The sequence below is a fragment of the Nelumbo nucifera genome, chromosome 6 (genome assembly GCF_055504915.1).
Source record: "Nelumbo nucifera cultivar China Antique chromosome 6, China Antique-T2T, whole genome shotgun sequence".
NCBI lineage: Eukaryota > Viridiplantae > Streptophyta > Magnoliopsida > Proteales > Nelumbonaceae > Nelumbo > Nelumbo nucifera.
Window position 1 is genome coordinate 21,176,701 of NC_142654.1, and position 144,179 is coordinate 21,320,879.

The 144,179-nt window shown below is 36.6% G+C and overlaps 10 protein-coding genes, 1 long non-coding RNA gene and 2 pseudogenes across 25 annotated transcripts; 10 read left to right on the plus strand and 3 right to left on the minus strand.

The window, feature by feature from the left end:
- The first annotated feature begins 12,219 nt into the window (after window positions 1-12,219).
- On the plus strand, window positions 12,220-18,646 carry ISI1 (binding protein). The gene is made up of 5 exons (XM_088890847.1): window positions 12,220-12,651; window positions 13,121-13,326; window positions 13,844-13,942; window positions 16,902-16,975; window positions 18,227-18,646. Exons 1-5 carry the CDS (start codon window positions 12,360-12,362, stop codon window positions 18,450-18,452), a joined length of 897 nt encoding a protein of 298 aa, XP_088746973.1. The 5' UTR covers window positions 12,220-12,359; the 3' UTR covers window positions 18,453-18,646.
- A 6,250-nt stretch (window positions 18,647-24,896) lies between these two features.
- LOC104608449 (UDP-glycosyltransferase 71A15-like) lies at window positions 24,897-25,544 on the plus strand. The gene has a single exon (XM_010274448.1). The coding sequence runs from the start codon at window positions 24,897-24,899 to the stop codon at window positions 25,542-25,544; it is 648 nt and encodes a 215-aa protein (XP_010272750.1).
- A 10,963-nt stretch (window positions 25,545-36,507) lies between these two features.
- Window positions 36,508-47,408, plus strand: LOC104608395 (protein FLX-like 1). 9 transcript variants are annotated; one of them, XR_016077289.1, is made up of 8 exons: window positions 36,529-36,668; window positions 36,924-37,570; window positions 37,663-37,826; window positions 39,345-39,427; window positions 39,573-39,733; window positions 46,358-46,419; window positions 46,514-46,836; window positions 47,169-47,408. XR_016077289.1 is itself a non-coding variant. In XM_010274365.3 (5 exons), the coding sequence occupies exons 2-5, from the start codon at window positions 36,972-36,974 to the stop codon at window positions 39,675-39,677; spliced, it is 951 nt and encodes a 316-aa protein (XP_010272667.1). In that variant the 5' UTR covers window positions 36,508-36,668; window positions 36,927-36,971; the 3' UTR covers window positions 39,678-39,946. The 9 variants fall into 9 exon arrangements, 6 of the variants coding, with proteins under 6 accessions (XP_010272667.1, XP_088745637.1, XP_010272669.1 ...); XR_016077290.1 differs by having other exon boundaries at window positions 36,531-36,668; window positions 36,927-37,570; XR_016077292.1 differs by lacking the exon at window positions 36,529-36,668 and adding an exon at window positions 36,669-36,785.
- A 1,293-nt stretch (window positions 47,409-48,701) lies between these two features.
- Window positions 48,702-66,051, minus strand: LOC104608394 (haloacid dehalogenase (HAD) superfamily protein). 4 transcript variants are annotated; one of them, XM_088889590.1, is made up of 7 exons: window positions 64,901-66,051; window positions 64,719-64,796; window positions 64,018-64,050; window positions 60,351-60,424; window positions 60,163-60,270; window positions 50,898-50,947; window positions 48,702-49,033 (listed from the first exon to the last, which is right to left on the minus strand). In XM_088889590.1, exons 1-7 carry the CDS (start codon window positions 65,583-65,585, stop codon window positions 49,006-49,008), a joined length of 1,056 nt encoding a protein of 351 aa, XP_088745716.1. In that variant the 5' UTR covers window positions 65,586-66,051; the 3' UTR covers window positions 48,702-49,005. The 4 variants fall into 4 exon arrangements, with proteins under 4 accessions (XP_088745716.1, XP_088745715.1, XP_010272665.1 ...); XM_088889589.1 differs by having other exon boundaries at window positions 50,898-50,950; XM_010274363.3 differs by lacking the exon at window positions 50,898-50,947.
- Window positions 66,052-66,070: 19 nt separating this feature from the next.
- LOC104608393 (RING/FYVE/PHD zinc finger superfamily protein) lies at window positions 66,071-67,737 on the plus strand. The gene is made up of 2 exons (XM_010274362.3): window positions 66,071-67,276; window positions 67,392-67,737. The coding sequence occupies exons 1-2, from the start codon at window positions 66,260-66,262 to the stop codon at window positions 67,443-67,445; spliced, it is 1,071 nt and encodes a 356-aa protein (XP_010272664.1). The 5' UTR covers window positions 66,071-66,259; the 3' UTR covers window positions 67,446-67,737.
- Window positions 67,738-68,744: 1,007 nt separating this feature from the next.
- Window positions 68,745-75,442, minus strand: LOC104608392 (eukaryotic translation initiation factor 4E-2-like). The gene is made up of 6 exons (XM_010274360.3): window positions 74,929-75,442; window positions 73,661-73,826; window positions 73,451-73,576; window positions 69,272-69,337; window positions 69,077-69,172; window positions 68,745-68,959 (listed from the first exon to the last, which is right to left on the minus strand). Exons 1-5 carry the CDS (start codon window positions 75,216-75,218, stop codon window positions 69,122-69,124), a joined length of 699 nt encoding a protein of 232 aa, XP_010272662.1. The 5' UTR covers window positions 75,219-75,442; the 3' UTR covers window positions 68,745-68,959; window positions 69,077-69,121.
- A 6,335-nt stretch (window positions 75,443-81,777) lies between these two features.
- On the plus strand, window positions 81,778-84,125 carry LOC104608448 (protein SRG1-like). Its single transcript, XM_010274447.3, has 4 exons — window positions 81,778-82,114; window positions 82,464-82,711; window positions 82,788-83,112; window positions 83,615-84,125. Exons 1-4 carry the CDS (start codon window positions 81,857-81,859, stop codon window positions 83,879-83,881), a joined length of 1,098 nt encoding a protein of 365 aa, XP_010272749.3. The 5' UTR covers window positions 81,778-81,856; the 3' UTR covers window positions 83,882-84,125.
- Window positions 84,126-87,762: 3,637 nt separating this feature from the next.
- LOC104608447 (uncharacterized) lies at window positions 87,763-89,473 on the plus strand. The gene has a single exon (XM_019199608.2). It carries the CDS (start codon window positions 87,895-87,897, stop codon window positions 89,302-89,304), a length of 1,410 nt encoding a protein of 469 aa, XP_019055153.1. The 5' UTR covers window positions 87,763-87,894; the 3' UTR covers window positions 89,305-89,473.
- A 6,655-nt stretch (window positions 89,474-96,128) lies between these two features.
- On the plus strand, window positions 96,129-103,635 carry LOC104608445 (protein SRG1-like; annotated as a pseudogene). The gene is made up of 4 exons (XR_016077670.1): window positions 96,129-96,685; window positions 100,212-100,459; window positions 100,535-100,859; window positions 103,354-103,635. The product of XR_016077670.1 is annotated as a protein SRG1-like (transcript).
- Window positions 103,636-105,297: 1,662 nt separating this feature from the next.
- Window positions 105,298-108,694, plus strand: LOC109113897 (protein SRG1-like). The gene is made up of 4 exons (XM_088890323.1): window positions 105,298-105,597; window positions 105,979-106,055; window positions 106,784-107,135; window positions 108,157-108,694. Exons 1-4 carry the CDS (start codon window positions 105,298-105,300, stop codon window positions 108,421-108,423), a joined length of 996 nt encoding a protein of 331 aa, XP_088746449.1. The 3' UTR covers window positions 108,424-108,694.
- A 1,936-nt stretch (window positions 108,695-110,630) lies between these two features.
- CNX7 (co-factor for nitrate, reductase and xanthine dehydrogenase 7) lies at window positions 110,631-114,849 on the plus strand. 2 transcript variants are annotated; one of them, XM_010274359.3, is made up of 3 exons: window positions 110,631-110,808; window positions 113,000-113,393; window positions 114,186-114,849. In XM_010274359.3, exon 3 carries the CDS (start codon window positions 114,186-114,188, stop codon window positions 114,525-114,527), a length of 342 nt encoding a protein of 113 aa, XP_010272661.1. In that variant the 5' UTR covers window positions 110,631-110,808; window positions 113,000-113,393; the 3' UTR covers window positions 114,528-114,849. The 2 variants fall into 2 exon arrangements, with proteins under 2 accessions (XP_010272661.1, XP_010272660.1); XM_010274358.3 differs by lacking the exon at window positions 113,000-113,393 and having other exon boundaries at window positions 110,635-110,808.
- Window positions 114,850-115,508: 659 nt separating this feature from the next.
- On the minus strand, window positions 115,509-121,028 carry LOC104608390 (uncharacterized). The gene is made up of 2 exons (XR_737088.3): window positions 120,557-121,028; window positions 115,509-115,848 (listed from the first exon to the last, which is right to left on the minus strand). It is a non-coding gene; the product is annotated as an uncharacterized LOC104608390 (long non-coding RNA).
- Window positions 121,029-141,941: 20,913 nt separating this feature from the next.
- Window positions 141,942-143,665, plus strand: LOC104608389 (KIN17-like protein pseudogene; annotated as a pseudogene). Its single transcript, XR_016077055.1, has one exon. The product of XR_016077055.1 is annotated as a KIN17-like protein pseudogene (transcript).
- The last annotated feature ends 514 nt before the right edge of the window (window positions 143,666-144,179 follow it).

The window sequence follows — 144,179 nt, forward strand, 5'->3', positions numbered from 1 at the left end:
CTATCCTAGTCATGACTCGGGGTCGAGTTCTCTCCAAGTGGGGGAGAATGATGAAGGCCCATCACAAGGCCCATCTCACCCCTAGGGGCGGCAGCTCCTAGGATAAGGTCAATTCAAGATAAGGATAAGTCCAAGAATTCAAGATAAGCAAGAACTGATCCAAGATTAGCAAGATAAAGCAAAACTCTTCCAAGATAAGACAAGACTCTTCCAGAATTATCAAGAAAGACTCCAAGAAGCATCAAGATTAGCAAGATAATCCAAGATTCATGCATCTAGGGAGATTAAACCAAGGAGAGTTCGATCCTATCAGATTAGATATTTAGATCTTTCCTAATTGTTATTTCCTAGTTCTTTTGCAATTTCCAAATGTATTATAAATACTGTTATTTTCCCAAAATTAATCATCAATTCATATTTTATATTTTCAGAATTTCTTCAAGTTCTCTTCTTCCTATTTTCGCCACCTTTTCTCTCTCCTAGAGAATTCGGTGTTTTTCGTTAGAAGCTAGCGATCGCCCGATACTTGCATAGCCAGCCTAATTTCTCATTGCTTCCATGCTACGTCAGCAACTTTGTTATCCTTTCAAGAGCTGAAAACTTATTTCAGTGGAAATATAGAAACAAAAGAGAACAAAACCCTACCATACATACGAAACCAATGAGGTAATATGGTATTTTTCCTCTTGCCATTATCGGCGCTTAACTGTGAAAGCTCGGCTGGGGTTTTTGAAACTTTTGTTAATTTCATTCCTACAGCCTTTTGTTTATTTCTGGTTCTACATTTACATAGTTTTAGCCTGTATGTGTCGATGCATTGAAATAATTAGCCATGTCAACATTTTTCTATTAATTAAATGAGTAAAAATCATAATTATTCATTCCATTATCGTCGCTTTAACTTTCTGTTTTTCTCTTATTTTCTATAAAACCAAACACATTGCTTCAATATATACCCTCCTATGTTGTGGCATAATGGAAAATGAAACAAGTAAATCACTTTTCTAAGTTGTCTTGTATTGCAACAAGTTAATTAATTTTTGTTTTGATAGCATACATCTAATACTTTAAATGCCTCAGCAAAATGCATGCATAGTGATATTGGTGGACGTGGATGAGAAGGAAATAAATGTCTTGATGAGCTGCACAAACCGAAGCTGAACTGTCGACATGCAAGCAGAGAAGGTCAGAGCAGGCTCCAAGGTGGTGTTCCTCCAGTAGGAGCATTCTAATGCTCAAGTCATTAAAAAGAGGATAGAGGTCACTTAGGCCGAGTGAGTAGGGGGTGTCAATTGGACTGGATTTGTCCAATGTGAGTCCATTACAAATAGATCTGGTCTAATCCAGTCTAATGAATATTTTACCCTATTTTGGACCGGTTTAGAGACTGTCCAATCTGTTCAAATTCCTATTAATTTAGATTGGTTTCAACTCAAATCTGGTCCATTGACACCTATGTTTTTATCTTCTATCAATGGACCAGATATTGGCTCATTTCAATATAAATTCATTATGGACGAATCAGGTCCAATTCAATATGTCATATTGATCCGTCCAGTCTGTCCAAATCCAATATGTCTTATCGGTCCCGTTCAAATAAATTTTGATTTGCATGGAGTCAAACCCAAAACCGGTCCATTGACACCCCTACGAGTGAGTAAAGGCAAGCTAATCGTAGCAAGTAAAACTAGAGAGCTGAAGAGCTTAAGAGAGCTGGAGATGTCCTCGATTGAGGTTTCATGGGTGGTTCCATGCTTTTCACAGAAACACAAAGGAGGTTAGGTTGAGCCCAGTGTTCGCCATGTGTCCCTCTTTGTCCAGGTCCGTGATGTGCATTGTAGTTACCCTCCTCGACAAATGACAGTGTGCCATGTCATCTTTTTTGACATCAGTCATGCTGTCGACATCCACATGGTGGTTTAACTGGGGTGATTTATGCTCTCATCACATACACTCACCAAACATCATTAACGAAAATCATTAAGGTTTAGTTTGGAAAGAGTACTAATACATATATATACAGTATAAATGCATATAAAATAATGCAAAATACAAGGTTTTACATTCTACGTATATATGTATTTATACTCCTAAATTGATTCTAATTCTTCCCAAACTGAGCCTTGAAAAAAGTACGTAAAATGCAAAACCTTATATATTGTATTTTTAAAACTTATTTTGCACTGTAAATATTTATACTTTTACTCTTTCCAAACTAAACCTAAAGAGAATAGAAGAGTAGAGCCTTGCTGATTATGCTTGAATGCAATTGCATATAAACACCACAATACCTAATTTAATTGATTGATCCAAGCCAATACGGACTGGCCTGACAATAGTGGTTACAAAGTAAAACCGTCCAAAAAATGTAAAATGCTACATGAGTTAATGGTGATGCATCTGTCTGGATGCCTTCTCAAGTGCTTGCAAACAGTAACCGTTAAACTGAATGGAATTCAAATTTGATACGAGTAGGGGAGATGTAAACTTTTGTGATACCATTTGATTGGTTACAATTGTATCCTCTATAATGTTTTTCCACTATCATACTCAAATCTCAATATTTATCATTAGATATTTTAATGTTTTTTTATAACCAAACAAATAAAAGGTGTTTTTTAGCGTGTGAGCATTTACTGAATAAACGTTGTCACATAGGTGCCACTTCATCATTTCCCCATTATGCAAATCCATACGCATAGAGATTTTAAAAGACAGGCTTGATTTATGTGTGCGCCCGCTTACCCCAACAAATAGGTGTTTATTCACTATTTTGCTGATGTGGTATCTAATGGCGCCTAGTGGTGCCTAAGTGTTAATAAACGGGTTCATTATTATTTTTTTCGGTTTTGCAAACAAATCAAATACAAATATTTAATGAATAAACTCCAACAGTTTCAAACACAAACTTAGTCTTTGAAGCAATGCTATACATTTTTCATTTGTCAAATCTCCCATCCTCCTTTGAATTAGGGGTGTAATTGAACGGAACCAAACTGAATTTCAACATGTTTTAGCTTGATTCGAATAAAATATTTCTATATTGAAAATTGAGTTCAAGTTCAATTCAGATTTTATTTTATGGTTTAAGTCTGGTTATATCTATCAAGGTTTTAAAAACTGACTTGGAATCAGAACCATTCTAGCCACTGATTTCTTAGTCAATGGTTCGACCATCCAATTTGCATTAGATGGCCTGTTCCAATTTAAAAAATAAATAAAAATATATATAAATAAAACAGCTAAAACCATTAAATGGGTCAAACGAGTTAATGATTCAACTGCCTGAAGCAACAATTTTTGTCCAAGAACCAAGTTAAGAGTGAAATGAAACCAATTATATAAATGATTCACAGGCCAAACAGTCTGACCGTCCAGATCAACGGCAGTTAAAAAACAGTAATATATATATCAGGCTCATAAGCTTTAAAGCTCGACATTTTATTGGTCAAATTTATATTGAATATACCTTAATATTCGTAGTCAATTAGCATCCAACTCAAAAGAGCGCAATCAAACTCCAGCTCAAACTGTTGAATTAAAGTTCGATTCAATTGTACCTCTATGCCTTGATACCATATATTGGGTAATGATATATTACGTGAATCAAAACTCCTAATACTTTGGTTGGTCAAACCCGCTCTCCTTTGCCGTGCCTTAAAAACCATGGATTGGTACATCATGTCATGTGGGTCCAGCAATTAAAATCCAAACTGTCTATATATTACCCTACCCATAAAATCTATTTAAGCACCTGTTGAATTCAACGCATTCAGGATCCCTTACATTTGTGAGTAACTGAGTCGTATAAAGAACAATTGTTCCGGTATCACATTCATTCACTCTAGGGTTTGACTACCGAACTTCGTTCAAAGAGCAGTTTTAAGTGTATAACCAATTCGTGTGGGTTTAGGGCAAGTTTCGAAAAGGCTTAACTTTGATTGAATTGGTTTGAAGAAGCTAATACTAAAATCAGCTTTATGGGCAACTCAATTTTTGGCTGAATGAATATGTATTTGGTCTTTTTGAGTTTTTTTGCGCTTCCCATGTAGGGCCTGATGAGAGGTAATTTGGCCCAACTTATCAATATTTGGACATGTGGAAGTGATTTGCCAACTAGATGACAATTCAGCATTCTTTGCCACCTCAGCAAGTTAGGTCAACTTAGGTACATTGGGCACCTTGCCCAAGACCGAGGTCCGAGTAGCTCACGATGGCCCGACCTGACAAGGTGACATGTAGCTGACTCCTAAAAGCCAGCCAGTTATATCTGACCTCTTCGAGATCATGCCGCACGTCCACTATCCTTATCCTTATCCTTTTCAGATTGAATGGACTCGATAAACCTTATCAGCTCACACAAAGTCCACCTCTTGGGGCGGAATTGATTCTTAATAGTACAGACCAAGGATCTCAGAGGCGTTTCGCAAGATATATGACAGCTTACCTATATAAGGGCATCAACCCCAACAACACAAGGTACGCACGATTTATTGCTTACTAGCCTACTTACTATCAGACTTTCAGCTCACATACCAGAATATTAACTTAAGCATCGGAGCACCCACATCGGGTCCTTTGAGCATTCCTCTTCTTGCAATTCAACCGACCAAGGAAGCAGACCGACAACCAAACTGCCCTCCAGCTAGGAGCATCCAGATCATGCACCATCAAGGCCTACCTTGCAAAGCCAGAAGCCACTACATGCATGAAAGCCCTCCCAAATGGTACTTAATATAAAGACCAAATTTCCTACACTTGCCAATCACTGCGTGCCAGCAAGTATCCAGGACTAGGTTTAAAACTGAATCACTCTTAAAAATATTGATCTATATAGAACACCTTGTATGAGTTTCCCTACCTTTCTATTCCTATCTCTATCTTTTTCCTTCAAACCAAACATAACGATCTAGCTAGAATTCCTCTTTGTCTTTTCACCACAAAAGTGTTGATTTATCAAAAAGAAAGAAAAAATGATGTACCCTATTCACTCTTTATCCAATTGGTTGTTTACAGTTTGGATCCTATCCTATTCAAGGAGCGCCTCACATATTATGCAATCTAACCAATTCAGTGGTGTTAGATATGGCTTATTGCTAATACAAGATGGAATATCAGTGTTGAGGAAATCCAAATCTGACAACATAAAAAAATTGCATTCATGGAGGGGATGTTTATTGAATCCAAATCCAAACATAATATGTGAAGGCTCCATTCGGTTACACATGAAATGAAATGAATCTAACAAACCAAACATAGCTAGCATTAGTTCTCTCACCTTCATGCAAGTATGTAACATCATATTTATAAAGTATGGTACCCAGAATTATAGAATGTAGTGGGTAGTTGCAGTGCTTTAGAGAGAAAAATCCATCTTTGTTTTATCTTGAAAATCATGTATTCATATAAAAGGTATCACTTACCACTGTTTATTAGGCATATATGGTTCATCAATCAATCATCTTCCACACAGTTCAATCAAGTAGACTTCAAAATCTGTACCAATCTGTAAGCTTTATTTAACTCCTAAAACAAGCTTACTATACTCCAAAAAATTATAATGACGATTGCCACACTTGAATTAATGCATCATTAGGAAGTATGGAACCCAACCAACCCAATTGGTCAAACCATGATCTCAACTCAACTAAATTAATCCTGTCCCAACTACATGAATCCTTCTGTGTCCTCCATTAATTGTTAAGTTAGTTTATGGCTTTCAAATCATTTTCATTTCCAACTACTTGGATCCATGTCCAAATCACTCTTATGATCTCCTATATATAATGAATCCTCAATGGATAATTAAGGATGATAGGTTAATGGATCACAAGTGAGAGAGAGAGAAAAGTGGTTGATGGGCACATTAACATTGAAGACTGACACATGTCCAGGCCCTACTGCCAGCACCCAATTTGAATCTTTGCAACCCATTTTCTTATTTGACCGGAATAAGAGACTGTTTTCCATGCCAACATGTGCAGCAGTGCAGCCCAAGCTTTCCCTTGTTACAGCCTCACATGGTGATCATAATGAGTGCCAAATGGCCAATGGTGCCAACAGACTGTGTATGTAGTACAAGTTATTGGTCTTTCGAGCTTCCTACAGATCAAGAGATGAGACAAACACCCTTTAGTATTTTAAATTGGCATATTTCATCTGCAAAAACATGGATATGAATAGTCCTCTGAACTGAAGTTCAAATGAAGCTTTTGGACTTTCTATATAAAATTGTCTACCAATCTGTTCTAAACAACTTGGTAGAAGCTTACCCAACAGACCCCAAAAGCTCAGTGCATCTTCTGGTCTTCTAGACTGTCAAAAGAAGTGGTTTCTGATGATAAATGGTTAATTAATGACTATTTGACTTAATTCTGTAGTGTGTAATGTAGATAAGTTGGAGTTGGTCAAGGGCTAGGAACTTCTGTGCCATGTCTAATTGTTTACTGTGACCATCCTCTGCATGTGCAGATTTGTCAATAAAACTTTATACAAAAAGAAAAGGAAACTTTTGAAAGCAGAATACTGCAAATTAGGATGCTAGTCCTCATTAATTTGTTCTCATGGAGCCACCATTGAATTGAATGGATCTCATTTGTAGTGATTGCTCGTATAAAAAAAATATACATGGTTAACTGGTTTAATTTATCTAATTTGTGTTGTAATTTAATATTCTGTAGCCAAGAAATTGTTCACAGAAAAAAAAAATCCAAAATTATAAGTTGATCTCTTGTTGCTCCTTATAGGTTTTAAGGTTTTGATATGGGCCTTTAAATCATGGTTTCAACAGTTTACAGTGGAATTCATGAAATCCCAATTTCAGTTATACCAATTGGAATTTTGTCATATAATTTATCCAGTAACTCAGAGTTTTGTATCCAACATCCCTTGGCGGAATTCACTATCTTTTTTACTATCTAATGCCAATGCTTAGGTCCGGGTCCCGTTTTGCTCTGGACCGGTAATTCTTTAAAAAAAAAACATTGGAATGGTCAGATAATCGTTGATTTAGACGGTCGAACCGTTAAACCATTCTATTGAGGCAGTGGTTTACGAGTTATGCTTTATATTTTTTTTCAAATTGGGGCTAGAGTTTTATCAAACAAAAATGGTTTTTGTTCTTTCTTTCTCTGTTTTTCAGTTTCTCTTGCTTTGACTAACAACCTTCGACGACTTACGACGACCTACAACGAACTACGGTGACCCATGGCGACCGATGACCGGTGGTCTTGCAGCAGTGACCTATTATTCATTGATTCTCCCTGTTCCTCACTTGAGCCGTCAAGCAGTTGAGGCCCCATCTACCTCCGACCTTCGATGACATCTGAAGACGTATTGAAACCTACATCGACCTACGACGACGAGCGATGGTTTTGCAGCGGTGACATATATACCGACGATTTTGGAATTTTTTTCTTCGTCGATGAGTCTTTAGTTGCAGCAACGGTTTTAATCACAGGTGATCAGACCACACCACCATTACCGGCGGCGGTGACGGTATAATATATCCAATTTTCTGTATTTTCTGCATTTGATTCATTATATATATATATATATATATAGTTTTTCATATGATGTTTTTTTCTAAATTTTTCCTTGTATTTATTTAATTATTATGATTTTTTTCATTATTTATAAATATTTTTTTGTTTTTATTTTATTTATGACGTCATGGGTCAAATCGTTCGACCCAGACAGTTGAACTGCTGAACCGGAAAACGGTGACTAGAATGGTTCCGTTTACAATTTGATTTTTAAAACCTTGATAAAAAGTATTATCCTCTATCATTTTTATTAAGGTTATATTATCAAAAATAAAGGAGTCATTTGGTAAATCTTTTTAAAAAGATCTTCCAACAACCCAAATGATCAAAAGACATATTAAGCGGTATTGTATCTAAAGATAAAACTGTTTGGTAAGAGGATCGGTCTATCATACTTTTAAAAATGCATTTAGAGGCTATCTATCACACAAAAAGACTATAAAGCTTCATTTGAAATTTCCTGAAATTTGGCTTTTGAATCTTTTTATGCACACATCTTCTCATATTTTCAGCTTTTGATTAACAAACTAAAAAAAGATTGATTTTCGGTCTTTCAAATTTATTGAAGTCCTAAAAACCACGTAAAAAAACTTGCCAAATACCACCAAAATTTTATATTACTATTATATATGAAAGATAATTATAGATCTCAAGTATAATTGGACCTGATTGTCCCGATTAATAATAAATAAAACCATTTTTGGATCTGCAATATAGAGCTAATTACTAATCAGTTTAAGACTGGTACAAAAGTCTTGAACCGGATTCGACCCATTGAAAACATTTACACTTAATAGATTTTCAATCAATAGACTGGTACAGCCTATCTTGAACCGGATTCGACTCATTGAAAACATTTATACTTAATAGATTTTCAATCAATTAGAAATGGATTAATGTATATTTGGATCAAGCCCACTTTGCAGGATAAGAGGGTTGGATGGATTGGATTTGCACCCTGATTGTGAATCCACTCAATTATGAATCTAGATCCGGTAAGGCAGAAAAGAAAAGCAAAATCAGAACTTTTCAGATTTGGACTCAGATTTTATTGGTTGTCACAGACCTTATATAATTTCTCAATTATCAAATATGAAACTACTACCGACTACAATTCTGTGTAATTTTTTATTGGTCAAAATTCTTTCTATACCATATCTTTTCTGTATTATAGATTTTTCCTAAGAATTAAGATTAGGAAAAAAAAGAATACAGCAATACAGCAATATCTGAAACACGCCATTCATTAGGCTGCAACTGCAATTTGGATTGGCCCAAGTTAGCATTTTATGCTTCTTTCGGCTCAGGTCCATTCAAATTTTGATAAAAGCCCAATCTAAGCTTGCCCATGTTGAATTCCTGCCACATTCAATCATTAGTAGTGCCCGAATTACTCAATAATTTTATAGGTTCTCCTACCCTTTTCTCCTTTTTCCTACCTTTTTTTTTTTTTCTTCAAGCCAAGCACAACTAAATAACAAGTGAATGAGTCATTCAATTCAGCTACTTCAGCCATTATTAAACAGACATTTATTGATTAACCTTTTTTTATTCACCGCGAAAATATTTAGCCAATGTTTGGGAATATTCAAATAATTGCTTATTAAATAAGCAGTTTGCAAGTGTTTGGTGAAAAAATGTTTATTTCAAATACAGGGTAGCATAGGTATTTTGAGCAAAAAAGGACAGACCAAAAAGAATAAAAACCCAAAATTTCGGCTTCTTCAAAATGGGCTTATTTCGGTGAAAAATATTTTATTGGGATTTTTTCTTTTTTTTTTGCCAAACGCCCATTTTGACTGTTCTGGGTATAAGCACTTAAAAGTTAGGGTAAAATATAAAAACCTCCCCTAAGGTTTCTGATAATCATAAAAATCTCCCTTCAAGTTTCACTTTAATAAAATCCCCCCCCCCCAAACATTTGATTGATGTATTATTTTTTAAAATACCCATTTTATCCTTTTGTATATGATTTAACATAAAATTTTACTAAAATAATCATAAAACAAGCTTTAACTTGAATAACCCATTTGCTGCCCTTTTTCACTTTCAATCTCCCAACCCCTGAAAATCCATCAATTTCAGATTCATGCCATGGGGAAGGTGTGCAAACCTATAGGGCCATAAGTTCAGACTTCATTACCGTAGAGGACTCCGCCATTTGAAGCTTCGGACCCTACTCCAATCAACCGGATAAAATGCAGGTGGTGGCAACATTGTGAAATTACAGCCAGGTCTCTCTCTCACTCTTGAAACAACCCTTGGAACTAGGTAAGGCCCATTGTGGCCCCATTCATTTCCATTGAAGGTGATTGTAAATTCTTTAATGAACATGCAAAGTAATGGGTGCATTTTGTCAAAAATCAAGTGTGTGTTTTGTTTTGTGGACATTTTGTAATAGATATTTATCAAAAAGTCACCATGTCAATCTCATCATGTTCATTCGTATGCATTGATATTTACAAAAATGAGTTTTGATTTATGTGCACATTAATTGTTGGGAGAAGCTTCATTTTAATACTTTCCCAAATGGTGTTTATTTACTGTTTCATTGATGTGACGTTTAATGGCATTTACTTGTCAATAAACAGTTTATCAAGTATTTTTCTTGGTTTTAAAGATAAATTAAATATAAACATTTATTTAATAAACGAAAGCTATACCAAATACATACCAAAACAACATTGTTCAACTGACTCCAATGCCCAGTTTCAAGATCAAGGTCTACATGCTCCTATGACATTTTTCAAAAATGATCTATTTAAATTCCACTATAGTTGTACAGGAGTGCGAGCCTAAGCAAATTGGAGAGCTTCTGACCAAGGGAAACCTACCTAGGATTAACATTCCCCTAGCTTAGGTGATTGAACTAAACTTCAGCATTCATTGAAGATGTAGTTGAAATCAGGGGAAACAACTCTCTATAACCTACCCTGGTCTAAGAACGGTTTTAAGAGTTGGGTTCCTCAGACTATCAGCATACAAGCATTTGGATCGATGTGACTTAAAATTAAAAGATTCTCTACTGCAAACAACTCTTTGTAACCAAACGATTCCAAAAAAAGAAGTCCAAGTCATGAAAACCTTGCAATAAGAAGATTGGAAAAATTCAAATAAGACCCATGGAAAAATTCGTTTGCTCTCACAGAAAATTGCCTTGACACGTTAGAAAGCTGTAAAAGCTTGAAGCTTGAATACCATTTTATTTTTTCTCGACCTCCTTGGCTTGTGAGTCGAAGGAGAGTTAAATAGAAGAACTGGAGAAGACTTTGGTTCTTGGAATAGTGGTAAATAGGTATTAAGTTTAGAAGGTGTGATTAGGAATGGCAACGGAGCAGGTTAGGGGTGGGGATCATATTCTCCATCCCTGATTTTAATTTTGAAATTTATCCTTATCCCCGTCTTCGATCCCTGTTCCTCAACAGGGACGGGTTCCTCCACAGAGACCTGAATGCCCAAATTTTTTTAAATAATAGTAATTTTTGAAAAATAAATTTACTTAAAATAAATAAAAAATTTAAATTATAAATAATGTTTTAAATATGTTTGGATATATATATAATAATATGTATTTAATATATATATATATATATACATACATATATATACATATATAATTGGGGTTGGAGTGGGGCGGGGAGCGGGGACTTCAATCCCCATCCCCAACCCCATCGGGTCGGGGAAATCAGGTCCTTGTTAGGGATAGGGAAAATTGCCATCCCTAGGTGTGACTTCTTCCTATCACTGAGCACATGCTCAATCTTGCCAATCGAGCCTAAGAAAGGTTGAGGCAACCTTGGAGTGTTAACACCAATTCCAACCTCTCAGGCACCATCAAGTCTGAAAACTTCGAGAAGTGAGCACACTACATATCAAGTGGGAAAGTCTACAGTGGGAAACCAGGATTTAGTTAGTGCAAAGTTTGTCCGAACAGTCATTATAGCCTTACATTGGGAATATCTTCCCATGAAATAAAGCATAGAAGTAAAGAGATGTTCCCGAAGCAAAACTGTAAAGACTGTTCGTATGATGTTCGAACAGGCCTTGCACTGACTGAAGTTGATCTCCTACGGTGGGCCAGTGGTTGAATGCTGTCTTTCTTCTTTGACTCCATTGAATTTCAGAGACAGGAGGAAATACAAATGGATTATTCAAGTTAAAAGTTTTTCTTTTTAAATTCTATGTAAAATTATATACAAAAAGTTAAAATAGGTATTTTGAAAAAATAATGCATCAGTCAAATGTTTTCTGTCTCGGTTAGTCACGGAAGAGAGATTTGTGTTGAAATTTTCAAAAGGTCAGGGGAGGTTTTTGCCAAAGTAAAACTTAAAGAGAGGTTTTTATCATTATCAAAAACCTCATGGAGGTTTTTAGATTTTACCAAAAAGTTACAAGAGGGGAATCAGTCCATCTCAATGGAACAAAGGTTCAGTTTGGTTGGTAAGAGTAAGATGTAAATATATACAGTGTAAATACAGGGTGGTTTTGCACTGTATATATTAGGCTCAGTTTGGAGGGTAATTTGCGAAGAATGCAAATACAAATATGTATGATATACATAAAAGATTTAGAAATACAATATACAAGATTTTGAACTTTGTATTTGTACTCTTTTCCAATCTTTCCCAAACTGAGCTTAAAGAACGGCCCAGCCCAATTGACGGAAGGAAGAAGAGTTCGAGTTCGGAACATGGAGCGGGTAACGGACTGTCCAGAAGCGTTCTCCTCTGTGTGCTGCGTAAAACCAAAAATAAAAACAAGAAAAACGAGAGAGGGACAGAGAGGAGAGGGCTAGAAGAACGTAAGGAGAACGAGATGTATCTGAAGAAACCACTGTGGCAAGCAGAGGGTTTGAGCTCTGAATCTCAGTCTCAATCCTCATCTGCGACTTCGGCAGTTGAAGAGTTGGTTAATTCTCTGAACACGCAGAGAATTTACAGGGAGGTCACCCTCGCCCTTCGGACAGGGTTGAGAGACGCTCGTGCTGAGTTCTCGTTCCTCCGAGTTCGTGGCCTTCGCAACATTCTCAAGTTCCTCAGATCTGTAGCCGAATCTGACTCGACGATTTGCCTCTTCTGCCACAGCCAATCTCTTACAGAACTCCAAGGTTTCATTTTCTTTATTCTATTTCTTTTTTTTTTCCAGAAATTTATCCCCTTCATTCATTTCTTCGGATCCAGGGCGTTCAAGGGACAATATCAGATTCATAACTTTATTTGAGTTGGTTCTGTGTAAAATCTAATTCATATCTCGCCACAACTTTTGTTAAAACTACCTTATTTAGCCAGACACAGTGTTGGTTATAGGGTGTTACAGACCTTGCAGATTGCTTATCACATAGTGATTTTAATTTCAATCCAAACCCATCATTTTAAGTGCCATTGTGTATTTGTTTTTCATTGATCTTTGGTGATTAAGGGCCAATATGGTCGATGGTTAAACATACAAGATACATGTAAAGTCGGGAGTTTATAATTTGACATTGTATAGATGCTCTACGCTTTTGCTTTACACAAAACGCGGTGCTTCTATTGGGATTCAAATGTCTAATGTTGGAATTTTATGCTCTATAACAGTGGTTCCTGTTCTGTTCCAGAATTCCTTGAAGCTATCAAGAGATGACCAATTCCCCAATTTGGATGATATATTCAGCTTGGAACCCGTGAAGATAACTAGTCCTTCCACAGACACTGAAATTGCACTTGCTCTTAGAGTTTTAGAAGGTTGTTGTCTACTCTACCGGGACAATACAGCTTTGGCTCATAAACATAAAGCAATCAAGGTATCCACAATTCAATAGAGTTTCTTATCATTTTAATAATAGTTCTCCCCATCGCTTGTGGCTTAGTTTTGTTGGTGATTGAGTGTTATTAATATCACTATGTGAAGTGCAATATTAATTGGATAAAAAATGTCATGATGTTCTTACCAGCCACAGTAAATAATCACTGCATTTGTTCTTGCAAACATATTCATCACTATTTGTTTTTGATATTTTCCTGCGCTTTTTATCGGATATACAAGTCTGTATTTCTAAGTATGGATATTTACTTTATGTCTGAACAGGACGCAAGTTTTTATCTGGCCATTTGGGCCACCAATCTGATCAAGATATCTATGAGTTATTTAATAACTCCTCTTCTCAGGCTGCTATTTTTTCCCCCTTTTTTTTACTGGTTTACTGCATCATTGAAGCTTCTGAATTGAAGTTTAGCATGGTTCAACTTTATTCTGTGATGAAATCTACTCATGGCATGTCGATTATAGAGCTTGGGCTAAAATAACTTGATCATTTCCAGGTTCTGATGAATATATTATCAACTCGAGGATTGCTTGTCCAAGGACCCTGCTTGGATGCTTTAATCTCTATAATGTTAGATTCTTCAGCCAATCAGATGGTATGGTATCTCCTAAAACCATGGGCTATAACTCCCATTGTAGTTGGTGTAAGCTTGAGTGATTTCTTTTCATCCATGATTGATTTCCTTAAAGTCCTCAATAATCAATTTTCCTTTTCTGAGTTTTCTCTTTGGGGCATCTCGTTATTGAAAATCCAATGTGCATTATTGTAGAAGCAATTGAATATAGGTTCCTAAAACCTTGTTAAACTATTCTGAATATATCAACTTATCAAGACTATAGAGCATTAATAGCTTTATCAGTGCATGGCTTGTAGGTCATTAAATCCTTGCTGGCTATATGTGCTCTAAGCCTCTAACAGCCTTGCTCTTGCATAAATGAAGTGGATTTTCTAAAGCTAAAGTTTCATAGATCAAATATATAATATGCCAGCTAATATCACTTACAATAATATTGTTTAGTTTTAGGACCAGGGTGGCTTGATAAAGGCCCTATATTCAGGACCATTAGGGCCGGGAGACTCCCTACATGTAGAAATTATGTCCCTTTTGTATGGGTTAGGACTAGTAAAGCAATTAAATCTCAGATGGCGAGAGGTTGAAGGGGACTCTATGTTGGTAATTTCTTGGATGCAAAAGGGAAGCCTAGGTCTGTGGACACATAGAGAGAGGCCTTGAGGGAGATTGGGTGTATTGCTAGGGAAGTAGAAGCTTCATTCTTGGGTCACTAGAAATGAGATGTATCGGGCAGTATTGTAATTTTTTCTTCGGGGTTGGGCTGGTTGTGGCCTGATGTTTAATTTTCTTTCACTACTATTAATGATAAGTCATTGTTACTGATAAAAAAAAATTAATAATAAAAATAATAGTTCATCTTAGGCTGGCAAGTACAAGAGTGTGAGTTCAAGTCTGAGAGTGGCCACTTTGCATAAAAAATGCCAAAGGTTAGGATCATATCCAGTCTACCCCTCCCAAAACCCTAGATAGCTGGGACCAACATTGAGTAATGGCATTTTTTACTGCTTGCCTCATGACATGACATCTGCTAACATGTGCTGCCTTTACCATTCCTCTACTGCTTGACCTTCAACCTTTTTAAGCAAATATCATTTATAATGTTTTCTGTTCATGCATTTTAGGCAACATCTTTGGTCTGGAGATGCAGTGCTTGTAAATGGATCTGGTCACATTTGTCCCCATAACTTGTCATGTGTGCAATATTCAAGGATTGGGATCTGCAGTCTGATGGATCCAACCTAAGAAATTAGTTGTGCTGAAAAAACAACTTGCACAGTTCAAAATAGTCATTTGATTTTGGGAAAAAGTTGTTTCCAGGCATACAAAAATTAACTTTTTCAATAATGTTCAAAAAAGTGGCTAAATGACATATGATCAGATATGTCATTGGTCTGTCAATTTGACAACCACTATGTTTGAGATGTACTTCTTTTTTTCATTTTAATGAAATTTATTCTCGATTCCTCAAAAAAAAAACAAAATCTTTTTGGAACCAACATTTTAGTTGGGACCCACCAGTCACTGTTGACTGCATCAGATCTGGTCCCTAGGCCCAACTGGGGCTCTTAGAGAATTCACCTAATGCTCAACCCAGATCCACCCAAGTTGCACCCTTGGATCATCCTGATCCTTGAAATGTTGGAAAATAACAAATTTTAGATGCTCCAATCCCAACAATGGGTTCTCTGGCCCCAGGCCTAAGAAGTTCCCTTTTGCTTATACTAAAATCCATATTTTGAGACTTCATTAGAACAAGATGTAAAGATTGTATGCTAACCTCCTCAGCAATATTAATGTTCCAAGTGTAAGTGCAAATGAAGTCAGAGTCCTTGCCCTAGATTTACTAATTAAAAATAAGAAGTAAACCCATACTAAATGTTAAAAAAATATAAAGCATTGGCTTTAGTAATAAAATTGGCCATACCATCAAATCTCATCATTGAACTATTGAATGTGCAAAGTTCACATACCTTTTCTCATCATTAATGAGGGTTTCCCTACTTTGTGATTTCCTGTCATATACAGCTAGTTATTTAGCAGTGTGAACTTTGCAAATAACCTATATTCAGTGAGCATAAAGATGCTCTTTGTGGAGATTTGACTCTAAACTGGGACATTTGTTATTTTCTTTTCCTATTTCTCTTCCCTCTTAATAATAATTTTGAGGAATGCTAGTAAGTAACGTATTTATGCAACTCTTGGATACCTGAACCTACAGACATGATGGGAGTTGGGCTCATGAAAAGACACACTGTAAGACAAAATTAAGCAGATCTTTTCATGCGTCCACCTTGGTTGTGTTTGGTACCATTGCCACTCCCACTTGCAACGTTTTAGGTTAGTGAGTCAATACAAATTTTATGAGAATATATTTTTTTCTACCACAAATTCTTTGAGTTATCAATACAACACTCGGTACCTTGCTGTTTCTTCATGAAACATCAAATTTGATGTTTTTACTATAAATTCCAACACCCAATCCAATGTTTATATTTTTTTTAGTGGAAGTGGTTATCTGATGTGATGGAACAATACAATTTCTCAAAAATTTGTATTGACCAACCTAAAACATTGCAATTAGAAGTGGCAATGGTACCAAACACAACCCTTGTCTTTGGGGTGAAGAAATCCAAGAGTTGCATAAACTCGTTACTTACTAGCATTCCTCGATAATTTCTTCCTTTCCTAAAAAAGAAAAAAAGGTAGATAGAAAGAAAAAAATATCCTTTCTTTATGCTTGGTTTTGACTGAACAACTGTAGCAGCTAGTATCCAAACTTATATGCTTATCTGCCCTCACTGGACAACAGAAGTTTTTGACATTACCTCAAATCAAATCAAAGTAAAATTTCAATAACCTTTTTAGTGGTAAATGCAGTTAACCCTTTTATACCTCCTCTCCTATTTGTATTGTTAATTTCTATGTTTCTACTCATGCTTTTATGATTTATGGATCTAGTTTGGTTATTCCATTTTCTCAGGATTTTGAGGCATGTCATGGTATTGAGAAAGTTGCAGAGATTATTAAAGACAAACAAGTGGATGAAAATATAAGGTAAGCTCTTCTTTTCTTACCTTCCCCTGAAAAAGGTGGATTCTTGTTTCTTTCTTTGATGTGCTATTGCTACTGCCTCCCCCACCCCACCTCTCTAATGGACCTGAGTTCTGATCAGGTTCATTAGAGCTCTTCTCTACATGACCTATCCTAGAGGGATGATGCAACTGAGAACCCCACACGCACAAAGGGGGTAGGCTGTCCCCCTTACCCATACTCCCCCCCCTTCCCAAACCCTGGTGACAGTGAGGTTTGATCCCAAACTCCGCTGCAACCAGCTAGAGACCTTACCTTTACCAATTGAGCCAGTTGGCACCGTCCATACATGTGTGGTATATACACATACTTGCATCAGTGCACAGTTATAGCCCATGGCCACCATTCCAAACTGATTTATATTCTCCATTTGACTTGACTAGCAAACCCATACATGAATCATATGTATATGCATATATGGATGGATGGGTGGATGTTAGGTTTAGTAGTTGGATTACTCAGGAATTTTCCACAAGGTGAAATTGATTGGGCCCCAAACTGGCCCTACCTATTCATCTTTCCATATTGGCTGAAATAAGCTATTATTTGGAGCATTAATTTAATTAAGTTGAAACTTTTGACTGCTTATATCAAAGTAAAGTTAATACAAGATGTGGGGTATAGGACTGGGGTGGACTGGAGGAGTGAACATCTGGCTGATCCGGAGGATCCCCTCATTCAATGCACTGTCTGGATTGGCTACAGAATTCCTCTGCGTAGCTGAAATATGTGGGGTTTGTTTAGGATACCTTACATAAAACCATAACTCACCTGATTGGAAGACCTTATCCCATAAAATCACAAGGTCACTTTGATAACCTGCCTTGCTCAAGATTTGAAATTAGTGTTGCCTTCCTTGGCAAACTCTGAAAATTAAATTTATGGTGCAATGTTTGGAGCCTTGAAAAATAATTCAAATAATAAGATGATAGTGCATCATTGAATATGGTGGGGTACTCGAACAATAATGCTTACAGCTATGCCTACCAGATTGCAAGAGCTAGGTGCTGCCTTCGAACTGAGATTGGTTAAAAGACCTATTTGAAGAATTTTAGTAACCTGTATCAATAGCAAATCGCTTTTGTCCAACTTTACTATATGGTTAATTATAATCCAAGCCTTGCCATAAATCAATTGGCAACTGTAAAGAACGCTAGGCGCTTCTTTGTTGCTTTCAATCTCAACAGTACTGATAAACAGTTATGGTTTTTGTAGAATCAAATGTGGAGAATTCTTGCTGCTGCTCATTGGACATGTAAATGGTAGGGAAAGGCCTCCCATGTTGACAATACATGAAGATATAAGACGACTTCTGGGCGAGAAAACTGCATCATTGATATGGGCAGCAAGTCAGTTTGGGTCAACCCTTGATCCAGATCAGAGGCAGACAGCTCTATATATCCAAGCTCGCAGGGTTCTTGAGTCACTAGAAATGTACTAAAATTTTGGGAGGGCCAACAAAACTCCTAGACATGTTACTCGGCAAGTAGCCCACTTGGTTTCCATTTTCTCATATTAATATCCATAGTTCATTCATACAAATTGGATGTGCTTGGATGGTCACCACTGAGCTTTGTCTTTGTATGATTGTATCAGGTTCCACAGGCATTTTCTTCACTAGGCCATAAGCTTCGTATATGTTTGAGTGTTGCTTCAATGTTATAATGGCACATCAAACCAAAATACTCTTTGTTTAAGTCAACAGATCCGACATGAACGGACAGGAAGAGGTCAATACCTTCCTTACCATGACCATGCATGGTATATCCAGAAAGCATGGGAATTCTGAGGCCAGATCTCCTGCAAGCAAAAATCTTGCTCTCTTGGATCCAGCCGTATAACGGGAATATCTTCCGTATATGTATGTTGAATTCACATTCACAGGGAGATGCTCCCAATGTGCAGCTGGGGGTGCCCGTGGTTTCAGAGGGTGTCAGAGCTTTTGCTTGCAGAGATCCTGTCCCCTAGAATTAGGTACTCTTGAGGTATCTTTTTTGGAAAAGTACGGAGAGGCCCAATGAACATTCAAAATGTCAAAAACCCCATCAATTCCGAGTTGGCACGACCCTATGCTGAACTTTCATTCTCCCATTTTTTTTTAGAATAAAGGTGAGCTAAGTCCAGGGTATCCTGACAGGAGAATATGAGTTGAGAGCTTGTTTCACCAACCAACTAATCAGCTGCCTGATTTTCTTCCCGAAAGGCATGAGAGAAAATCACATCACAGGCCAACATTGGGTCGGGACGTGGCAAGGATTTTGCTCCCCATCCCCGACCCCATTGGGTCGGGGAGGTTGGGTACTCAATAGAGATGACGGAAATTACCATCCCTAATGTGGATCGATTGACCAACCCAAACCCATTCTGGGCCTGAGTGCAATCCAAGTGCATCAACTTTTAGTTCCCTGGGTTAGAAAGTTTGGGCTTGACCTCAAGCTTGGGCCTTAGGCCCAATTCTTAGGGTTGGGCTTGGGTTGAGCTTAAACCCGGCCTAGCCCACCCGACTTGCACCCTTATATTTTATTTTAAAGGGGTCAAGGGAAATTTAGGAAAAATAATGATCGTTGAATGAGCATTAAAAAGAGGCTTAAGTTTTTTATGTCTAGTCCCATAGAACTCATCTAAATTAGAGACTTCTCCAATGTTTTAAAAATCGGCCCAAAACTCAAACCGTTCTAGCCATTGATTTCTGGGTCGATGGTTCGACTATCCGGTTCGAACGAATAGCCATTTTGATAAAAAAAATAATTAAAATAAAAAATGGCCAAAACCGTTACACAGGTCGAATGGGTTGACGATTTGACTGCTTGGGTCAATGGGTCATTGACTAATTCAACGTACGGCTTTTAGCCGGGGACTAGGTTTAAGGTAAAACGAAACCAATTGCCTGGACAGTTCCTGGTCTGAACGATCTAACCGTCTAGATCAACAGTAGTTTGAAAACATTGGACTTCTCTAAACGACCAAACGATCAATATTAATTTCCAAATTTGTTGATAGTAGCCCATCAGTAGGCACGTGTGCAATGTCTAATTCCAAATTTAATTGTGTGCATGTAAGGGTTTCTAGCAGATAAGGGCAACTTTTTCCCTGAATATTAATAAAAAGTAATATTTTTATAAAATAATTAAAATAGGGTAACTTTTTTAGAAAAATATCAAAAAAGGGCATTAATATTGTTCATCGTCTCCCTCTGCTGCTCTCTCAAGAGGAAGATGATGGAATGATATTTTTGCCCTGAATAAGGGCAATGGCTTTGTGTTCATCGTCTTCCTTTTCTTTTTTCACCCAAGAAAATATTTTACAGCAATCCCAATTCGTTTGAGAGCAGTGGGTCGTTGATCTTGTATTTGTTTGAGGGCTCTGTAATAATATTGAAACACTGCAATTTTTCTTGTACTTTCACTGTGATCTTTAATTTATGCAAACATATATATGTCAAGATTTCAAGACAAGTGTAGTCTGTGAAGACTAGTGTAGATAGAGATACATCAGATCAGAATTAAAATATTAAACATGGAATCTTTTGTAGATTGTCATGATGACTCAAATCTCGTGGCTAACTCTTTTGCTAAGGATAATGAGTCTTGTGTTCTCTGACTAGACACAAATAATACAACCCAAAACTTTGCGAAGCCTCTACCATTACTCAGCTACTTGCTTCGGCCGGCCACACTAGCGGTAGATGAAAATCATGAGACGGCTGGCAATGAAGACGGGAATGGCATCACCGTTGCGTTACACTTACACATTGGGCTGCCTAATAGTTTGAGTTCCTCCACGTACACGAAACCAAACGATATGGTGGGAGACAGAAATATTGTTGTAGGTGTGGGTACCCAGTATTGGATACCGACTCCCGTCCAGATACTCATTGGCTACACCTATTTTTCGTGTCACCTCTGCAAGAAAACCTTCAACCGCTACAACAACCTTCAACCACTGCCCTTATTCAGGGCAAAAATATCATTCCATCGTCTTCCTCATGAGAGAGCAACAGAGGAAGACGATGAACAGTATTAATGCCCTTTTTTGATATTTTTCTAAAAAAGTTACCCTACTTTAATTATTTATAAAAATATAACTTTTGGGCAAAAAAGTTGCCCTTATCTACTAGAAGCCCTATATTACAAGAGGAAGACGATGAATAGTATTAATGTCTTTTTTTGATATTTTTCTAAAAAAGTTACCTTATTTTAATTATTTTATAAAATATAACTTTTTATTGATATTCAGGGCAACAAGTTGCCCTTATCTACTAGAAGCCATAAATTATTTGGGATTCAACTTTTATTCTATCATGTATATAGAAAGGCAAGCATCCGCTTATGAGTTTGGATCTCTTACACATGTTGTCCTGTGAGATCTCTATCCCACAAGGGGCTGCCCCACAACGTTCCACAACATCCCTATTGTGTATTGGGAACATCTCCTGACGATGACATCATCGAGAGTGGTACTATCATCGGGAGATGTTCCCAAACGGGGATGTGCTGTGGGACGTTGTGGGGCGGAGATGTGGAGACCAAATCAGCCCCCCACAACGTCCCACAACACATCCTTTCCATGTATTGGGAACATCTCCCTATGATAATCCCAGAAATGATGATGTCATTATCGGGAGATGTTCTCAATACATGGCGGGGATGTGTTGTGAGACGTTGTGGGGGGGCTGATTTGAACTCGGAGATGTGAACTCGCTTCCTGCACTCCCTGTTGTAGGGCGCCATGTCAGCATTAGCATCACATACGGATTTTCCATGTGCGAGTAGACTTAACAGATGTTTGAAACGTCCGTGCATCTTATTTTTAAGATAAGAAAAATTACATGAAATTTTAAATGAAATAAAAATAGGGATAAATGGATAAGAGAAGGGTTTTTACGCCTACTAGAAAAGAAAGGGGTTTCTAACCTTCTTTGACACTATTTCTTCTTAATGCTCAAGGCTTTTCTCCACCAAACAACATGCTTGAACACTGATAGCGTATGGATGGAGAACTACATGCCTGAGCATCGACCGAGAACTGCACACCTGAGATAATCAATATAGGAACTCATTTTGGCCTTTCTGTGAATTTCATTAATTAGAATAGCAACGAAAATCTCAGAATAGAGAGGGATCTATAACCAGTCACAGATTTCTACATTTGTTGTACAAAATATACAGATTCAAACAATGCATATTTCTACGGCACGGTTCAACTCTACCATTGGTGTAGCTTGGTTTGACAAGACAACACATGTCTCACTTCCGCATCCAGAATCCAACCCTAACTCTCATATGCCTCACCTTCTATATGATAAATTCAAGATATAAGGCAGCTTTATATTCTAAGATTATCATTGCTTATTTGTTTAACGGAATCAAGAGAAAAAGGTCAAATAGAATAACTTTATTGTTTGTCTCAAATGTGTTTCATCGGTGGTCCGTTGGTGCTTAGTTTAGTGGTGGAAAGCTTTGAGCGAAAGAAGGAAGAAGAAACTCTATTTTCAGAAATTCCCAAGAATTTCTCTATTTTTTTATTTCATCTAAGTTAAATTATAATTTTTCATAAATTAAAAATAAGATAAAGATGTTTGAGATGTTTGAAATGTCGGTTAATTCTACTGACACATGGGAAATCTACACATGATGCAATGCTAACATGTTGCCCTACAATCGGGAATGTAGGAAGTTATGCAGGACCTAGAGCTCACATGTCCCCTAGGGACAAAAATGTTTTTGTCCCCCACAAATAGTAATTGAACACGTCATTGGTCCCTGATGAGGGGTAACTTGGTCCTCTAATGACATCATGACACGTGGCATTGCAAAACAGTTGGGTGACACCTCGGCACCACTTAAGCAAATCATTTCATACACTTCACAACTGCATCAGCAACCTCGGTAGACAGAATTACGAACAACTAAGCGAGACCTTAGGTCGGTGTAAGAGGCAACCAACTTCCCCCGATCTATCTTGGCCCCAACAAGACATCAGGTTGGCATGAGAGGTGACCTGCTTCTGTCAACCTAACCTGAGTTCAACTAGCAGCCTGTCAAGCAACCTCCTCCTTAAAGTGGGTTATTGTCTCCGACTTTCCCGGGATCACGATACTACATCGGAAGAGTCGGTTATCACCCCGATTGGATAAGAACTACCCGCTTAGAAAGAGTCCACCTCCATGTATGAAACCACCTTTGGACCAGACGGGCCGGAGATCTCGAACATGTTTCGTGAGGCTCATGACAACCTGCCTATATAAGGGTCTCACCCCCAACCTCAGAAGATACACGCGATTTAGCTCTCTTACATCCTTGCAATCACATCTCAAGTTCGCTAACTTAAGCATCAGAGTGCCCACCCCTGGTAAAGCAACTCAGGCACTATGATATTTCTTTCTTGCAACTCGACCAAGCGACCTACTCAATCCGACATTTAATCTATCCACCAACAGGGAGTACCAGATCACGCATCATCAGTCCCATTTATCATTTCAATCTGATGGAGTTTAGACTTAATGCCTGTCGGACTCCAAATTTCTTTTTTCTTTTCAATTAGGCGCCCAATCCACCTCCATCAGTGAATAATCTTCAACTCGAGAAGAATGAAGACATTGTTGATATACAATATCTGGATGGTTGAAATGATAATGGGATTCCTCCACATAGCAAAATTAATTTCATAAATTCCAAGTATCGATCTTCTTTTAATAAAAGAAACAAAAAATTTGGAATGGAAAGCAAATCTCCATTACCCATGGATTAGGCTGAACTTTTTCAGGTGATAGAAATGTGTAGAATTTGTCTTACAAGCTTCCCTAATTTCATTGATTAATTAAGTTATATTTGGTTATAGAAATTAAAATAGAAAAGAAATAGAAGGTTGATGGAGTTCTCATCAACTCCCCAAGTTTAATAATCTACTACTGTATGTATGAAATAGGGGCTCCTCATCATCCTCATCGACCCCTAATACCCACAACTCAGATAAAAGTTCCTCTTTTATCTGTTTGTAGGCAGCATACATCACTTCACTAGTAAGAAAGAAAAGTGAAAAATTGTTTACTCATGAGGAGAAACATTAACAAAGCAAATATGCTGGAATCCAATAATAGTTCTTGCCTTCTTGGTACAACAATAGAGAACTATTATGTAAGATGCAAACTAACAAGATGTTTTATTAAACGGCAATAGGATGAGGAGTAGGGTGATCATTTCAGCCCAGCCTGGAAATTCTAGGCTTGGGCTTGGGTTTTGTGTTTAGGCTTGGCCCAGGCCCAGACCCACATTAGGCCCGCAAATTTTAGGGCCAGGCTTGGGCTTAATACTTCAAGCCTGGCCTGGGCCCAGCCCAACCCACATATATTTAAACTTATACATTTTGTGTATAATGTATACATATGTATGCGTGTTATTTTTATATTATATTATATATTTTATACATAAATATTATAACATGACATATATAATTTATACTATATGTAATATTTTATATTATATAATATATAAAATACAAGTTTATATGCATGTTATTAGGGCTGTTCACGGGTCGGGTTGGGTCGGTTTAGTATTGTTTTTTCGACCGACCCAACCTGGTCGGGTTACCTATAGACCAAACCAAAACCGATCCTCTATTAAGTAAAACCGACCTGGTCGGTTTGAATCAGTTTGGGTCGGTTTGTGTTTCAACTAACTCCAAACTTGCACAATGTACATGAAGTCAAAGTGCTAATACTATATATAATATTTTAGAATATATTTTCTGGAAATATATATTTAAAACCAAACCATATATACAAATATATCAGATATATATTTCCTTCAGAATATATATATATTTTTAGATATATATTTATTATTTAAAATTAAAATAGTTGCAGCAGACCAAGAACGGCAGTATAATGAAATGGCTTGATAATCAGCCTTCATCATCTGTCGTGTTTCTGTGCTTTGGAAGCCTGGGGGCGTTCAATGAAGCTCAAATGAAGGAGATAGCAGTTGGGCTGGAGAGGAGTGGGCACGGCTTCTTGTGGTCAGTGCGTCGGCCGGCGGAGACTGAAGCCGGCACTGTGAGTGATTACACCAATCTAGAAGTAGAAGAGGTTCTGCCCGATGGTTTCTTAGATCGGACGGCAGGGAGAGGACTAGTGTGTGGGTGGGCTCCACAAGTGGAGATCTTGGGGCATAGGGCCACTGGGGACTTCGTTTCTCACTGCGGCTGGAACTCAACTCTCGAGAGCTTATGGTTTGGTGTAGCGATGCTTGCATGGCCGGTTTACGCAGAGCAGAAGGTCAATGCGTCTGTGCTGGTTAAGGAGATGGGATTGGCGGTGGATGTGGGCTGTTTGAAAAGGACGGAGACGGACGGTGGGGATGTGGTGACAGCTGAGGACGTAGAGAGAGGAATAGTATCAGTAATGGATAGTAACAACGTAGTGAGAGAAAGGGTTGGAGAGATGAAAGAGAAAAGCAGGAAGGCTGAGACGGACGGTGGATGTTCATTCGCTTCATTGCAGCAATTGATGGATGATGTGATGGAAAGCATCTGACGGTGCATGGCATATTTGGTCCCACTTTACCAGCAAGTTGGACATGTTGGTGGGAGTGGGACGTCCTTCTTTATCACTAATAATATCCAGTCGAGACGCGCGCTTAGAAATTAAGTTTTTGCATGTGTATTGACTAGTGTGTGTTATACCTGTAATTATTTTTTAGCTTCTCTTAAACATTTCTTTCTGGTTGGCGAATAAAGCAAAGCAGCGCATTCATCCATTGCTAGATGCTTTGTTATCTTCCGAGTTCGGACAGCCCATAGTGGGGGCACCGTATTTTGTTTATATATATATATATATATATATATATATATATATGGTGTGGCTAAGAAAAATTCAATAAATTATCTAATTGATGAACAACTATCAGATGTCATAAATTATCATACTAATGTACAGTATTATTGATTCAAATTCAACAAACAAAGTGTGACATTAATTAATTCATTCTTTTTTTGAATTCTATTACAATAATTTTTTTTGGATAAATTAATTAAAATTTTTTCAAAATCTATGATGCAGAAAAGAGTATTGACCAATCAAAACCCACCTATGAATTTGTCAATTGTTTTTCCCATATCATGGTGGAATTAATAAATACTTAAAAAAAGTAAATTACTTAAACATACTCGATCTAGTATAGTTTCTTTTTATATTTTTTGAAGCCAAACGGCAATTTCATTCATTAATAGCATCACATCATCAGTACAAGCCACGGTCTTTTGAAAACCGGACAAGAGGACCATGTAAAGCAATTGCACTACAAGAAATTTCCTATTAGCCGGCGGTCGCGTCCCATGCCAGCAAATCCCAGCAAAATCGAACAACAAATTTGCTCGCTCACTCAGTGATTGCGGGCCGGCGGTCAAATTGGGTCCCGGCGGTTATTATTTAACAAAAAAGAAAATAATAACCTAATTGATTAATGAAACAGGTCCCGCCAAAACGGCTATATTGCGCCAAAGGAGGGGTTCGTGAAACGTAATCGACGAATAACTCTCCATGAAAAATCTTCCTTTCCTTGAATCTGGATGCCATAGCTTTCTTCCTCCATTTAGCTTAAACCATGCATTGAGTTCGATTTCAAAAGAACAGTGGATGTGAGAGTGGAGATTTCAAGAGGACTGTGCATTGTTTGTGGATATCTCTGCCCAACTCAGAGAGAAGGATTTGAAACCAGAAGATTCGTCATTCCTGCTTGTGCATTATTTGATTTACTCAATTATTTATTTATTTAGAAACAATTTACTAACAAAAATTAGACCCATAACCATTCTAATTAATACCCTTTGTGGCGGTGCCATTTATTGATTATTTTCTCAATTTTTTTTTTTATTATTGTTATTGATTTTATTTTTGTTTTGCTAATTTTCCAAAGAAATAGGGTGATGATGGATAATTGTTAGGAATGGGGGAGGGGCGAGGACGAGGAGCCATTCCCTCTCTCTGTCCTTGCAAAAATCCATATCCTCATCCCTACTGGTGGGGACAAGGTTATCCCCATCTATGTCCCCATGGGGATCCCACTCCCCATGCTTTTTTTATGATTAATCATTTTGTTTTTGATTTTTTATTTCATTTAAATACACTTTCCTACAACTGAACTCATTTTTTTCCCTTCTTAAAAACTCTTTCATGGATTGAGACGTGTCTTTCCTTTCTATCTTTCTCTCTCTTGTCTAGGAAGCCTGTTTTCTCTCTTCCTTTGTAATTGAATTACATTCTTGCCCAAATGAACGAAGAGACAATGGATGCATTGCCCAACGGAGAGACAATCAGGTCGTTCTGGGCCAGCACGGCATGGTCCACCGGCCGAGTCGGGTCATGCCCTCCCCTGGGATACTTTGGGGGTCAGCTCAGTCCAACCCACGGCCCGAATCTGCATGGGCTCGTGCCATTCCGCAAGCCAAGTCTTGGGATAGGCCGGGTTAAACCATGTTTTTTAAAAATTTTAAAAAAAGTAATGAAAATTTTAACATAAATTGAAAAAAAAAGACAAAAATTAAAAAAGATCTTAAAATTATATATGGCCACCTCGGCTCACAAGTCTCAGGCGGCATGGCCGAACGTACTGGCCCATGGACTTGAAACCCCAAACCCGGCACAGCCCATTTGATCATGCCATGCCTGACACGTCATGTAGTCCATCGTGCCGGGCCAGCTCAAAATCATGCCAGGCCGTGGGCGGTAAGGTCCAATTTACACCTCTGGGGAAACTCTATCCCAAGATATGAGATTCGCAGGAGGCGTTCGAGATGCGAAGGAACATGCAACGCTAGAGCTGCCTGTGGTGAAGATGGGGTGGTTCTGAAGCAGCACCCATTCAACTTCCTCCTTTGGAGGGGGCCTATCAGCTATCGCTCCTTTGTATATGCTTCGGCTATAGCCTATAGAGAAATCGAACCTCATCTGATGATGCTCTCTTCATTTCACTACTAGTACAATGGTCGGTGACTTGGTTCTCAATCAATTTCAACTGTCGCAAATGGAATTTCAGGCGAAAAAGATATTCTATCATTTTCTTAAATTACAACAGTCAGGTGGTGTGTCATATAAACAAAAAGGTATCACTATCATTTCCTCTATTATTCTTGTGCTTGAAATTTGTGTGTTTTAAACACATTAGAGATTTGATTGCTGGGTTTTCTTGATGCGAACATTGGGTATCAAAGCCAAAACCCTGTGGAAGATTGATGGCATCAGTCAATGGACAATGGCATGTTCCTTCCCCAGTTACCAAAGTTCGATGGGAAGAATTTTGATTATTGGGGGGTCAATATGTAAGTCGTGTTCAAGTATCATGACTTCATGAGTTAAGGAAATTGTCTACTAAGGCTGTGTTTGGTTTGAAGGGAAAAAATAGAGAAAGGAAGGGAAAAGAAAGGAAATCTTTACAAATCTTGTATAGGTTCCCTTGCCTTTCCCTACTCCTTCAAACCAAACATAACCTAAGGGTATATAAAACTAACAAATCAATCAAATCTAACCTAGCTAGACACAAAAAGAGACATTACGGGAAAATCATAAAAAGAATAACAAGGCTTTATTTTATATCTTTTAATTTGTTTTGAAAAAAGTTTCCCATCCAACAAGAAAAGAGGCTTGAGATATTATGATGAAGTCTTAAAAAGGAGTAGAGAAGATGCAAAAAGTAAGGTTGTAGACCTTACGACGGCAATTTGAGCTTCTCCAAATGGAGAAATCGAAGACAATTGGTAATTATTTTAATCGTATATTGACTATTGTTAATGAAAACTAATTAATGGAGAAAAAAATTACAAATCTTCAAATTATGGAGAAAATTCTCCCGACCCTGGTGATGATGCGGTTGAGCATGTGGTGATAGCCATTGAAGAGTCAAAGGGCCTCAACACGATGAGAGTTGTTGAGTTATTGGATTACTTCCTTTCAAGCCCATGAACAAAGACTCAAATGAGAAGCTAGAAAAGGTAATAGAAGAAAGCTCTCCAAGTTCAGTTGATCCAGAAAAAGGAAAAGGAAATATCTCAAGAAGAAGTTGGTGGGAGTCAGAGAACCTAGCATTACAAAAACAAGGGAAAAGGAAAGTAGAAATCTGAGCTAGACAAACAAAAGATTCAATGCTATAATTGCAAAAATATGGTCATTACAAGTATAAATATAGAATTATAGATATAGAAAATCAAATGAAAAGGGTTTACATGCAAAATTTGCTCAAAATAATGATGATTCTGAGACCCTCTTACTTGCTAGTAATGTGGAAGAGAAAGATAACAAAAATAAGTAGTGGTTATTGGATACGAGTTGTAGTAACTCCATATGTATGGAAGATATTCTTGGAGTTGGAGCTAAGTCAATCCATTTTGAAAATGAAGTTTGGGAACAATACAACAACTCTTATGAAGGGAAAATTTCCAATTAGGTTTAAGGATGGCTCAAATAAATATGCATCATAACTATCTATATATAAAGCAAGGTTATCCACGTCACCATGCCTCTCCTTGCTCCAACCCCTCTTTCTAATTTTTCCATTTTTTTGAATTTTTTATTTTTTTAATTCCACATAATTGTCCATTAAACCAATAAGGAAACAATATAGGATAAATTACCTCTACCAGCAATAGATAAAAAAAAAGGGATTTTCTTTTCTAATATCTAGCCAAGTGGCATCACCATCCTCCACTTTCTCCTAAATTATCTTTAAATCATATTTATCCCCTCCCCTACTTTTTATCTATGTCTATCTAAAGAAAGTTTGAATTAACAAAAAAGAATTATTTAAATATTATAATAAAATTATAGTAACTTCAAAAAAAATTATCAAAACATAAAAAATAATTATAATGGATTTAATAATATTCATATTATTAATAATTTTATATTTTTACAAAATTCATCACAAAATTGCGTACTAACAATATAAATTATAATTTTATATTTTTAAAGGTTATTCAAATGAAAGAAATTTAACATTAAAAAATAAAATATTATTTAAAATTTTCAATAACTAAATATCTTAAATAACAAAATATTAAAAAAATCTAAATAATTATATAAAAAAAATATTTAACATTATGTAATAATTCTAAAATAAATAAAATTCAAATAACGAAATATTTTAAATATTTGACATAACTAAATTTTAAATAGTTAAAATAATGAAATTATACAATAAATTTAAAAAATAATAGGATACCTAACATTCAATTTAACAATAATTAAATATTTTACAAAATAAATAAGGAAATTATGTAATAATAGTATAAATTATAGTTTTATGGATTATTAAATTTAATAAATAATTAATATTTTAAAATTTTTTAATAATGATATTATTTAAATAATTAAATAATATTGTAAACTAATTTCCATTGTATTAATTAACAATTCTAGAAAATAACTTTCAAAAAATTAATTTTTATTAATAATAATTTCAAAATCTTAGTCTATAGTTATTATATATGTACTAAAATTAATATTTATTGTATTTTCAGTAATTATTCATTGTCTTTTGTGATAAATATATTTTCAATAACGATGTATAAATCTATTTTGATTTTGTTTTTAACTAAAAATTTTCAATAATTATTGGAGATTAAACTACTACTGTTTAACTTTTTAATTTTAATTTGTTGTACTTATTCTATTTTTTATAGATTTATTTTAGTAATTATGTATTTTTGTTATAATTTATTGATTAATATTTATTAGAGATTAAACTATTATTTGATATTACACTATTTATTAACTAATTTAATGTATTTTAAGTATTTTTTGTATTTTTATTTGTTTTTATTGTATTTTCATTATAAATTTATTTTCAATAATTGTATATTTCGGCTATACATTTTTAATAATTATTAAAGATTAAACTATTGTTATTTGTTAGAGATTAGACTATTAATTTAGCTAAAATTAGAAGTGTTCACAAGTTGGTTCAGTTCAGTTGCAGGCTGTTTAGCCAAGTAAATCGACTTGGTCATGTTAGGTAGTTGGTCACCCAAAACTAACTAACCATTAGTAAATGTGAAACCTACCAATCGGGTTGCATCGATTTGGGTCAATTTTCAATTTGGTTGATCGGTTCAAAATATTGAAACTCGAATTGTAGTGGTATTATTAAAAAAAAATAGATTTATGATATAAAATATTTTAGACTAAAGAATATGGGAATTTTTTGACTTTCCCATATTAAAAAAGTATTTAAAATATAAAATATAAAATTAGTTTCATCGATTTGGGTCGGGTTGGTTAGTTTAATCAGATTGATTAACAACCCTAGTTGAAATTAGTTATTGTTATTCTTCTATTGTAAAAGTATTATTAAAAGTAGTATATAAAATATAAATAATTATTAATTATTTAAAAAAAAATAAAATATAAAACAATTGTATTTACTCTTATGTGTTTCTGTTGTTTAGCTTTTGTTTAACAAAGCCTGTGCGTCACACGAGTCCTTACTAGTGTTATTATATACCTAATCTTCACCAAAATCTCTTGACTTTAGGGCAACTTTCGAAGAGAGAGAGGATATGACATATAAATAAGCAATGGATCTTGCAGCATCAATGATGATCAGAAAGGAACTAATTGCAAATGTAAAGATGTCTCCAAACCATCTATTTCCTTTACATGTTCAATGTGACAACTCCTTTTGCTTTAATTTTATGATGGGTTGTGTTGGTTGGCTATAGCACATGCATTATGGGCACTAAAATTTTAATAAGTTTGCAATTATTGGTAAAAAAGTACATGGTATTTGGATTACTTATGATTAAATTTTCTAATAAAGTATGTGAAGCTTGCATTATGATGAGAAAGCAAGAATTTTTTAAGCCCTAAAATTTACTTCCAGGGAAAGGGTGGACACCATAATTTTATTAATGCAAAAAATAAATCACCTACGATGGGGACCTAAAAAATGTTTAGGACCATAGGAAACAAGAAACAAGAGACTAAGAAACTTGAATATAAGGTAAGCCAAGTCTGTCTATGGATCTGATATGCATAGGAAACATATCTACACAGAACTGTAAATGGTTGATGACAAGGAGTTGCAAGCAACATTAGCCAATGCATTAGTAATCCGTTTTCCTTCTCTGAAGGTTCAACATAAAAAAATCACAAGTGATCGATCCTCTATAGCACACTACCAATACCAAAGGTAATGGGGAGGGTGAGAGTCCCCTTTCAGAATCCGAATAAGCAGCTAAGAACCCGAATAAGTTTAGAGTTTTGACGACCCCAAAGAAGTTGCTAAGGCCAAACCTTCTTTGAGAGAGCCGAGGCTTTTGCGTTGAGACTACTCATAGTACCAAAAAAAGGAAGAGAAACCAGCTACAAAACAAACTCTATAGCTATTTACTTGTTGAAAGGTGCCCCACAAAATATTGTTCACAACATGACTCTGCAAGAAGAATGGGGTGGCCATAATCCTAAAGTAGGACAGTTTAGGATGTTTGGGTGCATTTCATATGCACATGTGCGACATGAACTTAGAAATTAAGAAGCTTGATAGTAAGGTTCAGTTTGGAAAGATACAAATGCAAATATATACTGCGTAAATACATACAAAATATAAAGTTTTGCATTCTATATATTTGCATTTCTACTTCTTCCAAACTCAGCCTAAAGGCAATAAATATGTCTTTATTGGGTATAGCAATTTGACAAAAGATTACAAGTTGTATAATCACATACCACATACAGGAAAAACTTTTACTAGTTGAGATGTTACATTTGATGAACAGGGAGTTGATTGGGATTGGACCCAAAAGGAAGAAAGGCAGCAAGGTTTGTTTTTGAATGATGAAGAAAAACAAATTGAAGAACCGAGTATGCTGCCAACTACTAATACCTTTCCACCATCAAATTAAATACATTGCTAACACAAGAAGAACCATCGAAATGTCCTTAACATCAATGTGTCAATGTTTGCTCACTCACTCACAGATTATATGCTGTTACATATGATGATATTCCAAATGAAGACATGATAAAGTCTGCCTTATTTACAAGCTGTGGTCCTATCTCTTTTAAGGAGGCATCTTGTGATGACAAGTGGATTAAAGCCATGGATGATGAAATCCATGCAATTGAAAAGAATGACACGTGGGAATTTACTACTCTTCTAAGAGATAGGTAGACAATTGGTATTGAGTGGGTGTACAAAACCAAATACAAGCCAAGCGGAGAGGTGGGTTATCTAAAAGCCAAGTTAGTTGCCAAAAGTCATAAACAAAAGCCTAATATTGATTATTTTGAAATGCCTACATCGATCTGTTGCTAGACTTTATCCTATTTGTATGATTATTGCACAAAATAATTTGGATATATATCAAATGGATGTAAAATCTACTTTTTGAATGGTGAACTTGAAGACGTGTACATTGAGCAACCTGTAGGTTATGTAACGGAAATGAAAGAAAAGTCAAGTCTATAGGCTGAAAAGAGCATTATATGGTATGGGTTGAAATAAGAACCAAGGGCTTGGTATACTCGTATTGATAGTTATTTTCAGAAGCATGGATTTCAAATATGTCCATATGAATATACTCTGTATGTTAAGACAAATGAACAAGGTGTTGTGCTCGTTATATGCCTATGTGTAAATGACTTGATCTTTACTATAGGTGTTGGAAAATGGGGTCACTATAACTTTGGAGGAGAAGCTTTGAGGCGTGTCTGAAGACACTGTCTTTATAACGTTATTTGTCCCCACTCAGTTTCACTAAGTTTGCTGTTGGGTTACAGGCAAATCCGTTTTTAGGATACAATAGAGCCTTGGGCGAGAATCTACAACTAGCAAAGTTGAAGAATCTCCGAAGAAACCTTCTATGAGACTATAGAAGACTGGACTGAGAGAGAGAGAGAAAGTGGATTTCAAAAATGTGTGTTTTTAAAGTCTGATTCATGCTCCTTAAATAATTTATGAAGAGGTATGAAGAAAATGTAGGTGTTGGTTCAGAGAAGACACCTTGAACAGTCACAATGATTTCAAACATTGTGACTGTTTAAAAAGTAGTTAACGGTTAATGATTGTTAACTTTGAATTGTGTCTCTTAATCACACTTGATCAAATCATGACCGTTGATAAATCAGTATCACATCAAAACCAAAGCCACCCTTCGCGAGCCATGCAGGTGTGAGCAAAGTGTGCTTCTAAAGCGCTTCATTGCACTGCACACACGCACGCACACGCATGCACGATATCAAACCACCATACTCTCTTCTACTATTTCTAAGGAGTGTAAATCAACTCCTATTAAAATACTGAAAACAAAGATTATAATTTTTCAATGTGGAACAAATTCAAAACTGGATTTTATAAGAGAAAAGCTAATTAAAGAGATATCTATCTCATAAAAAAATATGTTAATGACATTTTAAAGCAATTGAATATGGAAACTTGTAATCCAATTCGGACACCGATTGAAAAAAGAATGAAGTTAGTTAAATCTTGTATACTTTAAAAGGTTTCTACTAGACCATATATTGTATATGGAATTGGGATTATAAACATATTTATGGAATCTCCAAACCAATGACACTTGAAAAGCTCCGAAATGAATTTTATAATATATAAAAGGTACACAAGATAGTGGTATTTTCCACTCTACTACTGAGAAATCTGAATTGGGTATGAAGTATGATACATAGTGATTGAGCAGGAGTCATTGAGAAGAGGAAAAGCACATCCAGTCATTAGATCAGGTATTTTTTCTTGACCATAAAAAAAAAGCAGAATATATTTTTACAAAGCCATCAAAAGTTGGTAGGTTTGACGAGCTAAAGAAAGATGTTGGAATGGTTACGTTTGAAGATTCCGATTTAAGGGAGGTTGTTGGGAAATAGTAGTCTATGCTAAGTTATCTTGTTAGAATATGCCTTTAATTTATGATGTCTTATTGTTATAAAAGGAATTAGGAATTTTGACAAATTGTATTAAAGAGATTAAATTTAACAGAGAACCATCTTTCTTTTCTACAAAAAATTTCTCCATTATTCTTGTGCTTGGAGTTTGTGTGTGTTTGCAGAGTTCACATCTCCGCCCCACAATACATTTCCGCTGTGAATTGAGAGCATCTCGTGATGATACATTATTAGTTCTTGTACTATCATCGAGAGATATTCTCAGTACAGGGCGGGGATGTGCTGTGGGGCGGAGATGTGAACTCGTGTTTAATTGCATCCTTGCCCATTTTGTCCTGTACATGTGACCAATTATCAAGAAAAGAATTGCAATAGCTAAATGATGATGTGCAACATGGTCAGCTCTTGGAAAAAGTAAGAAATTATATTCCACATATTTTGAGCAATTCATAGTTTAAAATGGAAATGCTAGCTCCTTTGGCAAAGTTGGGATAAAGTTGCTCCTTTGGCAAAGTGTAATACAAATTTATCTAGAGTAGAGGAAATTGGCAGCTCTCACTAAGACTCAGTTTGGAAGGAGTACAAATACAACTATAGTGTAAAATCTTGTATTTTGTATTATTTTGTATATATCTCTATACCATACATATTTGTGATTGTACTTTTTCCAAACTGAACCTTAAAGCTGCATTTGGTTGCAAATAAATTTGCATTAATGCAAAATTATGGCGGCTCAGTTTAGAAAGAGTATAAATACAAATATATACAGCACAAATGTATACAAAATAAACAAAATGCAAGATTTTGCACTCTACAGATTTGTATTTGTATTCCTTCCAAACTGAACCGATAGTGCAAATGATTTGTGTGTAAATTTTGATTTATTTTTGTTTCAAATTTACCTTATTTTGTTAGATTGCAGTGCAAATGAAGTAAAATAAGACCTAGAACAGAATCCAGTAAAACCCAAAAGAAAATTAAATCAGAATTTACATTCTTTTTGGGGATGTTTGGAACCATGGTTGTTTTTCAAAAAAACGGTGCCACATCGGATCCATATAGGCGTTTCAAAAAACACCCATGTATCTCATTGTTTGGTGAAATCGATTATTAAAAATCGGGTATGTCTAAAAAATTTGGCGTTTCATACATCGGTGAACCGTTTCCCCCCAATGGTTGACTGATGTGCATCCTTTGTGGTGCTTACTGTTAGCACATACATGAAAAACGGTGATGAAAATCACCTTACCAAATAGCATAATGTTGCTCACTGCCTATGTGGCAGAAGCGTTTTTTTGTGAGAAATAGATCTTGGAAGCATGAGCGTTTTTTCTTAAAAATCGGTCCCAAAAAATACTCTCATGTATTTGTATTAATGCAAAGAAGATTATACTGCAACCAAACGCAGCCTAAATTGAAATGCAACTTGAATTACACATTACAATTGGATAAACTAGACATAACCCAAAAAATATCCCGTCTGTCGTCACCTCACCGCCCAACATTGCTGCCGGTCCTTTCCAGACAGTGCGAGGTTTAACTGTTTAAGCTTGGTTGAACCGGATTCGCGTTGGCCCAAACCGCACCGAACCTTGAGCAGCTCCCATTTACGAAAGTACGAATCCAGAATCCTGCTTCTGCAGACCCAAGATATTTCCCACCACCCGGGTTCGACGACTCCGTTCTAGGGTTTTGTCGATTTTCGTCCATTTTTCTTCTCTTCCCGCCGGTTGCAGAGGTGTCCCGTTACCAAATTCGCAGGATTAACAGGTTCGTATCTATCAACAAATCTCTTTCTCTCGCTAGGTTCCATCTATTAATGATTGTAGCGATTGATCGCCATGTTTTACCCTGCCTAGGGGCTAGGATTCATTCCGAGACCATTACGTTAGATCAACTGCTTCTGTCGTCTTAAGATTCTTCATTGTCTAGGGTTTAATCTTCATCGAGAATAGATTTTTCTTTTATTTTTTTTGTTTATGTGTTGATTATATTTTAATCTTCATGAATTTTGTTGGATTACAGCAGGTTCTTCATAATCTCAACCTTCTGAACGGAGTAAAAGAGATTATTATGTCGGGAAGAAATCGTGGACCTCCGCTTCCAATCAAGGGTGCACCACATGGTGGTCTTCCCCCGGTTCACGAACCTCCATTCGCTAGAGGTCTCGGTCCGATTCCTCATCCAGCGCTTCTGGAGGAAATGATGGAAGCTCAGTTCGGTCGGGGTCCGAGGCCTTTGCCGCCTCACCCCGCCATAATCGAAGAGAGACTCGCAGCTCAACATCAGGAAATTCAAGGGCTTCTGGTCGATAACCAGAGATTGGCTGCCACCCATGTTGCGTTAAAGCAGGAACTGGCAGCTGCCCAGCATGAGCTGCAACGTATGGCTCATGTTGCTGGCACCATGAATGCTGAGAAGGAGATCCATCTCAGAGAAGCCTATGACAAGTCTATGAAATTGGAAGCTGATCTCCGTGCTGCGGAGGCTATGAGGGCCGAGCTCCTGCAAGTTCGTGCTGATATTCAGAAGCTCACTAGTGCTAGGCAAGAGCTTACCGGTCAGGTCCAAGCGCTTACTCAAGATCTGGCTAGAGCTACTTCTGACATACAACAAGTACCTGCCTTGAAGGCTGAAATCGAGAGCATGAAACAGGAAGTACAGCGAGCTAGGTATTATCCAGGCCCTAGTTTATATCTTTACAGACAATAAACTGGATTGCATTTGATGCTTTACATGTGTAGATGTGTTTGTTTACTATTAGGGCTGCCATAGAATATGAGAAGAAAGGGTACGCTGAGAATTATGAACAAGGTCAAGCAATGGAGAAGAATTTGATTTCAATGGCTCGTGAGGTAGAAAAGCTACGTGCAGAGATTGCAAATGCAGAAAAAAGAGCACGCGCTGCTGCTGCTGTTGGGAACCCTGGTATGTGTTGTCAAAGCTTGAAAGCATATTGGACTTGATGAGGGGTGGTATCCTAGTAACTATGACTTGTGATTTTTGAGTTGATCATTTTGTTTTTTTTTGTAGTTTTTGTTTAGTTTTCATTTTTCTGTTTAGTTAAAAGGCTATACACATAACACATGTGCAATAGTAAAACAGTGAAGAGGAGAACTTTTATTAGCTTTCAAATTATAATTAACCAACACCTGATAACATGGTGCAAAAGTAGTGGCCCGTTACATATGGATGCTACTTGGATGAGTTACTAACCTATCAAAGAGAATTACTTGTATGGTAGGACGTAGGAACACCAAAAGTTTTTTGCATGCATCATAAATTCATGATTAGAGAAATGAAAATTGTCAGTGTTTTCGCCCTTCCTGAGAAAGATAAAGAAAGAAATGAATGCCATATTATGAATTACATCGTAAAAGAGTGTAACAGAGTGAAGAGGAGAACTTTTATTAGCTTTCAAATTATAATTAATCAACACCTGATAACAAGATGCAAAAGTAGTGGCCCGTTACATGTGGATGCTACTTGGATGAGTTACTAACCTATCAAAGAGAATTACTTGTATGGTTGGACGTAGGAACACCAAAAGTTTTTTGCATGCATCATAAATTCATAATTAGAGAAATGAAAATTTTCAGTGTTTTGTCTCCCTTCCTGAGAAAGATAAAGAAAGAAAAGAATGCCATATCATGAATTACATCATAAAAGAGTGTAACAAAGTGGAAACTATATTGAGTGCAACATTACTTGTTTTGTGGGCAATGATAATTCATAATTGAATTTGTGAGGAAAATAGAAAAGCTATGACATGCCTCTGATATAGGAGGACGGCCATGATGTGATGTAATTTTTCATGTAAGAAAGGGTGTCTCGTATCAATGCACGTGGACATACATAAAGTGCACTTTATGTCAAGGTGATTTACACATCCTGGAAATTTTTAACAAAAGATTTATTCAAATGCCCTTGTAATACCCCTCAAAAGTTTTGAATGATAAGGAATAACGGGAAAGTGTGGATGTTCTAGAATCCATGATATTGTGTTGAAAGCAATATTTGTGCAAAATCTCCTAGATCTAGGTTTAAAGATGTAAATAGAAATAAAATTTTAAGTAGTCCAGGGTATTAATCAGAAACTTACCCTTTTACCCTTGGGAGACTTACGTATTATGTAACTTTTGTTTGAAGTTGAACTTTGCTTGGTTGAAGAGAGGAAAATGAAGGTTATGATCAATTGAAAATTGAGGACTGATTTAGAGACTAACTTAAGCTTATCACAGGCTTGTAGGTCTTATGTATCCCTAGCTTTGTTACTTGTATTCTTGAGTTTTGTTCCAGTCAAATTTTTAAGTTCTCTGGTGATTTGTCAAGTACTATGTTATACGGTACATTTTACAGCCTCCATTTTGTTGTTTTCTTTGTTCATCTCTGGTATTTTCCTTTTGTTGTCATTCTATGGATCTGAGGTTGGCGTTGGTTCTGCAGGTGCAGGTTATAGTGGAAACTATGGCAATCCTGACCCTGGATATGGGGGAAATCCTTATCCTACTGGCTATGGCATGAATCCTGTAAGTTCCTGGTTGCTACTTGCTAGTTGCTACATTACTTCACATGGTGGATTTTTTTTATAATTTTTTTAAGTCGATACCTTATACCATGGTAAGCTTTCCTTAGTATTTATTGTAATATGTAATTCTACCATCTGTATCTCAGGTACAGGGTAGCGTGGAAGCTGCTCCACAGTATGGACCTGGACCTGGACCGGGTTCTTGGAATGCATATGACATGCAGATGCAGCGTGCTCATGGTCGCCGATAATTTAGTGTGCATGTCATGCTAAGTTGTGGCCCCTTCATTTTGCTCACCCAATACTGGTACCTTAGGCTGCAACTTAGTAGATACCTAGGCTTGGGGTTGGAAGTTTGTCTCATGAATGACATTTTAACAGATATCAGTGCTGTTATTTTGGATATTTAAATCCTATTTGACTTTCTATATTACCAATATGGTGCAAATGCAATCATTACTTGTCTTGTTTTACTGCTTTCTAATGCAGATTTATGCACCTTGTTGCTTTACTGTGCAAAGGGATTCAACTAAAATTCTTGACTGTTGTAATTATATTCTTTTATCAATTATGCTCAACAATTTCTTTTGTTATCTAAAGAACAGAACTTTCTTATCTCATTCAGTTTCCAGAAGCAAACTATTCAGCTTTAAAAGCTGTCAACATGTAGTTATCATGTACCTATTGTGGTTGAAGCAAGTTAAAGCCTAAAAATTTCCACTTGGAGTTCATAGTGTAGGAAACTTGGAAATTGAAGTTAGTGCTTTGGCTAGTTGAAGCTCCTCTGTGTTGCATTTAAATCAAGAGCATTACCTGGGAAGCCTTCATTATTTCCAGACAGTGAATGATGCAAGTATGTCTGTTGGAAGCTGTAGCACCTACTTAGAAAAACCCTAGGATAAAAAGCAGATGTGCCATTGCTAGAATGTTTCATAACTTCCACATTCACTTTTGCAGTATTCAGATTCTTGTCTCTTATACTTGTCCAGGGACTTCTTTTTGCGTCCTGCTTCCCATTGGTCCCCAAGGCAGCCCCGATCAAGAATTCCCCATGATTTGGAGCATTACTTTCATAGAAGTTGGTGTTTGTGCATATTAGGATTGAGGAGTTTCTAGCATAGATGGATGCCTTAATTTAGACATTTCGAATTGTGGAAGAAAGGCCATTATCCAATTTCGGTCCCAGCTATCTGGGGTCTTGGGTGGGGTGGACTGGATATGGACTTAACCTTTGTCATTTCTTTAGCCACAAAGTGGTAGCTCTTAGTCTTCAATCTGCATTCTTGCACTTGTTAGCTGGAGATTTTATCATTACACTGAGCAGTGACCCTCATTTGACTATTACCTTAATTATGGTATCCATACCTTTGTTGTGTAAAATGATATTCTATTTAACTATACTAGTTTAACTTCTCCATTTTTTTATTGGAAACCAGCTTTGTCCACCTAGGACTCACACCTCCTTTCCTGAATATGAGATAAAACTATGTTCTAGGAGCTATGGTTTGCCCAAATTTTCTCTTGCTGCAATATGTTGAGACTTTGCTCACTGTGAAATTTTAGCTTCTAATCAGCAAATTAAAACTTAGTCCCATATATACCAATAAAAATACTTTAGTCATATATATGAGTTATACTTTCATGAAACAACTCCCGAGTTCAATGAATTGATGTTAATGGAAAGATTGATTGAAATAATCAGATTAAGAAGTTTTTTAGGTGTTTACTTCTAAAATGTATTGGTTTGATCTTAATTTTTCAGTTTTTCATAAGTATGCAAAGTTGCAAACATAATATCTCGTTATGATATGTAAGGGTTAAGGTAATGAGCATGCAAAAACATTAAATGCTATTGCAATCATATTGGTATATTCTGCTGATAAAAAAAATCATATTGGTATATGCTTGCTTATAATACAAACTACATTTGCATGCTTGTATGTAAATAAAGAACAGAGCATGTGTGTAGAATGTGAATATAGTTGGCAAGAACTAAGGATAAACTCTCTTTTGACTATTAACCTCAAGATGATCTCTTTTGATTCTCTCACTAGGCAAATAAGAAGCTCAATTTTATAAAGAAATATAATATTGATACCAGCCTTCTAGTTACTATAAGTGTGATATAAAATGCGATATAGAGTCAAGAGGCTAAAATCCATGAGTAGTAAATACAAGTTGTTGATATTTCCAAATTAACAAAAAGTAAAATAATTCTATATCCATTGATTCTTATACGAGTTAAAGTTCATATTATATATATGTGTGTGTGTGTGTGTGATGCCTTGAAAAGATTTAAGAACACAAGAACCCACAATAAAATACATCATTATTTTGAGTCTGAACAAAAAATTCTGCTAATATATACTGCTAGTTACATTTGTCTATAAGTATAATGTGGAGACTTAGTATAAAAATTAATTATATAATACTACTATGTGTATGTTAATAATATTAATATGCAATAATAATAGAAAATGTTCATCTTATGAAAATTGTTTGTCCTTTGATTAATAAATTTATCTTTCAATTATCAAAGAAAAATTGTTTATATTAATCAGGCAAACCTTAACCTATGTACTTTTATTCCAGTAAAGAAAATCTTAAATATATATTATTTAATATCTAAAGCTTTATTCAATTTATTGTGTGTTTCTGTCCTGTTTTTGTATGTAGCTCTCTTTCTGTTCTTTCAGTTCTCTTTTCAAGCAATGCAGCACAAGTCCAGAGTACTTCCATCGGGTTAAGTGGACTTGGTAATCTTGATATTTTGTAGCTTATCTGGTTTTGGCCCAGTCTTGAAGTCGATGTCTATCAGTCAAACTGCATTCAATTTTTATTCGTAGATTTAGTATACTTTATGCTCCTGTTACGTTCTGTGTTGGTTAGTTGAAAAGAGCTGGTTTTGTCTAGCATTCTATTTCCAGTCAGTTGAAAAGAGCTGGTTTTGTCTAGTATCTCTGTTGTTTTCTGTGTCAGCCAGTTTGAACTAAATGGTCATGTGTTTGTAGATCAAGAATATTAGAACAGTTCTACATGACTTGCGTCATTATGCTAGTATCGGTAGCCCTAGTCCATCTTTTTTCTTCTTTTTTGTTTTACATGCCTTTTCCCATTGTAGAGGTAAATATGTTGTCTTCAAGTGCCTTCCTAAGTATACCTTTTTGCTCCTGCAAGAAACTGGTATTAGGTTTTGACTGTTAGTCTGGGTGTTATTTTAAAAGTTTATGTGGTTTAGACATGAGAAGCTGTTGCAAAGTCAGCATGCTACTGATTAGGTTCATTAGATGCATCCACATACAAATATGAATGACAAGTAACCGGTATACTACCACCTTTAGTTTTGTGGATAAAGCAGACACTGTTCCACCTTAAATTTTGGTTGTGTTTTTTGTGGGATTAATCTGTGGTCCTGGGGGATGTGGAGGAAACTTATTAGGACAACTAGAATTCTATCCAAGTCCCGTCCCTTGTAGAAGAACAGCAACAAGTATTGTGTGCATCTTATTGATTGCATTGAGAAGGACTTTGGTCGTTGGCAAGACCTTTTCTCCAGTGAAGCCGCGGGATAAGTTTCATTGTCAAGTAAGTGTATAACTATCCAAATACCTTTTATTATATTCCTTAAATTGCATCCTGGTTGTAGTTCATCTGCCTGCTTGTGCTTGTTAGACGATCAATCATCTGCTGATTCTCTATGCTGAGTCTGTGTTTTTCCTAAATTAAGGTCTTGGTTTCTGATAATAGCACAGGTAATCTGTATTCTTAGTAGTCCTGGGTTATTTTTAAAAAAGATATTGCAAGTGAGATTTGTTGCTGGTAATTACTTTAATCAAATCCAAGATTGTACTTCATGGACTACATCAGCCTTTTGGATGGAAGTTGGCTGAGATTAGATTGTTCTACTTCACTGTTACTACATCAGGTGTTTTGGTAGCGATCAGATGAGATTGTAGTCAAAATAACCTTTCTGCCTTGCTCACTTATATTTTGCCTTTTAGAGTTGATCCTTTCTTCTGGTAACCCATTTCCCTACATTTTCTGTAACTAGTGTTTCAAGTCTCTGAAATTTCCTCCTTTTGCACATGGATATGCGTGAATAGTGCCAATGATATTAAATACACATGTATTTAGTATCTATTGTTTTTTATGTAGTTGGTGTCTAAGCAATGTTTGTTATGAAAATTTTTACCACTGAATGTTCTTAAATAAGCTAGATTTGGGAAGCTTTTCCTGTATGCTTTAAGAACACTGTAATCTGGATTTTTTTGGCTTATAGATGCAAGTAATTGACCTTTACTGTGAGATGCATGTGGAATCGCTATTAGCACATAACTGAGCCAGTTGGAATAAATGATGTATTGACATCATTTTTTTGATTAGTAATGATTTATTGACATAGTCTTATTAAAATATGTCATAGTAGAACCATAGGGAAAGAAACTTAAAGCCCAACAGTTAACTGCATGGACTTGGGAGAATTGGTCAAGATTTCTTTTACCTTTCCCTCAACCAATAGCAGCTCAATAGAATTGGCTAATAATGTCATAGTAAGTGTGCGTTTTTTTTTTTTTTTTTGGTCATGAGATTGGCGAAAAATTCATCAATAGTGTAGACTGTGTAGTCTTAGAGAAGAATGTCATAGAAGACTTGATGAACCAGAAACTGCAAGACCTGACAGCTTAGACTTGGGAGAATTGGCCAAGAATGCCTCACCTGCTATCAGCTCTGCTGAACTATTTAATAAGATAAGGAAAACAAATAAGATGCCAGATGAATGGAGAAAGTGCACTATGGTGCCTATATTTAAAATAAAGCAATGTAAAAAATTGCAATAACTGTTATGGGATTAAGCTCATGAGCTATACTACTAAACTTTGGGAGAGATTAATTGACTAGGGGTTATGGCATGAAACAAACATTTCAAAAAATATATATATTTTTTTTAAACAAGGGAGATCAACCATGGGAATTTTCTTTTTGTTAAGATGAATGAAAGAAAAGCATAGAAAAAAGAAGAAAGATCTTTTTATGGTATTCATTGATCTAAAGAAAGCATATTATAAAGTTTTTAGAAATAATATAGTGGGCTTTGGAAAAAAAGGGGCACCAAATAGGGACATGATCCTAATTAAGGACATGTATGAGTGTCCAACAACCAATGTTATAACACTATGGGAGACGCATTGGATTTTCTAGTTGTGATGGAATTTCACCAAGTTCAACAATTTAGCCCTAGATGTTTGCACTACTCATGGATGGATTCACTAGAAATATCTAGGAGGAGCCTTTGTAATTGTTGGCTGATGACAGTATTAATTGATGAAACTAAGTAAGGATTAAATGCAATGAGGATAAAAACAGGTTAAATGAAAAACTAGATTTTTGGGCAAATACCTTCAAAACTAGATTTTTTGGGTTGATTGGGGATTATCTTTGATGAGTTTTATTGTCATTTCTGCTGTACAGTTTCTCATTGTACCGGGGCCCTAGTTTATTTTGGCCTTTTGATATTAATGAAATGTTTTACACAGTTTTCAAAAAAAGTTCACTCTTCTCTACAATAAGTAGGATAAAACAATATATGCGCACTATAAGATTAATACAATGGAAGTGGAAATCAGGGTATACTTGCATTGGATTCTAAGAGATATGTTAATCTTATCTCTTTCATTACCTTAGTTTGATAGCCCATAACAAGGGAGAGATTGAGGAATAGATAAAGAAAAATGGGAGAGATTGAGGAGGATGTCACTCTAGAAATAGAGCAGGATGGGCAAAATCCAAGGGTGCATCTGGAGTCTTTTGTGATAAGAGAATACCACTTTGGCTTAAAGGTAAATTTCATGAAATGGTTACAAGGCCAATAATGTTGTGTGGATCAGAATGTTGGGTAGTCAAGCATGTCCGAAAAATGAGTGTCGCAGAATGTGAATGTTGAGATGGATGAGTGGGAAAACTAGAAAGGATAGGATCAGAAATGAACCTATTTGAAGTAACCTAGGAGTAACTTCTGTAGGTGATAAAATGAGGGAAAATAGACCAAAATAGATTGGTCATATGCAGAGAAGACCATCTGTATAACCAGTAAGAAGTGGTTTATTACAGGTTTAGGGCTAAAAGAGCCAGGAGCAGGCTAAAAAGGACATGAGTGGCAATTGTGAGAAATGATTCAAGTACCCGTAATTTAGCAATGGATATTGGCTCTGAATAGAACAGAATGGTAAAACTAGATCCATATAGTTAGCTTTTTTTTTTGTTTGTTTTTTCAAATACTACTTCCTCTTGTGCATCACATGTGATGTCTATAGAGAGTTCTGTCTATAGCTTAAAATGTATTTGTATTTTTGCTCTCATGTGTCACATCTTGCTTGCTACATCTGTAGCTGTTCATGTGTTTTTGGGACTCTAAGTATGGCTTTTGTATTCACATGATGTGTTATTCCTGAATATCTTAATGTCTAGGGTGGTGGTTTAGATATTTCTTTCTTTAGTTTTATTTCAGGTGTGCTTTATTAGGATACTTGGGATATCTCCGTTGGACTTTTCAATTGTATTTGTGTATATCCTGCAGCTTAACTTTTATTACACATGCATCAGTTTTGTTATGCATTAGGAGCATGTGGCACTTGTTTTTTTTTAAAGCTGAGAGCATTTGTTTTTTTATATTTTTTGGTTATATAGCCATCTTGTTTTTAGTCGGAATTATCATTTTTTATTTAATGTGCTTAGTTCCTAATTCTTGTCTTACTAGATTAAAATCAAGTCATTGACCAAGCGTCTCTGTTCCTTTATTATGAATTATCATTATTATGAATTTCTCTTCCCATGGGGTAATTTTTATGTGTTATCTCACACTCTAAACGTTACTTTTTCTGCAACCTGAGGAATATTTTCATATTTTTTGACATTGAAATTTCATCACTTACAGGTTTGATCTTTGTGCATGATCAAATGTGCCGGTTTTTCCATTGCCTCCCTCAATTCAATCAGGTATGTGTTGTACATCGATTTTGATTGTTATAATTGATTTCATTGTTATATGACCAAGGTATTCTGACTCGCATCTTTCTGCAAACGAGGATAGAGGCAGTGAAGAGGAACCGACTGGTTGGAACTTGGAGTGAACTACTTTCATGGGAAGTTTTAACGTGCTTATGTGAGGAGTCCAGCTGCCAGTTATAACAGAGCAAGAAAAGTTTAATTTGGCAGTGCAGAAAACCATTATTTACTCAATTAACATGGTCCTCTCTTCCGGGTTTGTCTGGATAAAATGGTTGCTTCTATTCTCTTTCTGGAACATGGTAGTTCCCATTTCCTGCCCTGCGACAGCGAATCAAGTTTCGTGAAATTCAAGATCTATTTGTTACTCAACTTGTCACCAACTCACCATCTCCCATCGCTACCTTGGTAAATACTGTATGCATGTATATTTTTTAATGGCCGAATTGTAGCCCATGCTTTCTCAAACCTTAAATAGTTACATCACTAAATGATAAAACATGGGACCCTTCATTTTTTTGAAGGCAATAGCCCGCCATTTGTTTAAAGCCTTAAACTCCTGTGTTTATTTTTTGGGTCTGACTTGAAACCCCTGTTTATGCTTTGTCCTCTTGAGATTTCACATTTCCATGGGCGGACGAGGGCCATAGCTTTAGAAGTTCGTTTTTATGTGTAGGCATAGAAAGTTTTTTTTTATTATTTATTATTTATTCTGAAAATCAATGCTTATTTCATTGTAGTGTACTAGACTACTAGTCTATAAAATGTGCTCGAGGGAGTGTCAGACATCCGTCCTGTATCCTGGAATACCATAAAAAAGGAGCTAGGGTAATTGCCATACAGGAGGCGTTTTCCACGTCAGAGTTCTGATCTGGAGAGCCCATCAGCTATGTAATCTTGCTAACATATGAAATATAATTTGTACAATATCATTGAACTAATGTACTTTTCTCCATTCTCTAAGGATTGTATTAGTCCAATCTCCTTTGATGCGCCAATTTTGGGGATTCCCAACACCCAAGAGGAAGGACCAGAATTTCTAGTAATCTGCCATTTCCATGAGCTCGCTAAATTCCCCACACAAAATCACCATCAAGTCATCTACCCTTGTATGATGATACCCCACCAATTTCCGTTAGCCACGGCCCAGAGTTTACCAGGAACTGTTGCAAGTGCTTACTATCACAGAGGCGTGACCCTCTCCAAGGATTTTGAGTGTTCAATAAATTTTCTTTTATGGATGAGAAACCCCCTGCAACCCAAGGTTCAAAGCATGCCCCCAAGGTTTAACTAATTCGTATCATACAATACACAGCGTATTGATATTCCTTTCTTATTCATGTGCTTTATTATTTTTAAATTAAAATTATAAAAATCATGAGCCATCTAGCATTTTTGTTATCTCTAGTAAAACTTTTACTTTCCCCCCGCCTTGATGGTTAATGTTTCTAACCTCTCCCTCCCGTTAAATCTCTCATCTTAAATCATTTTAAATCCTTTGCCAAAAAAAAAACTCTTTAAATCCCTTCACTTTTTAATATGGCAGGGGTATGAATTAGATAGGTTGGTCAGTGGGCCTTATGTGCACCCTGGGACCAAACCAAGATTATCCCTGGACATGGACCTTGAGGCCTAGGTTAAATAGAATTCTCAAACACTTCTTAATTAAATGGGTATGTACGTAAAATCTTTTTCCAAAGCCTCTTAGCAACTTTCTTTTCAACTCCAGGCATTGCATGGGTTTACTAGATCGTTAAAATGGAAAAACCCTCAGCAACCCAATCACATGGGAAACATTTTTTTAGTACCAGTTAGAGAACCACAAGGGATCCATCACACGTGAGCAATCGCATGCATATTGATTCAGAATGAACCCTGCAACTCTAACGTCCCACACTCTAGTGGGATCATCAACTAACATACTGGAGCTCTCTGTTAAGAAAGTGAACCCTTCAGCAACTTTTCTTTCCACCGCTTTCCTCTCTTTCTCTCAATTCTCAAACAAGTAGTAATCATTTCAAACCATATCACTATTAGTCTATTATTACCATCTTTTTTGCATTAACAAACACAATACACGATATCACTGATTCTTAAATCACCAGAATTTCTTCTTTTGTAGGTCTTTGTCTTTGGTATTGTGGTTTTTCCTGAAACCATATACCTTGACAGCACCATGTACCCAATTGCTTTACTAATTCCAAGATTGAAACTTTGCCTAAATAAGCGACACTGACACCGAATACCGTCTTACACTGCCAATCCTAAACATGGATGAAGATTCGTAATTTCATATCAAACATTTAATTGTCAAATCTGTAGCTTTCATTTTCTTCTTTCACCCTTTACAAAACAGTTTCTACTTAAACCATTTTGAGAAATTTAGGTTTTATTCCCGAAACTTGATTCAAATATAATTTGTTCAGCTCAGGAGAGTGTAGAACGCGAGCAAAAACTGATTTTGCACATGCATATACACAATGTTCTCTTACAATGAGGGTGGATCTTTAATACATTGCGTGGCTTCTGGTAGTAAACTGTGATTAATGGGCTTGAATCCCCTCTGACACCAATTTTTCACCAGAAAAGCCTCCAATTTCCGCACCTGAACGCATATAATTCAGTATCTATAAATCAAGTTTCTAGCATTTTTCAGAAGAAAAAATATCAAATATCCAACTTCTCAACTTATATTTGCCAATTTGTTCCACCTAGCGCTTGCCTTTCTCTAGAAACCATTGGTATTATGCAAGGTTGACACAAAAAAAAGTGTATTGTGAGTTTTGGTTAGTCAATACTCCATTCTATTTAAAAAAAAAGACATTTTTAGTTTGGTATTTCAATGACACTTTTTTGTCAAGTAGGGGAGAATGAAATAGACCAATAAATCAAAAGGAGATAAAAAAAAAGTATTAGGTTTATGATTTGGAACTTCCCTAAGAAAATTGGGTTTCCATGCGTTGAGGCTCCTATGGATTCCACTTTCCACTATCCTAGATCTAAAAAGAGGTCAAGATAATAATGGTCTCGGCCCTCGGGGTACAAGTCACGCCAATTGTATTGCAGTCCAAGCTTAAGGGGTTGAAAACTTGTCTGTTTAAATTGATCTTGGTGCCATACGATAGGCATTTTGTTACCAACCAAACAAGATCAAAATCTTGTCAATCTGATTTATTTGGGAAAGTAATGGCCATTCTGAGGATATGGCATATGTTTATGACAGAATTAGATAATTTCTATTTTTAGATGTATCTTAACTCTAAAGAATTTACTTTTTGGTCTATTTAGTTTTAGTAGGATTACTAATGGCTATTTACAGTTGGTTTAGGAGTTAAGAGTCCATATTTAAGTGCTTTTATGGATATGATATATATGGGCTAGTCTTAGTAGTAAAACAATTAGAATTTAGTAGTTGTTGCTGTTACTTTCTGAGTTGGAAATGGAGTTTGTATAGGGAGATCTTTGTGTCAAGTCTATACACAATGTACTAAAAATTTGAAGAGTTGATCTTATGAACAAAGATTTATTTTATTTATTTATTTCAGATAAGTAGAATAGGAGTTTGGTTTAGAAAATTCTTGTTATTTCTTCCAAGCGATCTATTTTTCTGTTGTATGTTCTAATAGTAAGATTTTCCTCCTCGTAGTTCTAAAATGCTTCATTACTGGAATCTAATTTCATGCTCATGTTTTAGTGGACAGCAAGCTGCATACTTGCTTTTCCATCTCTAGTCTTTATTGTTAATCACCCAAATTACCTTCGCACTAGAAAAGGCCACTACTAAAAGTGCAATTTGTAGGATCCCAGTATCTTCCCGCCATCAGTACCAATGTATAACTTGATTGTTCTACTTGAGGACATCTTTCATGAAATAAATACACTAACATTTTTATGTTTCAGAAATTTCAGACACGAAGAGATTAATCTCTCCTATAACACTTAATACTAAGCTTCACATGATTCAGAGTTTATTTATTTATTTCCATACCCTTTATCTAGAAATGGTTTCATCATTTAAAGGCCCATCATTACATCTCTATTTCATCCTTTTGGAAACTCAAACAGTCTATTATGCAGTGTATTGGCAACACCTACTCCTAGATCCTGCTATCCTGCTCTTGCCTTCTATTTTCTCACTCGATACAGAACAGAACTTGCCAAAAGTTGTTCAAGCAAATGATGTTAAAACTACGCAACCAACAACAGTTTCTGCTCATCCTTCTGCTATAGTCTTATTTAAGAAGAAATCTCATTATATTATTTATTATTATATCTTACCTAAAAGTAGGACCATGACTGATATTACAAACTTCAAGGTGTTTGAGTGTTTTTTAATGAGGTTTTTCCAAAACAAAAGTATTTTTTTTATGGATAAACTATAAATAGGATTTTTTTTGAAGATAAATAAAGAAGAAAATTTTATTGCTAAAGATAAGAAAAAATACATCAACTCGGCGACAAGGACTCACCAGCTTGGTGACTCCTTGTAATTTCTAAGTTTGATTTGATAAAATTTTTCCTGCTGATAAAAAAAAATATATCTTGGTGAAAAGGAGACACCCCCAACAACTGAAAAGTCCAGAAAATAAAAAAAGATTCACTAATTCAAGATACAAGAAAACGAATTAAACATTTAAAGTACACCAAATATCTGGCTCCAAAATCTTCTTTCCTGAGGCCTTCAAATTCTGGAAGAATTAACACCCAATCAACTTTGAGTTGATTGCTGCCCCAACTTCTTCAACGCTTTTCAACTTCCCCTCATAAATTCTTTTCTTTCGTTCCACACCTCCCAATAAATGGCAAAGGGGATGCAACTCCAAATGATTTTAGACTTAGGATTTCCTAGGACTCTTGGTCAGCAATCAAAGATCTCAGCAGAATCAATTGGTGATCATCCAACCACATTGAAAAGCTTGAGGAAGTAAGCCTAAATGGCTTTCACAAGATTACATTGAACCAACAATTGAAGAATAGAGAAATCTTCTGGCAAAAAATAAACCTTGTTCAGCAATCCTGCTTCCTAAATAGAGATCAATTCTCCTGACAAACATTCTGAACCCTACATCACCCAATCCCTATTTCTTGAATGCCATGTCTCACTTATAATTCTCCATTCCACTTCCTCTAGTTTCATTTCTTGAAGTATCAGAGTTTTAATTCTGTAATTTTTGACAAAATTACTGATCACTTCTCTTCTTTTTGGGTTTCTTATTGTTGAAGATTAATTAGTTTTATGATGTTTTTCTGAGTAGATGTTTTATGTCAGTTGTTAGATAGGAGATGGGGACCACAGTAGTTATGTGAGTCCAAATTTTATTATGTTTTTGAGTGTTTTTTTTTTTTTGATCAATAACATCAACTTCATTAAATTAAGAGAATAGAGGGAAAAGAATACAAAGGGAGATAAAATAACTTAGCTCCCCAAAAACAGAAAACACAGGGAATGTAAAGAAAATTAAAAACTAGCCCAAAAAACAGCCTCCCTATTCACTCCTTGCTTGGCCAACCCATCCGCAAATGAGTTGGCACTCCTCTTCACCCAGCTGTACTGAATCTCAATGTCCCTACCCAGCCATAAGAACTGTTTTTTCTCATTGTTAAAGTTCCACAAACCACTGTCCTCTGTCTTCAACCAATTAACCACCACCTTCGAGTCACCTTCCAGAATCAAACGGCTAATATTTAGATCTTTTGCTCTTCGAATTCCTTCAAGCGCTGCAAGGATCTCAGCCCTAAGAGAGTCACCTTCTCCAATAGGGCCAAAGAATAAAGCAGTAACAATCCCTTCCTCATTCCTGAAGAACTCCAATCCCAGAGGGCCCTGGATTCCTTACATTGCTGCCATTAAAATTCAGCTTTATAAAGCCCGAGGGGGGAGGGGACCAGGACGGACAAAGAGTCCTCTTGCATCTAGCAGTGAAAGCAATCTCTTTCCAATTTCTTAGTAAGTCATCCATAGGACAATCTGAAAACAACTCCAAAGATTTTAGCCAGTGGACCGCTCTTATGAGGATTCGATCTAACAAATCTTCCAAAGTTTTTTCCTTGTCAAAAAATGTGTGAGTTTCTTTCTTCCCACAAAGACCAGCAAACCACTGCCCTAATACACCTCCACATAGTCTTCCCTCGCTTCTTAGGCCAACTGAAAAAAGAAGGAGAAAACAAACCTTGGACAGTCTCCGAAGGATACCAAGAACGCCCAAAACGAGAGAAAACCCACTCCCAAACAGATTTAGCAACCTTACAAGAGACCATGAGGTGGTAGCCAGATTCCCCATCAGCTTTACAAAGAGAACATCTATTAGGAAGTAGACAATAGTTGGGTCTCTTTCTTTGGAGTAAGTCTAAAGTGTTGATTCTTTCTAGGAAAATTTCCCAACTAAAAAACCCCACCCGAGGAGGAATAGGTCTGCTCCAAATTTCCTTAACTGGAAAGGACAACCCCAGGGGGGTAGGAGGCTGAGTTAAGGTTTCAAAGAAAGAAGCACAAGAAAAGGTACCAGAGCTAGAAAGGGTCCAAAATCTGGTGTCTTCCTTCGCAGGGTTTAGGAAGACACCCTCAAGGGAGGCTAGCAGAGCTACCAGGCTATCCAAGTCCGTATCCCTAATTGCCCTACTCAGGCCAAGGTTCCAACCAAAGCCCGAAGTGGAAGCTGAAGGGACTAAGAAGGAAGAAATGGGTTCATTTTGAGTGTTATATATGCTGTTTTATGTTTTGCCACCCTATGAGGGCATAATTGTCTTTGTACTGTTATATTATTTTAGTATAAATAATAAGTGAAGGGGGCGGCCAGATTATTGCTCTCTTTTCTTTTCAACTTCTCTTCTTCTCCTTCTCTCTTCAAGAAACTACTTTTCTTTTATATTTTTTTAATTCAGCAGATTTCTACTTGGTATCAAAGCATCGGCTAGGGTTTCTTGAAGCATTCTCATGCAGCCTTAGATCAGCCGACTGCATGAAGTAGTAAAGGGCTGATCGATCTGCTATAAATTGCCCAGTTCTTGGAGTTTTTGGTGGGATCTAGTCATCAGGAAGGTGATCTACTGTTCGACATCAAAATCAGGAAGAACTGGAGTACGGGGAAGAGTCCCAGAAAAGTTGGACTCTTTGTTTTTTATTTGATCTTGGGTGCCCAAGTATTGTTAGTTTTCTTTTGATTTTCTGAAAAGGGCGGTTTGGTTTATGGAATTTTCTGCGCCTCCTGGAGTGGTTGATTCACTTTTCTCTCTATTGGGAGGCGTGGGGAGGAGAGAGATTTCCCTCCAGCTAGGGTTTTCTTCTTTCGGAAGGATTGGTCTCTGTGTGTGATATTAAATTATTTTTTGAAGGTCTCCAATCTATTTTTTTCTTACTGTTGAACTATTTGAAATAAGATGGAGAGTTGGAATACCGAGATGATATCTACCGGTACTGTGGCATTGGGTGTTGGAGGTAGTAGTGATATTTTTGGATCTGGGATCATTACTACAATAAAACTTGATGGTACAAATTATTTGGAGTGGGCACAATCAGCTAAGATGGCTATTGGTGCCCGTGGAAAATTAGGGTATCTCACTGGGGAGAAGAAACCTGATACAGACTCTTCCCGAAGGGTGCAGGAGAATTACATGGTAATGTCCTGGCTACATATTGCAAAAAATTTCCTATGGGCTAATACTGCTAAGGAGATTTGGGATGGAGTGACTGAAACCTACTCTCAGAAGCAAAATGAAGCTAGAGCCTATCAGTTAAGAAATCAGGTGATAAGTATGAAACAGGGAGAAAAACTTCTTGTTGTGTATTTCTCCATGCTGAAAACCCTATGGCAGGAAATAGATCACTTAGAAACTGTGGTATGGGAAAGTGTAAATGATGCAACAACTTATCACAGACTGGTAGAGAGGAATAGGGTTTTTGAGTTCTTGGCAGGGTTGAACCCTGAATTTGACATTGCTAGGCAGCATATTCTTTCTAGGTAGGGTGTGACACTCTCTCAGGCCTATGCCTTTGTCTCTGGAGAGGGGAGTAGAAGGAATGTAATGCTGAGACAACCTGGGATTGACCGGGCTATGGTTGGTACAACAAAACCTAAGCCGAATGGAGACAAGGGGAGTAATAAGACTAAAAGGGAAGATAAGAAGGACTTGGTGTGTGATTATTGCAAGAAGCCTAAGCATACTAGGGACACTTGTTGGAAGCTTCATCCAAATCTTATGCCTACTTGGATAAGAAACAAGAAGGGAAATGCAAATGTGGCCACTACAGGAGACTCTTCAGCCCCTCTCTCCCAAACTGATTGGGAATCCATTGTAGTAGTAGCAGTGAGAATAGAGTTGGAGAGGTTTGAACAACTTATGAGTAAGAAAGGTTCACCTAGCTCTAGCCTTCCAGATGAACAGCAGAATGCTAGAGCCAACTACACCACTTCCTTTGCACATACAGGCAAATATTGCACCCACTTCTGGTAAGGAGGGACCTGCCTAGGTTATAGACTCAGGAGCACCTGAGCATATGACTAATGCCCCTACCATTTTCAGTTCCTATCAATTGTGCTTTGGTAGAAACAGAGTCTCTGTAGCAGATGGTTCACATATGCCCATTGTTGGGAAGGGGATAGTTAGAGTGACCAATGGTACAACTCTGTCTTCTGTTTTACATGTCCCTAGACTTCATACCAGCCTACTCTCTGTTAGTTCTTTGACAAAAAAATTGAATTGTTCCACGACCTTTCTTCCTGGTAATTGTGTTTTGCAGGATCTGGAGTCAGAAGATGATTGGGAGTGGTCGTAAGGTGAATGGAGTCTACCTTCTAGATGAGATTCTGAGACATCAGGGCCATCATGTTAACAACAACAGTAGTAGTGGGTCAGAGTCAATGAACCAGATTATGCTTTGCCACAATCATTTGGAACATCTTTCTTTTAGTTCTTTGAAATGTCTTTCACCAAAGTTGTTTGAGTCTGTTCAGTTATCTACTTTGGAGTGTGCGAGTTGCAATTAGGAAAGCATTGTAGACAATCTTTTGAACCAAGTAATAAAAGAAGTACTTCTGCTTTTAATACTGTTCACATTGATGTATGGGGGGCCATATCATATCCCTTCCATGGGAGGACTTTGTTACTTTCTCTTGTTTGTGGATGATTATACATGATATTCTTGGATATATTTGATGAGATCATGTGATGAGGTTCCTAACTTGGTACGACAGTTCCACCAGATGGTTCTCACACAATTTGGAGTGAGAACTAAAGCTTTTAGATTAGATAATGCCAAAGAGTACTTTGAGAAGGACTTGACCACATATCTCTTAGAACATGGTATAGTTCATCAGAGCAGTTGTGCATATACACCGCAATAGAATGGAGTTGGTAAGAGAAAAAACAGACACATTGTGGAGGTGGCAAGGAGTCTTATGGTGTGTGCTTCAGTTCCTGTGCAGTTCTGGGGAGATGCAATTCTTACAGCCGTGCATTTTTTTTTAATCGATAACAGAAATCTTTATTAATAAATTATACTTGTGAAAATTACTTACGAAAAATGGGGAGGTAAACTATCTTAACTCCCCAACATCAAAATGGCAAGAAAATACTAAAAATGTGCCCAAAACAAAGAATCCTTAGCCACCCCTTGCTTAGCTAACCCATCAGCCATTGAGTTAGCACTTCTCTTCACCCGACAGTATTGCACCTCTAAGTCCTTACACAACCAATTAAATTTTTTTTCTCATTGTTATAGCTCCACAAGCCATTGATATCTCCTTTCAGCCACCTAATCATCACCTTCAAGCCCCCCTCAATCACTAAGCATCTAATGCTTAAATCTCTTGCTCTTTGGATTCCTTCAAGAACTGCTAGAATTTCAGCCCTAAGAGAGTCACCCTCTCCAATTGGCCCAAAGAACATGGCAGTAATATACTCCTCCTCATTCCTGAAAACATCCCCTATCCCAGAAGGCCCTGGATTCCTTAAGCTACATCCATCAAAATTTAGTTTTATGAATCCGGCGGAGGGGGGGGTCTAAGTGGGACTATAGTTCCTTTTATACATAGCAGCAATAGCAACCTCTTTCCACTTTCTCAGCATGTCTGCCATAGAGAATTCAGAGAATATCTCCATTGATTTCAGCCAATGAGCAACCCTTGAAAGTATCAAATCTGTTAGGTTTTTTGTGGTTCTTTCCTTATCTGAAAAAATTCGTGAATTTCTTTCTTCCCATATTGACTAGCACACTGCAGCCCTAATGCTTCTCCACATAATCTTCCCCCTTCTCTTAGGCCAATTAAAGAAAGAAGGAGAGAACAAGCATTGCACACTCACGGGGGGATTTCAAGTATACCCAAAAAGGGAAAACACCCACTCAAACAGTTTTAGTAACTGGACAAGTAACCATAATATGATAACCTGTTTCCCCATCAGCTTTGCAAAGAATACACCTACTGGGAAGTAAACAACAGTTGGGCCTTTCTTTGAAACAAGTCATTTATGTTAACTCTTTCCACGAGAATTTCCCCACAAAAACTACCAACCCGAGGAGGAATGGGTTTGCTCCAAATCTCTTTAACTAGGAATGACAGCCCAAGCGGAGTAGTAGGTTGGACTATCTGTGTTCCTTCACGAACTTTGGGGTTTAAGGTGCCATTTAGCCTTCTTTTTCCAGATGGAAAGATATTTCATATACCTCTAAGGGTTTTTGATTGTGTTTCTTTTATTCACATTCTTGACCCTCATCGCAAGAAATTGGATCCTAAGGCCAAGAAATGTGTTTTTCTTGGGTATGCTCAGAACCAAAAGGGATATTGCTGTTATGACCCAATGTCGAGGAGCAGATTTGTCACTATGGATGTTACCTTCTTTGAATACACATTCTTCTTCTCGAGTGGTTCTCCTCAGGGGGAGAGTTTTGGGGAGGAGAACTCACTATCTGTTACTCTTCCTGTTTCTATGGTGCCTCCATCAGTTCAGCCAGCATCTACATCAGTTCAGCCAACACTTGCACCTCCAGTTTCATTGCTTGAGCCACTTCAGGCAGCCTCACAAAAATATCAGTGCCGGCAGATGATGGTTGACTCCACACATCCTCAACCCACACCACTCTCTGTCAGTCCTTCTGAAACTCCAGATTCGGCAGATACAACTCCAGTTATTCCTCTTGAGCCTGAGCCTGCTATGTTTTCTGATGATAATGCTTTTGTCCCAAACACCATTGTTGCAACTGATCCCACTGACCTTGATCTTCCCATTGCACTTTGTAAGGGGAAGAGAAAGTGTACAGTCCACTGCATTTCAAACCATCTTTCCTACAGTGCGTTATCACCCTCCTACCGTGCTTTTCTTTCTTCCCTAGATTCCGTGTCTATACCCCAAGAATGTTACTGAGGCCCTCTCCAAACTTGAGTGGAAAACAACCATGCAAGATGAGATGGATGCTTTAGTCAAAAACCAAATTTGGGAAATAGTTGATCTTCTCCTAAACAAGGAGATAGTCGGATGTAGATGGGTATTCACAGTGAATTATAAGGCCGATGGCAAGATAGAGAGGTACAAGGCAAGGTTGGTAGCAAAGGGTATACTCAGACCTATGGTGTTGATTATCTGGAAACCTTTGCACCAGTAGCTAAGATGAGTTCAATTCGTATCCTTTCATCTCTAGCAGCCACCTATTCATGGCCCTTGTTCCAGATTGATGTAAAAAATGCTTTTCTCAATGGTGATTTACAAGAGGAGGTATATATGGACATTCCAACAGGCTTTTATGAAAATGTTGGTAAATGAAAGGTGTGCAGACTCAGAAAATCTCTATATGGACTGAAATAGTCACCTAGGGCTTGGTTTAACAGGTTCAGAGGGGCACTCATCCGTTTTTAGATACACACAAACACAGTTTGATCACACCCTCTTTGTGAAGAGGAGAGATGCTCTGGTGTCAATTTTGATTGTGTATGTGGATGATATAATGGTGACAGGAAATGATCTAGAGGAGATTGATGATCTCAAAAAATCATTGCAGCAATAATTTGTGATCAAAGATCTTGGTGAGCTCAAATACTTCTTAGGGATTGAAGTTGCAAGATCCAAGCATGAGATCTTCATTTCATAGAGAAAGTATGTACTTGACCTAATGCGGGAGACTGGAAAGCTAGGGACCAAACCAACAGACACTCCTATTGACCCAAATCACAGAATTAATGATGTGGATGGTGAGTTGGTAAAGGATGTGGGGAGATATCAAAGAATGGTGGTCCGACTACTGTATTTGTGTAAGACACGACCAGATATTTCTTATGCTGTCAGTGTTGTGAGCCAGTACATGCATGCACCTCGGGTTCAGCACTGGGAAGCTATTGAGAGAATACTTGCATATCTAAAAAAGCACCCTGTTAGAGGCATTCTTTTCTCAAATCATGAGAATCTGAAGCTAGAATCCTATACAGATGCAGACTGGGCAGGATGCTTAGATGACAAGAGGTCTACATCAGGAGTGTACTTTTATACGTGGAAACTTAATCTCCTGGAAGAGTAAGAAGCAAGCAATTGTAGCAAGGTCAAGTGTAGATGCTGAGTATAGATCCATGGCTCATGGTGTCTCAGAACTTCTTTGGGTTAGATCTCTTGTGAGTGAGATTGGGGTGAAGGCAGAGGAACCTATGATGTTATACTGTGACAATCAGGCTGCAATCAATATTGCCCACAATCCAATTCAGCATGATGGAACAAAACACATTGAAGTTGATAGACACTTTATAAGAGAAAGGGTAACAACCGGAGAAGTTTGTTTGCCTTATGTCTCTTTAGAGTTGCAACTGGCTGATGTTCTTACTAAAGGGGTGGCAAAGAACAAGCTTGAACATGATCTACGCAAGTTGGGAATGTGTGACATTTACTCCCAACTTAAGGGGGAGTGTTGAAGATTAATTAGTTTTATGATGTTTTTCTGAGTAGATGTTTTATATTAGTTGTTAGATAGGAGGTGGGGACCATAACAGTTATGTGAGTCCAAATTTTATTATGTTTTTAAGTGTTATATATGCTGTTTTATGTTTTGCGGCCCTATAAGGGCATAGTTGTCTTTGTACTATTCTATTATTTTAGTATAAATAATAAGTGAAGGGGGGGCGACTAGATTATTGCTCTCTTTTCTTTTCAACTTCTCTTCTTCTCTTCTTCTCCTCCTCTCTTCCTTCTCTCTTCAAGAAACTACTTTTCTTTTATATTTTTTTAATTCGGCAGATTTCTACTCTTAAGCCTCCTATATTCTAGGAACAAATGCTCATCCTTTTTGTCCTATTCATTCAAACCTCCAATAGCTTCCTTGAGTTGCTTCCTGCTCTTTGGTTTTCCTTTCCTCCCCCTTATTTCCCTCTTCTTCCACCTCTCTGAATGCTCTCCTTGCAAATTCTTCTCCCCTAGGGAAAAAGGTTCCAAGATTTTACTCACCCTCACCTCTGTATCACTTTTATTGCTAAATAACATTTTAACTTGAATCTTTTGGTTGATTTTTTTTTTGCAAGCCTCATTATATTATTTATTATTATATCTTACCTAAAAGTAGAACCATGACTGATTTTGCAAACTTCAAGGTGTTCAGGTGTTATTTTTAATGAAATTTTGCAAAACAAAATGTATTTTTTGGATGGATAAACCATAAATAAAAGGATTTTAGCTTGGATCTTTTGGTTGAAAGACAACAAGTCTACCATCAGAACAAATTTCAATTATTTGGTTCTGAAAAAGAAAGAATTGAAGAATATGAACCTGCTTAACAATGAAAGGCTCCTCAGCAAGAGTTAATGGTTCCGTTAGAATTGTCAGGAAGCCATTCCGGTTTCCATAGACAATATCTGTAAAGTGGCGATCACCCACCTGTCATCCAAAATCAAGCTAGGTAAGTCAAGTGGCCACAATGGAAAGACATTTTTTTTTTGCAGATGTAAAGATTCTACCATGACAGTTAGTGAGGTTGCACAGCCCAAGTATTTTTGAATATCTTCAGCTGTTCCAGCAGGCTTCTTTTTCCCTGAAGTCCAACATACATAACAATGTTAAATGCTGGAGGTATTAATGAAATTCAAAAAGTCCAGGGTGGCCCCTAAAAAGACCTTCCTTTTTTTTCATATGGTTCTGAAATTAAAATGTGGAGAATCTGAAAAAAAAATTAAAAGAATGCTAAAAATATCTTACTCTGAAGCCTGCACTGCATATGTGGTCAATAAAATATGAAATAAAATAACTATATCCAAGGTCTAAATTTTCAATACAGGAAATACTCCCCTAGCTAAGACATTTCAGGAATATATAAGCTATTATCACTTGAAAATAATCAAAGGAACTTAAGAGAATGTGAAAATAAGAATATTACATTTAGGACACACATACATGTGTACATGTAATAATGGTAAAAAAGAAAACTCTAAATTACAATATGCAATTTTATTTTCTTACAAGTGAGAGCCATTGGCATAGGACTACAGACATGATAAACCAAATACCTAGTTCGTCCCTTGAAATCCACTGTCACCAATCTGTCTTCATCTTTCTTGGTTCATCAAATATAATCATCTTAATGGGAGAATGGTGAAAGGTGAAATACTAGAATGACCTCTGATGGTGCAATACTCCACTCTATCATAGATATCCTAGAATCTGTGCCAACCCCTGCCAAAATCTCCCACAGCTCATCTGTAGGAGTGAGGTGAGATGCTAGGATGACCTTCAATGTAGCTGTATTCTGTTCTATTGTAGATATCATAGACTCTTCTACATCTCTTCCAAAGTCACTACTTCTCTTCTTTCACCAACTAGAGTCCCTTATGGTCTCTTTAGGAACTTTGGCTTCAAAAGCAGTAATCAGGGCAGCCCAGTGCACAAGGCTCCTGCCAATGCGGGGTCTGGGGAGGGACAGATGTACACAGCCTTACCCCTGCACATACAGAGAGGCTGTTTCCAAGATTTGAACCCTGGTCACCCTAGTCGCAATGGAGCAACCCAACTGTGGCTTCAAAAGCAGTATGAGTGAATAAAATTTTGGTATTATCTGTCCTGGATTTTTTATTTAGAGATTTTTATTGCCCTTTGCAACATGAGAACTAACAACTAAGTTGGTCCTTTTGAATCTCATGGCTCCTTCATTCCTACTCCACCTGAGGTCAGCACATTTTGCTGGGAAGTGATAAACTAGAAAATAAAGACGAATATCCACCTTAGTTCTGTGTATGTGTCTGTGTGAGTTCTCTCAATAAGAAGTGGCATTTGAAGCTGCAAGGAACCTGACTTGGGCCAAAAGTCACCTCTTACCCAAGCCAGAGAGTTGTTGAAGATGAGATATTGATGATCAGGATGATAGACTTCTAAAGCAGCCTCAATGAGAGAGCTGCCCAAGAAGATTCAAGCTCAAGGACATACCTGAAAGAAGAAAACAAGTGGAAAACATCTAAAGCAAAAACTCTAATAGTTTTTGAAGGGAACTTTGCTTGCATTAGAGAAAACAGAAACCAAAGACCACTTTATGGTGCCAAGCTTGGGCTTATAAAAGAGCAGATATATAATCTTAGTTTTATGATGAATTTTAAAAGACAGTAGTATGTGATGGTTATGTGGCATTTAATTAGTTTGCTGGACAAATTACTAAAGAGGGCCATCATTACCACAAATGCTCAAAATGACCCAATAGACAAAGAAACTTACTAGTCTTTCAATAACTGAATTTGATCAATCTTCTTAAGGAAGTCCAAGATTGTATATTTTGCATCAGTCCACTTGCTTGTAGGAAATTCACCTTTTTGTTCTTGTCCTCTTTCTCCCTACAATAATTACTCTTGTATGAATGAGATGTTTGACAAAAACATGTCCAAAGCAATGTTTTAAAAGGCATTTGAGGCATGCCTCCAGGCAAGGTACACTCAAGATGTCCTGCAGCATAAGTTGGAGGTACAAATGCCTCTGAGGCATGTTATGTGTATGACTCATGTGCCTCATGCATGCCTCAAGAAAGAAAGAAAGAAAACAATAGAAGAGAAGAGAAAAGAAAAGAAAAGAAAGAATGAAATAAAAGATGAACAAGAAGGTACCTCCTCCACTTCCTCTTGAGGAGGCTTACACTTCCTTGTGCTCAAGAGCTTACACCTCTTGCATTCTAAACTATGCCTCACACCTCCAGCCTCCAGGTAACCTCACATCATGCCTCCGATTTTTAAAACATTGGTATAAAGTGTTGATATGACCAGGAATTTTCAGGAAGGTACCTCCTCCACTTTCTCTTGAGGAGGCTTACACTTCCTTGTGCTCAAGAGCTTACACCTCTTGCATTCTAAACTATGCCTCACACCTCCAGCCTCCAGGTAACCTCACATCATGCCTCCGATTTTTAAAACATTGGTATGAAGTGTTGATATGACCAGGAATTTTCAGCTGATGGACATTATTATTTAGTTCTTTGTGATCTGAGATGGTCCAATCTTCTGAACACTTGGCTTATTGTTGACACTGGTGGAAGTCAATCCTTAGTGAGGTTAGCCAACACAAAGAACACAACATCAGCTACCAATTTCCATGACACATAGCAGCTTTTGCTTTGTCGGTTTGTCCTTGGGAATTTGGAATTACTTATGTCGATTTGTTGCCAAACTTGTTCATGGAATAATTTGGAGTTTTTCTTTTGAAAAAGATAAAGTATTATGATGAAAAACAAAAAGAGAAAACCCCATCACAGCTCCTAGCTGTAATGGCCTGTACAAACAACCTTACAAAGAACTGCTATATAATGGAAACAAAAAAGAGAATTCATCTAAAAGATCCCTATAATGAATGCCCCTAACAAGAAGGTGAAGAAGGTAAAGAAAGTTAGTAAGAGAAATAAGGGGAGTGAGTTATTCTTAAACATCTATTAATGGATCTCCAAAGGATTTCTTTAGGGCATCCAGAGGCAGACAAGGAGATCCATTGTCCCAAATGTTGTTTATTTTGGTGATGGAAATTTTTAGCAAGTTATTAAGGAGGGCAGATGAGAGAGGAATTTTTAGAGGCTTCAGGGTGGGTAGATTGAATAAAGTTGTTTCTCTGATTAGGGAGATACAGGATGTGCAAGATCTCAGGAGAATTATGGAAATAGTAGAAATAGTGACAGGGTTAAGGATCGACTTGGCAAAATGTGTGGGTTTACAAATGGAAGCTAGGGAACTGGTGGAGTGTGCAACAGTGTTGGGATGTGAGATTAGGCAGTGGCCAAGATTAGGTATCTTGGGCTTCCTTTAATGAACATTTACTTATCAAAAAAAAAAAAGCTTGTTGAAGCTGCATACTACCTTTCCAAACACATACACCATATGTGGTCGATGCCACTTTAGAACTCAATTAAATATGACCACCCTTAAATTAAATTGCTCTTCCCAAAAGAACTTCTCTACACCAAAATCTCCACGGTAATTTACCAAGTAGTGCTTTATTCAGCCATCTAATTCTCCTAAAACCCAGCCCTGGTGTACACATGGGACCATTCTCATGAACACCTTTAGGAACTATACTTAATAATACCATGTGAATACATCATTTTTAATAAGTAAACAGACATACCAGAAATTCCATCAAGGTTCAATATCTACATATTATACCTACCCAAACTGTTGAACAGAAAAGTCCATCTTAATCCTGGTAATGAAAAGCAGAAACCAACAAAATCATATTAATGAATAATCAAGAACTGCTATTTCTATTAGAATCAACCAAAGAAACAGAAATTTGTTATTTATAACAAGAGTTGCTTTAAGATTCATACTGAATGATTGAATAAAACATACTGACATAATAACTATGGGATGCTTGTTGAACCTGAAGCAACAACAAAGCATTCAAGGATTACTTTTATTTATTTTGGTTGATACCAAAAATAATTAGGGATTATTGCTTATACTGGAATCAATCAAAGGAATACAGTTTTTTTCCTACTGGGGAGTGAAGTTCATAACAAATATATTCCTCATAATATAGCATGGTTTTCTCTTCATTTTGGCCAAAGATAAGCTAAGATCAAAACTATGATATCTATTTTATAAGAAATTTAGAACCACCGGATTAAGCTTAACCAGATAACAGAGTGCTGCTAAACTATATCAGTACTTTGCAAATATCTTTTTTCTTTTAAAGGTAAAGCATTTTCGTTAATTGAAAACCAAAAGCCCATGTACAAAAAGAATGTGTACTGAGGGATATACAAGTATACCATAATCTATCCGTATATATCTGTACTTTGCAAATGTCTTAGCAAATTCATTAGGCAAATATAGCGGACAAGAAACAAAGAAAGAAATGAGACTTACCATGCCTGATGACGTGAATGCCGATTGACTCTTCAAGAGTTCTTGCTTTAGAACCATCACGATCATACTGGTAGAGCCCTAAAGAATGAACGAAACGGGAAAAAATCTAATAGAATGAGGGGAAAACAAAAATTACTAATGACGAAGATCATAATAAAAAAGAAAAAAAAAAGTAGAATTACCGGCAGAATTGCTGAATATGGCAACATTATCACCAAAAACCGATTTGCAGAGACGCAACGAAGGGACTAGAGGAGGCCAGATAGCAGAAGAATAAGGAGCAGTAAGCGTATTGTCTTTATCGAAGACGACACCCTTGAAACCCCTCCTCTGCAACTCAGCCCAATCGATCCAACTTATGTCTGGTACAGTAAGATGCGGAATGGCCAAATGCTGGTCCCTCGCCACCACCGCCGATGACGAAACGATACCCTCTAAGTTGAAGCGCTGCCCCAAATTGGCCTTGAAATTTTGCCACCACATGTTCGTTGAAACGCCGCTATTGCTTCTGCTGCTGGTCCCAGGCTTATGATCGTTCTCTTCTTGTTCTCCTTTCTGGGTCTGGCTTCTTCGGCTTCTTTTGCCGTCGGCGTTGGTGCTGGTGGCGACGTTGGTCGAGTAGGAGGCCGAGTACACTTCCTCTAAAAACCGGTTTTTAGTAGAACTGGTGCTCGACGTGGTGAGACACTTCTCGCTGCCAATGCCAATGCCATGGTTGGACTTGGACGAGAAAACGAGGAGTCCTGAACCGGCCCTGGTGGTGGTGGTTGGACTTAGAGATGGAGCTACTGCGAATTGGTTGCTGTGCCGAGTAGTGCAGCGAATACAATTATGATGGGAGAATGGAGCGACTGAACTTATCTGCATTTCTGAACTTCTTTCTCCTTCTCAATCCAGCTTTATTGTTGGTCCGTGACTAGCAAGTAGCAACAGCTCGGTTTTATGACTTTGGCGTGGGCAGAATGGGCTAGTTTAAGATCAACCCAGGCCTAATCCCTAAGGCCCAAGCCCGGACCAAACGCAAGGGAAAGTTGGACTGCCCAATTCAAGCCTAGTTTGAGTTTGGACTTTGAATTAGGCTTATTGGATTTGGGGTTGAATTGATGTATTTGAAAAGAGATCGTGTATGGCACAAAGTCGTACACTCGTACTCCCCCTGTAAACCGTCGGATTGGAATTTTTTTTATCTTTAAGTATTCATAAGATTAACCCCGATAAAGATTCATTCCATATTGGTGGCTCTTGTGCAATACTAGTTTCTGCCTCTCTCCCTTCAAATTGAGAACAGGGTTTTACGCTTCGACCACTCTTCCCGCCCGGTTTTACTTTCTACATTATGGTTTCCATTTCGCCCGGTTTCATCTTTTGAACGTTGCCGCCAAATTCAAACGAAAACTCTGCGGTTCTTTTTTTCGATTATTCCCGGGTTTTCTTCAAAACTTCCCACTGTTTCTTTCAAACTTCTCCCAAATCTTTCCCAACTTCTTTTCCAGTCTCACATCTCTCTCTCTCTCTCTCTCTCTCTCGCTCAAGCTACGGAAATGGGGAACTGCTTCCATGACCTGCCTCCACTGAAGAGATTCAAGCTTCTGCAACAACAGGAAGACGAAAGCCCGAGTTCCTTCCACCTTCCAGCCAAGAAAAGGAAGGAGTCATGGGACCCTCCTCCAAATCCCACCACCAGCACCACCTATTGCTTGCCCGCCAAGAAGAGGGTCTGCGCTCTGCAACCCGTTCTCCTCACCCCACAGAAACCCATTTCGTCTTTCGATCTCAACGTTGAGTACGAACCATCTCCTGAAAAATCTCCCAAGTTGAAGAAACAGATGAACTCCCCCAGCAAAACTGGTATCGACTCTGAAGAAAAACAAGCCAATGAGGAAAACCAAGAGCCGAATGAGGGGACTCAATATGGTACAGATGAGAGCATCCCGTTATCCCAGTGTAGTGAAGGGGAAGCATCGGAGCCTGAAGCAGGGAAAGATGAAAGCAAAGAAGTTGATGATGATGATGGGATCGTCTGTGACGTCTGCCAGAGCACCGACGGAGATCCATCAGATCCTATCGTCCTATGCGATGGCTGCGACGTTATGGTCCATGCTACCTGCTACGGCGATCCCCTCATCCGGGGTATCCCAGAAGGCGACTGGTTCTGTGCCAGATGCCAAGCTTCTTCGCGTTCTCGTAAGGTTAAAGCCAATGATGACTTTTGTTGCTGCCTCTGTCCAGTCAAGGGAGGGGCTGTCAAGCCCACCAGAGATGGACAATGGGGTCATATCTTGTGTGCACTGCTCGTGCCGGAGGTCTTCTTCAGGGATCCAAAAGGAAGAGAGGGCATCGATTGTTCCCGGGTTCCTCGCAGAAGATGGGAAGAGGTCTGTTACATCTGCAACTCAGCAACCGGATGTGCGATTGAGTGCTCTGAGCCCAAGTGCTCGTTGGCCTTCCATGTAAGCTGTGGCTTGAAGGAGGACCTCTGCATTGAATACAAAGAGGCCAGAACTACTGGGGCCATTGTCGCTGGATTCTGCAAGGCCCACACTGCTCTTTGGAAGAAGGTAACAACCTCTTCTTGTTGGTATCTCATATCAAGATTTTCTTTCTTCCTATTTGACATTGAACAAACGATAAAGTGAACTAATACCATTTCATTATCTCCTCTCTGTTCTGCAGCAACAACAGACTGGGAAGTTCAAAATTGTAGCCAGGCAGGAGCATAAAAAGTAGAATTTTTTATGTGGGCATGCAATCTGTTTCATAGGTTGTAGCTGCCAGTGTTGTTGGTTTAGACAATTCTGCATCTCTGCAACATAGCTTCCGTAGAGTTACTAACTGCGGCCATTTGGTTTAACAATTTGTTTTGATCTTGTTCTGGATGATTGTAACAAAACTCTCACTACTAATAATAGTGGGTATTTAAGGTTGTGAATTGTTATGATGTTCAAGTATTGTTTTTTTTTCCAGATTTGATCCTTGTTTACATTCAAGAATTAACATTTGTTAAAATGGGTTCAAAGCATTTAAGCGACTTAAATTTCAATAAGATCCACTGGCTTTTACTCCCCAATTTTCCATTCATCTGGCCTAATAGCTCGTCGAAGTCTGCTTCTGGATTAATTCTTTTTATATTTTGCAAGCAAACAAGAATTCATTCAAAGCAGGAAATGTGATGTTTCCACTCTTGGATCCTCTCTGCCTCTCTAGCTCTGTTAACTTGTTAAGAACCATAGTAATTTTCCCTCCAAATAAACCAAATGCAAACTACAATTGGTTAACGAGTGTCTGGTTTGAACTTTAAACAGCTCGCAGTCGCAGTATGTTTTCTCCATGACGTGAATCAAGGCTGGTAGTAAAATGAGAGAAATAGAAAGTTGGTGGCATTCCTAGAACTCTCTCTGTTTCTCCCTTGGTTTTCATCAAACCAAAAACAGCACCAAGTGTGTATTCTGATTAGATATGAATTGTAGCTTAGCACGAGGCCATCGTTGTTAATTATAATGGAAGAGAAACCATGGACGAAGGATTCAACAGTTACATTACTGCGAAGTATGCCTACAAAATGAATAAAAGATTACCCTCAAGACGAGTATGATGTTTAAATCAAGCACCAACTGGAAGTCAGAAAATTAGAAAAAGAATTGAGGACAGAGTGTTCCCAGGCTTCAAGTTTCTTGGTAAAAACATTGAGAAACATGTGATGCCCAGTACCCTCCATTTGTTTTCAATTCAAAACACCTGATGATTCTAAAATGGTAACATCTCCGTTTATCATTAGGCCATTGCTCATTGTGGTAAATGCGAACTGGCAATAAGAATCTGCAAGTAGAGTTGCTAGAAAGATGGACAACCTATATCTTGGATGCAAAGGCTTCAAACAGAAAGCATTAGTTTATAGGGGGTATCCTGGCTTAGCATGAATTTCCAACTTCAAATCAGAAGAGACTGTAAGCATGGCTTTGGTAATGCCATGGGATACATGCTTTTGCAAGCTAGTTTCCCCTTGAGAAAGCAAACCATAACAAGTAATTTGCATAAATAAAATGCAGCAAACTTTCATCATTTAAGGCAAAACTTCAAAGATGCATTCCCATATTATACAACATACTCATGGCTTACTGATAATCTTTTTCACTACAAAAGAAATGACTTCAAAGTTCTAACAATTATACAAGGTCATTTATCTTGCAACCATTGTCCAATTGAAAGGCCTGCCATTTTTCTATCTGTGATAATGGAAATACCTGCAATAGAAAAGCAGTTAATTTAGCAAGCAAATCTAACGGTTTCGTCTAACAAAATCCCAGGAGACCTATTGCAGCTACAAAATATCAACCCATTTAATTACTAAATAAACTCACCTTCTGTTTCAATTTGGTGTTTGTCAGTGTAAGAGGATTTGAGCTTCACACAGAATAGCGATTTTTCGCAAGTCTGTCAAACTTCTTTGCATCATCCTGAAATTATGGAGCAGAACAAGCAACCACAGCCTAATGATGAATAGAGTCACATAAATGCTGATAATGAACTCATAAAAGTTGAGAATTCAACATTACATGAAATATGAAGCCAATGGAGTCATTGTAATCAAGAAATTCCTTCCACTGCTTCCCAATGCTCACCTGCAAACAAGAAAGTAGGTTTTCTATTTAAAATTAGGGGAAGCATTCAAAATATCCCCCCCTCCCAAATATGGACAAACATGTATCTTCACCTTTCACAGTGGGAACCTATTCACTTGTGGACCCACCTCTTGAATGGAACACTTCTAAAAAGTTGGAGTACATAAATAATTGATGTTTTTTTGAAGCTTGCTACAGTTTAAATTGCCATTTAGAAAATCACACACTCAAGAGTTGATCCAATAAATTGCTAGAAAGTTGGCTTATGACACATCTTCAGTTCCTCAAGGAATGCCATTCCCAACCCTTTCAATGGTGCCCCTCAATGAATTGATTCAACAGAAAATTAACAATATGCTAACAGACAAAGTGCAACTATCATATTTCTTTAATAAGCAATATTTAGAGCCTTCCAAGAGGCCAGCTTGCTTCATTTGGAGAGATAACGAGCCTTCCAAGAAGCCAGCTTCAAGTCTCTCTTTTCAAGGACTGGGTCCCAAATAGATTTTGAACTGCATTTTGCTCCAAGTGGTAGACAAAGATATTAAGGGAGACTTCCCACCTTACAACCCAACACATCAGCCAATTCCTGCACATTTGATACTTACCCTGTTGCCATCATTTCAATCTTAGAGAGGTTGACCTTCAGCCCCAAAACTGCCTCAAACCAAAATAGTAAAAATTTTAAATTCGGACCTACTCAGCATTGGCATCGCAGAAGAAGAGAATGTCATCTGTGAATTGCAACAGAGAGTCAGAGACACTGTCAAACCTTTGTTGCTGGCCTCAAAGCCTTCTAGACACCCTGATTCCGAGGCTTTGTCTGCCATCCTGCTAAGGCCTTCCAATAACAATAAGAAAAGTAACGGAGACAAAGGGTCTCTTTGTCTTAATACTCTTGAGATTTTGAATTGCCCGTCTGCTGATCCATTAATCATAATTGAAAGGCTTGGTGTGGTAGTGCACACTTTCATCCAATTCCTCCATTTAGACCTGAAGTGCATCCTTACCAACATATAGTCTAGAAAGGCTCAATTCACATGACCAGATGTGCCTTCTCTAAATTTATTTTACAAACCAAACCACACTTCCTACTCCTTGAATCAATGATTTCATTGGAAATTAGGACTCAATCGTGAATATGTTTATCATGGACAAAAGCCACTTGATAAACAGAAATGAGATAATCCATCACCACCCATAGCCTTGTAGCTATAAAACCTTGAACAAGATCTTTTAGACACTACCAATCATAGTTGTAAAGGTGCCACCTAGGTGACAAGGTGCCTCACCCAAATGGCTTGACTTATAACAACTAGGCGCCCATGACTAGGTGCCCCAATGTTGCCTAGAATCGCCTAGACACCTTGACAACTGTGCTACCAATTAAGCTGACAGGTAAAAAATCCTTCAATTCAGCTGCACCACTTTTTTTTTGGGAAGCAAGGAAATGAAAGATGCATTCAGACTTCTCCCTAGAGTTGCTGACTTGTGGAACTTCTCCAAGACAGTAAGCAGGTCCAGCTTAATTAATCCCCAAAGCTTCTTGTAAAACAAAATGGTGAACCATCCAGGCCAGGGGCCTTCTCCCCCTCCATCTCATGACCTCATCTAAAGCTTTCTTGACCTCCTCTGTAAAGGGTTTTTCTAACTCAGCTGCCTGTTGCTCTGTCAGCATATCAAAGTTAAGGCCATCTAGCTTAGGCTGAACCTGCAAGGGTCCTTGTACAACTGCCTGTAGATGTTCACAATGGAATTCACAATCTCTTTCCCATCTTCCACCAGCATCCCATCAACCCGCAGGCCGCAGCATAGTTGTCAAGGCGACACCAAGGCGACAAGGCGCCCTTGGAGGCTTGCCTCGCCCAGTCGCCTAGCAGTTTTGTATACTGTCTTATAAAATACTTTTATATTGTTACTTTTTTGAGATTATAATTATAAAATAGACATTATTAAACAAAAATATTCATTTTTTGTGTATATAAACTAATTTCTTTTTATTATTTTCTTATTTGTTAGGGTTTAATCAACACAAACATTGCTAACTATTGTATTGAACCCTCAAAGACTTCAGAATTTGAACCAATAAGTATGGAAAAACTTAAAGTTTTGTCTAATCAACACATTTCTAACTGCTGTATTGATTTTCTAGACATAAACATGAAGTTTATTATAGATAGTTATTAAGGAAAGATGGTTATGGAACCTAGGGAACTACCTAGAATATGTATTTTTCACTTAAAAAAAACCATTGCCTAGGCGACAAGGCGCCCCCCTGTCACCTAGCCTCACCTTGGCGCCTTGAAAACTATGACCCGCAGTTTCTTTATGGAGTTGACCTTCTTCTTGCATTGGCTATTTTATGAAAAAAAAGCAGTATTATTATCACCAAGCTTCAACCAAGTATTTCTTGATTTTTGCTGCCACATAGCCTCTTCTTGGTATACTAAAGAATCATACTTTTTCTTTGCCAACAGTCTCTTCCTCTGGTCTTCCCTAGGTCTACTCTTTCATCCTTTGGTCTCAATTTTCTTTTCTGTCTTCTCTTGCTTCTCGTGAATACTTTAATATGAATTTTGTACTTTTTTTGAGAAAGTTATAGATAATTATTAATGAAAGATGATCACTACTAAATAATTGCTTTGGAACCTCGAAAACCACCCTAGGATCAATGATTTTTATTTAAAAAAATCCCTTGCCTAGGCTATGCCTAGGAGCCCAGGCCTAGTCGCCTAGGCTAAGCAACTAGGCCTCACCGCGGCACCTTGAAAACTATGTTTTACATCAAAGAACACCATTACCCACTGATGGCCCCAAATATTTAGGGTGTTGGGGGCAACGTTTTAAAAGGCTAAAGGTGCAGTTGAGGCATAGTCACCCAAAAAGGTGAGGCACAGGCCTCAGGGCATAGCAAGGTGTAGGCCTCTAAGTTAAATAAAGGTGCATTCATAAAATAGAAGTCTATAAGCAATAAGTTCTAGGCTTTTAGTGTTCAACAAAATAATGACTAATTAACTAACGACCAGAAATCTTTCAGATTTTAAGTTATAAAATCCAAAATTCTCAAACTGTTCAAATGACCAATCATAATGTTTTAGTTTATAAAAAATTCTCTATCATATCACCAAAATTGTTTTCACCAATGGAACCATCTAATGAATCATCCATATAATTGATACTAGAATTCTGATCACCCAACAGTTTTAACGAAAGGATGGAACTTAGTTGATTTGATATTTGCAAAAATAGAATAATAAATAAAACGAAAAGAAATCCATTAGGAATAGAAATGAGCAAAATAACAAACCCGGGATGCTAGATTTTTGTTTGCCCAAAAGTATAGGAAAAAAAAGGAAAAAAGGTGTCACTTGATTTGACCAAGGATCAAGTGAGACTTATGAAGGTTCTTCCTGGCCCTTGTTGTGTACTTGGTTGAACTCCTCAAACCCTAAGAGATCTAAAAACTCAATTTTCCCTATAAGCTTTTCATTTTTACTCTTCTTTATTTGGGCCATAATTACCAAAGTGACCCTCCCATATATTTAAACTATAAAATTCATAAAATATATCTTTGTATTAAATCACTTAATTGTTTTTTTTTGATAAATGTCACTTAATTGATTTTTAAAGCTTACAACTTATGCCTTGAGGCATATGCCTCTTTTTGACAAGGGCCTAAGCCTAAAATTAAAGTTATGAGGCTTAAGCCTTGAAGCAAAATCTGTGTGGCTTGCCTCAAGGTGTACACCTCAAGGCTTTAACTCTTAAGTGTTTTAAAACCATGGTTGGGAGAGGTGGACAGGATAAAGACCTTACACTTGTTGGCCCAAGACTGTACTTACCATTATATTGTCATCAAAATTGTACATAAAAAGAGAAATTTTCTACCATATTCACATAAATCAACACACGACAAGGTTGATATGAGTTGTCAACCTACCAGGATGGAGTCCAAATAATCTTGGAAAACAAGGTTTTGTCAACCAGAACAAAAAAAAAAAAGATAAGATTATAAATTGAAAAAAAACCCACAATATGGACCAAATATGTATAAGAGGAAGCTGAAAAAGAAAACAACAATTCATTTGCTTTTGGTTGGATAAGGGTGGTTACCTGAGCGGTTTCATTTGAAGCATTCTTGGTCCATAGGGATATCTTCTCTTGCTTTCCTCGAACATTAATAACTGCTCCACAAATTTCCTCACCATGCTCAAATTGTTCTCCAATCATTGTCAGCAACTAGAGAAATTGGTTCCAAAAATTATTAGCCATCATATATAGTGTTTGGTAGTAATTGTAATTCTATTGGGACCAGACACATACTGTATATAACCACCAAGTATCAGCCCTTCCTCTAGGAGAGCTTATGGTCCATTTCCCTCCATTAGCACAAACAGGGTCCTCCCACTTTGGCTCAATTTTGTACTTGAAACAATAGAAGTCTGCTCCCACAACTAATTTGCTTGGATGAAGTATATTATTGTATAGACTGAATGCAGAATAGATGTTTGTCACAAATTTTCCTTAGTTACAAACAAAAGTGGAAAAAAAATAGTGGCATAACAGAAGTAAAAGAAAGATCATTAAAATCAAGAAACAGCACCATTATGAAAGATGGTTCTAATGGCCTATAGTAATTTTGTCGCATTATGCCATAAAAACCAAATATGATTAACAGTTAAAATGACAGTGCACATAAACAGTAGAAACAAGTGCAATTTATGGAAAAAATGTAATCTAAAATAATAGAAAACTTTCGAATATAGAATAGATATCATCACTAAGACGACATTCATATGATATAATCAACTAAAGAAGAGCTTGGTACTTTCAAAAATAATGAAGAAAGATATAGGCTAGTTCCAGAGCTATGCTTTATTCAGACCTACAGTAAATTAGAAAAATCTAAATGAAACCAAATCATGAATTATCGGTCAGAGAAGTTGTAACCCACTGCCTTGTATATTACTTGGAAACTACACTCCTTACAACAGATCTCATTTTGCAAATCAATGAGTTAAACAAGATCTCAGAACGTTATCATCATAGCTTTCCCCCATTCAATAAAATAAGATAGAAATTCAGGGAAGATGAATATGCCAAATTGGGTAAAATCTCAGCACATGGATTCATAAATAATTCCATACTGAAAAATGCCACTTTTTTTCAAACCCCAGTTGCAAAATCATCACATAAAACTAGATGCATCTTAAAAAAGCTGGTAAGGATGCGACAAATCTTGAAAGAAGAGGAAAACAAGGAAGAACTAATCCATATACGTCGGATATGAATAGGAAACGAAATATGGGTTTCAACAACAGCTTCAGCTAGACTAAGGAGAAGAAAGGAAATGAACCATTTTTAACCAAAACTGGATAATAAGAAATCTTAAATCTGCGAGTAGGATCAAATCTTACAATTGCTACATCCAAATCCATAAGCAAAGTTCTTTTCTTTTTTTTTCTTTCGGATCATGAAGGGGTTTTGACATTTTCTTGTGACGAAAAAAACCAGAATTCCAGAAAAGAAAATGAAGAAAAACGAAGCAACCAAAGAAACAAACCAAGAAAGATGCAAAGGTTGAGGAGTACCCCCAGAACTCCTCGACAGTGGTGAAGGTGTGGATGGGGCGAATGGAGGCACCCCAAGTTACTTGCTTGGATTTGAACGAAGGATTGTCAAACCAGAAAGTCCATGAGTACTCCAACGGGTGAGGTTGCTGCAAGGAAGTAGTCGACGACTTCACAGAAGCTGAATCGTCCCCTACAATTTCTCCTTCCTCGGGTTCTTCACCACTGCCACCACCAATGACCCCATCAATGTCCTCCTCTGTTGCTTTCGCCCCAACTCCCGCTTTGACGCTTTCTCCTTCCTCTGCCATCTTCTTCTTCTTCTGTCCTGATCTTTTCAGCTATTCGTTGGTGTTGGTTCCTCGAAGTCTCTGTTAGTCCTCTGCAAGTCCTCTTTTCAATCAAAAGTGAGACAAAATGAAGAGGCCCGAAACCCTCTCTTCTGTTATTTGGATTGGACTAACACTGGGATGTCTGGATTCAGGATAAATCTCGTCCGGGTCGGAGCTGACCTTCTGTAATTTCTACAAGTCTTTAGGATCCTGTTTGGCTACCACAGGAGAGATAGAAACTAGAAAGAAAGCCTTCACTATTGGTCTGGACTCCTTTGGGCCGGTCTGAATAAAAGTTGGAACATTCTGGGGATCTTAGCCCAGACCATCATTCCTCAGGCTGCACAAACCGGTTCGCTACTCAAACCAAGTACTGCATTGCTACCTTGGCGGACAGCCCTTCAAAAATGTATTGGTGATCTTAGAGCCCGTTTTGGAGGACTGAGCTGAAGATTCAGCAGCTTTTAAAGTGCTCCGGAATCCAGATAAGCTAGTCAAAGAGTTTGAAGCAGACAGCCCTTGAAAAATGACTGATCCACAGTCTATTTTGGGCTCTCCAGATTTTTCACCATCAATGTGGGGCGATCTTTAATTCTATTCTGTAGAGATGGCAATTTGACCCGTCCCCATGGGCCCTGCCTCAATTGGGGTGGTTTTTTTGACTATTGATTAGGGTTCGGGAAAACCTAAAACTCTAGGAATGGGAAATGGGGCAGGAATGGTATTTGTCTATCCTGTTCCGGCCTTGGCCTCAAATTCACCCTTATTATATTATATCATAATATATATATATAACGATTAATATGTATTATATTATATTATACTATATTATACTACATAATATAAAATAATTCATTGAAGGTTTTAAAATAGTATACAAGTAAGGATGATCAAACTGGGATGGGCAAATTTGAGAATCCTTGTTTCCTGCGGAAATAGGAATGGGGTTAAGATTTCTAACCTCATTGAGATTTGGGCCGGGGCATTTGAGTTCGGGGTTGGAGACGGAGCCGGCAAAACCTGACCCCGTCCCATTGCCATTCTTATCTATCTGTACCCTGCACTAGCTTTTGTTTCTGTTTATCTTTTATTTTTTTTTTTCCCTCTAATGCAATATGTAATTTCTTAGAAAAGAGCTATGCGACTTTGATGAACTCATGGCTGGGTTGGATTCTTAATACCGAAAATTAGAAACCAAATCACGTTGGGATCTATTCGACTAGGAAATTGGAGGAATAGATGATTGAACCTCCCCAAGCATCTCCACCGAATCTGTCAATCTTCATTCTCTTCAACCATAAACCGAAACTGAAAAACCAGAAATCGGTGATTTTATCGGTTCCGTTTCATCTAAAATTGTTTTTGGCCAAAAATCATTGATTTGGTTAATGAATCACTGATTTAGAGGGTCGAACCTGAATATTTATTTATACTAGTCCATATTTACACTGCGAACAAACATAGCCTAATGAATTTTTTCTTAAAAAGAAGAAAAAAATAAAAAACAATAACTCTTGTGATCTTTTAATATATATATATATATATATATATATATATATATATATATATATATATATATATATATTACCAACCGCCAAATGGCAGCAGTAATTTACATATTACCAACCGCCCCATCAGTATTATAAATATTGTTATTATAAATAATTAATTATAAGATTAGTGATTATAATTAATAATTACTGTTATTATAAATATTGCTAATAAATAGATATTTACTTTAATTTTACTTTAAATTAAGATTATAAATATTGTTATTAATAAATACTATTAATAAATTTAGTAATTATTGTTATATTAAAAATAATTAAAAATACTATAAAAAGTATTGTTATTGATTGTTTAATAAAATATTTTAATTATTGACTATTACTGATAAATACTGTTAATTAAATTTAATTTTGGTAATTATTAATTTAATGAACATTGTTAGTAAATCCTATTCATAAATTTAATAATTACTGTTATATTAAAAATAACTAAATAATACTATTAAAACTATCATTACTGATTATTTAATAAAATATTATAATTACTTACTATTATTGATAAATGCTATTAATAATTAAATATTTAATAAATAATGTTAACAAAAATCAGCATAAATAATGTTTGTCTTTTTGCTTATTGATGAATCTCTTTGGTTTAAATTTTTGAGTTTTGTGCTTTGAAGATTGTTACATAATGTCAGTTAAAAATGCTATTTGCATTTAGCTTAATGAATTCCTTCAATGTTCTAAACCAGTGGCTGACCTAATACAACCCCTATAGGGGCATATAAGGAAGACATTAGCACGATACGTAAGTTAAAAATATTGTGATTTAAAGATTGTTACAAATTGTAAGTTAAAAATATTGTTATTTGATTTTTTTTTTTGAAATTTGATAATTGCTATACTTAAAATTGTCAAATAATGTAACAATAACAATTGCCAAATAATTATAAAAATTATAAAGAAATTACCATTATTAAACATAAATTACCGATATTTTTAAAAATTACTAAAAATAAATCAAAAGAAATTATCACAAATTAGTAGACTTTAGGATGATAATTACTTGAAATTATCAAATAATATAATCCTAAATACATTAATATAATTTGCCAAAAATCATCATAAATTAGTAGAAATGTCAAAAAATAGCCACTAAATTCCATAAAATCGATAAATTACTAGAATTTACCAATAAACTATCATATAACAAATATAATACATTAGTATATATTTACCAAGAAATTATTATATAATAGAAATTACCAGAAATTAGTAGAAATTATATAATAGAACTAATTTCCACTAATTGACCAATAAACTATCATATAATAAGTATAAAAAATAAGTATATATTGACCAAGAATTCTCATAAATTAGTATAGTAGAAATTACCAGAAATTAGCCAAAAATAACCACTAATTTCCATAAAATTTTATATTTACCAAGAACTTTCATAATTTATTATATAATAGAAATTATCAGAAATTATTAGAACTTAGGATGATAATTACTTCAGATTATCAAATAATATGAGCCTAAATAAATTACAATATTTTGTCAAAAATTGCATTTCGTTTTTCCATGCATCGCACGGATCCCCGCTAGTTCATAATTAACACTATAGCAACAAATGAAAACGTACAAGTTCCTATGAGAGTTGATGAGACTTAACAGACAAAATAATTCTTTGTGGTGATTGCTATGGCGATAGAGGATGTCTTAGTTTCTCGTTCTTCTTCCACTCCTGACTCTGACCGACTCTGAAAGTCTGAACCATTAATACATTAATCAATGGGTCATTGATCACGTAGTCAGTAGGGTGTAGGGTTCACAACTCACCTACTTTTAGCTGAAAGTATCAATTACTTGTTCAAGTTCCGGCTCACCACGGTTCTTATCTAATAGTCCAACCGTCCAACAACACTACAACTTCAGCCATAAATAAATAAATATATATAGATAGATAGATAGATAGATAGATAGATAAATAAAGAGAGAGAGAGAGAGAGAGCACACTTAACTTTTTATTATGTTTTCTTTAGAAATGAATATCCCCTCTCACACGAGACCAAATCAAGCTCATGCAATGTTCCACATCACATCTCCCTATGATAACATCATCATTTTTAATATCATCATCAGGAAATGTTCTCAATGCATGGCGATGATGTACTGTAGGACATTGTGGGGCGGCTGATTTTAACTCCTTTCACACATATTATTTTAACATAAACTTCATTTGGCTGGATTGTGGATGCCCCTCACATAAGCTTAATTGAATATCTTGGCATTACTTCTACTAATTTTTCATGCATGAATCCATAAGAAACCCAATGCAAACGTGTTCTTGTTAAAGCCATCATGATTCAACACGTCATTTTGATGTTTATTCCAAATTTCCAATGCTCTTTAAGCTGTATTTGGTTGCAGTGCAATTGTATTTGCACTAGTACACATACATAGAAGTGCAAATTAAAAGAATGCAAATTTTAGTGTAATTTTTGGTTTGGTTTTACTTCAATCTGTTTCAGGTCTTATTTTACTTCATTTGTACTGTAATTAAATAAAATAAGGTAACACTCGAAACAAAAATAAATCAGAATTTGCACCCAAATCATTTGCAACTCTCAAAGTTTTCGATCAATACAGATTTATTAGCATTGCAACCAAACACAGTCTTATGTGCTAAACCCAAAGCAAATAGTATGTTCTTTTTAAAAACCTTTGTGATTCAAAAAAATAAATAAATAAACAAAAAAGAAAGAAAAAACAAACGTCATTTTGATGTTTTTTTCCAATTCATGTGTGAAACCCAATGCAAGCAATGATGTTCTTGGGAAGAACCCCAACGCAAATCAGCACTGGTATGCCAAATGCATTATTTTGAACCTTGGATGAAGTGTGTGATGTTAAACCCAATGCAAACTAGCACCCGTGTTCTTTGTTAAGATCTATTGGCTTAGGGAGTCAGAGTTCACGGGTGGGAGGGTTATGGGCTTATGGGTTTACTGAATGGGCTATCTCTTATTGCGTTTGTGTAGCTTCTATCATCATCATTATCATCATCATCATCAATTTTGATCTCCAATTATATATATTTGTGTGTATATAAGGATATTGATAGATACTTTTGTTAAAGAATAAAAATTTATTCAGGGATATTATCTAACAATTTAAGTTGTTAAGTTGAACTGTTCCTTTAGATGATATCAGAATTTGTTTGACCAAGTGATTTAGTGTTTGATCCTTATTATCCCCATTATAGTTAATAAAATTTCAGCCGAAGATATGAGTGAATATGTTATCCTCCATGCTTGAAGCCCATCTAAAAGGGCTTGTACAATTCCTTTAGAACTCTCTATACACAAAATTGCATATAACTTTGTGTATTTTTTTTTTGTTTGATAATTTGACAAATCACATCACCAGTCTCAAATAATTGAAATAAGCTAATTCCTTTTATTATTATAGTTGACCTGAAAACCAATACATATGGATTGATATGCACCTATGGCTCAGTTCAAAAGGAGTATAAATACAAATATATACAGTACAAATACAAGATTTTGTGCTTATAGTTGGATATTTAATTTGAAGGGCACCTTTTAAGTAACCTCACTCAACCCATTAATAACCCAATGAAATGAGTTACAAGTGAATGGATTGGGTAGATTAATGAGATGTAAATTGCCACCCGTACCCGATTACCCTCAGCCAACATGGAACACGGCCAGGAAGGTTGAAGTTGAACGAATTTGGATTAACTGTGTAACCAATCATAATACCTCATGTCGGGATGTTATTATTGATTACACAGCCTCACAATGACACAACAGTATGAGATGAGAGGCTTTGCTTTGAATTCAGATTTCTTTCTCATAGAGCGTGCGTTACACCAATTTCACAGCACATTGCAGCTCTCCATTGCCACTATCTCTATGATTGATGATTGACATTAAATAAGTATGGGAGATATTTCAAATATGTGGTTGCAAGTGCTATTAGTTAGGTATGAGGTGCGCTTTGTGATGGGCAAATCCAGACTCTTTTTGCTTTCTTCCCATACCCAATTTTAGGGGTGTTAATGGGCTGATATTGGGTTGGATCCCATCCAATTAAATTAGAGGACCAATAAAACATATTAAATTGGATCAGTTCAGACTTAATAGTCCAAAATATTTATTAGATTGGATTGGACCTATCTATCTGTAATCAATTTACATTGGATTTAGTTGAATTGAACTAATATCTGATTGATTGATAGGAGATAAGAATATGTATCAATGGAACAGGTTTGGGTTGAAACCAATCTAAATCAAAACCAATTTAAACATATTGTACCGTCTAAACATTATTTTGGACTAGTCCAAAATGGTCTAAAGTATTTATCGGATTGAATTAGACATGAACCATCAGTAATGAATTCAACATATCAGATTGGACCAAATTAAATCCTATCCAACTGGCACCCTTACACCAATCACCCAACAAAAACAGACAAACATGGAGATCGATCCCTAGCCAAATTCAGAATACCCTTTGAGCAAACCACGATTCTTTTTCGATTCTTTTTCCACGACCCACAAACCATTGAGCTAATATCTGGGCTCAGGTTATAGAATGGATAGCTAGCTCATCAGTTGGGTGGCAATTGGGAGGCCGGTTGGATCGGCACCCATTTACCCAAGATCTAGGCCAGTTTCAGGTTCACCCAACCGAACCACCCCATCTCAAGCCAATGCTAATAATGCTAACAGATTAATTCGTGCTTCAGAGTACAAATCTCTACACACTCCTGTAGTCCTGTGGCGTGATATTGTCAGGTTTAACGGATCCATCTCGGTTGAACCAAAACCCATATAAATTCTACTATTTATGTTATCATCACATTCCGAGCATCATCTATTACACATTTTTTTTCCTACACTTGTGAAGACTACTCTACATCTAATAATCCGTGATAATAATATTTTATTTGGTAGAAATGAGTATAAATAAGCTAGGTTCTCTTCTCATTTCTTCATGAGTTCAAATAACAGGAATCAAAGTAGCAGTAGGAACAGCCAGCTCTATTTCACCCATCTATCTGCAAATAATTAATCCATGGAAGAACAACCACCAGTACTGGGAAGCTCCCTCCTGGTACCTAGCGTCCAGGAGTTAGCCAAAGATCCCATGAACACACTCCCACCCAGGTACGTCCATCCAGGCCAAGAGCCTCCAAGCAACCCTACTTCCACTTCAGCTCCCATCGTCCAGGACCTCCCTGTTATCGACATGCAAGCCTTATTTTCTGCTGAATCCATGGACTCCGAATTGGCCAGGTTAGATACTGCTTGCAGAGATTGGGGTTTCTTTCAGGTAAATAGATTCATATAATTTTTATTAACTTTCCTTTTTGGTGGGTTAGAAACTTTTGCAAGCTTGCAGAGAAGTAACTACGATTTTTTTTTTTTTGTGAAAAACCAATTGCAAAGGCTCATTACGTTGTTTTGGTTCAATTTGAATAAAATACTATTAGGTTCAAGCTCGATTTGATTAAATATTTGATGAACTTGAATTCATCTTGAAAGCTCGAAATAAATATTTTTTATATTTTATAAATATATATAGTATATTATATTATATAAAATATAAAGATGTATTTTATAATTCTCAAGAATTTAGTTTGTTTTGAGCATAATGAATCAAGGATGCAATTTTTTTTCAGTTTGTAAACCATGGAGTAAGCTCCTCATTATTGGAAAAGTTAAAGTCAAAGATCCATGAATTCTTCAATCTCCCCATGGAAGAGAAGAAGAAACTTTGGCAGAAACCAGGCGATATGGAGGGATTTGGGCAGGGCTTCGTGGTATCAGAGGATCAGAAACTTGATTGGGCAGACCAATTTTTCATAATAAGCCTCCCTACCCATCTAAGGAAGCCCCACCTGTTTCCTAAGCTCCCTCTACCTTTCAGGTCATCTCTCTCTCTCTCTCTGTTGATTGTGTTTGCGTATAATATTAATGAATAATCAAAGTACATATCTGTGCAGAGAGACCTTGAATGCTTACACGTTGGAGATGAATAAGCTTGCCATGAATATCTTACTGCAAATGACTAAATCTCTGAAGATGAAGGGCGAGGAGATGAATGAGTTCTTTGAGGATGGGATGCAAGGAATTAGAATTAATTTCTATCCTCAATGTCCTCAACCAGAGCTAGCCATTGGTCTTACACCCCATTCAGATGCCGGGGGCCTAACTCTTCTCCTTCAAGTAAATGAAACGGATGGCCTCGAGATCAACAAACAAGGGACATGGATTCCAGTTAAACCCCTTCCGAATGCTTTCATAGTCAATATTGCAGACTGTTTGGAGGTAACAACCGGAAACAAGCTTAATCAAGGTTAAAACAAGAGAATTTGAAAATTATTATCTGGTTAATTAAGGTGGCTCAAACCCATTTTTCTGATGCTTCCTTCCTGAAAAAAAAAAAAAACCAACACCATTGAAATGAGCATGGCGCGCAGATTTTTTTGGCTTGCACTAGTACAGGTGCATGGGAGTGCAATGAAAATAGTGCAAATTCTGGTTCACTTTTGTTTCAAGTTTTACAATGCTTCAGGTTTTATTTTAATTACTTGGAAAAAAATTGTAAAACCCAGAACAAAAGTACGCCTGAATTTGCACTCCATCTGGAATGATTTTGAGTCTATCAACATTGTTTTGAGTTTTGAGTTTTGACCCCTGGCATACTTCTCAAAATGGGACAAACCTTCTGCTATACAAACTCTATAGTGGGCACTGGCAATTGCCTTCAGGTTTAGTAGTATGTGCCATCACCAGATTTGGTTCTACTAATTCTGTTAGCTTGTGACAGATTGCAACAAATGGGGCATATCGCAGCATTTTGCATCGGGCAACAGTGAACTCAGTGAAAGAGAGGCTCACAATCGCCACATTCCACGGCCCAAAACTTGATGGAGAGATAGGTCCTGCAGCAAGCCTAATCGGCCCAAATGCACCAGCATTATTCAGCAGAATTGCAGTCAAGGAATATTTCAAACGCTTCTTTTCTCGACAACTCGATGGAAAATCAAACCTTGAGCTTATGAGAACTCACAATGGCAAAGACAACGATGCTTGAATTTCCTGTCAAATATGAAGATCGATCACTAGAAAGATAAAGTAAAAGAAGTAATAAATGGGAATCATGACTGTGGTAGGAAACTCATAATCTCTTTTGTGGTTTAATTTCCATGGCAAGCTGGAGTGGCTTATGGCATTTGTAGTTGGATGTTTGTTATGGTTTTCTGGAATCTGCAGCAACCAATCTTTGTAAGCTTTAAGCTTGAACTCTAGTCGTAGAATAAAATCTCTTTAAATGGTTATTGTCTGTCTCCAAATCTAGCTAAGGTGAAAGCTTAGAGATTCTTTACTTTGGTTAAAATCTGAAGATTTTCAAAATAGTTGAATTCAATCAGAGGAATTGATTGGGTGGCAATGATCAAACGCTAGACCACTTAATTAATCAAATAAGCTCTAATACCATCTTAAGGATACATGAATATATAGGTATTTATTCTTTAACAGTCTGTGAATAGGTTTTTATTCTCTAACTTAGAGGACCATAAACCAAAGAGATACAATGTTAGAATGAATGCTTACTTCTATTGAAAATCTCTCTGTAAGGCCCCAGAGGGGCTCAATATTACTCATTACGTCCGTTGGGCAGATGGCTTTAAACAGAATTTTAGCCATCCATTGTGAACCTTTAAGCCCAACCCAAGCACTGAAGTTCCAGCTCAATTAGGTCCATTGCGCTTCAGCTGAGCAACCCGAGTTAAAGTCAGCAGTCTCCCAAATATTGTTACTTACTTTGCGAATAGGTATAAGGGGTTCAGGGAAAGATTTGTAAATTTTAGATCCTTTCCACTTCCCTAAACCTCTGAACTTGTACTTTCCTTAAAACCAAATTTTCATAATCTAAATTCTCCTCACATCTAATTTCTTATTACTTCTTTTTATATATAAGCAATAAACAAGCAAAGCAATAAGAGCAAACATCAAATTTCCAGTTGTTTAATTGAAACATGTAGAAAACACATCACCCAGCCTTCACATGAGATTCAAAACATTATTGAACTCAACACGTAATACATAAAGTTCATATGTCTTAGAACAACAATTTAATTATAAGCGTTAGGGGTATTTTAGTAACTATAAATGCAGGTCGTGGTTCAAGTTTTGCCTAATACCCTATCCTACCCTACCCTACCCTACCCATGCATGTACAGATTGTGAAATCACAAAGCTTGTCCATGACCTAAAATCCAATTTGCAAAAGAAAAATAAAAATAAAAATAAAAAACACAATGACAAGGCTGGGTATCTGTTCGTTAGGGTGGAAATTGCCATCCCTACTTGCTGAGTTGGGATCTGTTAGTCACAACACATTGCTGGCCATGTTCACCAAGCCACACATTGGGAAAATGGGTGATGTAAATTACCACTAATATTCCTGATGTGTGGCTAATGTGACTAGCAATCTATTGTGATCAACAAACCTAAACTCTTGTTTATCAATAAGGTTTTAAAAGGCTAAAGGCATAGTCAATACGTAATGGCTCAAAAAAGTGAGGCATAAGCCTCGAGGCATTGCAAGGCGTAAGACTCAAAGCTTAAAATTTATAAATTGATTAAAGTACCATATAATATACCAAGTTTATAATCATTAGACAAAGAATACCCCTCTCTTAAATATCCATAAAATAAAAGTTTATAATCAATAAGTTTCAGTATTTAAGCATAAAATAAAATAATAACTAATCAACTAACAATTATAAATATTTTATATTTAATGTTTCAAAGTGCAAATTTCTAAAATAATTCATATAACCAATTTAGAAGAAAAGAAACATATGAAGAATCATCCATATAATTAGTTATTAAATTTATGGTCATTCAATAATTTAGAACAAAGAGAACAACTTAATTAATTTGATCTATGCAAAAAATCAATGAAAAGAAAATAAATCCATTAGGAAAAGAAATGAGAAAAACAACAAACTTGGGATGCTATATTTAGAATAATTAGAAAAAAAATCTCACTTGAGATATCTAAGAGAAAGTAAGAACTTGATTGGCTGTTTTGCATTGAACTCTCCTAAAACATTAAGGCTCCGTTTGGGAAGAATGCAAATGTCGGTTAAGTGTATTTATGCACTCTGGTACAGTTTTGCTAGTATTTGGCATTAATGCATTTACATAGAAAAAGATGTAAACATTTGCACTCAAAGTTGATTAATGTTAAAAAAGGTATATTTTAATCTCGGGATTCATGTTTGCAACCATTACAACCAAAAATCGTTTGAAAAGAAAACAAATTTATCAATGCAAAACTAAACCAACTTTGCATTTGTATGGATCGGAATGCACTTTGCATATTTGCATTTACACTCTTTCCAAACGGAACTAAGAAACAAAAAGAAAATTGATTTTCCCTAATTTTTCCTACAAATACTTATACCTCCCCTATTGTTATATTTGATAGAATCACTAAAAAGACACTTTTGTCCTTCAATGTGTTTCAAATTTTCAAAGGGAACCTCCGAAACTACTCCGTCTAAAAAAACTCTTTGATCTTTCGTCTATAAATTGCCCCAAATGAACAAATAGGGAGACATTGTGCAACCCCCCATTTCTAAGTAGGCCAAGCTCCAAGGGAATCAAATCAAATATTAATTATCAACATTTTTCAAAAGAGTCCTTTCCCTCTCTAATGGTGTTATCCATTCAAACATGAAGTGTTGAGTTTAGGTTTCATTGTCCTTGAAGGCTGGTCCCTTTAATCTTTCTGCCACTGATTCGTCTCAAACCCAATAGTGATGTTACTCAATACAGCACTGCCTCGCGGCATTGAGAAGTTTTATTTTCCAGGTTTTTTGTTTAATTTGATTTTTATAGTTTCTTAAAGGGAAAAAGTGGATTTTCGAGAAAATATAAGTCAAATATGATGTCATGTCAAATGGGATGTCGAAGATACTTAAGAGAGGGGTATTCTTTGTCTAATGACATATTTCACATGAGAGGTTTACGTCCTATCACAAATTACAAGGGAGTTATAAGTATTTAGGAGAAACATTAGGGGGGGGGGGGGTTAAGTCTTTTACCCTTTTATTTATTTGGTTCATAATTATTGAAGTACTTATTCTATGTATTTCGAACTATAAAAAATGCATACAATATTTATTTTGCATTAAATTACTAAATAATAATTGATAATTGGGGTTTAAGATATATTTACACATAATTAGTATGCAAAAATGGGAAAAATTTTGACTGTTTTGAAAAACTACCACGAGGCGCCTCACACGCACATCCCAATGCATGGTGGATGTGCCTGTGAGGCGCCCATTTGTGAGGAGCAGATCCCATCACTCTATGTGAATGATATCTAATCATGAGTATGGGTAAAATACTATTTACAACACAATATAAAGAAAAATGAAGACCTAAATTAGCTTACATGTCATGGAATTCAAATCAGCCTCCCACAAGATTGCCCCCACAACACATCCCTGCCATGTATTAAAAACATGTTCTGATGACAATACCAAAAATAATGATATCATCATCCGGAGATATTCGCAATACACAGTGGCCGGGAACTTGTAGGGGACTGATTTGATCTTTATGTCATGTGGAGAGGCTCCATCAATAACGTAAATTGCATACACGTGGGTTAGAAACCCTAGAAACCTAAATACTTTGGTCCATTTCCATTTGAAGTGGAAATAGGGTGATAGTGGGGCTTCGCCACAGTAGGATAGGACTCTAAGGTTATATAAAACAAATATATAATTGGGATGATTCATTTTCGAAAAAGGGGCCATTTAAGTGTGGGTCTTGATCTTCCTTAATTAGACACGTGGCGCCTTAGTAGGGCATCTCGGTCAAAAAAATTGTTTAAAAAGAGTCAAATGGTCAACGGCGTTTCCATCTCAATTTCCACCCACAGGATCAAAGCCACTATCGTAAATATATCAAATTCCCAAGGAAAATATAGACATTTAATAACGCCACGTCAGCAACTCTTGACTTTTTCCTCAATTTATGGATACGCGTTCTCAGTTCTCATTTCTCAGTTCGTAAAAGAGAATGGCATTCTCCTGCTCTTCCGTGGTTCTGATTGTCTTCTCCCTGTTCTTGCTCCAATGCTTACGTGGCAACGCTGCAAAATGCCACGCCGACGATGAAGCCGGGTTACTGGGTTTCAAGTCGGGCATAACGGATGACCCGTCGGGGATGCTCAATTCGTGGGAAGCTGGTACCGATTGCTGTACATGGGGTGGCATAGAATGCCAGGGCGGAAATCGGGTTACCGATATAATACTTTTCGGTGGCGGTGACCCGAAGATTTATTTGACTGGCACGATCTCGCCGGCGCTGTCGAAGGTCAGATACTTACAGACGATTTACTTTAAGGACCTCCAAAACATCACCGGCACGTTTCCGGAACTGGTTTTCAAGCTCCCCAGACTCCAGTTCTTCTATATCGAGAACTGTGATCTTCATGGTCGACTACCGTCGAAAATCGGCCGACTTTCTAGACTCCAAGGTCCGAGTTTCGCGAAGAATGCATTCTCTGGTCCGATACCAAGTTCTATATCCAAACTCACCCAGTTGACTTATCTCAGCCTCGGCAGTAACTATTTCACCGGCGAGATCCCAGACGGAATCAGGCATCTCAAGAACTTGTCTGTGCTGAACCTTGAACAGAATCTCTTTCATGGGAAAATCCCAGATGCCTTCTCGTCTTTCTTCGATCTTTATTTCCTGAGCCTGTCCAACAACGGACTTTCCGGTGAGATCCCGCCGTCGATATCTGCTCTTGCACCCCGACTTGCGTTTCTACTGCTGGATCGCAACAATCTCAGTGGAAATATCCCAGATTTTCTGGGAAATTTCAAAGCACTGGACACGCTCAACCTTTCTTGGAATGGTTTCTCTGGCATAGTACCGAAGAGCTTCCGCAATCTGACCAAGATCTTCAACCTCGACTTCTCCCACAATGATCTCGTTGACCCTTTTCCGGCAATGGACGTAAGAGGAATAGAGTCACTCGATCTCTCCTACAATCATTTTCATCTAGGCCAAATACCGAAGTGGGTCACTTCGTCTCCGATCATTTACTCGCTCAAGCTCGCAAGGTGTGGTCTCAAGTTCAAGCTAGACGATTGGAAGCCATATGAGACTTATTTCTACGACTACATTGATCTTTCTGACAACGAAATCTCTGGCAGCCCAGTTCGGTTGCTGAACAGCACGGATTACTTGGTCGGCTTTTGGGCTGCAAGGAATCAGTTGAGGTTCAATATGGAGAATTTGAAACTCCCCAAAATGAAAACTCTAAAATACTTGGATTTATCTCGAAATCTGATATATGGTAAGCTACCCAGTAGCATTTCAGGGTTGAAGAAGCTGAACGTCGCTTACAACCATCTATGCTGTAAGATTCCGGCGACGAGGTTCTCTGCCAAGGCGTTTTTAGGACGACTGTCTGTGTGAACCTCCACTTCCCGCATGCAAAGTTCACTAATCAGTACTAACTCACAAGTTCTAATCGTCTACTGTTCCACTTGTAATAGCTAGCAGCACTAATGACGATAACGAATTCTCTTCAAGGAATTTCTTACTTTATTAAAAAATTTTCTAGCTACTGACCAAGTGATGAATGCGTTAGCCTCATCCATCTCCTGGATTACTCAGCTTGACTTTCTCACTCTGTCACTCAGTACTCTCTCTCTCTCTCTCTCTCTGGAGCTGGAGCTGGAACTGGAAGGAGGGTTGTGAATTGTGATTGAATAAGGGGGACGTCATGTGAGGTTGAATTTTTTTACAGGAGAGAAAGATTTCAAAATTGAAATTAGGGCTGACTTGGGCAAGCCCAATCTAAACCTGGATCAGTCATGTCCAATGGAAGCATTTACATGGGCTGGGTTGGGCTTCGATTTTTAGGCCCCTTCTGGACAGGGGCTTGGAAACTTGGGCGTCAGCTAACTACCCATTGGGAGGGCTTTCACAAAGCGATCTCTGACTTTGCGAGTCGGGCCCCACACAGATAGCCTAGAAGCTATTAAAGCTACATTGGTGAAAAAATTGGGAAGCCCAAATGCACTATTGTTAAGGGCCTGTTTGGGAGGGTTAAGGTGAAGATTCTGCTAAACTGGTTCTGCTGCTTTGAACCTGGACCAGTTCATGTCCAATGGAAGCATTTGTATGGATTGGACTTCAATTTTTAATTTTTTTAGGCTTTCTCTGGACCTGGGCCTGGAAACTTGGGCATTAACTAACCTGCCTGTTTTGGAGGGTTTTCACATAGTGCCTTCTAGTTTTATTAGATGAGCCCCACATAGATAGCCCAAACCTTTAGAAACTATGTTTGGTGGAAAACCTGGGAATCCCAAATACACCATCGTTCAGGGTTTGTTTGGGATGGTTAGGTGAAGATTCAACTAAACTAATTCAGCTTACACAGCCATCATATTCATTTAATCGAAATTCCGTCAAATGACTCACTAACAATGGATTTTGTTCTCTGGATTTTTCACCAAATATAGCTTATAGGGATTTCGGCTTCAGTCAGGGCAAAGTCTGTTCGAGCAGTCTTTACTGCCTTGTATTGAGAATATCTCTGTACTTATATGCTTTATTTCATAGGGAGATATTCCCAATGCAAGGTTGGGAAAGATTGTTAGAACGGTGTGGGCACAGGTTTTGCCCTGATGGAAGCCAATCTCGGCTGGCTGTCTGCATATAAAATGTCTTATTTATAGTATAATTTAATAAACTGAAATTATATTAATTTGATAATAATTTAATACATTATATATATATTTATTATATATAATTAATGGTATGTTTTTATTATATGTAATGATATTTGGCCGAGCTTGGGTTCAGCTCGGGCTTATTTGAGAAAGCCTAAGCCCAAACCCATGGGCTTGAAGTTTTGTTCAATCCCAAAAAAATAATGAGCCAGGATAAATCAGCCCATCATTCTACAATCACACAAAGAGAGTATCACAAAAGGGGATTGTGGATGGATCTCGTAGGTGAGTGGTGGTCGATCTCGTGGGTGAATTTAGGAGAGAGGAGTCTTGCAAGTAGGCTGGCTGTAGGGGTGGCAACGAACCGAGCTTTTCACGAGTTGTTCGAGCTCGATTCGTGAAAAGCTCGGCTTGACTCGGCTCGGTTTCAACCGAGCTCAAGCCTATTAGAGCTCGGCTCGTGAGGCATGCGAGCCGGCTCAATACATATATGTGTATTTGATATATAATATAATATATATATAATAAAATTATAGAAAATAATATATATATATATAATAAAAATATTATAATTATTAATTATTATAATTCTTAAATTTTTAAATTTAAAATTAAATTTTTTATATATAATTTTTATTTTTATAAAATATTTTTTCTCAAAATCGTACTTGAGCCAAGTCGGGCTCGATCTTATGAACTTTTGACTCGAGTTGAGCTCGAGCTCAAGGTTCTGGCTCGAATTGAGCTCGAGCTCGAGCCTTGTAGAATAGTCTCAAGTCGAGCTTGAGCCTGGTACTATTCGGCTTGGCTCAGTTCGAATCCACCCCTAGTTGGGTGGATCTCGTAAGAGTCAGGATCTCACTTAGGAATGGCAACGGGGCATGGCGGGGACTGGGAGCCTCTCACCATCCCCATCCCCGTCCCCGCTAACAGGACAATCTTATCCCCATCCATGCCCCCATGGGGATCCCCACTCCCCGTGATTTTTTATAATGTCAACCATTTTGTTTTTATTTTTATTTTATTTAAAAAATAAAAATAAAATAATTAAAAATTACAATCATATTAGAAAAGATTCAAACATATTTTTAAAAATATTAATATATAGACGAATGTATATATACATGTATAAATGTATGCGTACATATATACATATATTAGCGGAGATCCCACAGGGTGAGAAGTGCTCTCCCTGTCCCCGCCCCATCCTTGCCAATGGGGATGGAAATTTCTCCATCCCTGTCCTCATGGGGAAAAATCACCCCCATCCCCGCCCCATTAGATACGGATCCCACGAGAATCGGGGAAATAAGAGAAATTGCTATCCCTAATCTCACTCATCCATTGGATCCCGCAAGAGTTAGGGAAGAAAGAAAGGATTCCAGAAATACAATAATATTAATCAACAATATGCACCGGAAGGATTCTAGAAAGAAAGGGGATATAACAAAAGGAATTTGGGTTTCATACGGAAGGGGGGATATCACAAAGGGAGTTTTGTTTGCAAGTGATAGATACATGGGCATTGCCTCTAGCGTGGTTTTAACCAACACTGTTTGGCCCGCTTGAGAGAGTAGGTTTGATTGCCATCCTTGCAATTTCCCTTTCATCTTGTCAATTAAGAAATTCCAATCAGCAACTTTACTACGGGAGGTGAAATGAATAGCTGACTCCCAATGCCATCAAGATACTCTGTCTTACACTTCTGTGAGTATCACTGCTAGCTGAGTTTTGGTAGTTAATTTCTTGTCGAGACCACCTGCAAAAAAGCCCTAAATTGTTCTTGAAGAGATTCCATTTTTGTCATTGAGCATTTCCCAAAGATAAGGACATCTATTTGAGAAAAGCTTCAGCCCATAAAAGACGCTAGAAGCCCGAATTTGGGCTTTTTCAAGAAGTTTCAAATGAAGCTTTTACAAAGATAAGGACATCTGTTCGAACGTGTGGTACGATAAATACATTTGGAGAAAATGGGTTATTTTTCCACAAAAACTATTTGAATGTGTAAGTGGGACCTACCTTGAAAAATGTATGTGGGCCCACATTAGGTATTATGCAGGACCCACCTTATAAAATGTATGTGGGCCCCACATACATGCCCAAACATGGACCCATATGCATATCAACCAATGGCATGTGGGGCCCACCTTGTAAAATGTATGTGAGCCCCACATACATGTCCACACATGGACCCTACATTCATGTCCACTAATGGTATGTGGGCCCCACCTTGCAAAATGTATATGGGCCCCACATACATGTCCACGCATGGACCCTACATACATGTCCACCTTGCAAAATGTATATGGATTGGGTTGGATTGAGCCAATATCTCGTCCATTGAAAGGAAATAAGAATATAAGTATCGATGGACCGGGTTTGGATTAGAACTGATCTAAATTAAAAGAAATTTGAGCAAATTGGACAGTCCAAGCATCGAATTGAACCGGTCCAAAATGATCTAAAATATTCATTGGATTAGATTGCACCTCACATTGGACTGGATCGGATTGGACCAAATCCAGTCCCATTTACACCCCTACTCCCAATTCATTCCTTATTTCTTCATGTTCACTCATCTCACAAATCACCAACGGTTCAATTCATACGCCAACATTTCAATTCATCTCGCATTTTGGGAATTAAAAATTTGGTTATGGAGGAGGAATCCATTGGTAAAATGGTATGATGCAACGGGAAAGAAAAAAAAGAAGGAAAAGGAGAGAGAGAGAGAGGGAGAGGGAGAACTTATGTGAAAGGAAATGGTAGGAACATTAAAAAAAAGAGAATGAGAGGAAGAGAGAAGAAGAAGATTAATGGGAATATGAAACAATACCTAAGGCTCGGTTTGGGAGGAGTATAAAGACAAATCTGTATAGTACAAATACATACAAAGAACAAGGTTTTGCACTTTACATATTTGCATATGTACTCCTTCCAAACTGAGCTTAAACTGTTTATCGATAGAGGGCCTATTTGGGTTAAGGGTGTAAATGGATCGAATTCGAATTGGATCAGGCAATATCCGAATTTGAATCCGATTAAAAAATTTGATATCCGATTTCGATTCAATATCAAGCAGATATTGAAAATTAATATTCGAATTCGAATCCGATTAAATATTTGAATATTCTATTTGATTAGGTAATATCCAAATTTGAATCCGATTAAAAAATTTGATATCTGATTTCGATTCAATATCAGGCAGATATTGAAAATTAATATTTGAATTCGAATCCGATTAAATATTTGAATATTCTATTTGATTCGATTTTGTCTAATTAATTATTTTAGGTAATTAATAAAATATAAAATAAACATTTTATTTATATAAAGTATATAAATATATAAATTATTTATATAATTTAATTATTATATATAAATTATATAAAACATTTAAAAATTTTATATATTACATATAAGAATTAAATAATCTATTGAATTTGGATATTATCAAATCGAATCAGGTCATATCTAAATTCGAATCCGATTAACTATTCAATATGAATAAGATATCCAAATTCGACCTATTAGATATTTGAATTATCTGAATAAGAACTATCTTGTACTTTCATTAGTGGGTTTAAATGACTCTTAAGTACCTAACATGGCCCACTTTGCAATCCTAAGGACCTATTCGTTTTTTGGATTTTGAGTGGAGGGAAAGTCAGTCAATGAGATTTTGGTTCTTCTTGACCAAGATACCCATGTTATTTTTTCATATTTATTTGGGGTCTATAGAAAATTCATTTTCCCTAGATATCATTCTCCCAAGTGAATAAATAACTTCCTTACTTTATGAGAAAGTTGCCAACACTTTGATGGGACAAAATTGCCCTTTGTAATAATGACATTTCATAGCTAAAATGGCCATTATCTTATTCACCTTGGAAAAAAAAACATTAGTAAATATACTTTCTCGGATAATTTATTTCTTAGGAAGCACTTACTCGGATAAATGTTTTTCAGAAAGCATTTACCCGGATAAGTAACTTCTCGAAAAATGAATGGGGCCTAAACCTAACCCTAACCCAGCCCACAAATTCCATGGAAGCAATTACCCGGGTAAGTAGCTTCCAAAAAAAAAAAATGAATGGAGTATAAACCAAACCCAGCCCATGGATTCCATGAAAGCACCGCCCTCATAAATAAACTGTTGGGCAGTCACTTTCCATGTTCAAACTTGAAAGAGTCCATAGAGGTTCACATGCATAGATGTTTAGATACAGCATGCTGCTGCTGATGTGTGAGTTGGCAGAGAAAACAATGTCTTCTTTTTTTTTTTTTTTGTTTGGAAACATTGCTGTTAGGTAGAACGCTTCCTAGAGAAACAACAATACTTTTTGTTTGGTACCAGTGCTCTATGTCTATTTTCAGCACTTCTACCCATTAAAGGAAGTCTGCGTCGCTGCCACATCACGTTCTCGTCAGCAACAAAATGAGCTGCAATCTGAAAAAACATCAAATTCGGCGTTGCTCCAAACAAACAGGCACTTCATAGAGCACCGTTTTTTCGATGTGGTGCTGATGTGTCACCGTTTTCTGGAGCAACGACATAGATGCCAAACAGACGCTAAAGTATTGCAGAACGAAGCTCTTGGGAGATTCAAATTTCAAATAATAGTTTCAAAGTCTTTTCCCAATTTCCCCCAAACCTTGACGTGACCGTATGATATTCTTGACCCAACCCACCCTGGCCCTCTTTCCTTGACCCTAATGGGTTGCTTGACCCACATTAACCCACCTGAGAGATGAGTGGGTATGGTTGGGTTGGAAGTGGATGGGTGGGTCAGATCAGATGGATTGGGTAAAAAATTGCCAGCTTTAAGCAGGGTGAGCCCCATGAAAAATCCCTATCCCTGTCGTGCCGATGGGGAAAATGTTATACCCATCCATGTTCCATGGGGACCTTCACTCCACATGATTTTTCTTTATGATATTAATGCAACTGTAGGCTTTTCATCCAAAGGTTACAAATCAATAAATGGAAAATTAATAAAAAATATTTTTTACTTTTGAATTATTTTATTTTTATTAATTTAAATATTAACTAATGAATGACGTTGTACTAAGTACTATGAATCAATAATGATAAATTTATATTATGGAATCAATAATGTTAAATTTATATTTATTAATATTTTAAATAATTATTAAAATTTTAAAAATAACTTTTCAATAATTATTAGAATATGGATTGAAAGTGGTTGTGAATAATTATTTTTGCATTTTTTTAGGAATTGATTGAAAATGGTGGTAGTAGGTTATGGGCTTTAGGAGCAACTTTTCAGAGAAAATGCCAGTATCTAACTTTCTAGAAAAATGAAAAGGCCATGTGTTTGGATGTGAGGAACTGTAGCCTGGTACTAGGTTGTGGGGTTTACTCGGAATTTTTTAGAAAATGCCTTGTGTCTAGCTTCTAGAAAAATGAGAAGGCCATGTGTTTGAATGATGGGGAGTTATAACTTGGTAGTGGGTTGTGTGCTTTACTAGGAAATTTTCAGAAATGGGCACGTGTCAAGATTTCTAGAAAATGAGAAAGCCACTTGTCTTTGTCTTCTACAATTGTAGCCCATTCCCATCCCCTACAACAATGGATTGGATTGTCTAATATTCAGTCTAAAAAATATTTTCTTTTTAACTTGAGAAGACGCAACAACATCATTTGACGGAGCGATCAAAGTAAAGAAATCTTGGGTGAGAAATTCACCATTGTTTTTCTCCCAAATCCGTTCAACACCTTCGTCGGAGGTTATAAACTATAAACCTGAATACTGATGGTAGAAGACAGAGACTTTGTTCCTCCACCTCCCCATTGTGCTTGAGAGTCTCCTCCGTTACCCTTTCTTCTGCTAAAGTCCATGGAAGCACACCCACCGGTGCTGGGAAGTTGCCTCCTGGTCCCTAGTGTCCAGGAGTTGGCCAAACAGCCCATGATCACAGTCCCACCCCGGTATGTCCGGCCAGGCCAAGACCCTCCGATCATCCATATTACCAATTCTTCATTTCCCACCAATATTCCAGTTATTGACATGCAACGCTAACTTTCTGATGATGAATCCATGGACTCGGAATTAGCCAAATTACATGCTGCTTCCAGAGATTGGGGTTTCTTCCAGGTATTCTGCCACTATATATTACTTTTCCGTTAATTAATTTCATATATAGATGCATATATATCATACTTAGAAGCTTGTTTAGAATCAGCCATTATTTCCTTTTCCTTGTTCCTCAAGTAGAGGTCAAATTTAAGCAAAAACTTTTGCCCACATAGCAACAAATGGAGCATATCACAGCATTGAGCATCGGGCAACAGTAAACTCAGTGAAAGAGAGGCTCTCGATTGCAACATTCCACGGCCCAAAACTTGAAGGAGAAATAGGTCCTGCATCAAGCCTGATCAGCCCAAGTGTGGCAGCATTGTTTGGCAGAATTGGGGTCAAGGAATTCTACAAACGGTTCTTAGTTCGAGCACTCCATGGAAAATCAAACATTGAGCTCATGAGAATTCAAAATGGCAAAGGCAACGATATTTGAGTTTTCTGCATACTTGGATACATGATATATATACTGTGCTCAATAGCAAACTTCTTGATGTTAATATGTCTTTTAACTTTGAGGAGTACTGTCTTCTCTAGGAGGGTCGTTAAGCTTGGAGTTTATGAGACATTTTAAAATCAGAAACCCAAGAGCCATCAATTTAAGTTGAAATTTGGTTTATGGATTTCCAAGCGTTTCATCCTTCATAATGAAAGAAAAGAAATTAAAGAGGGTTTGTCTTCTTCAATAATTCCAGAAAATGTAGATGATGGAGACACATTTTTGTATCCTTCATAACGAAAGAAAAGAAATTAAAGAGGGTTTGTCTTATTCAATAATTCCAGAAAATGCAGATGATGGAGACACATTTTTGTTTACATGCTAAGCCTCAAAATTATTGAGGGAGCAGTCCAGATACAATGTTTTTATTTTCCAACAGGGTTCAGAACAAACAAAAACTAAAAAAGGAAAAAGAAAAAATCATTATAAGTGATGACCAATCAGATGTATTAGTCAATCGTAACACACCCAACAGGAAAAAGGAGATTTAATCTAGCTTCTCTTAACCTCTCGTTTTATCAATTCAAAGGATTAGAACTGTGGGAAGAGCTTCACCCATTCTACCTGATTTCTGCAAATCCATGGAAGCACAACCACCGGTGCTTGGAAGCTCCCTCCTGGTCCCTAGTGTCCAGGAATTGGCCAAAGAGCCTATGATCACAGTCCCATCCCGATACATCCGTTCAGGCCAATACCCTCCAATCATCCCTATTTCCAATTCTTCATCAGTTCCCACTGTCCCGGTAATCAACATGCTCAACTTAATTTTTGGTGAATCCATGGACTCGGAATTGGCCAAATTAGATACTGCTTGCAGAGATTGGGGTTTCTTCGAGAGAATTAAGCAAATTCAGAGTTTTTCTTCTCTAAAAGAAAAAAGAAGATAAAAATGAATTTTGCTTGATCCCTTTTGCTTTTTGCTTTAATGTTTGACAACCAAAGTTGTGTTTGGATAAACTTGAGGATTTGTGTTTTCAAAACCCTAAAGCACAATGCACTTTAGGGTTTAAAACTGCTTTGAATTCTTTCCCCATCCTGAGCTTATTCGAGCATAGCCATTGTAAACCCTTTATTTCTAGGGTTATAAACTGCTACCATTTGATGTATCTTTGATGATCAATTTAGTTTAGTTACTCATTCGTTAAAAGGATTCAATAAAGCACATTGACTTAAGCTGTTCATAAGTAGTCCAAAATCCAGATATTAAGTTGGACGACCATGATGGTCCATCTAATTAATTTGTTGACACCTAACACATATAGATTTGCATTCATGATCATACAGTTTATTGCTTCAATGGGTCTCTCTTTTGTGGGTCACTTGTGATCACCTATAGTTGAACACCTTTGGTTGGGTTCAGGTTGAGCAAAACCCATATCAAGTCTGACCAAAATGGCCCATGATCACACAGCATTTTTAAATTTGGAGAGAACTTTTGCTGTGCACATTTGACAGCCTGGGCTGAACAGGGCTTTTATCCTATGGCGCATTAGTTCAACTACCAATGCATGCAGCACCGATACTGTTACAAGGAGTGTGTGAACTAACTGTGTCATGTGGAAGAGCCCATGTACACAGCCCGGACTGTTGAATTTAGACAGCCAATAATTTTCCCTTAATTTGACTTTCTAAATGGTGTGTTTTAGTTATAATGGAGAGATATCTGAGGATCTATAAGTGTGGTGAGCTAAACAGCCCATGCCTTTAACCCATGGGCCCTAACAATCTCAAAATATCAATACATTCCGATGCGATGAAAAAGATGTAATTTAAAAGAAGCATTAAAAAAAAGGAACACTGAAAACTATGTATTCAATATACCCTGCCAAAATGATGCGTATCAGCCCCGGTCATATGGACCTGATATGTTACAATTTCTTTTATCTTTGCTGAAAACTACTCCTATTGTTGAGTTCTTTTGGGATTTTTAAGGACTCGGCTTACTTATATTTGATAAATGGGAATTTTATTTTCTTTTGATTTGATTTGGTAATAAATAATTTAAAAGGGCCTTATAAGGTTCAAGATTTTGACTTCTAGACTTCAAATCAGTTTCTATTATGGATGAGCATGGGCCGGTTTGATTCAGTTTCATGGCAAACCCTGGAATAGGGTTCGGTTCCAGGTTTTTGAAACCGGAACCTACCCTGTAAAGGTAGATTCTAGCCTTGGTGGTTTTAAGATCGGTTCCAACTACCCATGAAACCTGTACTTTCTTTACTCTCCCCCTTCACAAGAAAAGCATCTTCTTTAAAAACTTGATGTTTAATAAACATAATATATAATTTAAAACTTATATTATCTTTATTGATTAAATTGGATAACTTAATATGTAGATTATCATTATATGGTTAAAAACTTATAAATTAAATTTAAATTTTGCAAGTATTACATTTTACACTACTTATTATACACATTCAAATATTAAAATGAAAACAAATGATCAAATCACTTAAGTAATTCAATGGTCAAGTGAAACACCATGGAAACAGGCTAGGTGGGGGTCGGTTCCAAGAATTTGAAGCCAGACCCAACCCTGTAACAGATTGGTCACCTCTAGTTTCTATCACACTAAAACAAAGGCCGATGATCCCAGAAGTTCACTTGGTCACTTAAGTATTCCTTCATTTGAAAAGGCACGAGTTCGAACACGTGGATTCCCACTAAGCCTATTAAGTGGGTCTTGCATATAGCACGTTGCTGCTCTTATTGGGGCCAAAGCCACGAGTCCGGATCTGCTTCTCATACAACAATCCTTGCACCAACTTCACAGCATGCCTGTGTTGCACATCAAGAACATCTCCCATACTTGTATATTATTATTATTTAGGGAAGATGTTCCCAATACATGGTGGGGTGTGGCTGTGAGGAACAAATTCCAATTCCAAAGGACCACTAAAAAGATGAAAGAGAGAAGGAGAGAAAATGAGGGTGAGCAACTCTTGAGGCCCAAAGGCCCAGCTTCATATGATCACCCTCTCTAACCCACCGAAAACTATTTTTAGTTCAACTACAATGCACTAACCATGAAATGTCTACATGCAGTTGGTTAATCATGGAGTAAGCTCCTCATTGGTGGAGAAATTGAAGTTAGAGATCCAAGAATTCTTCAATCTTCCCATGGAAGAGAAGAAGAAGCTTTGGCAGAAACCAGGCGAAGTTGAGGGATTTGGGCAGATCTTAGTGATATCAGAGAACCAAAAACTCGATTGGGGGGACATGTTTTACATTGCGACCCTTCCTACCCATCTAAGGAAAGATCACCTATTTCCTAATATCCCTCTTCCTTTCAGGTCATCTCTCGCTCTCTCTCCCCAAGTCCTCAATTCTAATTTATTTGATTGATTATGTTTGTTTTCAACATGCAGAGAGACCTTAGATGCTTACTCTTCAGAGATGAACAAGCTTGCAATGAGTATCTTACTACAGATGGCAAAAGCTTTGAAAATGAAGGACACGGAAATGACCAAGTTCTTTGAAGATGGAATGCAAAGTATGAGGATCGGTTACTATCCTCCATGTCCTCAACCAGAGCTAGTGATTGGTCTTGCACCCCATTCAGATGCTTCGGGCGTGACCATTCTCCTTCAAGTAAATGAAGTGGAGGGCCTCCAGATCAAGAAACAGGGGACATGGATTCCAATTAAACCACTTCCAAATGCTTTCATAGTCAACATTGGGGACTCTTTGGAGGTAACAACGTGAATAGAAACAAGCTAAATCCACATAAAACCATGAATATGGCCTACTCATATTCTTTTATCCTGTCTGAATCTCCTATTCTTGCACCTTACACTATAAGGCATATACTAACCGGTGAAAATTCATCAAAATTCAAGAAGGGGGCGAGTTCTGATTGGTCAAAGTTCTGCTATCATACCCATCCACTCTCAGATTTGAGAGTTGAAAACTTGAAATTAAGTGAGCATACATGACCTCTTTTCATTGGTTAGTGTATGACTTGGTGTAAGGCGCAAATGAAAGAACTTTATTTGCTCCTATTATCACCATTTCCTCTTTTATAATAGGAGCAAAAGTCAGCTCAACGTGAGTATAGGGGATCTGAAAATCTGGTTGAAAAAAGATGTCTTATACCCATTTGGATAATCATAATCATTTTATCAAATTCACTCCTTAAGCTTTGGAAGGAGTACAAATACAAATATGTACAATACAAATACATAGAAAATACTTCTTTGAAAAGCACGAATGGCCTCGTGAATATTTTTTGAATTTTCTAAGGACAAATTTTACCCATTTATATTTAAATTTATTAATAAAAGAATGAGGGCAAATAGGGTAATCAGTTTTTAATATTAAATGAGTTGAAAAGAGGTAATTTAAAAATATTCAATGCATTCAATTCTCTCTCATTAAATCCAACATTTAAGTTATTAACTTGCATTCATGCTCATTGAATCATATATTTAAGTCAGTTTTGTTTCTTCTCATCATGAAGTTCTATTAATTGAATTCATACTTAATAAACTAATAATTCCAAAAACATAAAAGCTTATACTTTTAACATCTACCTAGGAAATATAGTGTTTTCATCTACGTGGTGATAAGAAATTAAATCATTTTGGGTCAAATGGATAAATCCATGTTGCCACGATTAAATAATAAAATTAAAAAAAATTAGAAACATTTTTAACATACATATTAAACAATAATAGTTATGATAAATAAGAAATGTTTTTACTAATGATGGAAATGGAATGTAAAGTTTAAAACCAATTGGAAATAAAAATATTTTCCTATTCTCTCTCATTAAATCCTATATTTAAGATATATTTTTTTACCATTAAATTCTTGTAATTAAATTCATAATATTAATTTTAATAGTATAAAAATAAATATTTTGAAAATTAATTTGAAAACAAAACCATTTTCTTCCCTCCCAGTGGTGGGCAAACAATTCAACCATTTGGGGTCAAATGGATTCATAAATAATGTCATAATTAAATAATAAAAATAAAATAAATAACTAAGAAGTGTAAGAAATATTTTTATTAATGGTGAAAATGGAATGCCAAATTTAAAATCCACCTATAAATGAAATGATGTTATAATCAATTAATAAAATTTTTAATAATAGAAAATACAAAGAATCACAAAAAATACTAAAAAAAGATAAAGAAAATTTTGAGCACATATCTAATATTATATATTTATAAAAAATAAAATATTGGGTACATCTCTAATATCATGCATTCATTATGTTGAACAAAAATAAGTTTTATACATAATAAATAATTTTTTAATGATGAAAATGTAATACAAAAATTTAATGTCAACTTAGAAATCAAATATTTTTTTAGATGGTGGGTTAGTGTATTGAGTCAAATGATACCATAGGCAAACAAAAATTAAGTGCGATAAGTAAAAATATTTTATATAATGTAAATGAAATATATAATTTAAAGAGAAAATTATAATCAAAGTCGGTTGCACATTTAAAATTAGGTTGCAGGTTGGTCCAAAAACCAACAAAACTCTAACAACCAGCTCTACATTTCAAATTATAAAAACCCTGCCATGTCATCAGAAGCTTATGAGGCTATTGCCAACATGAGACTCTTAGTCCATGTTGAACACAACAAAAAGCCTATACCGAAAATAGGTTTTCAGTTTCTCTCCCACTCCTTTTGTCTCTCGATCTCCCTCCCTTCTCTCTCACTCTCACAATCATCTCTCGATCTCCCGCTCTCTCTGTCTCTCTCACTCTTCCAGTTTCGGTATGTAGCCAAATCAAAACCTATCTCTCTTTATCTCTCATTCTTCTCCCTCAATCTTTATCATTCTCCAGTTGGTGTAAATTATATAACCAAGAGTTTCTTGTAAATTTTTATCAAATATGTGTAATGATTTTTTAACCATACCAAGTTGGTTTCCTATTTTTTTATGCAATCTAATTAATACCATATAAGTGTGTAATAAAATAATAAAAAAAAGAACAAAAGAGGGAGTGGGAGAGAAACTAAAGGAAAACGAGAGAAATTAAAGGCTGGATTTGCATTAGTTCATATTTTGCACTATCACGCAAACGGAAAAACACATATAATGGAACACCTGTCACAAACTCAATAACTGCAGCCAGCCAATGGGGTGCACTGCTCAATGCTAATCGGAATTGGCATTGACACTTACCCAATTTATGTTCTACTTGGTTGATTTGTTATGACAGATTGCAACAAATGGAACATATCGCAGCATTGAGCATCGGGTAACAGTGAACTCGGTGAAAGAAAGACTCTCAATCGCAACATTCCACAGTCCAAAACTTGAGGGAGAAATAGGTCCTGCACCAAGCCTCATCAGCCCAAATGTACCTCCTTTGTTCAGCAGAATTGGTGTCAAGGAATACTTCAAACGGATATTTGCCAGAGAACTCTATGGAAAATCAAACCTCGAGCTCATGAGAATTCAAAATGGCAAAGGCCACCACGAAACTAAAACTGTGCCATGACAATTGTGGTTTTCCATTGCAAGCTAGAGTGTTCTTTGATATGTGTATGTAATGGCGTTCGGAAATCTGCAACAGTTCATAACTACAAAACTTTAATGGTCAATGGCATCTATTTTAAGTTCTAATTGTCCAAATCTAAACTAACCAAACAAAAAATCAGTTTGGAGAACAACATTTCTAGATGTTTTATTTGAGTTTGATTAATTACGGGGTGTTCTAGAATGTGTGAATTGTTTCTTCTGTTGCAAGTTCTAAAAATAAATCAAAATCATCTGATTTGAATTTGTTTAACAATAATTCTGATTTGTTTCAAAAACAAAAAAAAAATGATTTTTTTTTAAACAAAAGCAACTTGATTTTGCTTCTCCCAATTATTCCATTCCCTATTTCAGTTTCACTCATCTCACAAATCAAAGTTCAATTCATCTGCAAAGAATTAAATTCATCCCCCATTTTGGGAAATTTGGCTTCGGATGTATCAATAAAAAAGTCAAGGTTTCTTTACAAAAACGCTAATTGGATAATCCAATCATCAATTTAATTCTACTTAATGATCCAATAGAGGTATGGATGGGTTTGTGCTTGTCCATGCTTCAAACTCAATGGGCTTTCGTGTGAGGGCATGTTAAAAAATAAAAGGTATTTAGAAACCTCACCTAACAGCTTAATTAAATGGTTCTTTTTAAGACTTCCCCCATTCTCCTGCCATTGGGGATATGGGATATCTAGGGCCCTATTTGTTTTGTAGGAATAGGGGTTTCGAATCAGAATGGGAATGGGCTATTCTAATTTCAACTATTTGGTTGAGCGGAATTGGAATCCCATTCCCATTCCTGATAGAATGGCATTCCTCCATTCCATTCCCTCCCCCTTTCTTAGGAATGGAATTCAATTCCTACTGATTCTAATTCTCATTCCTGTCTAAACCAAACAGATTATGGGAATAAATTATTCCGATTCCAATTCCAGTTCCAACTATAAAAATGGATCATATATAGGTTTTTCGGTGAAGTTAGGCCCTGTTTGGTTCACAGGAATAGGGGTCTGGAATCGGAATTAGAATGGGCTATTCCTAGTCCAACTATTTGATTGGGCAAAACCAGAATCCCATTCCCATTCCTACTGGAATGACATTCCCCCATTTGAGAGAATGGCCATTCCTTGTCCCTCCTTTGATAATGAAATTTCATTCTCATTCCTGTCTAAATCAAACAGAATATAAAAATGGACCATTTCAATTCTGATTCCAAATACTAACCAAACGGACCCTTACTATACATGTGAACTTTTAGAGTTTTATCGAACGATTAAATTGGTATAGTATTTTATTGGTGGATTGCGGAAGTTTATTAAACGATCAAATGATATATATATTTTTTATAAACTTTAAGGCATTGTTCAATGACTTCATTATTATTATTTTTAAATTTTAACTGAAAATAAAAAATGGTGAATTTACAAAAATACAAAACGTATCTTCTTTTGTGTAGTGAAAAGTGAAAACCTCTTTTGATTGATTTAGATAAAGTATAAAAAAAAAAAAGAATGAAAAGGAAAAGCCCACGTGTTACCGTAACACGTAACACAGCAACACTTTGAATTGAAGTGTAGGATATATAAGAGATTCCTCCATTTCCCCCTTAATTTCTTCTGCAAAAAACCATGGAATTGGAAGCACAACCAGCGGTGCTGGGAAGCTCCCTCCTGGTCCCTAGTGTCCAGGAGTTGGCCAAACAGCCCATGATCACAGTCCCACCCCGATATGTCCGGCCGGGCCAAGACCCTCCATTCATCCCTATTACCAATTCATCAGTTCCCACCAATATTCCAATTATTGACATGCAAAGCTTACTTTCTGATAATGAATCCATGGACTCTGAACTGAAGAAGTTAGACGCTGGTTGCAGAGATTGGGGATTTTTCCAGGTACTTCGCCTCCATTACCTACATTTCTTCTTCTTTGTTGCTTGATGAGTAGACATCTGCAAAGCAAAGCAAAATGTGCATGAGAGTTTCAGTGCTGCTAGCTCCTCTTGTGAGTTGTGAGAGACCTATTGGGCATGCTATATATGATGGAGTTTGGATCTTCTAAGTTCTGACCACAAAATGCATGCTATATATGTTAGCCACATACTGCTGTGCACAAAATTGCGAAGTCCCACCAATGACAAGATGAAATACAAGAGATGCTTCCATTGTGCAGCCATAGCGCCTTGTGGTCAGCAGATCCAAACTCCGAAGAGCCTACATTTAGTTCTACAAGGTTGATGTAGCTAATGTCTCTCCGGTTTGGTTTGGGATTGATGCTAACTGTCAAATCAAATACTGGGTCATCCTGATCAGGTTTGGAATTTTTGTTTCTCCTTGCATGCATTTATCCGGGCTAATGGTGTCAGTAGCACTTGTTCCATCACTGGTGTGTAAAACCTGAATCCGATATGAATATGAATGAGTGTTTTCTCATAGAAGATAGAATCCTTCAATTCACAAGTGGACAAGTAGTAACTAGTAAATATCCCTCCCCCATTTTCTAACTATGGTTTTAGTCATCTTTGCACTGTTAGTTGGCTTCCACATGGCATGGCAGTGCATGCAGGATAGAAAAATATTTATTGGATATTTATTAGTTCCTTATGCTGCCAGTGCCAGAGAGAGAGAGAGAGAAATGTGCAAGAAAATTCTGAATTCTCTTGAATTTTAAGAAAAGAGGAATCTTGCTTCGTTGTACCACTAATAATATTGCATGTCCTCTATCTGTATCGTTATTAACTAATACCATTTGCTTTATTTTTGTTGATCAATTTATTAATAAAGCACATTGACTTATTAAAAGGCTAATAAGTATCAATTTTGATGATATGACAAGCTGTAAAGAAAAAATTATTTGAAAAAAGGGAAGGAGGGAAAACTCATGCGTCCTCAAAACCCAGGGGTGCAATTTAGGTGGACTTGCCAATCTGATCCCGGACTGACTTGGTCCACAAGTTTGGGCTCAGGCCAGGCTTGACCACAACATTTGGATTCCAGACCTAACATTTTTTAGCCTAAGTCTAGTCATTAGGTAGTACAAGTTTAGTCCCGACTGTTTCCTATGCTCCCTCTTCCTTTCAGGTCCTCTCTCTCTCTCCTTTAATTGAAACTGACTTAGTTGTTTATGTTTTCTTTCAACAAGCAGAGAGACATTGGATGCTTACTCTATGGAGATAAATAAGCTCGCTATGAGTATGTTAATGCAGATGGCAAAAGCTCTAAAAATGAAGGACGAGGAGATGGCCGAGTTCTTTGAAGATGGGATGCAAGGAATGGGGATGAATTACTATCCACCATGTCCTCAACCAGATCTAGTAATTGGTGTTACACCCCACTCAGATGCTGGGGGTCTGACCATTCTCCTTCAAGTAAATGAAACGGAAGGCCTCCAGATCAAGAAACAAAGGACATGGATTCCAGTGAAACCTCTTCCAAACGCTTTCATAATCAACATTGGGGACTGTTTGGAGGTAACAACTTGGAACAAGCTATGCATCCTTCTCGCACTGAAAACCAACGCCATTTAGATGACCATAATCATCTAATCAAATTCATTCCTTTATGGGAACAGTGGAACACTTATGTTCATTTCAAGGTATATGTTGAAACCTTCAAATATGTTGATGAAACCTTTAAATATATATATATATATATATATATATATATATATTTGATGCATTTTTTTAGTTCAAAATATATGAAAGAAGCACTTCAATAATTATCTGCCAAATAAATAAAAAGTAAACATGAAAAACCAATTAAGGAAATCAAGTTCTATTAGTTTCTCTTGGTCTTTTGGAGAGTTCAATGCAAAATGTGTCAATCAAGTTCTTAGTTTCTCTTGGATATATTAAGTGACTTTTCTTATTATTCTAATTCTAACATCCTAGTTTTATTATTTTTTTTTCATTTCTTTTCCTAATGGATTTATTTGCTATTTATTGATTTTTTTTGCATAGACCACCATAAATCTTAAATCCAATTATATGGATGATTCTTCCTATATTTCCTTTCTTCTAAGTTGGTCATTTGAATTATTTGAGAACTTTACATTTTTAAACATGAAATGTAAAATGTTTATAATTGTTAGCTGATTTGTTATTATTTTATTTAATGCTTAACCATTGAAAGTTATTGCCTATAAACTTTTATTTTATAAACATTTATACCTTCTTCTATCATTCTAACTTAGTATATTATATGGTATTTTTATCAATTTATAAACTTTGAGGCTTAAGCCTAGCAACCCCTTGAGATTTATACTTCACCATTTTGGGCCATTACCCTCAACTACACCTTTAGCCTTTTAAAACTTTGCTAAAGTGAATTTCAATCAAACCAAATCTAACCAATCTTTTTTTTGGGTTGGGTTTGGGCGGCCCAAGTAACACCCCTAATTGTGGGCACTGGTCATTGTCTTCTAGTTTGAGTGTATACTTTAACCAATTCTAGTTGCACTAATCTTCTTATTTGATTGGTTGGTTATGATAGATTGTAACAAATGGAGCATACCGCAGCATTGAGCATCGAGTAACAGTGAACTCAGAGAAAGAAAGGATCTCAATCGCCGCATTTCATAGGCCAAAACTTGAAGGAGAAATAGGCCCTGCACCAAGCCTGGTCAATCCACATGCACCAGCATTGTTCAGTAGAATTGGGGTCAAGGAATACTTCAAACAGTTCTTTTCTCGGGAACTCCATGGAAAAACAAACTTTGATCTCATGAGAGTTCAAAATGACCAAGGCAACTATATTTGAGTTCTGATCTGTCATATGTGAAGATCTAGCTAAACCAAAAGAAATAATGATTTGAACAAAAACCTATGCCACTGTTGTTGTTTTAATTTCCATGTGAAGTCTCAGAGAGTGCTGCTAGGGCACAATTGATGGTGTTCTGAAATCTGCAACAGCTCATCCATCTGTATGCATGGTTTAAGCTTATACTGTAATGGTAGCATAGTACATAGAGGTGTTCTTCAATGTGCTTTCCATATCCAAATTTGAAACGAAAATTAATGATCTCCATGAATTTCTGGCTTTAAGGAACATGTTTGTTGTGGAAGAATGAATTGAAAAATTAGGGATGGCAACTTTTCCCTTGAAGCCGGGGCCAGTCTCACCCCACCCCGAATTGGGTGGGCTTTCCCTGATCTTAAATGGGGACAGGGCAGGGTTAGGAAAAATATGTTTTCCCCAAACTAAGGATGGAGTGGGAACGGGGTTTGCATATAATTCCTCAAACCTAGTGATAAGTTACTAAAATATGCCTAGGTTTTATATTAATTTCTAAAATATCCTTAAATTTTTTTCAAATTCCTAAAACCTTTAGGATACCATAATCCAATGTTTAAAATACTCCTAAATTTCCATAATCCAATTTCTAAAATACTATGATGTATTTTTAGGTGATTGACTTGGGGCGGAAATTTTTCAGGGATTCCCATTCCTCACAGGGAGGAGGTGCCCCGCTCCAAACCCATCCCACCACTGAGGACGGGGTATGGAATTTTGGCTACAAACCGGGGACGGAGAGGGGGTGTCCCGCCCTATTGTCAATCCTAAGTAGGGGTGGATTCGATCTGAGCCGAGCTTAATAGTACCAGGCTCAAGCTCGGCTTGAGGCTATTCTACAAGGCTCGAGCTCAGGCTCGGTTCGAGTCAAGAGTTCATAAGTTCGAGCTCGACTCGGCTCAGCTCGTTTTATATTTTATAAAAATATTTAGAAAAAATATTTTATAAAAATAAAAATTATATATAATTTTTTTATTTTATATTTAAAAAATTAAGAACTATAATAATTAATCATTATAATATTTTTATTATATATATTATATATCAAATATATATATTCGAGTCGGCTCGCGAGCCGAGCTCTAGTAGGCTTGAGTTCGATTCGTTTAATAATCGAGCCATTTAATTGGGCTCGAGATCGAGCTCGAACTCGATCGAAACCGAGCCGAGCCGAGCTTTTCACAAGCCGAACTCGAGCAGCTCATGAAAAATTCGGTTCGTTGCCACCCCTAATCCTAAGGAAAATGAAGACCCTTGGCTTCTTATGATTTGTGTTATTAGCCTTTCTTTTGGACTGGAGACAGTTTTTTGTAGCATTATTTGTAGATGTTCTATGCGAGACGTAAGATTCTTCAATTTTCTTATGATTTGTGTTAAAAATATAATGAAAAATAAGTCAATATTAATAAATTTGGTAAGTTGAGGCAAATTATATGGTTAATTGACCCAATGATTTTTCATTTAGGCCTGGTTTGTTTCAACACAATTTCGTTTAAAAGGGTACAAAAGTATGGGACTGTAAATGATTTTTAAGTGTAATATTTTATTTATTTATTTTTAATTTTTACCTTATTTTGTTGGCCGTGCAAATGAATGAAATAAAACCTGGAGCAAAGTAAAAGCAGGAGCAAAAGTGGAGCAGAATTTGCATTCTTCACATTTACACTCTGACACATGTGTTCTAATGCAAAGGAAATTGCATTGCAAAGTGTAAACAAAGCCGATAATTTGGTGCAACAATGGGAGAAATTAGGCGGGGGAGGAAATAGAGTGGATCCCCTATTCCCCTTTAATTTTTTTGTGCTGCAGCCTGCAGATGAAATAAAACCTGAAGCAAAATTGAATCAGAATTTGCACTTCCCGTCTACACTCCCATGCATTTGTATTAGCGCAAAAAGAAATTGCGTTACAAAGTACAAACTATGGAGCCTGGAGAACTTCGGAGTTTGGATTGACATCTCAATTTGTGCCTAGCCAAATGGATTAAATCTTCGCCTAAATCAACCAAACTGGAGCTTGTTGGGCTTGTTGGTTCTTGGACAAATGGATCGTCCCATCTTTTCTTTCGAGTTTTTAACATGGGTCAGCCTGGACCCTCTTTGGTAGTTGACCCATGGGCCCAGCCCATGTCGAACACTCCAGCGCTTTTAAGTTTTTACTTGTTATTCTCTACTTTTCTTCGACTCTTTCGTTTATCTAGGCTTGGGAAAACTGGGAACGAGATAAAAAATTAGTGAACACTGAGAACAGAGTAGTTAAGAATGCTACAGTCATTGACTATTTCTGGCGATCTCGGACTCGAATTGCAGAATTAGTTGGTTCGATCACCTGCAACTGGTTTTAACTTTTAAGGTATGGGATTTTTATCTGATTCCTTTTTTATATGATGCTATTTCTGGTTGAACTCGCTTTTAATGTTTGTTGCTCAACACTCTGGTTTTGATTGGTTCTATCGTCTTCCATTCATCTATTCGGTGAAAGCTAAAGCCCCAGTTATAGTGATTTAGTATATGTTTGATCCCTTTTTTCCCTGTTATTTCAGAGTTCTTGGTGGTTTTGTTACATTTCTTTGTGGAATTGATGTTTCAGACCTGAGATTTGTCTGTTTTTGATGTTTATCTTAAAGCCACAATTATCTGCTCCATCGTGTGAAAACAACAGTAATATATACTTTTTTCATGTACTCTTTCCTCTCACTGCTCTTTAATTTTCTTCTCTTTTTTTTACTTCTGAGGGTGGAGAGAACAATTGATACAGTACCGGGTGTCTGAGGTCTAACCCTTAGCAGTTAATAGGGGAAAGAGTGTGGGAAACGACAAATGAACCAGCAATCAGAAAAGCCTCCTAAATTAGATGGATAAAATTAACTAAAATGAAAGTTAGAAAAAACAACTCAATGAAGATTGGAAATGCCCCAAACTGATTTCCAAGAAATGTTTCATGTGGGGAACAATTTTCTAGTAACCTTGAGTTGAAAGGGAAGAGTGCAAGTGAAAAAAAAAAAGGAAGGAATCTTGCCTCTGAGAAGCAAAGACAATAGGATGTACAAACTCGGAAACCTCTACTTATATTTCTACAAGTAAGCTTGGATTCTCGAGGTTTGTTTTTTCTGTTAATTCTCAAGTTCATTCTTTTTTCTTTTAATATCCCCTTCAAATACTAAACTATAGGCCAAAAGTGTTGTAAAAATTTTGAGCCCTAGGTATAAATCTACAAGTCTCTAGTTCTCTACTTGGCTTGGATCCCAAACTCAAATAAGGCCCAAGAGTATAACTCCATTGTTGTCCTTGTTATGGTGAACAACCAAAAGCATATTGGGACTATTTAAGTATAAACAAAATATACGTGTGCACCTCTATAGAGGAAAACACAGCTGAATGAAGTATATGCTTTTAAGATTGTAAATGCGTGTATGTCTAACATAAACTTCTACCTCTAATGTCTCCATACTTGCTAATTATTCCATTTAGTCCAAAGGGTGTGTTATATGCACATCGGTAACAATATATAAGTCATAGAGGTTGAGTTGCAGTAATAGCAAATAAGGAGTGGTGTTGACCTCACTACTGTTACCAAATCCTAGTTCTAGGATTTTCATTAATCCTTTGCATGTGCTTTTATTTTCATTTTCATCCCTGCACTATATATCTAATCTCGATTTTAACTTGATTTAAATTCAGTGGTTGCATCTAAATATTGGGTATCCAATCAAAATATAGTATCTAAATATTGGGTATCCTTCCCTGATAATAAGTTAACACTATTTTGTTTTTGCTGTGGTAGACAGAGTTAGCTGACTAATGAGTATAGCAACTGAATAATAAGGTCAGGTTTTCAGGCTTACAACTTGTGAAGAAGTTAGTGATTCTTCTTAATTAGTAGGTGCTTACAAGATGGATTAAACTTGGATAACATGATAGCTAGCGGACCTGATGGCCCAATCATTAGAACAAGTTAGCCTGTTTTAGTCATATCAGCATCAATCTCATTTTAATTAAACCAAATTTCAACCATCCAGGCAGGCAACATGGTAATATATTGGAATTTGACCATACATGACTGGGCTGGACGTAGATGCCAGGCTTTCATGGATATAGCTATGTTTCTAGGAAAAACTACCTAAAAGAATAAATTTATTATAAGTTAAAGAACGACTACCCTTGTTTTCTTAATGCAGTTGAACCTGTTACTGTAGTTACTCGTTCATCTTTTATGGAATTATAGATGACTTCTTGGATTTCCCTTCCTAATTAACAGTATAGGCACCTATTTAGTAAACATAATTGATACGAGTGTTTTATCTCTTTTAGTAGTTATGAGTTGTTAATAATTTGTGATAGATCTTCTGAAGGATTTATCATGTAAATTATTGTATGTAGTCATTAATTTGATACTATAACATTATTGAATTTTTATGACTAGGAATTTTAACTTGTATTCTCTCTTTACCGAAGTTATGCTTACATACAATGATCTTTAATACATGAATAACTGGGATAAAGGACAATAGATGATATTGATAAAGAGCACTTCATCTGGACAGGGAGGCAGAATGAATGAGTAAATTTTGCTGTGCCATTCCAAGGAGTGGGGAATATCTTCAGTCTCATGTAAGACAACTAAATCCACCTCGAGGTGCAGCTGAGGAACTGGGGGCCTTCTTGAACAGAGGATAGAAAATTGAAAGATAGAGCTAGCGTACTCATTATGGACAATAAATACCCTGGATTTGTTAAAGTGATACAAGAGCTAAGCTTGATTATTTAAGGATCATAGATGAAGGGTGTACAGTTCCTGATTCCTTATTGTGGGAGAGATTTTATGGTACTGTTGTGCATAGAAAATTTCTAGAAACAATGACATTGAAGGCTGACTTTTACAAGGCATTTTCACAGTGGAAAAGATTCGTGTAGCAGATCCTATATAGCTGGAATAAGGTAAGGCTTTGTTGAGTTGAGTGATTTGATAGACAGAAGGGAACTCATTATTAGTATGAAATTAGAGGGATCTACTCCAGACTGGAATACTAAGTTAGAATGTGTACTTTAACAGGGATTGTTGGTTGGGTTGATATGGATAGATGCTGGGGCTTGGGAATAAAACACTAGAATGATAAGAAGGCCATTTTAGTGTCAAGGAGAAGAAGTTACTTCATGTGGTCCATAACCTTTTCTACATAGGCATATGTAGCCATTTAAGGGAGAGGAGTCATTCTTTGTATATTGCCTTCAACTTTATCTCGATGGTTATGATGCCCAAATATATACCAGATATGGATGTAGGTATAGAGCTGCCTCCTAATATGCTTGTATCATGCTTTTACCAAGTTGTTGGAACTAATGTCATTTCTCAATATTTATATATTTCAAAACTTAGTTAAACTCTATGTTGGAAATTTTGTATAGCATGATTTGTTAATAAATGTCATTTTATATTTTTAGAAATATCCATGCTATAAAGAATACTCCTGAAGTGCCACATGCAGTACCCCATGTCATACTGGGTAGACATCGTGTAACATGTACAGGTATCAAGGTGTCATGGCTCTATGACCTCCTTTGGCCAACGAGATGTAGCCCCATTTCAGTTGCAACTTGCAACATTTATGTTTTGCTGTTAGATAGGCTCCCCTTACGTTGCATACCGATTGAGGGTGTTCTGAAACCAAAATGAAAATGCCATCTTTGTTTACCATAACTGAATCCAATTTCACTCTCTCATTTCATTAGATGTCCGTGGGAGGACTTTCCACTATGGGAGAACAGGGAGGAGAGGTTGAGACCCAACAAGCAAACATCTTACCCAAGGCAAGTGACGACTCACTGCTTAGCATTAAGGTTTTGTTCTTTGCAAGAGCTCGAGACCTTACTGGCCTAACAGGCATCTCTCTGGAAGTCTCCACTGGTAGTACAGCCCATGACTGTTTGAATCTGCTCATTGCCAAGTTTCCACGCTTGGACGAGATCCGTGGATGCATGGTTCTAGCTCTAAATGAGGAATACACATCCGAGTCTTCATTGGTTCGTGACAAAGATGAATTGGCCATCATTCCTCCAATTAGCGGAGGCTAAAGAATGTATGTCTAGAAGAACAAACATAAATATATAATAAAGAAGAAAAGAAAATAACAATTGGGCTTTAATTCAATTGGGTGTACTAGAATTTGTTGAACTTGTACCAATAATTAGCTGCATTTGGAAAATTAGACATGGTGCTGGTTTGGCATCACAGAAAACCATTCTCTCCCGATTGTAGTTCTGAGCTTTCAACTCCATGCACATCCATACTTCGTGATGAGGTTTTGGGGGGTTGAGGTCTATTCGTCAGATTGGTTTAGATTTTATTTTTGCAGTTGCCTTGGTGAAATTGAGGATTCACATTATATTTAGTCTAGCAGGATGATGCCTTGCATAGTTGCATTCATATTTCCTGTTAGTTGGATAATACTCTGACTGTAACTCTGCAAAAGTACAGAACTATGGTGAGAAAGTATCATAGCGCGAAGACTACAGAGGGAAACATCATCGCTGGAGCCATTGCCACCACAGAAACCACAGGACCTTTACCATTAAGTGGTAAATGACAGTTTCATTGCGATCAGCAGACGTAAAATACCAAGGCTGGCAATGGGACATGAAGTCGAGACTCAAGATTAAGAAAACCTTTGTTGAGCGCTGAATTGACACCAGATAATTGGTAAACAAACTTGGTGGAATACTGAGACTGGCACTAGGAGTGAGAAAATTATGATAAACCAAAAGTTGGCATATAAAATGAGATATTGATAAAAGAGTAATATCAAAATGGAGATCAAAAATAGAAAAAAAAAATCGTAAAAACAACAGAAATTCGCGTTGTGTATTGGAAATCTGATGGAATGGTATTGGTAGGAGATTAGAAACAATCATACTAATCTGTCAATTAGGATTGTTATTGTAGTATAACAATAATGGGAAATGCGGGTCTGTCATAATAATGAACCCTTTCCATTGTTCAGTGCAATCTGCAATATAATTTTTTTCAGCAATTATAAATTTCCCGTGGATGGTTGATAGGGGAAAAGAGTAATGCTCACTGGGATCACGTTAATATACAGAACATTTCGAGTATGTTAGCAGATACAGGTATAAAGAAACGGACAAACAAGAAAAAAAGTTGCCTCACTGCAGTAACGATGAAAAGAATTTCAAAATAACCAAATTCATTACTGGAATTGTTATGGATGATACAAACATTTATATGCTAAGCGGACCGGTGGCTTCATTCCCTCAAACATGATGTAGTTACCAGTTCATATAATCCCATAGTACTAAAATGGGTATGATACTACTTCATGCATAATGTTGATGGAACAAAAAACCCTCAAAGCACGAATGACCATAATCTCTGAACCTAGCAACAAGAAATGGGTGCAAGTAGTGAGTTCAGGTAAGTTTTAAGGACAAAAATAGCACCATGATATGTTTCACTGAATCTAAGGACAAAAAAACATAATCTCGAAGCACGAATGACCATAAGGCATTACTGCAAATTTAAGGACAAAAAAATAGCACCATGCATATTATAAAAGACCTATTTTGCACAATAGCTAATAGTATTCACTGAATTTCATGATATGTTTCATGGATCTCTAGTAACGCTATTAGGCAGAACCCAAATGGAAGATGAAAAAGCATACATTAACATAAAGTACATACAGCAGAATATGCATTATTTCTTTTGCACCAGTAAAATCATGACGAAAATTGTAGTGAAAGATGAAACCCATAATTTGCCTAGAGGGACTTTTTCTACATGACTATACAAGTGCCAAGTGTTATTGGTTCATGATGAGATCTGCCATGGTAACTGGTGTATTCTTGCATTTGCAAGTGCCTAAAGTAATTCAAAGAATTTTTCATCAATATTTTAGCTGGGATAAGGCTTAGATGATGATGATAATGACGAATAGAAGTGTCAATTGGACTGGATTTGGTCCAATCTGATCCAATAAATATTTTCGACCAATTCAATTCAATGTCTGGACCGTCCAATCTGTTCAAATTCGTTTTAATTTACATTGATTTCAACCCTAACCCAGTCCATTGACACCTACATTCTTATCCTGTACCAATGGACCATATATTGGCTCAATCCAATATAAATTCATTACAGACAGACCAGGTCCAATCCAATCCAATAAATACTTTGGGCCGTTAAGTCTAAATTGGTCCAATTCAATAAGTCTTGTTGATCCGTCCAAATTGATTTTGATTTTGACGGGGTCCAATCCAAAACTGGTCCATTGACACCCTTAATAATGATATGATGATTCATCTACTATAGATATTTCAGTTGCAGTTCAAATTTTTACTTGACAAAATAATGTCAGGCTTAATCTTTTACTATTTGCCAAGCAGTAGAAAGAAATGCCTTGAGGCTGTTAATATCATTTTCTCAGAAAATATGGCAGCTAATCTTTTGGCAAAGACGCAAAGCAGGGTTTATTAAATACCAATCCGCTAAGAATTTCACTGATAGATGGTTCCACTTCTCATGTTAGACTCGTTTTCCAAGACAAGTCAGGTTACAAACATTCTGAATCCATTCTAATCCGCTAAGTATTGAGGCATTAACATGAACCCGACCAAAGTTGTTCCCTGACTGATAACAAGCAGTCAGGAAATAAACAGAGAGGGGACAAAACAATTCATATACAAAAATTAGGGTTAGGCATTTTTCAACCCAGCGAATCCTATCTCAGTCTAAAGAATTGCCAATTTCCTATAGCTCAAAATAATTACGTCTGAATAAGAAATAATCCTACTGGTCTGACTGCCCTCCCATGTCTTATTGTTTGTATATAGAAGGAAATTGCCTCAAGTCATCACATAGGAAAATAAGTCAAGATCTAAGCCTCAATTCTGTATCTTGAGGTCTAGGACTCAGGTAACTGAGGTCCTCACAGATAAGTCATTTCATACAAAACATTAAGAGGTTAGGTCTGTATCCAGTGACACCTCCCAAGAACCCATATAAACAGGACCAGAATTAGGTGATGACATTTTCTAAAACATAAGATCCATGTGGCTCCATTCTCCCACATTCTTAAGGCACCTTGCAAACAACATGCTCTTTTAGGAAGCAGTTCATAGGTTTCAAATGCCACAAAGAAAGGAGAACCATATTTGCACATCCAATTTCATAGTCTTCCAAAATGAAATTGTATATAGTTTTAGAGAATTGTGAAATGCTCTTTAGACATGAAACTGGATGCACTCAGCGTTTTAGAAGCAAGAAGCACAACTAAGACACAAGGGGTTCCTAGAGACTGTACAAGGTGAGGCGTGAACAAACTAAGGTGCCATTTATAAAATTTAAAAAAAAATGAAAAATCAAAAGAAAAACTTAACATATAAGAATATAGAAATCTAAAATCTGAAAAAAATAAAATATTTCAAAAAGTTTATTAGTTGAATTGGTTAGATCATTGTGTTATCGAGACAATATGCCTGTAGCCTTGCATGTTGATGTTCTACATAAGCTAAACCGTTCAATTACCCAATTACCTATTAAACATCAAGTTCGAGGTAGATTTTCAATTTTATGATCAGCAGCAATCAAAATGAGCCTCACTTGTGGCAAAAAGCCAGGTGAGGACCGTGAGGCTGTTGTTTGGTTGCAGTGCAAATTCATTTGCAGTGATGCAACACAATGGTAGTGCAAATGATTTGGGTGCAACTTTTGATTTATTTTTGTTTCAAATTTTACCTTACTTTGTTTTGTTGCATTAAAAATGAAGTAAAATAAGACCTAAAGCAGAATAAAGTAAAATTCAAAACAAAATTAAACTAAAATTTGCATTCTTTTTCACTTGCACTCCCATACATCTGTACTAGTGCAAATAAAATTGCATTGCAACCAAACATAGAGGTGCACTAAATAAGCCTCACCTGTGGCTGTGAACCTAGGCACGCCTTTTAAAACACTAGATGTGCTTAGAAAAGTTGTCAAATGCACTTCTGAGGTACTTCTAAACAGTCATCCTCTACATATGGGTTAAACCTGGTTTAATTTAAAGAGGAGAATCTGCTCAAAGAGAAAGCAGAAAGTAGAATGAGCAATAAAGCTTCCAACCAGGAAAACTTACTTCTAAATTCTAATTGAGGTTTGCAGAAAAGTTAGGGACATTGAGAACATAGGGTTCATCAATCTAACTTAGTGTAGGGGTGCTCTTGGGAGGACAAAGGATCACATTGGATTGCTTAAGAGAATACACACTTATAAAGCTTCTCAGGTTTTCCTTGCTAATTATCAGATTTATAACCTCAACCAGGAAACTTTGTAGCTGGAAACAATTGACACTACCCTACCCCCTTTGCAATAATTTAAAGGTTGAGGAAGAACACTAAATTTGAGAACGTGGGCTATTGAGAATGCTGTACTGCAGAGACTGGTAATGGTAATTGCCTTGGTATTTCCTTTTGTGGTTGTTTCATGCAGCAGGCTGGAACAGAAAAGTGTATAATTGGGTATGAGCCAAGAAGAGCAGAAGACATAAATGAAGATTCAGTTCTTCTCATGATCTGCTTGTTTTGTGGGGCCCACATCCCAGCCTGAGTTCTGAAGTCGTGGAGATTCAGTCAGCATTTTCAGCGCCAATCTTCTGGTTGCAGGAAATCTGGTGAATGAGGTGCCTAGGATTTATGTTTTGGAAAGTGTCTGGGTAATAGTGCATACTGCATATAATGAAGCAGGCAGGTCAAACAAAGATCCACCCACTCCAGACCCTTATTTAGTAGGTTTGTTTTGTATCATCAAAGTGATTGTTGTTCATATTCAAAAGGAAGCATATCTTCTGAAAATGGACCGGAAATAAAACAAAGTTCAGGCCAGATCTAGACAACATGCATTTTCCCTTAAAAATCCATCTGGACTCCGCCCAAATCAAGAAAAGATTGAATATATTCCACATCTATTAGATCCAAGTCAGATGGAGTAAGAGATTTGGCTATTCAAGTATGAACCTAAATTCAGTAAGATCTGGCCCAGATCCAACCTAACTCATGCCCCAATCCCCAATCATGCCAGACGTGCACAAGGGTTGGGGGTCTATTAAGGTTAGTTGATCTTTTTATTTCTGTTAGGAATTCTAACAGACTTCAGACCTTGTTTCAGTTGGTCCTTTTGCACACCCAAAATCCTAAGAATCTACTAATTGTTATTTTTTCCTTGTAGACTCATCTTTCATCTTTTTTTGATGAATGACTCATCTTTCATCTTGGTATTGGAGCTTTATTGGGGTATGGAGCTAACATGGACTGGGTCACTAGGGGAGTGCACATGGCTGACCCAGAGGATCCTCTGCCCAGTACAGTTTGGATTGGTCATAGCATGATAGATTTAACTCACAAGCTAACTGCAACTATAAGTAATTACCTGCAAAGAGAGGCATTTCCATATAATATCATTAAACCTTCTTTTATAAAGGTTAATATGCCCAAGTATCAGCATCCAAGACTACTCAACAGCCATCAACTAGACCCCAAATACAATCTCAATCAAGTCTTAAGGATGCCCAAAAATTGTTCATCTCCCATCCATCACATGATGATAGGTCCAAAACCCCTTGTAATAAGGCCCAAAAAGCTCTCAGCAAATTCACATGTAACCATCACCACAGTTACAAGAAAACACTTACAACATTGACATATCAAAGGTAGTCTAATTAAGCAGAACAGTCAAGACCCATGTGGGAGAGTAGATGAGCATAACGAAAAAACGAAGTCTGACCTAAACTCACCATATAAGAATCAGACAAACACGATAAACAAATGAACAACTCTCACAATGAAAAGTCTCAGACAATGTAGTTTGTGATTAATCATTTCCAGAGCTTAAACATTGAACCCAGCATCTTAACCAGGATTTACATACGCAGCATCATTGAGAAAAGGAAAAGAAAAAACACAAGAATATAAGAAAACAAGCATTTCTCTATTGGTTATATGCAGAATCCCTCCCTAGTAAACAACCAAAGCAAGGACTCTTATTCCTTTACCTAAATGAATGAACCCCAAGAGAGAGAAAAAAAAAAGAAAACGTAATGATCTTATGATACCTTTGTGACACAAACCAACTTTCTGGGAGCTGCCCTTCATTGTGAAGAGCAGCAAGAGAGGACCTGGTGAAGGAGATGACGAAGGCATGTTCAACAAAAGCCCGAGTTCGAGTTCCAGGAAACATTCTCGAACCCAGCTTTCTTCTTTAAAGAAAGACAGACAGACAGAGACGGAGAAAAAAAAGGACTTCTCAGGCCTTCTTCAGTCAAGATTTGGCTTCTCTCAGAGATTCACGCGCCAAGAAGACGGAAGAAACAAACCCACATTCATAAGTCATAGCTCTACTGTTTTGGTGTGTTGGGTGGGTCTGAGACCGGCTCTATTCCGTTGTGTCTTCTGTGGTTTTGTCATTTGTGAGGAGGAGAAGAGGGTTTAGCAACGCAGGCAGGCTTCCATTTTCCGGAAAGGAGCGAGCACTGCACGAATCCAGAGGGGAAGTTTTTTCCTCATCAAGGTAAAAAATAAATTACAAAAGAAGGACGAAAAAAATATATATTTTGATTTCAAACAGAGTCCGGATCTCCTGCCACGTTTGCTTATATAACATGGCAGTCACACATAGAGAATATCTCATCTCCTTCGAAGTATTATACAGAAGAGATATTCTCATGTGAGTAGATGTGGGTAGTGTTGGTGAGCAGCAGATCCGGAGTCATCTTTCAGATATCCCCCTTACCCCTTTCTCTTCTTCCCTCCCTCCCCTCCTTCACTTGATCATTTTTGGATAAATCACATAGTGCCTTGATCACTTAATCACGCGTACTTTGTGTAGAGATACTTGACCCCAAAAGGGCCCAAACTTCCATTTGCGATAAAGACCCTCTTCAATTTAGGTAAAATTATTAAAATGTCCATTCAAATTTGGTGTAATAAAAAAAGAAAATAGGGTCATTTACTAAAGTATCCCCATAGTTTCCTGGATTTATTCAAACCTATTTTATAGTTTTCATTTTATTAAAAAATATTTGTTTTGCCATCTGAAAATAATAATACGATCATGGAAACTGAGTGGAAAATGTTAAGGGCATAGTCTATGATTGTTTATTCCAAATTGCCCTTAATACATTCATTGTACAAAAAACAAAATTGACCAAATCGAACCAAATAGAGTGGATGCTTGTGCTTGTTAGGGGTAAAATTTGTATTTTCAGTTTTTCCTTTTGATTAAATTTATTCAAATTTTTTGTTTAATGGATTTTCAATTTGCAATGTGAGGTTTTAGAAATGCTTAAAGTCACATTAGAATCTTTTTTAAAGTTAATTGATGGAATGCAGATGCCAGGGGCAAAGCTAGAATTTGAAAGTTTAGGATGGTTTTTGTTGCAAATGCAAGTTTGAGAGCTAAGTGTCACTACCCCAAAGTAGAGGGTGGTAATTTATAATTTATCCACCAACTTTCTTAATTTTCAATTTTAACTAGCGGGTACCCATGCGATGCACGGGATTTGTTAAGTTAAAGATAAATAATAGAAACATGTAAGTGTATACAATTGTTTTATATAATAATTAATAATCATTTATATTTTATATACTACTTTTAATAACTTTTTATAATACAAAAATAATAATAATTAATTTTAGATAGAGTTGTTTATCAAACTTAGGGATGGCAATTTTTCCCATTTCCCCAATCCCCGTGGGGATCTGCCCCAAATGGAGCAGGGATGGGGATGAATTTTCCCCTACGGGGACAGAGATGGGGAAATTTTTCATCCCCGTAGGTGGAGACGACTCGAGGATGGGGAGAGCACTCCTTGCCCCGCAAGGGGGCATATTTTTAATATGTATACATACATCTATATGTTAATATTTTTAAAAATATGGTTGAATATGTTTGAATCTTTTCTAATATGATTGTAAATTTTAATTATTTTATTTTTAATTTTTGGAAAAAATAAAAACAAAAACATAATGGTTGACATTATAAAGAATCACGAGGAGTGGGGATCCCTGTGGAGACGGGGATGGGGAGAGGCTCCTTGTCCCGGTAGAGATAAAGAGAGTTAGCTGAGAGGGTTATTTCTATAATTTACATCTTGTTGTATTTTATTTTCTTCTTGTAAACTATCCTCTCTTGTACTCTAAGGACAATTTGATCCTTTTACCTTTTTTAATATAAAGTTCTCTTCTAGGGTGTCGTGCTCCACATTGGACACACCCACAAACTTGTTGTTGTCTTTTTCTCCTCTGTTTTACAAAACCAAGACTAGCCTCTGACATGGTATCAAAGCAAGTCAATCTGAACTACTGAGCTTACCTCTTTGTCTCTTCTTTCTTTTTTTTTTTTTTTTTTGCATTCTGGGGTCTTCCTAACAATACTTGGGAACTGTTTTGTGCCCTAGATTTTTCTCTCTCAAGGTTGTTTCGATCAAACCTTAACAAATCTGAAATTTGGAAGTTTGTGCCATTATCTTCATCTTTTCTCTTTGATCTGCACTTGGAGACATCAGATTTACTTGAAACCCTAGATCTAGTGTCACCCAAAGGAGTTATTGTGATCCTCTTCAGCTAGGTTGAAATTGGTTTGGTTTAAGAAGGGTTTTATCATTCTCTTGGTTCAACATACTGTGATAGTTTCCTTTTCTGGACATCTGATCGAAAGGTACCTCTCTATTATCATCTCTTCTTTAGTTTCTGATATAAATCTTGGAAATCAGTATTTTTTTTTGTTTAATAATGGCTTTGAAAAGAGTAGATGTCCTCCCTGTTAAGTTCAATGGATCGAACTATGCCTTGTGGAAGTTTAACTTCTAGTTTCATGTTGAGGAAAATGGCCTTTGGGTCTACTTAAAATGGGACTGTAATTAAACCTGATGACTCATATGTTAAGGCCTTAAATCAATGGAAAATTGATAATGCAAAGATTGCATCTTGGATCCTCAAATCTTTTGAGGTTGAAATTGCCATTCCTATGCGAGGTTATAGAACAGCTTATAAGATGTATGAGTATCTTGAGAAGGTATATCAGCATTTAAACATCTCTAGGCAGTACCAAATATAGGTTGATATCTTCTCATATTATCAGGGAAAGAGAAAGGTCCAGGAGTACTATGCAAGGTTTATTAACCTCTGGATAGAATATGAATTAGTACATATGGGAAATAATCCATTGAATTGTTGTGTGAGGTATATGAAGAAACACTTTGATAGAAGGAATGTTATGCATTTCTTAATGCATGTCAAACCTAAGTTTGAAGTTGTCATGTCTAATATCCTGAGTCGAGGGACTCTTCTTGATTAATTTAGATGCCATTCTTGGGGAAATTCTGAGAGTTGAAACCAGACTTGCTACATAGACCACTCTTGATGGGAAGACTCCAATATTGATGTTGTTTTCCTAGCAACCAAAACAAAAGGAAAAAAGGATTTCTCCCAAATTCAGTGTTATGAATAAAAGGAGTTCAGACATATTGTCTTACAATGTAAGAAAAAAGAACACATGCACGTATTGCAAACAACAAGGACATATTATTACAGAATGTCCAACTCAGCCACCAAAGGAAAATGGATCTAATTAGAAGAAAGGGTCTTACAAAGCCTATCAAACAACCATGGAGAATTCAAATGCCTCATCTACCATTACATCAATGACTTCACAGAATAACTCTTTTAGTGGTATTTCTGAAGATAAGATTTGGCAGCTCATGTCCTCGGCTTTCTCTTCTACTTTCTCAGTTATTGGCATGTTCGGTAAGTCTTCTACCTTCTATCCTTTCTCAAGTAAACCACCTTTGGATTATAGACTCTGGAGCCTCTAATCACATTACGAGAGCATCTGTTGGTCAGTCTCTTAAACCCCATCTTTCCAATCGACACATTATCACTACAAATGGGGAAAAACTGGATATACTTGGTTGTGATGATTTACACCTATCTACCTCTAAATCATCTTACTTTTCACCTACCCAAGACCTTATTTGTTCCCAAATTAAAACTAATTTGATTTATGTTGGCCAATTTTTGGAAGATGGTAATACTGTTTTGTTTTCCTCTAATGGTTATTTGATATAGAAGATGGTAATTCTATTGTTCCCAAATTAACAACAAAAGATGGTAATTTTGTTGATCAACTGTTTGCTCTAGAGTTTGAGAAGAAAGTTGATTTAGTTTCTCCTTTTTGTTTACTTTCTATTACATCTAGTTTTGAACATTTTTAATTGTAATAATGACTAGAGCTTGTGGCATAGATGCCTTGGTCATCCTTTTACTAAGAAACTTGATTATTTGTTTGCTTCTAGTAGTTTACCTAATGTTACTGCTTCTTTTAAAAATGTTAATAAATCTTGCAGTACTTGTTGTTTGAGCAAAAGTCATATTTTAGCCTTTCCTTCTTTTTCTGAGCATGCAACAATACCTTTTTATTTGATGCATAGTGATGTTTGGTCGTTTACAGTTACTTCTAGATCGGGGTTCAAGTATTTTGTTATTTTCATTGATGACTATACTCATTTTACTTGGATTTATTTCCTCGTAAGAAATATGAAGTCTATCATAAATTTAAATTTTTCCAAGCCTATGTTACCACCCAATTCGAAGGAAAAAATATGTATCTTATGATCTGATTCAGGGGGGAAATACTCTGATGGGGATTTTCAGGCTTATTTGAAAGAACAGGGAATCCAATCTCAAAAATCCTATCCTAGTACTCCACAAAAAAATGGAGTAGCAGAAAGAAAGAATAGACACATCTTGAGTGTAGTTTGAACCCTTCTACAAGAGTCTCATGTTCCCTCTTGGTTTTGGGTGGATGCGCCCAGCACTACCGTGTATCTAATAAATCTTCTTCCCTCTTCTGTTCTAAATAATACCTCTCCATTTCAGTCCTTGTTTCACAAACCTCCTAACTTATGCTCACTCAAAGTTTTTGGTTGTATTTGTTTTTTTCATCTTCCACCTCATGAATGCACCAAATTGATTGCACAGGCAACATTATGTGCTTTTATGGGATATAACCCTAACCACAACGGATTCTTGTGTTATGATCCCGAAGCTCATCGTATTAGGATCTCCTATAATGTCATCTTTCTTGAGCACATATCTTTCTTTGAGCATATGGTTAAATTTCCTACTCCTTCTATCTCTTTGTTGCATAGCTTTGATTCCACAAATCCTCCAAATGCTCCAACATCATTTGTGCAGCAACTTGATACCTACTTCAACAAAAGTTTACATTAGTTTCTATGCCCCCTTCGCCTTCTCCAACACCAGTTGCTGATCCAGTTACACCATTCATCTTTGTACATTCTTATAACCCACCACTTGAACCCAATAAACCCACATTGCACTGCTCTTCTAGAATTATTTGCCCTCCTTACTGTTATGGTTACTCCTTAAACCATAGTTCCTTTTCGACTATTTATCCACCATAGACATTCCCAAGACTAAGATGCCATGGACTTTGAGATCCGAGCTCTTCTTGAGAATGACACCTAGGAATTGGTCAAGGCTCCTCCTAAAGCCTTTCTCATTGGAAGTTATTGGGTTTACTCAATAAATTTGAAGTCAGATGAAAGTCTAGATAGGTACAAGGCTAGACTTGTTGCACAATGCTATAAATAGGAATATGGGATACACTATGATGAGACATTTGCTCCTGTCGCAAAAATGACTATAGTCAGAATCCTCTTAGCCATCTCTGCAATTAGAGACTGAACAATTCATCTGATGGATGTGAAAAATGCTTTCTTTCATGGAGAATTAAAGGAAATGGTTTATATGAAATCTCCCTTGGATATGGCATTGATCCTCAGCTTGTCTATTGCCTCAAGAAGTCTCTATATGGCCTGAAGCAAGCACCCAGAACCTATTTTGAGAGATTCAGATCTGTGATCAATGATGCAGGATTTATTTAAAGCTCTTCCGATCACTCTCTTTTCACTTTGCATCGGAATCAGGGCGTGACTCTTCTCCTCCTACATGTTGATGACATAATTATTACAGGGAATGATGTGGAGGGAATCACTTATCTAAAAAGACTCCTTACTGACTCCTTTAAGATGAAGGATTTATGCCCCTTAACCTACTTCTTGGGACTTGAGGTCAATCGTAATTCCCATGGCTATTTTGTTAACCAGCAATAAATCTTGTCAAATTGGCAAATCTCAGTGACTCCAAGACTATTTATACTCCCTTGGAGGTTAACTTGAAATTAAGCAAGGATGAAGGCCCTCCTCTTAAGGATCCTACTCTGTACCGACAATTGGTGGACAACTTAATTTATCTCATGATGATTCACGGACATCTCATATGTAGTCTAGATAGCAAGCTAGTTTGTCTCATCTCCATGACAACCCCACATGTTTGCAATTCATCAAATTATTAGGAATCTAAGGAGAATCCTATCTCATGGCTTATACTTCTCCTCCTCCTCATCTACCAGCATTACTGCCTATGTCGATGTTGATTGCACTATGGGGTGGTGTGTTTTCCTTGGTAACTTTCTCATTGCCTGGAAGTGTAAGAAACAATCTACAGTTTCAAAATCTTCTATTAAAGCTGAATATAGAGCCATTTAGGGGTGAGAAAATGGTTTATTCGGTTTAAAACCAAATTGAATAAACCAAAATTTTTTGTTCGGTTTTTGGTTATTTTGGTTAAAACCAAATTTTAACACTATATATATTTTAATATATATTGTAGTGTATATTTTAATATATAATATATATTATATATTAAAAATATATATTATACAATGTATATAATAAATTATATATTTTAATACATAATATAATACAATATAATCTATTTTATACGTATTATATGTTAATATATATATAATAGTTAATAAAGTTTGGCTAATTCGGTTTTTTCGATTAACTGAATTTCTAAACCTGAAAATCAAAACTAAAACCAAAATTTTACAAAACCGAAACCAAAATTTTCGATTCGATTTTAACCAAATAATGCTCACCCTAGAACCATGTCCTCCATATGTAGTGAAACTATATTACTTAAGGCTTTGCTACATCATATACTCCAGGAGTCACTACCATCAGTTCCTCTCTTTGCAGATACTATCAGTGCCATCAAAATTGCCTCCAATCCTATTTTCAATGCACAAAGCACATTGAATTTGATCGCTACTTTAGTTACAATCTTCTTCAAGATGGTACTATTTCTCTTCCCCATGTATCCTCTGGGCTCCAACTTGTGGATCTCTTGACAAAAGCTATGACACGGGTACAAAACTTATTCCTTATGGACAAACTAATGTTGAATACATATTATCAGTTTGAGGGGGAGGGTAGAGATAAAGAGAGTTAGTCGAGAGGGCTATTTCTATAATTTACATCTTATTGCATTTTATTTTCTTCTTGTAAACTATCCTCTCTTGTACTCTAAGGACAATTTGGTCCTTTTACCTTTTTTAATATAAAGTTCTCTTCTAGGGTGTCATGCTCCACATTGGATACACCCACAAACTTGTTGTTGTCTTTTTCTCCTCTATTTCACAAAACATAGACTAGCTTTTGATAGTCCCCACCCCACCCCATTGCCATTCCTAACCAAACTAATGAAACTGACAACCCGATTTCTAGTATTCCCACTCGTCTATGGTTCAACAATTTCCTAACCCGAATGGGTTGGAATAGTTTCTCTTTGGCAATTTGTAAACTAACTAAAATCGAATGACCTGACTATAAATATATATTAACATTTTATATTTTAGATATATTTTTTTAATACAGGAAAGTGGGAAATTTCCAATATTTTCTAGGTTAAAATATTTTATATCATAAATTTATTTTTTAATAATGACATTATAATTTTTTAAAAAATTTAAACTTAATTTTTAAATTTCATTTTCTAATTTTAAATCTTTTGAACCGACTGACCAAACCGACATTTGACCAAAACCGATATAACCTGAGTGACCAATTCCCCAACCTAACCAAGTCAACTTGGTTGGCCAAACAACTTACAACTAAACTGAACCAACCCATGAATTAAATTTAAAAAGATAAATAAAAATAATTTAAATTCCAATAATTATTGAAAATTTTCTGTTAAATAACAAAACAATTAAGTTTTAAAATTATTATTAATAAACATTAATTTATTTGAAAGTTATTTTCTAGAATTATTAATTGGTATAAATGAAATTAGTTGTTCACAATATTACATATTTATTACAATAATATCATTATTGAAATTTTAAAATATTAATTACTTGTTGAATTTAATAATCCATAAAATTATAGTACTATTAATACATAATTTTATTATTTTAACTATTTAAATTCTAGTTATGTTAAATATTTCCTTTTTTAAAATATTTAGTTATTTAACTAAATATTTAAAATCTTAATCTATGTATTATAATTGAAAGTTATTCAATAAATATTTGAAATATATTATCAATTTATTTAAAACATTAATTTTAATATTTGTTATTTAAGATATTTAGTTATTGAAATATTTAAATAATATTTCATTTTTAATGTTAGATTTTTATTATTTGAATAACATTTAGAATGAATAATCCAAAAAAGAATAATTTATATTGTTTGTACATAATTTCATGATGAATTTTGTAAAATTATATAATTATTAATAATATGAATATTATTAAATCAATTATAATTACTTCTTTGTCCTTTTAATAAAATTTTAAAGTTATTATATCATTTTGTTAGAATATTCAAATAATTCTTAAACTTTTTAATTCAAATTTTCTTTAGATAGATGTAGATAAAAAGTGGGGGAGAAGATAAATAACAATTAGAGATAATTTATAAGAGAAACTCTCTACTAAATTAGAGATAATTTAGGAGAAAGTGGGGGATAGTGGAAGAGGTTGTTTAGGAGAAATTTTAGGATATTTAGGGTTGTTTACAAACAATGCCAAACTGACCAAACCGACCCGACCCAACCCAATTTGGTCGGTTTTTCTTCACCACTAATCGGTTTCGGGTTGTGAAGAGGGATAAACCGATAATTCAATTCAGTTTTGATTTTCATTTGTAAAAACCAAACCAAACCGAGTTAGTTAGTTTTTTATTTCCTAATCTTTCCCTAATTAGGTAATCCCTATCCTAGTTTCTTCTTTCTAGTTAGTTTCTTATTTTTAACATTAAAGAACAATAAAACCTTAGTTAAATGGGAATTACTTTTGTCTTTAGAATTGTTTTCCTTTTTTTGAGTATGAAATTTTACACCAAAATAGGGTTGTTCACAAACAATGCCAAACTGACTAAACCGACCCTTTATGTTTGGGTCGGTTTTGCTTAATAGAATGTCAGTTTCAGTTTGCTCTTTAAGTAACCCGACCAGGTTAGGTTGATTGAAAAAAATATATTAAACCGACCAAACCCGACCCATGAACAACCCTAAGGATATTAGATTATTTAATTTATTGGAATGTGTGGGAGAGAGAGAGAGATTTTAGGAAGATTTTTTTTTTTGGAAAAAGTAGAATTTCTGATTCATAGTTTCAAAAATGACATGGATTAAAAAATAAAAAAAGGAGAACATTTCTAGACCTCCTTGTTATATATATATAGAGAGAGATTTACTTTCCAACAGTACATGGCAATCCTTCACAAAGAAAGGTGTTGGCCATAGGACAGCCACTTGATTGGAGTCTTTTGTTATGTTATTTTATAATTGGTGCAATGAAATGAAGCTTTCAAGTAGAAAAAAAGGCTCGAAGAACAATCATAAAAACAAATAAAAATGAACAAAAAATCCCTGATTTATTTTGCCAAGCTAGGCATCATCTCAATGGTGAATTGAATTCTGTAATGGGGTGAAGTTGGTAGCTGTCCTAAATAAGCTCACCTATTGTTGTCACATGGATAGATCTTTTCACTTACTCAAATCATCTATTAAGAGGATGTCCAGCACTGTGGTGTGGGTGAATTTTCAAAGTCTCACTTTGGTGTGGTTGAAAACACATGGTTTGAACTAAACCTTCTAATGTTTTTTGTGATATAGTGTTGTGTGTTGTGAGCAAATTCTCATTTTAATTTTTTTATTATTTACAATATTCACCCACTTCACAGTTGTGTGAATAATACCACAATGTTTTACCATGAATAGAAACGGGTGATATTTTCTATAACCAATTGATCAACAAAAACTCTACGTGACATAACTTCTCCTGAATGAACTGGATCCCTTACAAGCAAATCTGTGCACACGGAAAGTATGTTAAATTCATGGGGAAATGTTCCCAATGTGCGATTAGATATCCATGCTTCTAGAGTATGTGATAGAATTTTTGCTTGCATGAGATCCTGTCTCCTCCAAATTTGGGATCAAATGGATTACCCATATTCTCAATCTTGCAGTCAATATCAACCATATGACTCACCTTGTATTGGTTCTTTTCACAACTAATACTTAATTAAAGGTTTTTTTTTTCAATATAAAACTTATTTATGAAATGGGTTATTTTGAATATATGACAATATGTTTTGAATGGACAACCTTTTACATGAAAAGGTTCAGTTTCGAAAGAGTATAAATACAAATATGTGCAGTGCAAATATATACGAAATATAAGGTTTTGCACTCTACATGTTTCTTTAATACACCTTCCAAACTGTGCCTACTTGGAACTAATTTTCCACATATTAGCTTCTTTGGTCATTTAGGCTGTGTTTGGTTTGTTTTACAGTGTAGACGGAATAAAATAAAACCTGAAGCAAAAGTAAATTAGAATTTGCACCCATTTCATTTGCGCCTGTGCAAAGTAACAAACAGACAGAGCTAGGACTGGAGGATAAATTTTACATAGAAGTTAATAGGCATCCCATATGGGATTGAACTCTTCAACAATTAGGCAATAATCTTTTAGTTATTGACTGTAACAAATAAAGTACAAGGATTCTCAATGCCAATGTGTATGACTTGATTTTGAAAACAAAAACAACTGCCACATCAGCAAAAACTAGAAGTTGTATAACAATTGGCATGTTCGCTCTTCAATGATGAGTTTATATAACCCATTGTACACAACTTGTTTGTAGTAGAATTTTAGTAGATCCCACCTTGTAATTTACCACATGGAGGAATCCCTTGATTGATCCAAACTATCACTAGGATGTTTTGGATTGGTCAGATGTTCACATCAGCCTTGTTCTCCTTTAGGATCATCGATTGGTGGAAAATACGGCCATGTCACCCATATTATATCATGAGCATTGAAACGCCTCTCAAACAACAAACATGAGCAGCATGATTTTGTTATATATTCATAGTAAGGAGTGCTTTGCTCCTTCTAGGAAAGAGAGGAAGAGAAAAATTTTCCTCCAAGTTGATTATTATCATCATCATCATTATCTAAGGTCTTGTCTCAAATATATGGGGTCAACTAGCTACATGAATCATGTCGCACGAATCCATTCTGTACCTTAATTTCCGAAATTATGATATTTTAATTTGAAAAGGTTAAGCACCCATGAAAGAGGACTGTAAGGACTGAAACACGCAACAGTTAGAAAGAAGGAAGAATGCAAATACCCATTCTTCCAACTGAAGGAAGAACAGAAACGATGACAATGAGGGAAACTGTTATTCATTTGACAACTCAGTGGCAGGCATGGCCCTCAATTTTCAGTCTGTATCCCACGCATACTGAACCAGCAAAATGCTGTCATGTCCATGTGAAACCACTAAGCCAAGGGTCATCCCCATTGTCCTCATTGAGTGTTTTATGTTATCAGTCCTTAGTTTTTCAAAATGTGTGCATACATGTCTTTATTGTTGAATTATTTTACAGAGATTCTCTCCTTTCCAGAGAGGTTTTGACTTTCAATCAATAAAGGACGTTAGCCTTGCTTCATTTACATCTTTTGGTGGGCCTTCCTGTGATTCTAAATTCTGATTGAGCGAGCTCCTACAGTTGAATCCTAAGTGTCTCCATAAGATCATAAGTCCATGTTCATTATTCAATAGTCTCAATATTCCAATGCTAATCATTTTTTTCTTGGATAGATATAAACTTTTTTTTTTTTTTTTTTACTTTGAAAATTGGGGCCACTGCTTGGTTGAATCATGAATGGTGAAACCTTGGACTGATAGGCATGAAATTGTAAGCTCGATCAAGTCTGAACGTGGTCATTTTGTAGAGGAAAACAAAAAGGTCATAAATCAGACTTGTATCCAGTTCACCCCTTTTAAGATCTCGGACCAACATTGAGTAATGGCCTTTTTTTTAACAACACTAAGTCTAAAGAAATGTTTAAATCATTGGTCTTAATTATTCAATAGAATTAAGAATGTAATAATGATACAAAGTACAAAGTAGAGGTCATTGCTTGGTTGAACCATGAATAGTGAAAACCTCTTGCTGATAAGCATGAAAATGAATGTTCATTACCATTTTGTGGAGAAAAAAAATAAAAAAAGGTCACGAGTCAAGCCTATATCCAGTTCTCCCCTGCCAAGACCCCCAAATAGCTCATACCAACACTGAGTAGTGGCCTTCTCTTCAGCAACACAACGTCTAAGGAAATGCTCAAACTATTGGTCTTAAATTTGACAATTTGGGACTTGAATTCGGTGGAATTAATAATAATAATAATAATAATAATACAAAGTATAGGCCATTTCTTGTTTTAATTATGAATGGTAAAACCTCATGTTGTAGGTTCAAATTTGAACACAATCATTTTATTGAGGAAAAAAAGGTCATAACTCATAAGTCAGGTTTGTATTCATTCACCCCTCCCAACATCCCAGAGACCTACATAGCTCAGACCAACATCTTTTCAGCAACGTAAAGTCTAAGGAAATATTTAGATTAGTGGTCTTAAAATTGGCATTTGGGAATTATGACTAGAATTCAATGGAACTAAGAATCTGTACTATCTGTACTATCTTCTAAAATGTAGTTGTCCATCAAATTCCTCGTATTGCTTTCCAGCCCTTTTAAAATTTTGTGTTTTTTTTTTTTTATTTTTGAAAATATATAATTAAGAGTCATTTACTAAGATATTCCTATAATTTTGCGCATTTACTAAAATTTACCCTCTAATTTGTGTTTTACTAACATAGCCCTATACACTGCAATGGATTGATTTACTCCACTTGCCATTTGTACATCCGTTTGGTTGTGTTTCTTATTCCAAAATTATACTAAATAAGGGATTGGATTTGCTCCTTATAGAGCACACCTAACACCAATCTCGCAGTGCATCACAGTCCTGCATTGAGAACATCTCTTGATGTTATCATTCATGGGAAGATCTTCCCAACGCATAGTTACGATGCACTATGAGGTTGGTGTTAGGTATGCTCTGTCACTATGAGGAGAAAATCCAAATTCCCCAAATAAAGCCGTATGTGAAATCTAGTGCCCGATGCATGAACCTCTATATTGTTTGATTGCACTCCCTATGTATACCCTCCACTCCTCTCAAGTCTTAAGTCTTGGGTGGCGTTTGATAAATCTGAAGTCAAAAGGTTATTATCCCGGTCTAAAATGTAAAAAGAAGTAGAAATGATTTGTATGCTTTTAAGAGGCTTTGAAAAGATAAAGATCTTTTGAGTTGGAGCAATTCTCCGACATCTGAAATTATGAAGTTTACTATTTTACCCTTAAAAATATTGTTGTATAACATTATAAATAATAAAAATATTATTATATTAATAAAAAGTTATGATTTTTTATTATTACTAATAATCAATGAAAATGTTTGAATTATTATTACTAAACATTATTATTTATTTAAATAAAAATGATAATATTTATTACTTTATAATAATAGTAATAATTTAATAGAATATTTATTTATTTTTATTAAATATTATTATTATTACAATTATTGTTAAATAAATATTAGGGAAAATTGCAGATTAGTATCATGTACTTTTGGGCCTAGTCTAATATTGATCCCCAAACTTTAAAATGTACCAATCTAGTACCTAAAATTTCGAATTAAAGTGTGTCAATTTAGTACCTATCATTAATTAGTTGTTAAGTTGCATGTAAAAGGACAGAAATGTCCTTCATGTGTCATCTAATTTTCTTTATTAACTAGCTCTTCATGCTAATTTCTAATATGTGGAAGATGATGCTGGAAAAGGATTGTTTGAGCACGAAGAAGATTGTTTGAGCATGCTGGCGTATTCACTGTGCCCAAACAATTAATCTTCAGCATGTCTTGATCTTCTTCTATTTTATGCTCAATTAAGAAATCGATGCAGTTCTTTTATGCTCAATGAAAAAAAGAGGCATGAATTATATGCAAAATGAAAATATATATGAAATGGTTTTCTATCCAGAGATGGGCATATATGTCTTCTTTTTCCATCTAAACAATGCTCTAAAGCCCAAGTAGACCGGACTATGAACCAGGTCCTAATTGGTCCACTCAAACCATCAAAACAGTACACAGATTTGACCTATGAATTCAAATGGACTAAAACCAATCAGAAATGGACATGGTTGAACCACCGGATCACTTGACCCATGAGGTTTGAGGTTTGCACTCAAATAAAATGAAAAATGCAACGCAGAAGGCAACTGAAACAACTGTAAAACCAATAATTATTCTACGTCGAATGGGGACAGCCCATTCAAGAACAAACTCCACATCAAATATCATCAAGCAGTTTCTTTATACCTCCTCGATCGCCCATGGGGACTGCAACGCTAGCTACAGCTCCGACTTCCCTTTACATATTTACACTAACAAACACAGTATCCAAGTAACGGTCCACCTGAACCGCAATATCGTTCATCTGAAGCGGAATCGATGCCGGCGGATGGATCGCATAGCCCGTACGTGCACGTACGGGGTACGGCTAGTAGCTTGGAATGTCCAAGTTATCGATGACTGCGGGATCAGAAATCACCGCCTACACCATCGGTGCCGTGGGAAGATTTGTCTGCCGGGACTTCTCCATCGCTGCCGGAAGCGAATGCGATACCGGATGTTGTTTCCCGTAGTAGAGCCGTTTTGTGATCTTAAAACCGTCTTCGACGGATTTGGAGAACTCTTCAGCCATTCGAAAGAATTTTCCCAAGAGAGAGAGAGAAAGAAACGGTGAAGATTGTTTGAGCACGAAGGAGTAGAAGACGATCGAGGAGACTGACAGACTATCCAAAGAATCCTGTATGGGAACATGTAGAACAATCTCCGCCGGCATATCATCCTCTGTTTCATCTTCTCCTTGAGTAGATAATCAAGGTGTTTTATTTTGAAAGGTAATTTTTACATTTCCAAAAGTTTTAAGAGAAACATGATGTCATAATTTATAATTTTTCTTAAATATTATTAATAATAATAGTTAATAAATTGACATGTTTTCAAGTTTAAACACCAAACCAAAGTGAGACTAGGCAAAAGTATAAGGTATTAATTGATAATTTTTCTTAAATATTATTAATAATAATATTATTTCTTTAAATAAAAAATAAAAAAATATTAATTAATAATAAATATTTATAACAATATTGATTTATTAGTATTATTAAATAATATTTTATTAATATTATGAAATGATATTTATAATATTATTTAGGAAAAATTCCTGATTAGTATCATGTATTTTGGGTCTAATGCCACTTTGGTCCCCAAACTCTAAAATGTAATAATTTAATACTCAAACTTTCAATAGGTGCCAATCCAGTACTTGCGGTTAACCAGCTATTAAGTGGCATATGTTCAAGTGTCATCTAATTTTCTTTATTAATCATCTAAACATTGACAAAAAATGAAAAGTCTCAATGGGCATTATGGTGACCCCAACTTTTTTGAATAGAAGAGGTAAGGATTTGGAGTGTTTATTCTTTTTGTCAACATTTGGATGGTTGGTAAAAAAAAAATGAGATGACACTCATATGACATTTGTGTCTTTTCAAATTACTGGTCAACAATAGGTACTAATTGACAGGTTTTGAAAGTTCATATATTTTGAATTGTTAAATTTTAAAGTTTGGGGACGAAAGTGGCATTGGGCCCAAAATATAGGATATTAATCATGAATTTTCCCTATTATTTATAATAAAATGAATTATAGTAGCATGGAGAGAAGTGGAAGATTTATGGGAGTACAAGGGGAGTAACAGTGGCAAAACTATCAACAACTTCTCAATGGAAGGGGTTGGGTAGGGAGAGGGCAATTCATCTACATGTTACAACGCGGGCTTCCATCTGCGTTGTAACACAGATGATTTAAGTGATATAACGGGCAGGAGTTATATTCCCGTTAGTTATTTTTTCAACTAAAAAAATTTAAAAAAAAATTGAACTTATTTGCTGAGCTTTGGCGTTGAGGACTCATTCCAACTTCACAAAAGTACAAGTGGGTTATTATCTATCCTGATAAAGAAATTTACATGGTATTAATCAAACCGTATTAACTAATAAAACCAACTTGACAAAAGGTGATAGTTATTACACCAACTCGATATAATTTTGTAGTCCACGTATTACTCAATGTAACACCAAGTTAAAAAGTTATTACACCAACTTGATATAATTTTGTAATCCACTTATAACTTAAATCTTAGGCTCGTTACCTAAATTGTTTAGGGTCCATTTGGTTTATAGATGGAATTAGTTTTGGAATTGGATTTGGAATAGTCTATTCCTATGGTCCGTTTAGACCTGTCAAATGGGTCATGCTGGGCCAGCACGACATGGCCTGCACAAAGTGTGGGCCATGGCGTGCAAGCCCATAGGCCATCCCGGGCCGTGCCTCCCTCCCTCGGGATAATTTGGGGGGTCGGCCCGGCATGACCCGCGGCCTAAGCTTGCACGGGACCATGTCGTGCCATGGGCCAAGCCTTGTGCTAGGCCGAGTAGCGAACCAAGCCAAGCTATGAGAGATACATTTAAAAAAAATTAAAAAAATGTTTAAATTTTTATTTTATATGATTTTCGACGTATACAATTGTTTATATATACAATAATTAAATAAAATAGTATAATAAAATTGAAAACAAAATTTTATATATAATAATATATTATATATTATTATATAATTGTCATACATATAATATATAATATATATAAATATATTTATATATATGGGTCGTGTTGGGCCATGCCGGCACACGGGCCGTAGGCGGCATGGCCCACTCATTTGTGTCGGTCCATGGACCTAAAACCCCATGCCCAACATGACCCATTCCAGACCGGCACAACCCACGCATTGTCATGCTAGGTCATTGGCGGCACAGACCGATTTACAACTCTATGTCTGTTTGGTTTAGATAGGAATTGGAATTCCGTGTGTCAGCATGACCCATTCCATCATGTCATGCCTAATACGGCCCACATATTGTCGTGCTGGATTGCAAGTGGCATGACCCGATTTATAACTCTAGGTCCGTTTGGTTTAGATAGGAATTAGAATCTCGCGTGCCAATACAGCCCGTTCAATCATATCGTGTCATGTCGGCCCGTGAATTTAAAACCTAAGCCCGACACAGTCCACGTATTATTGTGCCAGATCGCAAACAATATTAACCCAATTTACAACTCTAAGTGTATTTGATTTAAATAGAAATTCGAATCAACTAAAATGGGATTTCATTCCCAAGGGAGGAGGGAAATTGCCATTCCCTCACATGAAAACGAGAAAGGGTTGATAATCTGTTGTTCAACCGTTGAAATCATTGTAGATATAGAGTACTGTAAAATATCAAAAGAAACAAAAAACATTAGATTAACGACATGAAATGCAATGAGTAAAGTTTTTTTGACAGAACAGATTTTTGGCTGTTCAATCTCTTACCTTATTTTTCGTTCCTTCTGAAAATGCAAAAGTTTTTCCTTCTTTGCGTTTTTAGAGCAGCTCGTCAACGACAAAGCTTGGTGGTCATGCATGTTACAGTGGTCATGCTAAACCCCTATTTCTCGTGGTGGCAAAACCCTTACTTCTCTCTCTCTTTCTTTTTCCCCTTTGGCCTTCCCCTCTTTGTATCTCTCCTTCTTTTTCCCCATTGTTGTTGGGTTCACGGACAAAGTAATAGAACATATGAGCTTCAGCAACCGTCGAATGTTAGTAGTGGTCATCGGCTTTCGGAGAGCTTCAGCAACACAAACAGGGGAGATTCGCCACTACTCTCCATTGCTTGGTCCGGCCAAAACACAGAGGAAAAAAAAGGGAGAAGGGGAGATTTGCCAGTGGTTGCCGCTGTTGTCGGTGACAGTCATCCATGTTTTCAATCTGCAACGTTGCGAAGGATATCGTCATTGAAGTCGACGATAAGAGCAGCAATCAGTTTCCAAAACCACCTCCATTCATTCTATGGAGACCAAGGGATGCCAAGGGAATAGACCAGTGTCGCCGCTGAAGTCGACAATATCATCTCTAAAGTCGACGATAAGAGCAGCAAGAGCGGCAATCGTGCGAAGGATATCGTCTCTGAAGTCGACGATAAGACAGTGGTGAGGCAGATTGTAGATTGCTTCTCTGCTATTTCAATATGCTCTTCTTGATCTTCACGAGGCTTTACCTGTCTGAGTCTTGCTTGTCTCCCAAGTTGTTCAACTTCTTCAATGATAGGACCAAGCCTTGCCACTGTCTCAACTAGTAGAGAAGCAAAGGCAACAAAGAGAATTCGAAAATTGCAGTCGAGAACTTACTCAGCTCTGGCCATAACAGTCTCCACTCTAACCCCTTGGACTAATTAGTAACCCAATTAATTCGCCACTCTAGTAAAGCTAAGGGATCCGTTCTGACAGAGGATAGGGAGACCCCAGAGTCCTTGGTGGGGTACCGGGGCTCTATTTGGCAACTATAGCAACTTTGGTGATTGGTGAGCATATTTCTGGTTTTGTTACTGGTGTAGAGCACGGAAGACAAGCTCTGATAAGAGCAGAGCGCGGAAGAAGAGCGGTTGCTTCTGATAGCCATCGGTAACACGCCACTGATGACGAGCGGAAACACCAACCCGTCGTTGAAGTTGTGGAAGAGACCATTGGCACTGAAGACAAGTGTCGGCGCATGGTGCTAGATTTGGCAGGGATCTATGGAGGGCTTGGAGGTAAGGGTGATCTCTTTGATGCCTGAGATGATGCTATCATTTTTAGTCATCGTCTTGCGTCTCGAAAACTGTTGATATGTGGAGGGCTCGGAGGTCGGCGGATCAGCTATTCATCATCTTCTATCTCGAATCAACTATTCAGTTCTCTCTCCACAACAACTAATGAGTTTTTTGGGTAAAATTTCTTTTTCGTGAAAAAGAAAATATTACCTGTTGATGGAGATTAACAAGCTGATCAATCTCCATTGGTGTCTTGGTTTCGGGCGAAACTCACACTCAGACCACTGTCTCTACCATCTATGACGGAGAGGTTTTAGGGATAGTATTTTAGGAACAGATGTGGTATTTTTAGGAACAGAGGGTGGTAAGGGTATTTTTGGAATTTTTCATAAATATATTACTCGCATGATATCACATGTAGCAGCAGGATATTAATGGATGATAACCATAAGGGTAGAGTTAGTCAATTTTTATAACCAGTAGGGTAGTGTTAGTCAATTTTTAAACAATAAGGGTACACTGAGTCAATTAGTTAAACCACAAGAATAGTTCAAGAAATTTACCATTAAAAAAATTTGATTTTAATTGGAGTAACTAAAAATTTTGGTTTTGATTATTTTCGGTTTTTTGTTATTTTGGGTTCAGTTTAATTTTCCATTTCAAACATTGGTTTTTAAAAATTTGATTTATTCAATTTGGTTTTTAGCCAAATAAATATCCAAATAAACCAATTGCTCACCCTACCTATTAGGTCACTTGATCATATTTACCCATATTCAATTGGATGGGTATGGGTGTCAAATGGATTGATTCAAAATTGCTAGCCCTAACTGTAGTGAGGAAGGCTTTGAACTAAGCTTGCCGTGAACTATTTGTTCAAGAAGACTATCCTCCATGGAGCATTGAGAGCATTATTGATGATTGTCTCTACATCCTTATAAAAAATGGTTCGATTGTGAAATTTTTTCATTAATTTAGAGAAACTAATAGGAGGATTATTGATTAGTTAACTATTGAAACTAGAGTGAGATATGGGTAGAGAACAAGTCTGTGTTCTGTGCACCTGTGGATTTACTGGATGGGTGAACACACTAACCAAAAACAACCACGTCACCCTTTTAAATTTCCTCTAACTTTAACGGGGTTTTTTGCTGTTAGCAGCTAGAACCGGTTGAACCGGATACAAAAGGACAAAAAATACTAGAAGTCTAAAACCCATCTACCAGAGGTAAGCAGAGGAAGGTATTCTCCACAAGGATTCTTCTTCTTCTTCTTCATTTTCAAATTCCTACTCAGCCAATTCAATATGTCATTTTGCTTGTTCTCTTCCCTCCTTAGCAAAGGCCTTTTCTGCCATGGCCAACCTTAGTTGCTTCCTTGCCTATTCTTTCAGTCTAGAAGCTACCAAATCTGGTTCTTCAATGGTTATCTTCTAATTGGGAGAGTTTCTATCTGCATCTTTTCTAAACTGGCATTGTTTGAATCAATCTTGTCGCCATGGTCACATGACCCAATTGAGAGCTACAGTTGGGTGGCATGATTTTCAGCTATATTTGGGGAAGCCGAGGTATCAAAGGTATTTGTGAGATAATTCGATGACGGTTGAACATCCGTTAAAGTTAGTGTTTTTTTCAAAATGCCGATGTCATCGCCTCTGGTTTGTGGGTCCACGTGTCCAATGAACCATTGGTGCACAGAGCGCGAGTTGTCTCGTTAGTATTTTTTGTGATCTTGGGCTGGCTACACGCCTACCTAATCTCTATCTCTAGTATGGTGTTATTAGAGGCCGACATGAATCGAGTTTTTATGAGTTATTCTCATGAAAAACTCGATTTGATTATCGAGCTTTGCATACACACATTCTAATAAAGAATAAATTTTATATGTATACTTTTTTATTTTTACAGGAAGTTTGACTCATAATCAAACTCAAAGTTAAGAGATTTTGAATTGAAACTCAAATCTCTAATCTAGTTCAAGCCTGATAATTTTTTTGAGAATGAGCTGGAATAACCAGGTTCGGAGTCTGGATCACCTGCCATGAGAACAAATTCCAACCCTGTACTAACATGATCTTATTCTGTACATCTCATACATGATAGGTCCCACTTTTATTGTGGGTCCCAATCTCATGGTGAGATAGTGTCTAAGTTGGAACGTGTTTTGTTGACAAAAGATCCCAGCTCCCCCAAAACCCTTAACCAAGGTTTTTAAAACTGATATGAACAACGAACCGGTCAAGGGTCCGGTTTCTAGGTTGAACGGTCCGACCGTTGAACTGAATGAACGGCCCATTTTAACAAAAAAAATAAAAATAAATAAAAACCATCCAAACTGTTGAACGGTTCAACTACCCGGGTCAGCGATTTGCTGACCAAATCAATTCGAATCGTATTCTCCGATCCGTTTGCAGACGTTGTTTTTCACTTTTTTTCTAAAAAGAAAATCCCTGTTATTTTATTGCCTATTGGGTCATTTCTAAATTTTTCCCCTCAAATGCAGGAACGATCAATCAATCCGGGTGCTTCACCGATTTCTCTTCCATTCTCCGATGAGCTTTTCAGTCGTCACGGTAGCAAATATCTGCGTGCTCCATTGAAGGGTTTGAAGCTTTGAATTGAGGAAGGATCAAGCAGAACCCTATCTTCCTCATCTGTTATTGAATCGAAATGGGGAAGAACGAATTTCTCACACCAAAGGCAATAGCCAATCGAATCAAGGCGAAAGGGCTCCAGAAGCTCCGATGGTACTGCCAGATGTGCCAGAAACAATGCCGAGACGAAAACGGCTTCAAGTGCCACTGCATGAGCGAGAGCCATCAGCGGCAGATGGAGGTATTCGGCCAAAACCCTAATCGAATCGTCGATGGTTATTCTGAAGAGTTTGAGCGGGCTTTCCTTGAACACGTTAAGCGCAGCCACCGATTCAGTCGTGTCGCCGCGACCGTAGTGTATAATGAGTACATTTCCGACCGTCACCATGTCCATATGAACTCCACCCAGTGGGCTACCCTGACGGAGTTCGTCAAGTACCTTGGTCGGACGGGGAAGTGCAAGGTTGAAGAGACGCCAAAAGGGTGGTTCATGACTTATATTGATCGAGACTCTGAGACCCTCTTCAAGGAACGTCTCAAAAACAAGCGGCTCAAGGCAGATATCGCAGAGGAGGAGAAACAGGAACGGGCAATCAAGAAACAGATTGAGCGGGCGGAGCAGTTGATGCCGGCGAGTGAGGCAGGGCCATCTGATCCGGAGGCATCGCCGCAGCCAAAATTAGAGCCTGGTGGGAAGGTTGCTTTTTCTCTTGGTTCATCTTCCAAACCTGCTACTAAAGAGGGTGTTGAGAACTCAAAAGTGGTTTTTGAAGATGTTGAAACGGAGAAGAATGAGAAGAGAAGCAAAACTGATGTCAAGTCGGGGAAGAGTGGTGGTGGGTCGACTTTGGATGAGCTGATGAAAGAACAGGAGAAGGCGAAGGAGAGGAGTAATAGGAAGGATTACTGGTTATGTGAAGGAATTATTGTCAAGGTAATGAGCAAAGCCTTGGCTCAGAAGGGCTATTATAAGCAGAAGGGAAAGGTCATTAAGGTAATAGACAAGTATGTTGGAGAAATTGAGATGCTTGATAGCAAGCATGTACTAAGAGTTGATCAGGAAGAGCTGGAAACAGTGATCCCACAAATTGGTGGTCTTTTAAGAATAGTTAATGGAGCTTATCGTGGATCAAATGCAAGGCTGCTTTCAGTGGATACTGATAATTATTGTGCTAAGGTACAAATAGAGAAGGGTATATATGATGGCAGGGTGCTTCAAGCAGTTGACTATGAAGATATTTGCAAAGTTTCCCAGTGAATTGCTCAAAGTGTAGATTGTGTTATAACTTTCTTCTGAGCTTTCAGGGTAACCATTTTTGACATCCGAACTCTTCAGTTTTTCTATTTCTACAATGTTCGCAGAATGTTCAATCAAGCTACTCAGTTATGCCGTATTTTAATTCAGAAGACAATGGCATCTTGATTCTCCAAACAAAGATATGTATTTGTCTTGCTTCAACTTTCACTCTTTCTTTTTTACTCTGCATAAACTTGACAAGAAGACGGGTAGAAACATGATTACATTGGTTGTGAATGAAAGTTGAAGGCTTATGTTGGTTTCTTGCATTTATGGAATATAGGTTAAACCGATTCCCTTATATCAAACAGAGAGTCTGAGAGCATGTGGTTGTCTGTTTAAGCCTGTCAGTGGGCACTTGCACTTATTTGGTGCAAAAAATGCCGAAGGTTAGGTATGTATTCAGTTGACTCCTTCCAAAGACCCTGTATGGCAGCCAGGGACCAACACTGAATACTTTTGTCATACAGAGAAAGTTGTATTAATCTTAATGGGGTTAGTCTTTATATTGTTAAAGTCTAAAGGCATGGCTGGACAGTTGAGAGTTGGGACCAAGGAAGCAGCCAAATACCTTAAAATTTTAATAAGATATCATTAAATTTTTAGAACATGAATAAGTATATTGCAAGCATGAGTGCACGACAAAGGTTGTAATAAATAGGGCACATAAATACATAACTAGAAAGAATTATTGTACTACAATTGGTTGATGTTAGTCTAGTCATGGGTTGGCTTGAATTTGATTATGCTTTGTGCTGGAACAGGTTCATCATAGAAGGTGAT

Bases quoted from the DNA above. Each gene is read 5' to 3' on its own strand.
- LOC104608448 (XM_010274447.3), top strand. From the start codon at position 81,857: ATGGAAGAACAACCACCAGTACTGGGAAGCTCCCTCCTGGTACCTAGC. The intron at 82,712-82,787 runs GTCATCTCTCTC...ATATCTGTGCAG, and splicing joins AAGCTCCCTCTACCTTTCAG to AGAGACCTTGAATGCTTACA. The intron at 83,113-83,614 runs GTAACAACCGGA...AGCTTGTGACAG, and splicing joins ATATTGCAGACTGTTTGGAG to ATTGCAACAAATGGGGCATA.
- ISI1 (XM_088890847.1), top strand. From the start codon at position 12,360: ATGTATCTGAAGAAACCACTGTGGCAAGCAGAGGGTTTGAGCTCTGAA. The intron at 13,943-16,901 runs GTATGGTATCTC...CCATTTTCTCAG, and splicing joins ATTCTTCAGCCAATCAGATG to GATTTTGAGGCATGTCATGG. The intron at 16,976-18,226 runs GTAAGCTCTTCT...TGGTTTTTGTAG, and splicing joins CAAGTGGATGAAAATATAAG to AATCAAATGTGGAGAATTCT.
- LOC104608394 (XM_010274363.3), bottom strand. From the start codon at position 65,585: ATGCAGATAAGTTCAGTCGCTCCATTCTCCCATCATAATTGTATTCGC. The intron at 64,051-64,718 runs GTAAGTCTCATT...TTTCATTACCAG, and splicing joins CATTCACGTCATCAGGCATG to GATTAAGATGGACTTTTCTG. The intron at 60,425-64,017 runs GTAGGTATAATA...GTTGGACTTCAG, and splicing joins TTTTCTGTTCAACAGTTTGG to GGAAAAAGAAGCCTGCTGGA.
- LOC109113897 (XM_088890323.1), top strand. From the start codon at position 105,298: ATGGAATTGGAAGCACAACCAGCGGTGCTGGGAAGCTCCCTCCTGGTC. The intron at 105,598-105,978 runs GTTGCTTGATGA...CATCCTGATCAG, and splicing joins ACCTACATTTCTTCTTCTTT to GTTTGGAATTTTTGTTTCTC. The intron at 107,136-108,156 runs GTAACAACTTGG...TGGTTATGATAG, and splicing joins ACATTGGGGACTGTTTGGAG to ATTGTAACAAATGGAGCATA.
- CNX7 (XM_010274359.3), top strand. From the start codon at position 114,186: ATGTCCGTGGGAGGACTTTCCACTATGGGAGAACAGGGAGGAGAGGTT.
- LOC104608392 (XM_010274360.3), bottom strand. From the start codon at position 75,218: ATGGCAGAGGAAGGAGAAAGCGTCAAAGCGGGAGTTGGGGCGAAAGCA. The intron at 73,577-73,660 runs GTATGTGTCTGG...CAATTTCTCTAG, and splicing joins ATACTTGGTGGTTATATACA to TTGCTGACAATGATTGGAGA. The intron at 69,173-69,271 runs GTAATGTTGAAT...CCATAATTTCAG, and splicing joins CCATTGGCTTCATATTTCAT to GATGATGCAAAGAAGTTTGA.
- LOC104608447 (XM_019199608.2), top strand. From the start codon at position 87,895: ATGGCATTCTCCTGCTCTTCCGTGGTTCTGATTGTCTTCTCCCTGTTC.
- LOC104608395 (XM_010274365.3), top strand. From the start codon at position 36,972: ATGTCGGGAAGAAATCGTGGACCTCCGCTTCCAATCAAGGGTGCACCA. The intron at 37,571-37,662 runs GTATTATCCAGG...GTTTACTATTAG, and splicing joins CAGGAAGTACAGCGAGCTAG to GGCTGCCATAGAATATGAGA. The intron at 39,428-39,572 runs GTAAGTTCCTGG...TCTGTATCTCAG, and splicing joins CTGGCTATGGCATGAATCCT to GTACAGGGTAGCGTGGAAGC.
- LOC104608393 (XM_010274362.3), top strand. From the start codon at position 66,260: ATGGGGAACTGCTTCCATGACCTGCCTCCACTGAAGAGATTCAAGCTT. The intron at 67,277-67,391 runs GTAACAACCTCT...TCTGTTCTGCAG, and splicing joins ACACTGCTCTTTGGAAGAAG to CAACAACAGACTGGGAAGTT.
- LOC104608449 (XM_010274448.1), top strand. From the start codon at position 24,897: ATGAAATGGCTTGATAATCAGCCTTCATCATCTGTCGTGTTTCTGTGC.